Source organism: Odocoileus virginianus, chromosome 19, assembly GCF_023699985.2.
Source record: "Odocoileus virginianus isolate 20LAN1187 ecotype Illinois chromosome 19, Ovbor_1.2, whole genome shotgun sequence".
Classification (NCBI taxonomy): Eukaryota; Metazoa; Chordata; class Mammalia; order Artiodactyla; family Cervidae; genus Odocoileus; species Odocoileus virginianus.
This window is the reverse complement of record NC_069692.1, coordinates 35,835,686-35,979,864: the sequence shown is the minus strand read 5'-3', so window position 1 is coordinate 35,979,864 and position 144,179 is coordinate 35,835,686. Positions and strand designations below refer to the sequence as shown.

Genomic DNA, 144,179 nt, shown 5'->3' with positions numbered 1-144,179 from the left:
ACCAATTAAACAAATAAGCCCTTACTACTAGAGAGCTAAAGATGACTTGGAAATAGTGCCAACTAACTGTGAATTCCATGCAAGCAAGAATATAGTCTTTTTCTCTTTACCACAAATCTAAGTACATGGAGCCAACTACACTTAGTAGATGGTGGACATATTTGTCGATGGGGAACATATCTGCTCTTGTTAATCAAATGTATTGTAGACATTTCTGATTTTAAAAGAGCCTCATTGGGATAAGAATCTAGGTGTAAAGATTTCTCTCCCTTTTAATTGATCTCCTTTCCTCCTCTTTCCAATTTTGCATCTGGATTCTAGAATCCATCTATATCCATGTGGCTTTGACGGGGAAGAATGCCCAGTCCTTATGCCATCTCCTGAGTCTTCATGTGTCCGCTGAACTGCGCCATGGCCCACCAGGTCCCTGGGTGTCTTTAACTGATCTCTGCTGAATTGAGAGCATCCCATGTGGACGTCTGAGCATCACTATGGCATTGTTGCAGGTGCCGTGGCCTCCAGCTGCAGGATGGTGCAACCACTTCATTCTCATTCTAACCACCTCATATCTCAACCTTATGAAAGCTCTCCCGCGTTCCTCCCAGCCCTTCTATGTCCTCTGCCTCTTAGGGACCTTGGGATTCTCAGCTGCTTTCTCTGTATCATTACAATGTGTACTCAATCCAGTGTAGTTTTTATCAGGACCAACTGCCTAGACCACCTGCCTTCGTCTTTGTTACTACTCATTCTAGTATTCAATGCAGACTTTTCTGAGACTCATGCAGGTTCCCTTAGGCTATACGTTTGGAAAACCTGAATTTTCCAGATTTATCTGAGTTTTTAAAAACAATTCCTTGGCTTTTAAACCTCTTGCCTCTCTATGGCTTTTTAAGTGTCAGATTTGAAATTAAAAGATGAACAAAGACGTTTGAGTTGTAGACAGTATCTCTTCCTTCCTTCCTTAGAGCAATAATTATTGGTCTCTGACCTAACAAGACTGGACCACAGGGAATGAAAAATAAGTATTTGAGAAAGGAAAATCCATTGAAAGCCATTCCAAAAGCTTTATATATAGAAGCAGAAGAGAAAGCTGAAGACATGCACATGAATGACAGCTGAAGGAGTGAGAAAAAGAAATAGTAATGGTCTGAGGGCTCAGCTGGGCAGCAGCTACAAAGCAGGACCAGGAGAGAAAGAGGAAAGAAGACAGTGAAAACACAGTGATGGAAACAGGAGAACCAACGTTTCAGAGACCCCAAGTCCAAGAGAGGAAGAACATTTCCCAAGGAGGAGAGGAAGGGAAAAGTAAAACAGTAGAGAGATCAAGGAGAATAGATACCCAAATGGAGCCCCAGGATCTGACATATGCAAGGTAACTAACATTTGACAGGTGTGGGTTAGGGGTAGGATTTGGATTAGACCCCCAGAGATTATCCAGGTAAGGACTTCATAAAAAAAATCATCTTCTTAGTCTACTCCTGAGCCAAAATGTTAATAAACCATAATAGATCTTATATATATAAACAATATATTTATAAGCAGCATATATAAGCTATATATATGTATATATATATATATATATATAAAGCTGGATATTTCTTTTTATTATCCCTATGGAAATATCACTCATTATTCATTTCTTGTGTACCCCTAAACTGGTATATGACCACTCTACTAAAGTGCATCCTTTTCCTATGTGTAAAATTCATTTTTTACACATGCTTTTACATGTTAAACAGAAAAAAACATGTTTTCTGTACATGTTACATAATTCTCCATTTAAAGCACACCAAAGTTATTGTGAGTTCAGAAAATAGTCATTGTCGTTCCTACTATAAAATTCCAAGGCTGGAAAAAATCTTTATTGTTCTGCCGAGCTTACTAAATATAAGAAACACTTTTGCTGTCTCAAGAATTGCTAAGCTTTAAATAAAGGGAAGATGTCCGTTTGCAAGTTCAAATGAGGGCCTATGCTATAAAAACACTGTATCAGTTCCAAAGAGAACTAATGAGAAAGTGGATTGTACACCATGTGTATGTAAAGCTCACTTCAACAGATAGTCAAAGAACTGAAATTTTATACTTAAGTTACTTAATTGGTCACTGAAAAATTCACTATTATATTGTTTCCATTAAGTATTTCATCAACAAAAATGTGCTCAATAAGGCAAGCAGATATACAAAACTATAATCTGCCTGCTTATTGAGCACATTTTTTTTATAGTTTTGTATATCTATCTATAAACAAAACTATAATCTGCCTGCCTTATTGAGCACATTTTTGTTATAGTTTGTATATAGATAGATAGATATCAAAGAGAAAAGGATCTCTCTATGGGACTTTATATATTTTTAATAAATATAAATATATAATTTAAAAGATACATATGAAATAAAACAGCCCAGACTATAAAACTACCCAAAAATCGCAATGATCAACCAAGCAAATACTTAAATAAAAAGACCTGAGCTCTAGATGAAGTGACTACAGGTACAATGTTTAAGCTTTCTGAACCCCAATTTCTCCATCTATTAAATACATATGAATACTATAAATATTTTTAAAATAGTGATAGGCATAACACATATGCTCAAGCAAGATATGGCATATTAATCGGGAATATGCTACTCTTTTACTGTTGGTTTTACAAAACTGTAGAAGTGAAATATAGCTAAGTCATGGAGTGAAGAATCAGCAAAATATTCCTAGATTCCTCCAGAATAATTTTCTCTCCACTTAATGTAATCTCTTCAGCATGTCATTCCACTGACATATTCTCTGAGTATACAGAATATCAATGAAGCCTCTGTGTCAGATTTTACAAAAATAAAAATTGAAGCTGTTTTCTGTTCTCTTTCATTTATTTAATTTCTGAACAAAAGCCCATCCTCCTGATCCACAGGACAGTTAGGACTGTCAATCTCATTTCTTTCCCCACCTGAGTCTTCACAGCAACAAACAAATATTAGGTTTTGAATAGAAAATGTATCTGAGGGTGATGGACTCATCCAAATCTTGACACATTCTCAAGAGGCAGGCAGGAGCACAGAGGAAGACCTTGTTACCAAATCTGGCAGGCAGAAAGGGGACACCAGATTTGCAGCTGATACCATCTAATTCACTGACCTGATTGTGCTTCCAGAGGAAGACTCAGATTTCTGAGGTAAAAAAGACAGAGAAGATAGAATAAACAGCCGGGTAGCCCAGGGCACGCACGGCTCCGCCCAGTAACACGTGCATCCTGCCGCACCGCAGGTAATGCGGAAACCAGCTGGTGAAGGCACAGAGTGTAGTCTTACATAATTATTGTTTAAAAGAAAAGCAAATAGAGATTTATTTTTATGGACCTCTCACTGATGCACTCTGCACTTAAGTAAATAAACTTTCATGGGTGATAATAAATAAAAGTGGTTTTCTTCTCATCAAGTGTCCAGAGGTCCCAGGTGGAAAAAACAGCCAAACACATTGTCAGAAAAACGGCAGACAACTAACTTCCTCCTCCCCAGAAAAATAATTGGTATGTGAGGAAAACACAATGAAACACATCTTAATAATGTAAAAGTTAGATTCTAAAATGACTCCAGGGCTTCCCTGAAAGCTCAGTGGTAAAGAATCCACTTGGCAATGCAGGAGATGCAGGTTCAATTCCTGGGTAGGGAAGATTCCCAGGAGAAGGAAATGGCAACCCACTCCAGTATTCTTGCCAGGATAATCCCATGGAAAGAGGAACCTGCTGGGCTGCAGTCCATGGGGTCGCCAAATTTGGACACGACTTAGCAACTAAACAACAAGAACAACAAAATAACTCCAGCCTTCATCAGACAGCAAATTATTATTATTTGTTAGTTTCCTTCTATATTATCAGAGAACACTCTGGGAAAGAATTCAGATGCATATTTTATATCCATCAAATACTATTCATAAGTCTATTTTGCATATCAATTCAAGTTTTGCCACATTTTAGACAGAGGAAGCAAATTAATTCATTTTTATATGGTTGTTTCCCTCTTCAGTTTTCTCCCTGATTTGGGCTTATTCTCTCCCCAGTTAAGAACATTCTATACCCCCCAAAGTTCTGCAGACCTCAAGATGGTCCCAGGGATGCTTCTGTCTGGAGCTATATTTCTGTCCTTGAAATGAAGAATGATTCAATGATTGGTTTTATTTGCTTGCTTACTTTTGTTTGTTTTCATAACATATTGGAGTAGCTCTTAACAGTAAAGCCATCTGGATTTCCTCTTTCTTCTGAACTTTGCTTCCCTTTCCTTTAACTCTTTTTATTGTGCTTCTGTCTATGCAGCTGAAGTATTACAAATACTATTTATATTAGTTGTAAAAATGGACTATACCCTTCCAAGATACTGTCCAATAATAGGTCCTATGAAAATTTAAGGGCTTCCTCAGTGGCTCAGCAGTAAGGAATCTACCTGCAATGCAAGAGCCAGAGGAAACACGAGTTCAGTCCCTGGGTTGGGAAGATCCTCTGTAGGAGGGCATGGCAACCCACTTCAGAATTCTTGCCTGGAGAATCCCATGGATAGCGGAGCCAGGCGAGCTACAGTCCATAGGGTTGCAAAGAGTTGGACACTACTGAAGCAACTTCGCACACATGCGTGAAAATTTAAACTTTTCTCCCTAAACTCTACTGTACCTCCAACAGCTTTCAATGTTCTCTTGGTAATTTATGCTGTGTTATAAAATGAGAACTGTGGAAGCTTGTGAAGTCTGAGCCTGTATCTAACCTTATACACATATCATCAGAGCTGGGTGGAAGTTCAGGCATCATTTTGTCCTGGGTTCTCAACACTGGCTGAGTATCCCAACCACCAGAGTGAGCTTTCAAATACTGCTGACCCAGTCCCATCCAGACCTGGTATTTCTCAAAGCTCCTCAGATCATTTTAATGTGCAGCCAGAGTTGAGAGCGGCGGGTCTCATCTATCAGACATTACCAAACTGAAGCCCAGGAAGGCCCAATCACTAATCTACCTACATAAAATAAAAAACTGCAAAGAAAAGATTAAAGACCTATGCTTTAGTGCAGGGTTCTTTCAACTTCAAGGACTCCAGGACTGCAAAGGTCTGAATTTCTTTCTAGCTTAGCTCAGGCCAGAACCAGCTATATAATTTGCAAAGCTAGTGCAAAACAAAAAATGTGAAGCCCCTTTTTCATAAATTGCTGAGAACTTCAAAAAGCTGGCAGCAGAGATTTAAACCAGGCTCAGGGCCCTTCTAAGCACAGGGCCTGAAGCTACGGCACAGGCCACACACCCCCATGAAGCCAGCCCTGGTCCAGGTTTTGAAGATCTCCTGTTCAGTAACAAGGTGAGTGAGAAAAAATAAAAAAGTTTTTCTAACTCCACAGCTCCAATACTTTGGCCACCTGATGTGAACAACTGACTCATTGGAGAAGATCCTGATGCTGGGAAAGATTGAGGACAGGAGGAGAAGGGGACGACAGAGGATAAGATGGTTGGATGACATCAATGACTCAATGGACATGAATTTGAGAAAACTCTGGGAGAGAGTGAAGGACAGGGAAGCCTGGCGTGCTGCAGTCCATGGGGTCGCAAAGAGCTGGACATGGCTGAGCAACTGAACAACAGCAGCTATAAGCTGGGAAGCAGTGCTGAACGAGTCTTTAGTTTTGTTTCTTGTTTGTGTGCTTGTTTTGTTTGTTTTTTTTTTAACTGCAGGAGCTCTCAGAAGACTTCAGTAAGCTAACGTACACCATGACTAGCCTGCCCTAGCCTGCTTCTCCCCCTGTCAAAAGCAGAATCTGTGAGACAAGGGCTTTAACTTGGGGGAGTGATCCCAGAGAGCCAGAGGATGGGAATAGTAACACAGTGAAGGGAGAAATCAATACAAGGGTATGTGATGGAGCCAGCCACTGCAGTGGGAAAGTGGGCTCGATCTCCCTGGAAGCCCCTAAAGAGCCACGTAGAATAAGCTTCAGCAGTGCCGAAGGCTGGCGAACAGAGCCCTTATCCTCTGGGTCCTGATGGCTGTTGGCCCTGAGCGTGGCCCTCTAAGGGGTTAGCCCCCTGGCCTTTCCAGACTGCTTGTGTCAGGAGAGACTGGATGGTCTATCAGAGTGAGACCATGTAAAGCTGGCTGCCCCAGCCAGGGCTAGTGGGACAAAGAGGCCCTGAGACCGTGACCCTCCAAGATGGCACTCAGTCAGCAGCAGTCCAAACTGACATTAGCTAACACTCTTTACTTCCCCAGAATACCTATCAGCATCTTTCTGGACACACATGCTATCCATGGAGCATACTTTGGAACAAGCCGAGGAGATATTGTTACAGTTAGATATTCCTTTTCAAAGAAATCACATGCTGGGGAAACCAAGTTAGGTGTTGGAAAGATCAAAGGCCTGATTAGAACAGAGAATCAAAGCCTGCCTCCAGCTGAAGGGCAGTAATTGTTTTGAATGTCCTCCCACAGGTATAAAAGCTCAAGGATTCAGGTCCCCCAACTCAGCTCTGTGCCAGCTCTCCTGAAATTCTTTAATGTATATCCAGAGAGTTTTAATAGGGCTATCATTTGTTACGACATCTAAGTCAGACATTTTTGAAATGAATGCTAGGTGAAACAGAAACCACTTTTGGCCTGCAAACTGGTAACAGTAAAAGGTTTTAAGTGAACTTGGCTACAGCTCACAATTACACAGAGAAATCCTTTCCTTGTTCAAGACAATTCTAAACACATGCACTCTCGGTCACTGAGACCGCTGGCAGTCATTTGCACAGACATATTGTGAATAAATGTCTTCTTACTATATTTATTTAGCTGTTAACAGCAGACTCCATGCAGTCCTAGCCTGAGAGGAAAAACTCCCTAGATATGTTTAGTAGACATGACAAAGTTAACATGCAAAAATAGCACAACAACAACAACGAAAAACTTTACATACCCAAGTCATAATTTCTATTTTTACTTAAGAACTCTATATGTTCATTTTTTACAATAGCTTGTTATTTTTTAAAAAAATCCCTTCAAACATCTCTACATCATGTCTCCTATTTTCTGTCAGTCAGGCAATATTTATTTAGTGTTGATGCTGTCCAGAGCCCTGAATCTGATTGTGTGTATCAGCAGGATGTTTATATAAATTTAGAAAAGCACAAAGAACTCTGTCTCTCAGGGAAGCTAAATTGAAACATCAAATGACAAGATATCCGGTGTGGCAGAACATTTTTATAAGGTTTTCAAAAACAGATTCATCTTAAGAGTGATTCAAATTCTTAGAAAGAATGTTTTTATCATAATTTTCAAAATGTAATTGTCTTACTCTGAAATGTTTGTATGTCATTGGAAAACATGACTTTAAATATTTAGTTTTCCATCTGTTTTAAAATACGACCACCCACAAAGGCTGTATGCTGCCAGTTTTCTCTACATTCCTTTTCATTGCCACACTTATAAACCTGGAAAATTTCACACAAAAACAACTCAATAGCCTGGACGTCCAGAGCAAAATAACTTTAAAATGAGTAATGTAACTTTAAAACGTGTAAATGTATATACATTAAAAAAAAAAAAACTAAGCAAGGTATCTTTCCATTGCTATATTGTATCTAAATTTACTCTTAGATACAGTATTTCAGTACAATTATTTATATCAGTAGCAATATTTCTCTGCTTATTATCACATGAGCAGAAATTTTCCTTAGGATAAAGGTCACAAAAAAACCCTTAAACAGGCATACCTCAAATTTATATCTTTTATACCTCATTTTATTTCTATATCTCATATTTTCTCTTTGCCACATCTCTATTTGTCATTCAATAATATAAAACAAATATGATACAAATTCTGTCTCTGAACCTGGGTTACTCTCAGCCAGCAAATGATAAAAGTTTCTGCACCTTAGTTACCTGATCTGTAAAATTAGGATGTTATACCAAATAACCACTATTCTCTTTAAATCTTAAAATTAAACATAGCTTTAAAATAGGACTTCTTGTGAAAGAGATGGGCTGAAAATCTTCCTGCACATTCCAGATTAGGACAACAGATTGAAAACTTTCATCTTATTTCCGTCCTCCAAACTCTATTAAAATTACAGTAACTAAATGTTTAAATAAAAGGAGGCTAAAACATTCCTCCCAATGAATATTCAGGGTTGATTTCCTTTAGGATGGACTGGTTTGATCTCCTTGCTGTCCAAGGGACTCTCAAGAGTCTTCTCCAGCACCACAGTTTGAAAGTATCAATTCTTTGGTGCACTGCCTTCATATGGTTCAACTCACATTCATAGATGACTCCTGCAAAAACCATACCTTTGACTACACAGACCTTTGTCGGCAAAGTGATGCCTCTGCTTTTTAACACACTGTCTAGGTTTGTCATAGTTTTCCTTCCAAGGAGCAAGCATCTTTTAATTTCATGGCTGTATTTACTGTCCGCAATGATTTTGGAGCCCAAGAAAATAAAATCTGTCACTGCTTCCATTTTTTTCCCTATTATTTGCCATGAGGTGATGGGACTGGATGCTATGATCTTAGTTGTTTGTTTGTTTTTATTTTTTTGTTTGTTTTTCTTTAATATTTACTTTAAAAGAAAAAGGCTGAAGACATGAGAGAATGAAGTGCATAAAGTATAGGCAGATTTAGTAACTTTGAACCCACTAAAATTTGACTGCAGATCCCACTTTCCCCTGATCTCATTCAGCTTTCCAAGACTCCAGCAGCTAGGCATTCACTGTCCAGGCAGAGAAATCGACTTTCTTAAAGGAAATACCTAAGAGAGTTCCCTAACAACAGACTCACTCAGGGTGAAATTTGAGGTTCAAATATGAAAACGGCATTCTTGCATTCAAAATCATGAATCATCTTTTTACTCCTTCATCACAAATCATGACTAGACAATCAAGGACTACTAAATATCTAGGCAAAAGCACAAACAAGGGTGGAAGAGATAAAACAACCTGACATAAACAGCTGGGAGGAAACACAATTTAGGCAACCATCACTGAAAACCTCAGAAATATAAAAGAAGATGCCGCATTCATGAAACAAGAACAGGAGAACATTTTAAAAGTAAAAAAACTTCAAATTCAAAAATATTCTAGCAGAAATTTCTTAACCACTATTTAAAACTTGGAAGATATCTACCCCATAGAGTAGAGCAAAATGACAATAAAAAAATAAGAAAGAAAAAGATAAGAAAATGGAAGCACAGTTCTTGATCAAGTGGACTTGGGATGCAAGAATGGTTCAAAAAGAATGAAATTTTGCCATTTGCAGCAATGTGAATGGGTTAGAGAATATTATGCTTAGTGAAATAAGTCAGAAAAAGACAAATATTGTGTGATAGCATTTTTATGTAGAATCAAAAGAATAAAACAAATGAGTTTATATAGCAAAACAGCAACAGACTCACAGATATAGCCAATGATCTAGTGATTAGAAGTGGGAAGAGGGAAGGTGCAGGGCAAGGTAGGAATATGGAATTAAGGTAAACAAAATACTATGTCTAAAATAGAAAAAAAAATTAGAAATAACAAAATGAAGACAAAGAGAAGATTCTATAACTTTTTGTGAAGACAGGAAAGAAAAAAAGATCAAATTTTTAAAAAATGAGGCATCATACAGTTTTGAAGTTCTAAGCAGCAACACCAGTAGCAATAATATATCGACACCTTCAAAATTTTGAAAGCAAATAACTCACTATCTAGAATGCTATACCAAATCAAAGCCATCAATCAAGCATGAGGGTAGAATAAATATGTTTTTTTTAATTTACTTTTTTATTGAAGGATAATTGCTTTACAGAATTTTGTTTTCTGTGAAACCTCAACATGAAGCAGCCATAGGTATACTTTTATCCCCTCCCTTTTGAACCTCCCTCCCATCTCCCTCACACCCCACCCCTCTAGGTTGATACAGAGCCCCTGTTTGAGTTTCCTGAGCCACACAGCAAATTCCCATGGCTATCTATTTTACACATGGTAATGAAGTTTCCATGTTATTTTTTCCATACATCTCACCCTCCCCTCCCCTCTCCCCACGTCCATAACTCTATTCTCCATGTCTGTTTCTCAACTACTGCCCTGTAAGTAAATTCTTCAGTACCATTTTTCTAGATTCCGTATATGTGCATTAGAATACGATATTTATCTTTCTCTTTCTGACTCACTTCACGCTGTATAATAGGTTCTAGGTTCATCCACCTCATCAGAACTGACTCAGATGCATTCCTTTTCATGACCAAGTAATATTCCATTGTGTATATGTACCACAGCTTCTTTATCCATTCATCTGTTGATGGACATCTAGATTGCGTCCATGTTCTAGCTATTGTAAATAGTGCTGCAATGAACAATGGGATACATGTGTCTTTTTCAATTTTGGTTTCCTCAAGGTATATGCCTAGGAGTGAGATTGCTGGGTCATATGGTGCTTTTATTCCTAGTTTTTTAAGGAGTCTCCATACCATCTTCCATAGTGGCTGTATCAATTTACATTCCCACCAACAGTGCAAGAATGTTCCCTTTTCTCCACACTCTCTCCAGCATTTATTGTTTGTAGACTTTTTGATAATGGCCATTCTGACTGGTGTGAGGTGATATCTCACTGTGGTTTTGATTTGCATTTCTCTAATAATTAGTGATGTTGAGCATCTTTTCATGTGTGTGTTAGCCATCTGTATGTCTTTGGAGAAATGTCTGCTTAGGTCTTTTTCCTGCTTTTGATTGGGTTGTTTGTTTTTCTGGTATTGAATTGTATGAGCTGCCTTTATATTTTGGAAATTAATCCTTTGTCAGTTGTTTCATTTGTTATTGTTTTCCCCCATTCTGAGGGTTGTCTTTTCACCTTGCTTATAGTTTCCTTTGCTGTGAAAAAGCTTTTAAGTTTAATAAGATCCCACTTATTTACTTTTGTTTTTATTTCCATTCCTCTAGGAGGTGGGTCATAGAGGATCTTGCTTTGATTTATGTCAAAGAGTGTTCAGTCTGAGTGTTTTCCTGCTGAGAAGAAAGAAAAGAAAGAATAGCTATGCAAAGTTAAATGGATGTAGATGAAGAAGGTTTATATACATTAAAGACTAACTGTAAGGGCAAAAGAACAGTAGGAAAAGTAAATAAAGCAATAAATGTAGAAAAATATAACGGGTTTAAGAAAATTAAAAATTAATTAAAATTTTAATGTAAATTAAAATTAAATTTAAAAATTAAAATTATAAAAAAGAGAAAAGAAGATAAAATGGAAGAAGAAAGAGAAAAGGGAAAAAAGGAAAACTCCACAGAACTGCAAAGGCCCAATGTAGAGGCAGAGGTTTATAACAACAATAAAAAGTGTGATTGAATATACACATATACATATACACCCATAAGTAAAATTGAAACCATCCAACAAAAATAAAGTACAATAGATTGACCTGGCAAGCAAAGGGAACCAAAACTCATGTCTACCAGAACAACACTAACCAAAGTGCAAACTGGAAAAGAAAACTAAAGCCACGTGGGGAATAAGGCAATGAAAATAAAACTAACAAATATGTTGAGACTAAAGGTGAGAAAACAAAGGCTAGATATGCAAAGTTAAACAGAAGTAGGTAAAGAAGATTTATATATGCTAAAGATTAACTGCAAGGGGAAAAGAACGTAAAGCAAACAAAGGAATAAATGTAGAAAAATAATAATATTAGGTCTAAAAAATTGAAACTAAAAAAAGAGAAAAAACAAACAGACAAAAAAAAAAAAAACTCCCCAGAACTGCAAAAGCCCAACATAGAGACAGAGGTTTATAGCAACAATAAAAATGTGACTTGAGGGGGAAGAAAAAAAGCTCAAAAGCTTAGATTTCATAGTGCCAATAAAATAAAAAACTACAACAGAAAGGGGTGGGAGAGGAAACAAAAAAATCCAAAAGAATCTACAGAGCAAGTCAAAAAATAAGAATTATAAATGTTTTTCTTGAGTCACTGCTGTTAGAGTCCTTTCCCTCGCTGGGAGTCACAGACAACCTCACCACCCTAGGATGCCCTCCAACACTGTGCTGATCTCTGGACCCGCTGTGCGGGCAGCTCAGATTCTGATCTGGTCCTGCTCCTGTTCGTTCTTGCCTCCGACGTCCAGAGCTATCAGAACGAGTGCATTTTCCTTTGTGGGGGCATTCTCAGTGACCTTTTATATCTTCCATAGACACAGAGTCTGCCTAGCTGATTGTGCGGATGTAACCTGCAGCTTGCACAGCTGGTGGGAGGGTTTTGGGTCTTCTTAGCCACACTGCCCCTGAGTTTCACTTGTGATTTTATATCCACTTCTGCATGTGGGTCGTCCACTGAGGTTTGCTCCTGAGGCTGCCCTGGAGGGCTTGGGTTTGCCCCGTGAGGGCCAGGCGTGGAGGTGGGGCAGCTGCTTGGGTCGCTGGGGTTCTGGCAGCTCCAGGTACTCAGGGGGGTTGGCGGCTAGCGCAGCAGGAAATATAGTCTCTAGAAGGGCGTGGCAACCAGTATTGGCCAATACGCTCCAGTGTTCCTGCCTGGAGAACCCCTCTCTGACAGAGAAGCCTGGCAGGCCACAGTCTACAGGGTCGCAAAGAATCGGACACGACCGAAGCGACCCTGCGCGCATGGACGCAAGACTTCTTAGCCTGTGGCAGCTCTGCCCCCGGGAGAGCTGAGCGTGAAGGCGGCGCAGCTGCTTGGCTTGCGGGGACCCTGGCGGCGCCACGTGTGCGGGGACACGGACCGCCTCCGCGGCAGGAGCTGTGGCCCGATCAGAGTCTTTCTTCCAGCCTCTTGTAGCTGGCGATCAGAAGGTGTCTTTGGCCAGTCTTTCTCCGTAGCTCCACCGGTTCAGGCACTTAGAGGGCTCCCTGGCTGGGATCGTTCTCTGTTGTTCAGCGGGTCAGGCACATAGAGGGTCCCTGGCTGGAGTCCTTCTCTGCTGTTGGGCGCATCAGGCACATAGAGGGGCCCTGGCTGGGGTCCTCCTCTGTAGTTAAGTGCCTCAGGTGTTTGATGGGTCAGCCTCTCTATGTTCAGCTGCCAGTGCCCGTGAGTTGGGGGAGAGAGGCTAAGGTGATGGCTCCACCACCTGTGCGTGACTCAGCATATCATCTCGCTTCCACGGCTGCCCGGCTTTCCTCGCCACAATCTCCTCCTTCATATCCCTTTGACCCGTCTCTCCTCCATCAACAGCAACCCTGCCCGGGGATTGCTCCACAATCCCTAAACTCCAGCTCCCAGCCACTGCATTATCCGGGGTATGTACGGCTGCGCCAAGGACTGTCTGATTCTCCTTCCATTTAGGCTGCCCCAGATCAGCTGCTTCACTCTCAGCCTTAGATGTTTCTCCTCTGGCTCAGACAATTGCCCCAATGTGGGGATCAGACCGCTGCTTCAGTTCCGCCACCCACCACGGACAGGTCCAGTCCTACTTACATTCCTGTTTCCCCCCACCCCAGTTCCCTCATCCTACTGAGTTTGCATGCTTCTGTATATTCTTTAAGACTTCCCTGGTGGCTCAGATGGTAAAGCGTCTGCCTCCAATGCGGGAGACCCGGGTTCGATCCCTGGGTGGGGAAGATCTTCTGGAGAAGGAAATGGCAACCCACTCCAGTACTCTTGCCTGGAAAATCCCATGGGAGGAGCCTGGTAGGCTACAGTCCACGGGGTCGCAGAGAGTCGGACACGACTGAGGGACTTGACTTGACTTACTTACTTATATATTCTTTTCCACTGGTCAGGCACTCCTGTTCAATCTCAGCTGGTGTTCTGCATGCATTTCCGTGTCTGAAGGCGTGTTCCTGATGTATTCGTGGAGAGAGATGTACTCCACGTCCACCTACTCCTCCATCATCTTGATCTCCTCAAAATGTTTTTAATATGTGCTTGGTATCAAAGTATTTGTCACCCACGACGCATTCTTAAGAAGTCCTTTAAGGATGTACTTTACCACAATGAGGGGACAAAAAACCAAGAGAGACAAAAAAAGAAATGGGATGCAGGAAAGAGGAGGTATAATACAAGACGGAGAAAGAAAACACAGGAGGATAGAAGAGGAAGACCCAAGGATTTCAGCTGTGACCAGTTGTCAGTGCGACTTAAGAGACAAACTAGAGCGGGAATCACCTAGACACCCACCGCTACATCTTTGTCACCTGAGACAGAATGTATCTATGAGACTGACCCAGATTTTTATCCAGATTTGGATGAGCAGGTACTGATGAAGCTCTTCCACACCACACCAGATCCCGCTGCAGGGATTAGCACAAGTACCTGTTTCCCTGATCAAAGTGCTCTTCTCAAACCTATTCCTGAGAGCGAGAGATAGACCACGGTGAGCACAGAACACCAACAAAGCAGCCCTTTCCTGCTGACTATATTCCTGCTAGACATCAGGTAACTGCCAGCCACTTGCCTCGAGTATATGAGCCAATATACAGGCCATGGAAACAGGAACGTTCTGTGATACGTGGCCCTCGCCATTTATTATACAACTCAATCAATTGGAATTTTTGATTATATATTACTCTTCAGAACTTGGTTACTACACACTCACCCCTGAAAAACTAACCTATTCTAGGGGGTACTGACAAGTCAGGCTTCTAACCCTTTAAGGCTGAAGGCCACTTTCTGATAAGTTCACCAAAGAAATACTCATAAGAGGAGCCCTGTAACAGAGGCCAGACCACTAGTTCCTCTTGATGTCTTCTGAGGGTCTCCTATCTTCTTATTTGAAACCTCATCTCCACCAAAAACAACAAACCAGCCAAGCAAAATCTCCACAGAGACTAGGGAGAGTGGTGTACTTTAAATGAGACTATCATAAGAAATCACTTGATTTATGTTGAGTGAAAAAAATGCATGTTATGTCTATGCAATGCTCTGTGGTGACCTCAATGGGAAGGAAATCCAAAAAAAGAGGGGATATATGCATACATAGAGCTGATTCACTTTGTGTACAGCAGAAACTAACACATTGTCAAGCAACTATACTCCAATAAAAATTAATTTTAAAATGCATATCATGGCCACTAACAGGTAAGAGAAATAAAATACATCTCTGTGAAGATTTCTCAGACCACCGATCCCCCCAAATGACTGAGAATCAAAGTGTTATGAATTCTTCCTTCTCCGTGGCAGACAACCTTTCCTTACAGGAGCTAAACTTAAGAGAACGAGAGACAAAGCAGAAATTGCAGTGAAGTTTTTGTGTGTGTGTTTGGTACATTTATTTTGCATTTTTTGTTTGTTTCATTTTAGTGATGAGAGAAAGGAATTGAATTATCTGGAAGAGGTTATTTACATTTTAAAAAACAAATATCAAAAAAACATGGAGAGATGGGAAGGCAAATAAAGATGAATAATAAAGATGCAACAAAGATACTTTAGGTGAGCAGGATAATCAGCAGGTTCTAAAAACCAAGTTTAACTTAATAAGACAACTTGGTTAAGAAGAAATGCCTAACTCCTCATTGACAGATATAATAGCAAAATTCTTGTGATCTGCACAGAAAAACTCTATTTCCAACAACTATTATTATTATTACTACTTAATCACATTCATCCTTTTATACAAAATGTTTTGCTCATTCAACATTACAGTCCAAGTCACTGATGGAACATTTTGCTTTTATTCAGAAATATAAAATCTAGGTATCTCCAATTTTAAATGATAGTCAAAGGCATTAATCAGTAGATTATGATTTTAAAAAGGCTAGTAGATATTCCAAATTTTCTTTGACTTCTTTCTTCAATGTATAAACAAAGTCATGCTCAGAAACAAAAGCACATGTAAATAAAGAGTGTGAAGAAGGCTAAATAGCTTTCTAAGAACCTTTGTTCTTTGTGACCTGGTTGCTTTTCCTTCTGTCCATTTAGAACTGTGCATGATACATCAAGCCAAGAAATGAGCCCAATGATAGATTCTGAGCCCATCGATAGATTCTGTGAATAAAGTGATAAAGAACTGTTCCTGTAATACTTAGCTGAAGGTGATTACAACATGCTCCTTTTTATACCAAAATCTGTTCCAATACTATGTCGATTCATGTCAGAAGGCCCTGATGAAGTCCACCTTTGATTTCAGTGTTAATGGCAACAATAGGAAGGAACTGTAAATTAGGTTTGCAAAACTATTATCTGCTGCAATCAGAAATAGCTTTAAATGACAGAGACTCTTTGTTATTCTAGCCTCTGTGAGAAAAAGTAGAAGTCACAAATACATTTCTCCTAACAGACTGGACTTTTTCCTTTGTTTTCTATTCCTCCCTAGCCCTTCTCCATTTGTCTAAAAAGTGCACTGATGACTTTCTCTGAGTAAGAAATATGGATGAAATACTCACGGATAATTGGAATTCTGTTGGCCATCACCTTACTACATTCTGAGCTTTATAGCAGGAACTCAGTTCGTTTTAAGATCAGACCCACATTTCCTGAGTGGTTATTTGCTGTTCCAGTCCAGTGACTGCTATTCACTTAGAAGCTTTCAACATTTGGTGACAATAACAACAAAGGTGTCTTAGAGTCCATTTATACATACACTGGCCTAGTTCACACAGATTCTCAAATAAGCACCGTCAGGGCTCTGTGGCAAGAGGGTGGGGTCATCTTTCTGTCATCCGAAAGAGGAGAGTCCAATAATAAGCCAAACATGATTAGGATTCCAGATAACACCTAAAGGTAAAGAGGCTATCAGCCTCTGGCATGCTTTCATTCTGGCCTGTGAGTGAATAAGACAGTGTCTTCTGTTGTTGAAAGCTACCGAGGCCATGTTAAAAACCATTGACTCCCAAACACTAAAGTTGACAGTGGTTCTCTCTATATATATTAAGCTCTGATTTACTCAGGTATTCCACTGCTTTCCTTTGACATTTTGCTAAGTTTCAGCAGTAGAAGCTTTTTTTATACCTCAGAAAACTTAGGAAATGCAAAGAAGACATAGGAACTATGTTTAGTCAAAGTTAACTTTCTAAAAACAAATAGAAGGGCTTCTGGAGAATACTTGTTGTTGCTTCTGACCATGGTAGCTTACTAGGAAAGATTATTCACTATTCATTATTAACCTAGCATCACCACACAACTTCCTCCTCCTGTAAAAAAAAAAACTCAGGTTCTTGACAATTTATCTTAGGTAAAGGGGTGGTGGTGATTTAGTCACTAAGTCGTGTTTGACTCTTTGTAACTCCTTGGACTATAGCCTGCCAGCCTCCTCTGTTCATGGGATTTCCCAGGCAAGAATACTGGAGTGGGTTGCCATTTTCCTCTCCAGGGAATGTTCCTGACCCGGGGATCAAACCCACATCTCCTGCATCTCAAAGGAGGCAGATGCTTTGCCACGGAGCCACCAGGGTAAAGGTGGGAGAGTAAAATGCGATTAATTGTGCAAATTAAATCCATTTTTAATTATCTACCTATAAAGTAATATTTGAGTTGTATTTTCAAAGCAATCGCTGGGCTAGGGTACTATATAAGTCTTTATTGAATGTAAACAAGCCAAAATCCATATCTTACCCTGTAACTGATGTAATTTCTAAGCAGTAAAGAGCCATTTAAATTCTCACTATTGCCACTGTCCTACTTCTCAAAATTCCATTCAGATTCACACATCTACAACATCATTGGGGTAAATAAAACCACTGATTAGAAGAAAAACAGATGGCATCCATAATAAAAGAATTTTCTAAACACCATGTGATCTTGAGTTGATTATTAGCAGTGGCTTCACTACTTTACAGAATAAGACAAATAGTTTATTAGAAAGCAGGCAACCTGGATGTCTAAGAAGTGTGGGAATTACCAGTGAGGATATTTCTAAGGTAGACTGCAGTTGGCAATTACAAAGACAAAATTCAAAATATTTACTCAGGGTCCACCATATGTGGATAACTAGTCCATATTTGATAATGTCAGGGAAATAAAATTAAAAATAAAAAATCATCTTCCACCCTAGAAATCCTCTTCCAGTAGAGAAAGAAAATATTTTATCCAAAGAAGAAACAAATTTCTCATATTTTTATGACAGGAGCAACTTGGAGCAAGGTGCCCACTGCAGTTGGGCTCCTACCCTCCCTCAGAAACTGGGGAGAAGCTATCTGCTTGATGTTTACTTTCAAAGAGATGGCTCCCAAAACCTTGAGAAAGATTCCAGGATCCTAAAGCTGACAAAAAGCCCTACACAGTCTCCAAAAAGATAGACATACTTTTCAAAGAGAGGAGAAAGTACTTAGAATTTTTTTAAAGTGAATGTTCTAAGATAAAGGAGGGAGAAGTTTCTTCAGTTATTTCCAATAAAATTAAGCTTCTTATTTTTAATTTTATTTGTCCCTAAAAGACGAATTCTCAACACAAACTCCAATTTCTTCCAGTATTTCTTACTGTCATATAGATTTCAATTTTGTTCTTCAAGTCACATGTCTTCATCCCTTCCCATTAGTTGCTGGTAAATTTGAGTTTCTTGATGTCTCATCACAGAAATGATTCAGTGAGAGACAAAGTGATAGGTCAGAAGCAGATTTATTTAGACAGAAACAGACCCCACAGGAAGAGTGTGGGCCGTCTCAGAAGGTAAGAGAGAGCTTCGAAATATGGGGTAGTTAGTATTTACGGCCCGGGAGGATTATTCCTATTACTTGGCGGAGGTGGTGGGGATTTCCGGGGATTGGGCCACCACCCACTTTTGGGCCTTTTATGGTCAGACTGAGAACTGTCACGGCACTGGTGGGTGTATCCTTTAGCAGGATGAGGCTCAAGGTCTGCGGGAAGTTGATATTCCATCATCTTGGACCCAGTTGGTTCTATGGCTGCTTTTAAATGTTGTACCCTGCCCCCTTCTCTCCTGTTTCACATTCAAACCTTCACAATGTTCATTTGCCTCGGGGCTTCTATGCAGCAGGGCAAAACTCAGCAGCTGGCCTGTGCCAGTAGGAAGAAGGATAATGTAGTCATTTACTCAGAGACTGGGCAAAGAATTGGTTATTGGATCCAGAGTATGCACAGTGTTCCAAGTATTGGGGAAATATAATTAAAAACAAAATCTCTTCCTAGCTGAGAAAACCTCTCCACAAAGACTGAAGAGAAAGAAAACAACTTTATTATTGAATGCTCATTAGCCAGAATGTAATACTCATTACAGGCAAAAGAGAATCCATAATATCCATATGCTTGTTCTGTATGTCTGTGTCTCTAATTCTTGTTTATAAATGAGATCATCTATACCTGTTTTTTTGGAGAAGGTAATGGCACCCCACTCCAGGACTCTTGCCTGGAAAATCCCATGGACGGAGGAGCCTGGTGGGCTGCAGTCCATGGGGTCGCGAAGAGTCGGACCCGACTGAGCGACTTCACTTTGACTTTTCACTTTCCTGCATTGAAGAAGGAAAAGGCAACCCACTCCAGTGTTCTTGCCTGGAGAATCCCAGGGACGGGGGAGCCTGGTGGGCTGCCGTCTATGGGGTCGCACAGAGTCAGATGCGACTGAAGTGACTTAGCAGCAGCAGCAGCATGACAGTTTTCCAGATTCCACATATTTGTGTTAAAATACACTTGTTTCTCCCTTTCTGACTTTCTTCACTGTGGAAACAACCTATATGTCCATCAACAGGGGCATGAATAAAGAAGGTGTGGTACATACATAAAGTGGAATATTACTCAGTCATAAAAAGGAACCAAATTCAGTCATTTGTACAGATGCGGATGGACCTAGATGCACCACCAGTATTTCTCATCACATCCCTTTAAAGGTAGATAGCTATGTATTCTTACGGGGTATATTTTCAGCTCTCCCCTCACTTGAAGAAAAAATGAATAACCTACTGACGGTCTCAGAAAAAAAATTTTTTCATGTGTGTAGGTTCATTTTCTACTGAAAACTCTTTTTTAAAATTAAGACAATATTTTGCCTCTGTTTTTAATTTAAGGGCTTCCCTCGTGGCTCAGACAGTAAAGAATCTGTCTGCAATGCAGGAGACCCAGGTTTGATCCCTGGGGTGGGAAGATCCCCTGGAGAGAAGGGAATGGCTACCCACTCCAGTATTCTTGCCTGGAGAATTCCATGGACAGAGGAGCCTGGCAGGCTACAGTCCATGGGGTCACAAAGAGTCAGACATGACTAACTCACAACTTTAATTTAAAGATGAGAGGAACTATGGAAAGAATACTGTAATTCAAAATCATACAAATATCTTTAGTAGGTATTTTCCTAATAGCTTAACCTGGAGAAATAAGTGCCTGATTTCAGCTATTCATTCAATTATTTTATTCATCATATCTATAAACATTTTCGGTAGAAGAAATTCTCAGAAAGAGAGTGATGTATTGTTCCATTTGAAAGAATCATAAATTTAACTTAAATGTGCTTAATTCATTGACTGGAAGTTATGTAAAGTATTCTTAGATTCCATAAGAAGTTCTTTAGTTGAGTTTCTTAAAGTTAAATATTAATGTGTACTGATGCTACAAGGAGATCCAACCAGTCCATCCTAAAGGAGATCAGTCCCGGGTGTTCATTGGAAGGACTGATGTTGAAGCTGAAACTCCAACACTTTGGCCACCTGATGCAAAGAGCTGATTCATTTGAAAAGACCCTGATGCTGGGAAAGATTGAGGGCAGGAGAAGGGGATGACAGAGGATGGGATGGCTGGATGGCATCACTGACTCAATGGACATGGGTTTGGGTGGATTCCAGGAGCTGGCGATGGACAGGGAGTCCTAGCGTGCTCTGATTCATGGAGTCGCAAAGAGTCCAACACGACTGAGTGACTGAACTGAACTGAACTGAAGCTACACATCATAGGGAAATTAATCCTTAAATTGGAAATTTAGGCATAATTGCAACTAATCATTTTAATTGTGTAATTGCCTAGCCTAAATAAGCTGCTTGTTATAGCTGTGTTGTCAGTAACTTTGTAATTAGATCTGTGTCTTGAGAAACAAAGTAATTCAACACCATGTTATTCACTAACAGAACTATTATGCAATGAAATCAAAAGGAATAAGTCCATGCAAATATGCTAAAATAACAGTTCATAGATTGCAATGGCTTTCCCAAATCCCTAGGCTGTCTATTAGACTATTACCTCATTCAAAATGAAAATAGTTTTCTCTTTTCAGATTATAAAATACTAAATGTTCAGTTTAAAGAATTTCCATGCAATTCAGAAACTAATTCTAAAGAATAAAAATAAAATCAGCCTTAATGTCTCCATGAAGAAATAACCACTAATATTTTCCTTCATATCTTCCAGATTTTTTACTATACCTATATATAGATATTTTTACAAAACTGTATCATTTTTAAACAATGTACTTCATCTTGTTTCATTTGCTTATTATATTATTAAAATATTTTGCTGTTTATATACATTATATCTTCATTAATGTAAATATTTTTCAAAATATATTTTTCTTATTTAACTAATCCATTTTTAAAATGCACTGTTTTTATGTTTCTTTTTTTATATTAAAAGCAATATTTTAATGAACATTCTTGTTATACTTTTATGCCCTTTATTTCATAAATTTCTATATTGCAATTGCTGGGTCAAAGAGGACATATAATTTTAAAACTTTTAAAAAATATTTCTCCAAAAGTTTATACCAATTTATAGTCTCATTAATAGTGTGCAAAATGACCTTTTCCCTGACACTCTCACCAACACCCATTCTTAACAATATTTTTAATTTTTGGCACACTGGTTTTGCTTTTCAAGTTTAAGGGGGAATTGCAGAGAGGAGACTTTGGGTATGTTCACTGGATATACTCATTTTCTTTATTATTGTAATAATAATATAATTGTTATTATTTCAAAGACATATACATATGTCAAAACTCATCAATTATATACTTCAAATACCGGCATTTATAACCAATCATGTCATTTATAACCAATAAGGCTGAAAAAAAATAAAAGGATTCGACAATATTGTGAAAATGACTATACTACCCAAAGCAATCTATAGATTCAATGCAATCCCTATCAAGCTACCAACAGTATTTTTCACAGAACTAGGACAAATAATTTCACAATTTGTATGGAAATACAAAAAACCTCGAATAGCCAAAGCAATCTTGAGAAAGAAGAATGGAACTGGAGGAATCAACCTGCCTGACTTCAGACTATACTACAAAGCCACAGTCATCAAGACAGTATGGTACTGGCACAAAGACAGAAATATAGATCAATGGAACAGAATAGAAAGCCCAGAGATAAATCCACGAACCTCTGGACACCTTATCTTCGACAAAGGAGGCAAGGATATACAATGGAAAAAAGACAACCTCTTTAACAAGTGGTGCTGGGAAAACCGGTAAAAGAATGAAACTAGAACACTTTCTAACACCATACACAAAAATAAACTCAAAATGGATTAAAGATCTAAATGTAAGACCAGAAACTATAAAACTCCTAGAGGAGAACATAGGCAAAACACTTTCCAACATAAATCACAGCAGGATCCTCTATGACCCACCTCCCAGAATATTGGAAATAAAAGCAAAAATAAACAAATGGGACCTAATGAAACTTAAAAGCTTTTGCACAACAAAGGAAACTATAAGCAAGGGGAAAAGACAGCCCTCAGATTGGGAGAAAATAATAGCAAACGAAGCAACAGACAAGGAATTAATCTCAAAAATATACAAGCAACTCCTGCAGCTCAATTCCAGAAAAATAAATGACCCAATCAAAAAATGGGCCAAAGAACTAAACAGACATCTCTCCAAAGAAGACATACAGATGGCTAACAAACACATGAAAAGATGCTCAACATCACTCATTATCAGAGAAATGCAAATCAAAACTACAGTGAGGTACCATTACACACCAGTTAGGATTGCTGCTATCCAAAAGTCTACAAGCAATAAATGCTGGAGAGGGTGTGGAGAAAAGGGAACCCTCTTACACTGTATGCAAACTAAGGAATGCAAACTAGTACAGCCGCTATGGAGAACAGTGTGGAGATTTCTTAAAAAACTGGAAATAGAACTGCCATATGACCCAGCAATCCCACTTCTGGGCATATACACCAAGGAAACCAGATCTGAAAGAGACACGTGCACCCCAATGTTCATCGCAGCACTGTTTATAATAGCCAGGACATGGAAGCAACCTAGATGCCCATCAGCAGACGAATGGATGAGGAAGCTGTGGTACCTATACACCATGGAATATTACTCAGCCGTTAAAAAGAATTCATTTGAATCAGTTCTAATGAGATGGATGAAACTGGAGCCCATTATACAGAGTGAAGTAAGCCAGAAAGATAAAGACCAATACAGTATAGTAACGCATATATATGGAATTTAGAAAGATGGTAACAATAACCCTATATGCAAAACAGAAAAAGAGACACAGATGTACAGAACAGACTTTTGGACTCTGTGGGAGAAGGCAACAGTGGGATGTTCAGAGAGAACATCATCAAAACATGTATATTATCAAGGGTGAAACAGATCAGCAGCCCAGGTTGGATGCATGAGACAAGTGCTCGGGGCTGGTGCACTGGGAAGACCCAGAGGGATCAGGTGGAGAGGGAGGTGGGAAGGGGCATCAGGATGGGGAATACATGTAACTCCACGGCTGATTCATGTCAATGTATGACAAAACCCACTACAATATTGTAAAGTAATTAGCCTCCAACTAATAAAAATAAATGGGGGAAAAAAGTAAAATAAAATAAAAAATAAATAAAAGGATTCGAAACAAAAACAGGCAAAAAAAGTTTGGTTTTATATTTCTCTGATTAATATTAGCGAAACAAAATATATTTCAAGTGCCTGCTGGCCAGTAGGTAATTGTGTTTTTTATTGCGGACTTGTGTATTCTCTTTAAAGACTAAAATAATAACTCTTTATAAATGTCTTTTCCAAGTTTTCCTGGTTTGATTATGCTGCATTTGGTTACTGTATGTGCGTGCATACTTGCTAAGTCGCTTCAGTCATGTCTGACTCTTTGCAAGCTTATGGACTATAGCCCGCCAGGCTCCTTTGTCCATGAAGTTCTCCAGGCAAGAATACTGAGTGGGTTGCCATGCCCTCCTCCAGGGGATCTTCCCAACTCAGGGATTGAACCAGTGTTTCTTACATCTCCTGCATTGGCATGCAGGTTTTTTATCACTACCACCACCTGGGAAGCCCGCATTTAGTCACTAGAGGTTTCAAATATTTAAGTAGATAAATCTGTATCTTTCTCTTGGTCAGGGCAGAGTCCTGTAGCAATGTTTCTGAAGCCATAACCTGTTCCCATTTTTCATGTCAAATCTGTATTGAAGGCGGTCTACCCTCCGTTTCCTGCCTGTTTTAGAAGCTCAAGTCAGAACCAAGGTGGGTTCTGGTGGTTCAAGGAGCCACTCATCCTTTTTCAAACTTGTTTTTTTCTTAATAGCACAAGTTCTCACGGCTCCCACAGAGACTTGCACACATCATTTTACAAACAGCAGGTATGTTATATTAAATCATAAGATTAAAGTTATTTGACCATTTTTGATCTATGAAAATGACCATTTTGTATGGTTCAGTTTAGCAAGCCGACTCGGGTACATGTACATGTTTGGGCAGCATGGAGCACTCAGTAACATCAACCTGCAAAAAGAGTTGGATTTCTTGAAGGCAAAGTCCCATGTGGAGAGAACAAAGCCCCAACAGCTGAGAAAAGATTTTGATCTGCACAAGTTGCACGGTATTGGCAGGGAGAGCGATTGTAAGAACAGCTGCAGGTCTGATAGATGTGCCGCTTGTGTCTATGGCCAGTGCAAGCCTAACGCAGCCCTGCAGATGTTCGGTGCACCAGCTCTTAGGTCACTGATGACCCAGCACCTGCTTCTTCGTTATCCTGTTCCCCAGCCATACGCCAAAGGAAGGGGATGGCAGGAAGTGGTGTTAGTGCTGCCCTCGAAGCAAGGACACTTTTCCAAAACCAAAGGAATTCAAAACACAAAGAAAGGCCAGGTTCGGGCGAAATGTGGCACATCACAGAGGGCATACTGGTCTTCACTGGGTCCCAAAGGGTGCCAGCTAGGGAGACCGCACCAACTGGAAGCTCCAGTTTAAACACATGTCTAGAAACTGGATACAAACATGGAAACAAGAGGCAAAGCTGTTCGGGAAAGCGAGGGTTATAAACCTAAAGAACTCCACAGCAGAAAGTGAGACAGCACACAATGGTGAGGGTTCTGGGTTTCCCTTGGGCTTTCTGAAATACCACAAAGATCCATGGGGAAGATGAGACCACCAGCTGTGATGGGAGAGTTGCCACTAACATTTCAGGGGGGCAGGGGGAGGTGGAGGGATTACCTTCTCTTTACAAAGTGTAGGAAGTGTATTCCTGAATAGCTGGCACTCAGTTTAGTATTGGCTTCAGAATACAGTCAGGGAGACTAAACATTTTTAAACTTTGACTAAAAGATAGGAGTGTTTTAGGTGATATTCTCTAACAAATGAAGCAGTCGATATGGGTGCTGGATTTTTTTTAAAGGTGAAATGAGATAGTGTTATAGTTAATCTCCTCACAGGTGATTTTCACCAGTTGACTTTGAGAAGAATCACAAGAGGTAAATTTAGATCACTGGAATGGATTTGGGGTCAACCTAGCAAAGCCAGACCTAGGACACTTCCACTTTCTTGTTCTTCTATTTTTTTCTATTAAACCATCATCCCTGTCCCTCCCCAAACTGAACTATAAGTTACTTTTTTCCCCATTTTTAATCAAAGGCATGTTAACTTGCCATCTGATACACACCACATAATCAAGGCAATCGTGCCAACTGCCACACTCAGCCCAAGGCCAAAAACAATGTACTTTTTGACTGGGCATTGCTAAACACTTATTTCTAGAATTCATTATAAGTTCCATATATGAAGTCCTTTAGAAGAAACACTGCATAAAACTTCCCAGAGAAACGAAACCTGCTGTTTTAACAAAGGAGCAAAAGTGCGCACAGTCCTTTTCTTAACAGGAACTTCTGAGGTTTGAGCTGCATGTTTTTCAGCTATCCCTTTCTCTGCAGGTCTCTCTGCCAGTCCAACACCCACTAAATCCCAGGCACTTTATCTCATAGCATTTCATCTTCACCACGACCTCATAAGGTAGGCATGATTATCCTCATTTTAAAAGATAGAGACCGAGCATATATCTGGAGAAAGCCACAACCCAAAAAGACACGCACGCCAGTGTTCACTGCAGCACTATTCCCAGAAGCCAAGACACAGAAGCACACTAAATGTCCATTGACTGATGAATGGATAAAGAAGATGTGGTATGTATATCTACAATGGAATATTACTCAATCATAAAAAATAACAAATAATGAAATTTGTAGCAACAAGGATAGACCTAGAGATTATCCTACTAAGTGAAATAAGTCAGACAGCCAGAGACAAATATCAGATGATATCATTCATATTTGAAATCTTATTTTTTAAAAATGATACAAATGAACTTATTTACAAAACAGAAACAGTCTTACAGATATTGAAAATAAACTTATGGTTACCCTAAGGGGAAACAGCGGAGGGAGGGATAAATCAGGAGCTTGGGATGAACACACACACACTACCATATATAAGAAACCATATGTAACTGGATGCATGAGACAAGTGCTCGGGGCAGGTGCACTGGGAAGACCCAGAGGGATGGGATGGGGAGGGAGGTGGGAGGAGGGATTGGGATGGGGAATACATGTAAACCCATTGCTGATTCATGTCAATGTATGACAAAAACCACTACAATACTGTAAAGTAATTAGCCTCCAACTAAGAAAAATAAATGGAAAAAAAAAAAGATAGATTACCAACAAGGACATACTGTAAACCACTCTACTTAAGAGAACTCTACTTAATATCCTGTCATGACCTATACCAGAAAATAATCTAAAAAAGAGCAGATATATGTAAATGTATAACTGAATTACTTTGCTATACACCTGAAACTAACACAACATTGTAAATCAACAGTTTGCCAATAAAATTAAAATCTAAAAAAATAAATAAAGGACAGGCACATTGAGTTTCATAGAAATCAAAATAGTTTGCCATAACTAATACATGGTCCATCTGAATGCAAATTACATACCTTTAGAGTCATTACATCATTCAATGAATATAATTGAGGGATGGGGCACTGGGAATACAGCAGTAAACAAAATGAAGTCCTTGCCCACGTGGAGAATATTCTGGTGCTGAGCACCATTTGCTTTCTTGAATCCCATTTGCAGTTAATGAGTTTACTTTGAGGCAGTTGTAAATGGAGGTTAGCCATAATATTGTATCATATCCCAGCCACACACTCCTATCCCCACCACCAGGCAATAGCTGCTGCTGAGAATCTTTACCAGGAGGAGGCACCAGGATCTGGATGAGTGAGTGGCATAAGCTGATGAGCCAGTTCATGCTTTGTTTTGATCCTTGATATCTTTCATGTTTTTTAGTATCTTACCTTGCTGTGTGTGCTATGCTCAGTCACTCGGTGGTGTCTGACTCTTTGCGACCCCGTGGAATGTAGATCTCCTCTGTCATGGGATTTTTCCAGGCAAGAATTTTGGACTGGGTTGCCATTTCCTTCTCCAGGGGATCTTCCCGACCCAGTGATGGGACCCGTGTCTCCTGTGTCTCCTGCATTAGCAGGCAGATTCTTTACCACTGTGCTACCTGGGAAGCTGGATCTTATGTTAGTTGGGATCAAGGGTCAAACTGATATTAGCCTGTGTAATAAGGCTTTTCTTTCACAGAAACTTTTAATTTTTCCTTCCCTTTGAAAAAGAAATCCATGCTAGCCTTATAAGATTCAGGATGCAGAATACATTCTGGCTCAAAATTATCATGAATCAGCAATTATTTTTAAACTATTCAAAATGGCCTGCAAATGTTTTGAGTTTTACTATTTCTTGCCTGGAAAATTCCATGGACACAGGAGCCTGGTGGGCTGCAGTCCATGGGGTCACAGAGTCCGACATGACTGAACAACTGGGCATGTATGCACGGCTAAACTTCTAAGTTAGATTGACATAATGGAGCCAAACATCACTGAACCCTCATCCCTCCAGTTGCATGCAGAGGAAGAAGTAAATCAATGAAGAGTCATCACTCACTTGTCAAACATCCTCATATATTGCTCACTTCTTGTACAAATGCTCAGAAGGACAATTGATCAGTGGAGGCCTCTGCAAGAAGGGAAAACTTTGAAACTCACTTTACAATTGTCCCAAAGTAAACTAATTAACTGAAAATAGAGGTCCAAGAAAGCAAGTGGCGCTTTACAGGAGCTATCGATGCCCTGCCCACCTCCATCCAGGAAAAGAAAGTCCAGAGCAGAAAAGTCTCGAACATGAGGAGCTAGCAGATGGGGTCTTTTGTTTTCCTCTTCTGTGGACTAGTGTTCAAAGAACATAATTTTTTGAAAAATACCTGGGTAAATGGAAAAGCTATCTGTAAATTAAACTAGTCCAGAAGTCACTCAGTACTAACTCACAAGTTGGAACACCCCTATTAAGTCACAAATGTAAACATTTGAGGAAATAAATTAGATCGAAATGTCTGACACAAAAATGTTACACAGTATAAATGTTCATTAAATGTTTTAAGAAAACATCAGTTACAGTTATTTAATCTATTAAGTGGGAGTGTTGAGCATAACATAGCATGGCACAGGTTTGATTTCTAGGTTGGCATATGTGGTCAAGCCTGGACCCTCACTATGATGTCACCAGTCAAGGGAGAAAAGGGGACAAGCTATACAAAGATCCTTAATCCACACTCTGAATATTCAACCTCTCAGTTATAAAGATCAGCTAACCTTGGGAAAAACAAGATGATTGAGTGGGAGGAATTGTCTTTTACATAGCAAAAAATTTGATTAAATAACCACCAGCTAATTTCTCATATATTAATATTAACCATCACAATTCTTTAACTCTAGTGCAATTCTTTCTCAAAGAATAAATACATGAATAAGAATAAAATTACAGTGATTATATTTGTAATATAATCACAGTAGTCATTATACTCAATTTATTTGGGAATATGGCAAGCAATTTTGAAAGGAAACATTTTTAAACATCTCATATTCTCTTCTGAAGATGAATCAAATATTTTAGAAGACATTTAATTGAGCAAGAGGGATCAAGAGAGCTTCAACACAATAGTGTTAACAACTATTTTCAACCATCCAAGGATTTTTTTCATGTTGTTTCATTTAATCCTGTCCATGACTTAAACAGCTACTTTTGCTCTTCACCTGGGTTATTGCCAGGTGAATATGATACTGTCATTTTCATATCATACCTTTTTAATTTAACCAAGAAAGTTACTTGTCAATGACTTAAATACAATAAAATCTGCTTTGATTGAGAGCATTTTTAGAGGTCAGTAAAAAAACAAAGACACTTCAAATGATAGCTACCAGTCTGTGAGCTAACAAAATCATTTTTAGATGACATTTTAAAGTGCTACAAAATAGTACAATGTGTTTGGATGTAAGACCATAATTCTTCTCATGAGTCCTAAAAAAAAATCCTTCTTTTCACGTTTAACATGTTGTACGCTTAAGCAGCTGCTCTATAACTGCACAGGAGTACATATTCTTAAGTTAATTCCCAGGTTTCTTGGAAAAGCTTATTCACATAGGACATCGCCCTCCGATTTAGATTAAGTGCTGTTACAGATATTCATTCAATTATTTCAGTGTCAATAGACTACAAAAATTACACCGCTCTATTATAAGCATCCTCACGTGCAATAACTTTTACTTGGAAGTTTTAAACAGATGGATATTCAATATGTTCCAAAGTCATAACTCTTCACTCTTATTCAAATGACTTCAGGGAGATTTTCAGCAGACCCTCATGAGAAGAATTTAAGTTAGGATTTCACACAGTCAGTAGTTTGGGGGGCTATAGGTTTTTCAGCTCTAGCCAAATCCCTAGCCCAGTCTTTTCTGAAAATTCCCCTTGTTTACCCAAGCTTTCCAAAAATTCTGTCCTAAAAAGCCTGGATTTGAGGTATGATCACATAGAGAAGCAGGAGAAAATGTCCATATGAAGCATTTTGAAAAGTTTTAAACTTCAACAGAGCAGAGAGAACGATGCTGTGTGTGTGTTAGTCACTCAGTTGTGTCCGACTTTCTACGAACACACGACTAGCCCACCAGGCTACTCTGTCCATGGAATTCTCTAGGCAAGAATAGTCCAGTGGGTTGCCAGTTCCTTCTCCAAACAGAACAATCCTAGCCACCTACATTTTTACATTTCATCAAATTCCAGACTTCATACCATTTGACAAATTTCCTAGGTTTTTTTCTGTATCTCATTGTTTCCTAAGTTCATGCAATAGAAAAATCACAAGACTTCAATTTCTTTTCAGTTAGGATGCCCAGATCATACTAACCTCAATCTCTTTAACTTGTACCAGAGTTCCCAAAATACAATTATACTTTACTGGGAAAGATGAAAGGCACATTTGGCATTTGCCCTGCAATGATAAATCAGTAGTAGTGAAAAGCTATCAGTTTCTAAGGTTTTTTTCCTTTATTTTATAAGTTATATGCTAATCTTAAAAGGCTTACAAAGTGAGTTTTCTAAACAAGAAAATAGAGGATTAGCAAATTACTAGAAACATCCCAGTGGAAAAGGATATGAGTCCCTGTTTCTTCCAGACCTCACACCTTAATTAACCCACAAATAAACATCTCACAAAATATAGAGAAAGTTCACAGAAGAGAAAAAAAGTAAAACATTGTAAAAGATAAAGCTGAAAGAGATCCAAAGTCTAAGTATTCTCTTGGCTTCTTGCTCTCTCACAAATACTACATCTAAACCATCAAGTCCTGTCAGTTCTTCCACATTCAAAAGATTTCTAGACAGTCCTTTTTCCTGCAGGGCCCTACACACAAATCCTGAGACCAACTCCAAGCCTGAAGGTCATCATCACTTCTCAGTAATGGGACTGAGCACAACCACATCTCATTTTGGCAAAACCTACTTCCCCCTGAATTTCTCTGCAAATTTCCACCTGGGATATTACAGTACCTGTTAGTGACAGATTTTGAGTGCTTGAGAGCAAAGACAGTGAGCAATGAGAAGCTGTGTTTTGTTGGCAGCAATACTGTGTTTCCACTGTAACCAGCTCCCAGGCCCTTTGAACCTCGGTAAGGAGGGTATCAAGTAAACCCTGGAGCCCTGGGGGGCTCACGAGAGGACTACGATGCTCCTGGTGGGTGAAAAGGACTCATCAGCTGCTGTCATCATTGGCTGCATCCCACTGTGCCTTAACAAGTAGTTCCAGGAGCCTTCCTCCCACCAGGGTTTCCATACCAACCACTGGTTCCCTCCCTGAACCTACCAACTCCAATTCTTTACTGTCTTGGGACAGCTATAACTACCTCATATTAGATTTTATTTGGGGTGGGGGGGACAAATCGCATATGAGAAAATGGCCCAACCTTATGTTAAAACGCTTGCAGAGAGCTAGCCTAAGATGAAGAATACTCTTCAGTTGTTGCTGAGTTTAGTCACTAAGTCGTGTCCAACTTCTTCGCAAGCCAGTGGACCGTAGCCCACCAGGCACCTCTGTGCTCGGGATTCTCCAGGCAAGAATACTGGAGTGGGTAGCCATTCCCTTCTCCAGGGGATCTTTCAGACCCAGGGATCGAACCCACATCTCCTGCATCTCCTATATTGACAGGCGGCTTCTTCACTGCTGAGCCACCAGGGAAGCCTCGCCCAAGGCGATCCAGCAAAAGGAGAAAGGTCAGCAGAGGGAAAGCAGAACGCTCTAGCTGAGAGGAGGGAGGACAAGGCGACTTCAGCAGACTCCGTCCTGAGAAGCTGCCCGGGAGTGAATAGGAGGTGACTGCTGAGCCCAAGGCCAAGGGCCGCCTTGTTCACCTGCCCAGGGGCACCTTTGGGTTGGATGAGTTTAAATGAAAATTTTCCGCGAGAACACAGTATTCTCACATTCGGCAGTGCTACATATTTCTCAGACCATGTTAGGTGGGATGACTGACCCTTGTTGTGTGCTGATTATACACACTCGGCACTTACCCACAGCTTCACGAGTTGCAACCTAAGCACTGGGATGCTGGACAGAAGTTGGACAAACAGAAGGAGGCCTTGCCAGTGTCTACCTCTTTGGAGTCAACTTTTATATTTGGACTCTAGGCTAGAAGCTTGCCCTCCCACTGAGTCCATATTGGTACGTGTCCTGTGAGTAATTGATATGGTCACTAAAGAAAACAAAACGATGAAATTTTCCAGAATTTGACTTCTTCCCACCTGGCCACAGCTGCCACCCAAATACAACCCACCCTCTTGTCCACCTCCACTAATAGAGCATCCTCCTACTTCCACATTCAACCACTGTAATTGATACTTCACAAGGAAGCCAAGTCATTCTTTTAAAATATGAAATGGATCATGTCATTCTTCTGCTGAAGACATTCCAAAGGCATTCCATCACAACCAAGTATAATCCCAACTTTCAAAATAATCAGATTTTATGTCTAAGCAAAACCCTGACTGAATGGATTGAGGCCCTTCTTGTTCTTTATTGTCTTCCAGGAGATAAATCCTCCACTTTTTAAGAAATGAAACTAAACAAACACTGCCGGCCAGGTGAGGGTCATTTCTTCTCCTCACTTCTCTGTCACTGTCCCCTACAGACCTCCTCATTATGCCCCTTCCAAGGACAGTGGCACTTGGCCTATAGCCCTCCTCTCTGCCCTGAGCTTTCGCATCATTCTGAAAGACTTCAGGGTCCATTTTAAACCCTCGTCTCTGTGGTTTCAGTCCAGCTATCTTCTAGAAACTTTCTAACTCTCTAATTTCAATACATCTAAAATCAATTATTCAAATATCCCACCAACTTCTCTCCTTCCAGCTGGCTGACTAAGATATTCCTCCCTCAGCCTCACTGAGATCTCTGCTTCATGAACCAATCTTCTTGCTTTCAGTCTATGCTTCCTTTCCTTTCTTATTTATATTCGTTAAATGGTCCATAACTTCACCTTGAGTCTTAAAATACTCAAATTTTTTTATCCTTTTATACTATTGTTGCTGCTGTTAGGAAAATATCTCAAACCTATTTGACTGTAACTATTACATTCTTTATATTGACTGATGAAAATCATAAAATAAGGTAGAATGATTTCACTTTAAACTCACACCCAGGGCTTCCTTAGTGGCTCAGTGGTAAAGAATCTGCCTGCCGATGCAGGAGATGCAGGTTCAAGCCCGGATCCAGGAAGATCCACAGGTTATTCAGCCTGTGCTCTCAAAATGAGAAGCCCACACGCTGCAACTAGTGAGTAGCCCCCACTCACCACAACTAGAGAAAAGCCCAAGCACCAAAAAGACCCAACACAGCCAAAAATAAATAAGTAAAATTTTAAATAAAATTTTAAAATAATAAACTCACATCCATCAACCCAGACAGGCTCCTAACACTACCTGCCGTTCCAACTATGATGCACTATTTAACTCCCTCTCTCCACACTGGCTTCAATTTTACTCTATTCTACTTGCAACTCCAATGCTCTTCTCCCTACCTCAGTATCAGCAGATGATTCCTACTTACTGAGAAAATTAGACACTATTCTTGTTAAATGTTAAAATTTAAATGTTCATGAACTGTGTAAAATGTGAAGTTTCCAATTAAAAAATAGAAATTAAATGTATTAGCCACAAACCAGTAGAGAGAAAATAAATAGTAAGGAACTTAATTCAATTTTGCAAAAGGAAAAATGCAAAAAAATGCATACTAAATAGAAAGTACTATTTGGTATTGAATAAATTTAAAAAGTGACAAAAACAAAACTAAATATATTAGTAACTTTATAAATAAAAATGGAATAAAACTCTATTTAAATGGCAGATTCTTCAAATTGGATTTTGAAACTTTAAAATCTGGCTGTGTGCAGTTTATAAGGAATATACCTAAACTATAATAATAAAGATTGAAATTAAAGTAGTAAAAAACATATACCAGATAAATAACCAAAAAAGGTGGTAGATTTATTTCACAATAATTTGAAACTGAGTTTAAAGAGAAAATCATCCCTAAGAGTGAAGCATCAGTACATGATAAAAGATAAATTCACCAGGATGACATATCAGTTCTAAACTTTTATAAACCTAACTTACTTCAAGTAAAACAGTAAAAATGGACAGAACTATAAGGATGTACTTGAAAATCTGCAATTATAGTGGGGAAATGTCTGTTAAAAATAATAGTTTTTACTTATATAATATTCTTTAGCTTTAATATTTTGGACGCTAATCTGATAGACTCTCATTCTTAACACACCCCAAATCAAAGTCCTGATTTCCATCCCCAAATTTGCCCACACACGTTCTTCCCCATCTTAATACTGATGCTCTATTTTTCCAATCACCTGGCCCAAAACCTTGGAGTGATTTTTATTCCTCACATACTTTTATATCCCATATTCAACAGATCAGGAAGTCCTGTCGAGCCCGTCTTCAAAGTATATGTTAATTCAATCATCTCTCACCCCCTCCTCTGATACTCTCTAATCCAAGCCACAACCATCATCTACCTACATTTTGTCAATAGCCTTGTAACTAGCCTCCCTGATTCCATATTTCTCCCCATACCATTCAGTTATGGGGAGCAGCTACAGTGATTCTTTTATTTTTTTTTTTCATTTATTTTTATTAGTTGGAGGCTAATTACTTACAACATTGCAGTGGCTTTTGTCATACACTGACATGACTTAGCCATGGATTACATGTATTCCCCATCCCGATCCCCCCTCCCACCTCCCTCTCCACCCCATCCCTCTGGGTCTTCCCAGTGCACCAGGCCGGAGGTGATTGGTAGGGTGATTCTTTTAAAATGTATGTCAGATCACATGACCTCTCTGCTCAATATCCTCTAACTTCTCAACTTACGTACAGTGAATATCAAAGCTCCTCACAGGGCTTGCGAGGCTCTACAGATGTGAACTTTTACCCCCCAGACCACTTACTCTCCCATGCTCTTCTCTGCTCTCATGAAACCATGGAATCTCATGCCATGCCAAGCATATTCTAGTCCTGGGGCTTTTGTATTTTCTTCTGCCTGGAACACTCTTGCCCAGATATCAGCATGCCAAGTTTCATCTCTTCTTCTAGATCACTATTCAGATATCATCACCATGATAAGGCCTGTTAGGCCTTATCTATTAAAAATAGGAACTTAACTCTCACCTCACTCTCCTCTGCTCTATTATTTGCATGGACTTATTGTCTAGGATACTATATAATTTGCTTATTTATCTTCTGTTTCTCCCTCAAGAGAATACAAGCTGTAATGGGGGAAGGGAATATTTGTATATTTTATTCACTGGTGGGTTACATACGGCAAGAACATAACTGGCACACAATGGGCTCTCAAAAAACATTTGTTGAGGGACTCCTGGTGGTCAAGTGGCTAAGACTCCACACTCCTAACACATGGGGCCTGGGTTCCATCCCTGGTCAGGGCTATCAGGCCATGAAAACAACATGGAGATGCCTTAAACACAGATTCCTAAGTGGAAGAAGTCAATCTGAAGGGGCTGCTTACTGTATGATTTCAACCACAAGACATTTTTGGAAAAGAAGTTATGGAGATAGTTAAAAATATCAGTGCTTGCTGGGAGTTAGACAGAATAAAGGAATGAATAAATAGAGCAGAGGGGATTTTTCGGGCAGTAAAACTACTCGGCCCTAAAACGGTAAAGGTAAGTCATCAGAAACTTGTCCAAACCCACAGAATGCACAATATAAAGAGAAAAGCATAATGTAAGCTATGGACTATCAGTGATAATAATGTGTCAGTGTAGATTTACCAATTATACCATTCTGTGGGTGAATGTTGAAAATGAGTGAGACTATGTGTGTGTGTGGGGACAGTTGGTATATGGGAAACCACTGTATTTTCCACTCCATTTTGCTGTGAATCTGAAACTTCACTAAAAAATAAAGTATTAAAATGTTTCTGATGTATCGAGAAATCTTAATTCCATCCCCATTCCTGCTCACCTTGTCCACTCATCCATTACAAGTAGTATAATTAAAGTTAATTTAATTAAATCTAATAAAAACTAATTAGTTTCTTAATCATTCTAAAACATCTTCGTTCAAATATAAATAAACACAAACATACATTCCTCTTTTCTCATCTTTGTTAGATAAAAGGTAGCTTGGATTGTACACAACACTGTTCCTGGCTTTTTCAGTTAACAGTAATGTATTCTGGAGATTTCACATCAGCACAATATGGATGCCATAGCCTCAGTTGGTAAAGAATCTGCCTGCAATGCAGGAGATCCAGGTTCAATTCCTGGGTCAGGAAGATCCTCTGGAGAAGGAAATGGCAACCCACTCCAGTATTTTTGCCTGGAGAATCTCATGGACAGAGGAGCCTGGCAGACTACAGTCCATGGGGTCGCAAGAATCAGACACAACAACTAAAGAGAGAGAGAAGAGAGATTCTTTTTTTAAATTAATTATTTTTATAATCCTTGTAAAATCTTTATTGTTTTTTTAATTTTATTTTTAATTAGAGGATAATTGCCTTACAATGTGCTGGCTTCTGCCATACATCAGCATGAATCAGCCAGAGGTATACATATGCCCCCTCCCTCTTTAACTTCCCTCCCATCTCCCGCCCCATCCTACACCTCTAGGTTGTCACAGAGCCCTGGGTTTGAGCTTGCTGCTTCATACAGCAAATTCCCACTGGCTATCCATTTTATATACGGTAATGTACGTGTTCCAATGCTACTCTCCCCATACACCCCACCCCTTCCTTCCCACACTGTGTTCACAGTCTGGAGGCCTCATTCTTTATGCAACTGCACAGAACACCATTGTGTGGCGAACCAGGTCCCCATCACTGGGCACTCATGATGTTTCCCCTCTTTTGCTCTTGGAAAACCAAGATATTGGAAGCTAAGCCACAATGACTAGGTTTATACATGTGCCAGTTTGTATTTGTGTACATAGAACTATATATACTGTGTACATATAATGTGTAACTCCTGAGAGTCCCTTGGACAACAAGGAGATCAAACCAGTCAATCTTGAGGGAAATCAACCCTGAATATTCATTGGAAGGACTGATGCTGAAGCTGAAACTCCAGTATTTTGGTCACTTGATGCAAACAGCTGACTCATTGGATAAGAGCCTGTTGCTGGGAAAGATTGAAGGCAGGAGGAGAAGGGGATGACAGAGGATGAGATAACTGGATGGCATCACCAGTGCAAAAGGCATGAGCTTGAGTAAGCTTCAGGAGTTGGTGAGGGATAGGGAGGCCTGGCGTGCTACAGTCCATGGGGTTGCAAAGAGTTGGACATGACTGGGTGGCTGAACAAAAACAGCATATAACTATGGGCTTCCCTGGTGGCTTAGTCAGTTAAGAACCCACCTGCAATGCAGGAGACTCGGGTTCAGTCCCTTCGTTGGGAAGATTCCCTAGAGAAGGGCATGGCAACCCACTCCAGTATTCTTGCCTAAAGAATCCCATGGACAGAGGAGCCTGGCAGGCTACAGGTCATAAAGAGTCAGACACAACTGAAGCAACTGAGTGCGCACATATATATAACTATAGAAGAGATACCCAGAAGTGAGATTTCTGGGACCAAGAGTAAAATGCATCTATAATTTTGGTCACTATTGCTAGATATTCTTCCACAGTTGTAGCATTTTGCTACATCTGCAGCCAGCAAATGACAGTGTGTTCTCAAGCTTTTATATTTCAACCAACCTCATATGTGAGAAATGATATCTCATGTATTTCATTTTTATTTCTCATATTATGAGCGGGGTTGAACATTTTTTCATATGCTTAGGGACATTCCTATTCTTTTTCTATAACTGTTCCTGCCTTTTAATGATCTTTTAGGGGGTTGCTGGTATTTACAGTTTTAGGAATTCTTTACACATTAGGAAAGTTACACCTATGTATAACATGTGATCACATTGTCTTTTTCAAACTCCATACAACTCTAGATGGTAGCACAATTACTCCCACTTTAGAGACGGGGACACTGGAGTAATAGGAATATTAAATAAATTGTTCAAGAACACACAAACCCCAAAAAAAAAAAAAGAACACACAAACCCAACCATAGACTTGACTTTGAAGATGGTATAACACCCATTATACCACACTGCTCTCATACCACAAAGATAAAAACTAAGGAAAGCAATAATATCTAACACTACACATTAACTACATTTGTATCTTCACAACAACTCTATGAAGTTGACATTATTATCATCATCTTACTGATGAGAATGTGAGATTTCAAAAAGATAAATAAATCTTCCCAGGAAACACTAACTCACTCAGCAGGGATCAAGTCCCCGCAGTCCGCTCAGAACTGGAGAGCTTTATCTGCAAAGTCTTCAGTTCTTGTCCTCAAGGAACTCACACAATCCAGAGGCGGAGACAGAAACACAACGAGCCTCACAAATAAAATAGAACTACTTTATTATAACTATTGTAACTATTTTATTATAACTATTGTAACTTTTATTATAACTGTTTTTTATAACTAAAAAATAAAATAGAACTGCAAGCAGGTACCGTTATCACTCCATTTACTGGGAATCTTAAGCTGAGTCTCATTTGTTTTAGAGATAATGATAAACTGAGGCTAGGATCCAAGAGATTGGGCTGTTTCACCTGATGCTGTCACTGCACCCAGCCAAGGCTCCTAGCAATGCATTTAATGAAACACAAATTGCCGTGGTTCAGCTGAGGGAACATTACTTCAAATTCACAGTGTTCAGTTCTTTGGAAAGGAGCGCTCTTTATGGAAGACTTCCTAAAGGGTTAGTACACTATCAGTTCCCCTCAGTAAGCACTAGCTCCAGTATACCCAGATTAAAAAAGGAAGGCACATGTCCAGCTTTATGGTTCTCCCTCCTGAACAATTGTTGTGACAGAAATTTTATCTTAAATGATGCTTTCAACCAATAGTGAGAACGTTTTAGAAATTTCTAGGAAACTATGCTTTCTGTTAAGGTGATATTACGGATACTATTCAAAATGACCTCCAATGTCTTCTCTTTGAAAGAAAACTGGAAGTGATTTCTGATCTCAATGTCAGGAATAGTTTTATTCCTACTGAGACTGAGTTTTGCTTATCTTGTGGACTCTGAGATTCTCCTAGATGATCACATTTCCCTCTTTGAATTGGCTGTAAGAAAGCTCAGATTAGAGTTTGTGCCACACACAGGCACTTTGTATACTCACTTTACTCGCAATTCTGTCTTACATCCTCAGCCTTCTTGTCCTTATACTCCCTTAAATTATTTTATCTTATTGAATTGTGTGGATCAGATTGTCACCTAAGTGAATTTTAAAGGAGAACAGGCATAAATATATTCAAGGTATAAAAATATTCAAGCTATATATTTTAATCTCAATTTCCATTCTTTTAAGCCTTGCCAAAACATCATGATTGGAACTCTATTGAATCTAAATTGTGATGCAAATTTAATAAGCAAGTAAAGAAAGACTACTCCAGGGACTTCCCTGGTGGTCCAGTGGTTGAAACTCCATGCTTCCACCATAGAGGGCATGGGTTCAATTACTGGTCAGGGAACTAAGGTCCTACATGACTCACAGTAAAGCCAAAAAAAAAATTACTCCATCTGCACCAAAATTTCACTAAATTCCTCTCACCTTGTGCTGACCTATAAAACTTAACCAGAAACTTGTGGTAATTTGTATCTCTGGTAAGAGTAAGAGAAGGGTCAGAGCATGCCGGAATTCTCTAATTGCAGATTATGCAGTCTGGCATGCTAATTGCTACCTGATTAAAGCAAGTTTAAGCTATTAAAGATAAATTTTCTGCTGTTAACTGCTTTGAAGCCAGTAAACATGGAGCCTTTAAATTAAAGTAGAAATTGGTGCTCAAAATGCAATCTTCCTAGAAATAGGCCCCTATATGCTATAATAAAATCATGCAAAGAGCAAACTAAAATTACCCGGAACATCATTTTAAAATACTACTGGCTACAGAATAGAAAATTCTGATTATGTCCAAAAAAGGATCCAAATGAACTCCAGAGTATTTACTTAGTAACTCGTTTTTATTAACCTTCAGTGGATTACAGATTCTAGGCTATTAGTACAATTAAGAGAGAATTTCCCTCTGTTCTCAAGCGTCTCTCTTTATCACTCCACCTACAGAAGACTATCAGCATATTCCATCCAAGAAAAAGGGTATTTCATAAAATAAAAACTCATCTCATTGTGATAAAAAAAATCAAAACTAAGAAACTCCAAATATGTTGACATTTCTATCCTAAGAATAAAAGTAAAAGGATTTTTGGCCTTGCTTTGTTCATCTATTGGCTCATTTTTTTCTGTTTTCGGTGACTTGATGAATAGATCAGGATTGATTCCCCCTAAGCCTTGGCTCATTTAATACTTAGACAGGCTGAGTCCGGTTATCTCAGGAAAAATCATTCTTTTGACTTTTGCAATATTTCTAACATAAGAAAATTACCCATGTTCCTGGAGTCTAAATGACTATACCCAGAGGAACTAATTTTCATCTGTGCTTTGAACTTACACGGAAACCACAGCTGCCTTTATCTCTTTGGCTTATAGGTTAATTTACCACAGGGTGTTCACTTTGGCTCTCTTTGGTGTTAAGCTGATAAAAACTGCTTGGAAATATTTTGACTCCCTGTATCTTGCCCTTATTATATTGTCCAATTTAGTTCATATCATCCTTCTCCTCTCTCTCGACTCTTTTTTTTCCCTCTCTGAAATTAGGTTTAGCTGTTGCCAAGAATGAACTGTTCCTTGGGGAAACCAGGGAAAATCCTGATTGCATGTCACCTTGAGCAGAACCGTGTCAGGTCATTTTAGTATCCCCTCCATTTAAAACCACCATTTCCTCTTCTTCCCTATCTTTTTCCACCTTCCAAGGGAGGTGGAGAGAAGTGCCATATAACGACATCATAAACTCATTTACTAGAGCATATCTACAAACAAGGATTTAAACTATTCCTAATCGGCAAGAATTAATATTAAAAAATAAAATGTGTGTCCCCCAGTGATGATAAATAAAGTAATATACCTAAGAGTTAAATATTCAACTCAAAAGAACACAGTCTTTATTTGCTGGGTCAGGCTTAAAATATTGGATCTTTCTGCCTTTTATCTAATTTCTAGATCCCTTATGAAACCATTACTTCATAGTGGTAGCTGAAGTCTCCCTGGGGCTGTTTCTCAGGTGTAGTTTCTCACAAAAGGCACAGAGAAAAGCAATTTTCCAAATATAAGCAGAAGAAAGGACAGCCTGTCTTTTAATAAATAAATAGACAAAATTCCAAATGGTAAATTAATTGTCTTAATGCTGTGAAGTTTACTTACCTGTCCCTAAGGGACCCCTACTGTTTTCTTCTAATGCTCCAAATTCAGAGGCAAAATTAAAGCAGAACAATAAAAGAGGAAACAGTTAAAGGCCCAGACTTAAAGAAAATAATTTGAATAAAACTCCATGAGAAACATTTGAGCAAAGATGCAAAGAGATAGAGCTGTGGTATACAATTATTAAGAAGAATGAGTTATATCTATATAGACAGACCTGTAAAAACAGCCATGATCTATTAATTAAAAAAGATATTCTACAATAATGTATATAGTATGACCCCATATTTTATAAAATGAATAAATAAGCAAACAAAACTAAACATAGTAGACATTTATAAGTTTCTATAATCATAGAAGAAAATACATAAGTACATATAACTAATGGTCAACATTGGTTACCACAGAAAGGTGTAATTAGAAAAAAGAAAGTAAAGGTTTTTTTCTATATGTCTACATTGCTTTGGCTATTAAAAATGAATACTTATTATCTTATAATTAAACAAAACAAAAATGTAAGGAAATAAAAAACTATATACCAAGGCAAACACATGTATCATATATGGGTGAGAATTTTGTGTTTGATCCAGTAAGTCTTTGTTGAGTATTAAGAATGGTCATATAGCTTAGGTGTAGTGCATTTGGCTACAAGCAGTAGAAAACCCATGACTTAACTAAAGACATGTACTGGCACGCATAACCAGAAGCCCAGCAGTCATGTGAGTTTCAGGAGTGACATAATCTAGGAACACCAGCTCCATTTCACTGAGATTCTCTTGGCTTTCCCTTCCTCACGCACTGACTTCATCCTCAGCCTTACAGAAGAATCAGATTTCCACATATCACATGTCCAGAAGAAGACAAGATTGTGTTCTGGAAGTTTCCCAGAAGACAAAATAAATACTGCCATCAAATCTCTCCTGGTGCCTCACTGGTTCAAAAGCAACACATTCGCAGTCTTGAAAAATTGATTGGCAAAGGAGATAGACACTAGGTCAATCAGGGCTCCTGTTGGGGTGGGGTGTGCACATGCATAGTCCACCGAGGAGCCTGGGCTGAGTTGGGCAGGGGACAGGGTAGACACCAGGATAGGGTTCCATTAGCAGAGAGAGCAGAGAAGGGGTGACTTTGGCCACACAAAAGTAAACAACAGTTACACAGTCCTCACCCTAATCAAGTTTACACTGTTGCAGAAGGCAAACAATAAACAAGGAATTGTGAAGTAAACAGCATTAGGAAAAGTAAGTATAGAGAGTTACACTTTGGGAACAGACTGCAAAGGATTTACCATTGACAAACAGGGCTGGAGAAGTCTACAGAAGACCACACTAAGAAACGCTCATGACCTGAGAAAAGGGGAGAAGACGGAACACAGGAAGACAGGAATGTCAGCAAGTGGTTTAAATAACCAAAAGCAAATAGCCAGAGCCACGATAAACTGATGCAAAGGCTACATCTTCTGTACATTAGAAAAACCCTTACAAATTGCAAGGCAAAGGCAAATGCCAAGTGGGAAAAATGGGCAACGTAGAGCACAATAAATAGAAAAGGCAAATTACATATGATTCGGTTCACTAAAAAAGTGGGAGCTTTCCAAGTGGCTCAGTGGTGTAGAATCCACTGGCAATGTCGGAGTACAGGAGACACAGGTGCGATCTCTGGGTCAGGAAGATCCCCTGGAAGAGGAAATGGCAACTCACTCCAGTATTCTTGCCTGGGAAATCCCATCAACAGAGGAACCTAGTGGGCTACAGACCACAGGGCTGCAGAGAGTCCAACACAGCTTAGTGACTGAGCACGTAGATGTAGCAATGATTAGAGTAATGCATTTTGAAATAAATATTCCACTTTTCACCTAACAAAATAAAATAAAATGAGAGGGGTCCCAAATTGAATTGGGGATATACATTTCAAATGGATAGCAAGAGGATGATTCAATCATTCTGAGGTCATTGCTCAAATTTTATTTTTTAATATTAATGTTTGGTATGTATAAAACATGAGATTTCAACACAGACACTTGGCATTTGTAATACTGCTAAAGGTTTCTGCTTTGCAAACAGGAATTCTGATAAATTCTCCTTCACATTATTCCCATCCCCAAAGAAACTTACATGTGAGCTGAATTTTCAATTGTATTATTTAATATGTTCCCAACAGAAAACCTCTTTTTGCTAGGTTTCAGTGAGAGCTGAATTCTCTACTTGTAATTTTACATTTGTGAAGATTGGAAGAACTTTCTACAGATTAGCTCCTGGCTCCAAATACCGCAAATATTGTTTCTCCCCCACCATCTTCGTAATGCCTGTGTTAGGCACCAAAACAAGCATTTTCACAGCACTTTCACGTCACAGTCGAGTGTGAGTCAGCACAGTGAGGAGTGGGAGTATTCCTGGAAGCCACCCCTACCCTAGGCTTGCTAGCAGTAACTTAATTGTATAGCCTTAACTTAGCTTAACTTAACTGTATATCTCACTAAATCTAAATTAAACTGTGTCCCCAATTCAATTTGGATCCCAAAATGCCTACTTCTTCCAAAATACAAAGCAATGTGATAGAGGTAAGTCAAAGTGGAGTCAGGAGTCCTAGAGTGAAAGAGAAAGAATACAGAAACATTACCATTAAAATATCTTACTTTTGCACATTGTACAAATACATGTGATCATGTGAATACACCCCTAAGGTCTCACCAAGAACCTTGAAAAGGACTCAGGCAAATGAGAAGCCCTGAAGATTATTTAAGCTTCACTGGCTTTGTGAAGAGTTAGCTGAGTAGGACTGAAGTCCAAATAAAATTGAAGAACATGAACTTGAAATGTCACCAGTCTTCAGGGTTGTGTGATAATCTCTAGCAGCATTCAGCAGCTCAGCTGAGAAACCAAATGTAATGGAAATGTGTTGATTTTTAATCACTCAGTATTCATAGACTATCATTTTAATCACTGTACCCCAATTTCTCTCTTGGGGAACCACCCACTTCTCCCCCTACTTTTAGCCCAGGCACTTCTAGGCTCCAAAGTACAGCATATTCCCTAGACCCAAACCAGACGATGTGGTATTCAGTCACTTAAAATGGAAAGAGTCCTCACACAATTTTTTAAAAATTAAAAAAGAAAGAAACTGGAAGCATAAGAAATGAGGAAAACAAGGATAGAATAGGGGCTTCCTTGGTGGTCTAGTGGTTAAGAATCTGCCTGCCAATGCAAGGGGCACTGGTTCGATCCCTAGTCTGGGAGAATCCCACATGCCTCGGCGCAACTGAGCCCTCAACCACAACGACTGAACCCACACATCCTAGCTGCGCTCTGCAGCAAGAGGCTGCCAAAATGAGAAGCCGGTCAACACAATGAAGAGTAGCCCCTGCTCACCACCACTATAGAAAGCCCGTGTGCGGCAACAAGACCCAGTGCAGCCAAAAAGAAATAAATCAATCTGAAAAAAACACCAAGATGGAATAGGCAAATGTAGGATAGAAAACAGACTTTCCGTCTTGGGCAAGAAAGCTAATAATCCTTGGTAAGGAGTAGAGTAAAATATTTAATCTTATTTCTTGGAATCGAGACCATGTGCCTCTTGAAGTTTTCCAATAAAAAAAAAAAACTTGATAAGGAAAGAGTTAAGAGTGCCGCTTATTGTGGCCTCCTGTAAGGTCCTGCAGTGAAAAACCTCACTTAGGCTCAGCTGAAATTGGCCCATTTCAAAGCACAAAGGAATGAAAATTAGGAATATGTTGATGGAAACAATTTGTGCCTGTGGCCTGTGATCTGAGTTGGCTAAAATCCAACAAAGTGAAACCAAGGTCTGGGAAAGATGGAATGTTCTGCTGTCAGTTCTTGCCAGAAAAGGCAGGGAGGAGCCATCCCAGAGACAAACTTGGGATGTGTTCTCACTCAACTGTCCGCTGTCATGCACTCCAGGAGTGACTGACTGACAGAGGGAACAACTAACTTAAACGGAAAGCAGCAGCTGGGATGGGGCCTAGGATCAAGAGGCAAATTACTGGTGGTTCAAAGCACAGTTGTTGTTTAATGTTATTCCTAGGTAGAGACCAAAAGCCAGTAATCTGAGGCTCAAGTGCATAAACTAAAATCTGAGACTAAGGCAATGCCAGCTACTGAGATGTCTTGATAGGATGTCTGACTTTGGGTGTCAGTCCATGGACTCCAGAGAATAAATGGGAGGCAGTGGGTGGGAAGCCTTGTAAGTTGTTAAGGTAGTTGCTTTGCTTAACTCTCAATCAATTCCTAGGCCCCTGCTACTTAACTAGTTCAAAGTAGAATGCTCCATGATGATATTAATATATAACTCATTCTGTCCAATATCTAAGATATCTTAGGATATGCCCGATATATAAGATATAGCCATGGAAAACAATGAACAAGAGAATATATCCTATAAAGACAAAATATGGACCAAACTGTCCCAGTAGGTCTTGGTTGGGGTTCTGTACTTTTAATCAATTAAGTGGGCTTATCCCACATACACTTAAATATTTGGAGTATAGCAATTTAGGGGAAAATAATCTGAGATACAGGCAACATAAGGCACTGACTTTCATTGAGGATTTGTCCTATCTGTTCAAATGGTCACTTCTGCCTATCTTCAGCTCCTGAGGCCCAGGAAGTCCCAGCAAGAGAGCTGCAGGTTAAGGCTTAGATGGTTGACAGGAATCTTGGGGAAATCTTGGGCCAGGTAAAATATTTTTCCAAGGAAACTAGCAACCTTGATTCCAGGGGTAGAATATGAATCATAGTCAAGAAGTTACAGTAAGAATTTATGACCAAGCAGCAGATCTTAAAATTACAGTGAATTCGTAAATAGAAAAATTAAGAACTATGGGTGGAAGGTAGGAGAATCTCATTCATGAGTTTTCACAAATCCTAAGGTCATAGACACATGAAGATGTTAATGACCCACTTTTACATGTTGCACCTGTAGGTCACATGGCTGACCTCCAGCACCATGGGTTCTATGTGATCTTCTACCCAGATGTTCATGGGTCAGGAGCCCTTCCCCAGTGTCCATCCCTCACTGGGGGTCAGGTGTATTTACTTAGACTTGCACAAAATTGGGGCAGTTTAGCGGCAAAGCCTATGCACCCAGGATCGAGAAAACAGGATTTTCTGTAACTACCACTCTATGGGTTTGTGCCCAGTCCATTGCATTCCTATGAGCATCCGGAGTCCAATACGGAACACAGATTATTAAAATAAATATAGAAAATGGAAGAGGAGAGAAGAGCACAAGTTAGAGGAAGAGGGAAGAGAAAAACCAGCAGTTGCACTTACTAGGGCAGAATGTACATTTCCCGTCATTGAGTAAAGGGCCCTTTGAACAGAAGGAGGGGAATGTCCACAGAATTAGCTGGTTTCTCTAGGATGCAACTGTAAACATCCGCGCTGATTGCACCTTCACACAGCAACGACTCGCTTCCTTCACTCACACAGTCTATCTCCAGTCTTCAGCCAACGAGAATGTATGGTTGGCTTGCCAACTTTCCATGCATAGACAACTGATTTTGTAGCCTACACCAATCAATCATGCCTTTACACACTGTTCATGCTTTCAAACTGCGGTGCTGGAGAAGACTTCTGAGAGTCCCTTGGATAGCAAGGAGATCAAACCAGTCAATCCTAAAGAAAATCAACTCTGAATATTCATTGGAGGGACTGATGCTGAAGTTGAAGTTCCAATACTTTGGCCACCTGATGCGAAGAGTTGACTCTTTGGAAAAGACTCTGATGCTGGGAAATATTGAGAGCAGGAGGAGAAGGGAGACAATAGAGGATGAGATGGTTGGATGGCATCACTGACGCAATGGACATGAGTTTGAGCAAACTCCAGGTGAAGTACACAGAAGCCTGGCGTACTGCAGTCCATGGGGTTGCAAAGAGTTGGACATCCCTTAGCAACTAAACAACAACAATAAATCATGAAAATATTGTGTAAGTTTCCAGAAAGCCTTCCTGAAACACTCAGGTCCCCCCTGCTCTTAAATAAAACATGTACCAGGAACCAGAACCCCTTCCTATTTTCAGCAACACATTGTCTGATGCCCTCATAGAAGTGAGAGGTGATGGAGACACTTGCTGCCAGGTAGGATAATCTGACATGGCCCAAAACTCTTCCAGAAATCCTGCATGCTGCTTCAGGAAGAGTCTAGTTGGTCATGAGTATGGGTCTGTTCATCCATTTTTCTCTCTTCTCAGCCAGGATATCAAGATAGTCACTCATTCTGGCTCACCCATAAATTTCACAGCCTTACATACAGAGTTCATCAATAGCATAAGGAAATCAAGGGGCCGGACTATGTCAGGGGAAATCTTAAGGAAGCTGGACCTGCATGTGGGGCAACTATCCAGGGCCACTACCAAACCGGGAGGGAAGTCCAGTGTTCTTCAGTGGGCTCTTCTTTTTAGGATACTCTGGTCAGAAATGAAGAGGTCATTGTTCACTGTACTGAGACAGAAAACACTGTGTTTTCACCAAAACTTATATCTTCTTCATCAGGAGTACACGACTAGACCACATTTCTCAGTCTCCATTGCAAGAAGGAATATCCAATGTGGACAAAATTTTATCCAATGGAATATGGGGGAGAAGCAATGAATGCCACCTCCAAGCTTGGCCCTTAAACATCTCCCAGGTGTCCAGGCATGGTAGCTTTATCCAGTCTACTGATATTGGCACATTAGAATTCATCAGGCTGAAGATAGTAGAGTTCCTATCATCTTGGCTTCCTAAATGATTACTTGGAGCCAAACCAGGGATTTGTAAATTGAATCATTATATGAAAAAGAAATAAACTATTGTTGTGTTAAACTACTGCTCTGAGGACTTTGTTGTCAAAAAACCTAGCACTACTTTAATGAATCCATGTACTGATGTTCATGTCACATTTGTGGTGCTGGGATATTAACACTCAGAGTCATGGTTGAATCAGAGAGACAATGGCCCAGGGTAGCCTGAGGAATCTTAGATAAAGAATTTCAATTGCAGCATAAGAATGAAACAAACCTAACTGCTAGGAAAGCATTCCCAAAAGTCAGCATCAAGGAAGGAAGCCATTCACAACAAAGTAAGTAATGGGGATTGAGCCAGGAGGCCTGTGGGTGAGTTGGATTCTGGGGATGAAGACAAACAGAGCCCATTGTGTAGGATTTGGGCAGAGATATGAGAGCAGCAAAGGTCCATTTTCCATGCAAATTCAGACAACGTCTGTCACTATCTTTAATAGCCAGCTCTTTATCCATTAGCTTCCTGAAGACTCTACTCACTGGTCTCACTTCTGCAAACCCCATTTCTCAAGGGCCAGTCATTTCCCAAATTCTTGTATTTAACTTTGTCCTGTACCTGTCACACCCCGATGGTATTTTCATATTCTACTTCCTCGCCGTATCTGTGCCTTAGATTTCCACTTTCTTCATAATCTGGTAATTGATTGCTGAGTATGTTACTGGGGGTAGAGAAAGACTGCTGTTTCCACTCTCGTGTTAAAGTCTTACTGGCATAAATACGAGTGTGTGTCAGCCCCCAATCTGGGATTAAGCCGAAAGTAACCAGATGATGCCCCACGCTGCAGAAGAGGGCAAACGCTCAGGAAACCCTGCTTCGGAGACACCAGGACCTCATGACAAAAGCCACACACCTCTAGGCATTCCAGGATCTCGGCCAACCTAACATTCCTGAGGGAGGAGGCGGCAGGTGTGGGTTGAAGGTCTGAATAGGAGCTTCACCAGCCTGAGTCCCTCTCCACTATCCAAATCTCACCTGCCTCTCTAGTGATTACCGTGTCTGAACCTCTTCCCAGGAAGAACCCCAATGCAAAGAATCATTCTTTGTTTATTGTTTGGACTATTTAGATCTCAAAAGACTTCTGCTGGCCCCAGCCTCTAAGAGCTGTGTGCCTGCTTGGCCTGTCTGGATTTCTGCCCCATGTGAGGAAGTGCTCTGAGGACATACAGGCCAATAAAGCTTCATAAGGATCTAGGGCTTTTTGTGCTTGTCTGCAAGAAATACACAACTTCGGGCCATAATAAGGATATGCATCTTGTGGGGTGGCACCTATGCAAATTATCAGCACAGAGCAGCTCTCAGCCTTAGTAATGCTGAACCGAGTATCTACCAAAATGAAGCTGTGATGAATGTAGGCAGACCACCAAAGCCAGGAAATCACAGAAGAGTTGAGAAAAAGCTGAGGGCAGGACCAGAGGCAACAGGAGGAATCATGAAGTCCAAATTAGGTTGACTGGGACAATCAGGTTCTAAAGGAAAATCCTTCATAAGTGAAGGAGAAATAAGGTAAAGGAAATAAGAATGCATAGGTAAGAAGTTGGATAGAGAGCACCACAATGTGAAAAAAAAAAAAAAAAAGCCTGGTGCTGACAGAGTTAATTCCTGTACCTCCACTTTATATATCCTATGGCCTCTTAAATTCATTTAACTATTAACTTAAAACCTTGAATGATTTGTAAAACAGATTGATAATGTCTACTTCCTAGAATTATTATAAGAATTAGAGGCTTCCTTAGTGTTTGAATGGCTAAGACACCACACTCTCAATGCAGGGAGCCCAGATTTGACTCCTGGTCAGGGAACTAGATTCCACATGTTGCCACTAAGACCTGGGGCAGCTAGTTGCTAGTTCACTAAGCAAGTAAATACTTTTTAAAAAGAATTAGACATTATATATTAATATAGTACTTGCACCATTTAACAGGCATCAAATAAATGATGGATGTCATTAATATGATTACTTGGTTGTGAACTTTCTATAGGCTTTAAAAAGCAATCATAGTCTTACCCAGGAGCCAGTGACTGAAATCATTCTTTATAATGCCTATCCTGCTCCAATCAAAAATGAATCTTTATTTTGTACTTAGACCTTTTAGTATTTATTCATTGAACATAGTAAGTAAACTCTTTTTATACATAAAAGGCTGAGCTAGCTGCCAAAAACACAGCACAACCCATGCATATACTATATTGTTACCTGTTTCTATGTGGCTATACATCTTGTTTTAAACTGTCAGTATTTTAAAGCTATGTTACTAAATATAAGTTTTCTGCATTTCCACACAACACTGTACTGATCTGGCTGCCTTTTTTGTTCACCTAACATTTCTTTTTTATTGAATCAACCCTTTGTTCTGGCACATGTTAATGTACCTTTTGGTCTATTTATACATGTCATGTCTTGGATTGACTTTTTATTCCAAGTTTCTTCCTGGCAAAGATAATGAGCACAGTGAGCTTGCTTAATAAATGTTACATAATAATAACTATTAAGTGTTCCTTTAAAATCTCAAGCCGCTTTTTATCTTTCGCTTCTACTTTGAGATAATTATATACTTCTCCAAAGCTATTTATAGCCCCCATCAGGAAGAACAGCTGAAAAAAAAAAAAATGTGTTTCCAGTCCTGCCAAAACTATGGTGAAAGTGATTTAAACTCTGAATTTCTTTTGCAAATGTTCCAACGCAATTTGACATATGGATGTCTAATTCTAGAAAGAGGAAACTTCTTCCAACCAAAGTCTCCCCAATGGAGGTGGTTATTAAATACATATTGTCCATATCACCATCATCATTCATTTACCAACAAACTGAGATCACACAAAAACAGTTATGAAAGAGACCTTGTACTTGTTACCAGTCCATCTGCATCTGCTTCTCAGCTGCTCAGTGAGTTACGCCCTCCTCTCGCCTTTGAAGTCTGAACCCCAGCATATTTAGTCGAGAGCGCAAGATGTAGCTGCAGACCAGCCTCCCAAGCGGAGCAGAGGACCTCCTCCGCGCCATGACTTGCACATTACAGGGTCAAAAAAACTATATACACGCGCGCACTGCTCTGAGGGTTGCCAGGTTTAGCAAATAAAAATTTAGCAGCCCTAGCCATTCCACACAATTGTCTCTCAAACTAGCCTTTAAACTCTCTAATTCCTTTCTCCCCTAAGTCAAGGCAGCAGGTTTATAGTGGGCAGCTCACTGGACTTGGAGACTGAGGCTCTGTGTGCCGACCTTAGCACTTGCTACTTGGTTTGGCTGAGTCCACTCTGATTTTAACCATCAAGATTCTTTTACCAAAGGTCCATTTCCCGACTTCTAGGAACCACCCCTCTCTGGCAGCCAGGGCGCTAGGTGCCGGGGACACAACGAACAAGCCCAGTGGCCTGCCCTCCGGGGAGCGTAGGGCCTAGTAGGAAAGACAGGGGAGACTCCGGGGAGGAAGGGAGGGCTAGAAATCAAGACCAAGCTGATTTTTTTTCTTTCTGGTCGTCAGCACAACTCTGTCAGATTGCATTCCTCTATTTCTCCATTTCCCTTCAGTGTGCAGCTTGCTTTACTGTAAATGTTTTCCTGAGAAGCCTTTTGCCCTGGAGAGAGATCTAACAGAACCTGTTGCCTGGCAATTGCCGCCTTCACAAAGGCGAACATAAAATATCGTGATGTCTTGCAATCCAAGTTCATCACAGTATTTGTATAGCTTTGGGGAAGCTGTACAAGAAAATTCCATCTTTCTTCCTGTCAGAGGCAAGTGTCTTCTGAGCCATTTGCAGTTGCTTTCTCTGCTCATTAGATGAATCCTGGAAGGTGGGGTGAGAGCACAGTGAAATTCCCTGGGGACTAACAGTTTCCCAAGGAGTCCTCGGCACCCATGAAGAAAAAGCCCTGCCAGCCTAGGTCCAGAAAAGCAAAAGCAATAGCGATACTTACCAGCAAGTTTGGGGTATGTACATCCAGGGCAGGTTCGAGGTTTGTGTCCAAACTGAGGACAACATGCTCGACCCAGGCTGGGAACCAGCCGCTCCTGGCCTGCGTGCCTTTTTAGCAGTAAATCTTGGATGTTGAACTAAAACAACTTGCTTCCTTACAAATACAAACAGTCTATTATTCTTTTCACTGCTGAAAATGCACATATTCAATTAAGAGACATTCCAAGATTATTTATTTGACCTCTGTTTACTTGGTTACTGTCTTTTTTCCAAATCTCACAAACTCATTTTCCGGCCCTTCCCTCTCTGATGCTAAAATCCCACTAACTGCTTTTGAGCGCTCAAGTTGGGAGCTGATGAGCTGGGCTTGAATTCCCGTTCTACCTCCTAACTGCTGTGAGACGTTGGGAAAGTCATTTAATCATTTAAACCTGTTTCTTCATCTGCTTATTAGTGGATACAGCTGATCCCCAAGCAACAGGTTAGGTATCTTCACCCTTCGAAAGGTGGGAAATTTGGGTAGAACTCAACGGTCGGCGCTCCAGCGCCACGGCTCTTGTAACCAAGATTTGACCAACCACGGATCTTGTAGTCTAGTGTATTTACTATTAAAAAATTTCAATGTGAGCATACCTGAACAGATGGTCAATAAGATAAATTACACAATTAAATCTTTTTCATCGTTTGCAAAACTATATAAAAAGAGGGCTTTTTTTTTTTTTTAATACAAATGCTGCTGTCAACTAATGAATTCTATTTACTATACCAATCATAAGTTAAGAGGATGTTAAAACACAGCCATTTTATGTCAGGCTGAAGGAGTCCTGGTTGCCAATCTAACAGGAGTGTCAAAGCTGGCAGCAGGATCCCAGGGTTCTTGACTTTGTCACCTCTACCTTCTCTTCCAAAGTCCAGGCTACTATAAACCCAGTGGAACTTCAGACAAACCAATACATTCTTGAACCCCAAATGTGCACCAGCGTGAAACTCTTTCCAAAAGGGGTTGTGACATCTGTGCAGCCTAGGAAACTGTCTGGGTAGCTAAGTGTTCCCAAAACTTCTGCCACAGTCAGCAAGTTCATGAAGGTCCTATGATTTTAGAGATGGTGTACCCAGGGCTCCAGGGGCCCAGATAGCTTGCCAGCTTGATCTTGATTTACCCAAATTTACTTAATGACTTAAAGAATAAACCAATCTAGGTTTTGTGCTAATACCTACAACTTTGTGTATAGGTTTTTCTGCCATGATTATTTTATCTAATGCATGGAGAGGAATAATCACCTAGAATGATGCTTCGTAAGTATACGAGTCTCACTAGAAACTCAGTTCTATTGTTGGGGAATAATAGGAGCAAGGTATTCTAAAAAACTGTGAACTTTGGCATTAGGCCTAGATTTGAATCCACCTGAAGAAATTACTTAATCTCTTGGGAACATAATTGGAAAAAGGAGAAAATACTATGGATTGAAATAAAGTGTATTTTGACTATGTTAAGTGGCCAAAACACGGCATGCATGCTTAGTCACGTCCAACTCTTTGTGACCCCTTGGACTGAAGCCCGTCAGGCTCCTCTGTGCATTGGATTCTCCAGGCAAGAATACTGGAGTAGGTTGCCATTTCCTACTCCAGGGGATCTTCCCAACCCAGGGATCAAACTCGTGTCTCTTGCATTTCCTGTATTGGCAGGTGGATTCTTTTATCACTGAGCCACCAGGGAAACCCATTTAAAACATGGCACTCATCATCATTATTATTGTTAGCATGTTTTTATGTTGTGAGTTATATCAACTATTTATACTTTCAAATTTCTTAGAAGAAAGGCATCATCCATGCCAAGTATCACAAATAATTAAAGTTTATATAAGAAGAAAGTTAATTTATGAAATCATCTGGTCAATTATTATTACTCCCTTTTGAGAAGTTTCATGGTGCTGTGAAATTCACAAATACTATGTCCTGTGATAATGTGAATTTGAATATAATGCAGTCAGAATGTTTCCCATCCTCTTCAACATACTTATCTTGGTCATGATATTAATCTCAACACTAAGATTTATGTGACAGATTTATGTTTTTATACTAACACTATAGCATTATTTGTTGTTGTTGTCCAGTCACTAAGACTGACTCCTTGCAACCCCACGGACTGTGGTCCACATGCCAGGCTCCCCTGTCCTTCACTACCTCCCAGAATTTGCCCAAACTGATGTCCATTGAGTCAGTGATGCCATCTAGTCATCTCATGTCTGCTGCCCCCTTCTCCTCTTGCCTTCAATCTTGCCCAGCATCAGGGTCTTTTCCAAAGAGTTGGTTCTTTGCATCAGGTGACTAAAGTATTGGAGCTTCAGCTTCAGCATCAGTCCTTCCAATGAATATTCAGGGTTGATTTCCTTTAGGATTGACTGGTTTGATCTCCTTGCACTCCAAGGGACTCTCAAGTCTTCTCCAGCACCACAATTAAAAAGCATCAATTCCTCAGTGCTCAGCTTTCTTTCTGATCCAACTCTTACATCCATACATGACTACTGGAAAAACCATACCTTTGACATTTTAAATTTGGATGTCATCACTGCAATGGTCTTTTGATGTTTTGGAGGTCCATGACATTGTACAGGAAGCAGAGATCAAGATTATCACCAAGAAAAAGAAATGCAAAAAGGCAAAATGGTTGAGGAGGCCTTACAAATAGCTGTGAAAAAAAAGAGAAGCAACAAACAAAGGAGAAAAGGAAAGATATACTCATTTGTATACAGAGTTCCAAAGAACAGCAAGGAGAGATAAGAAAGCCTTCCTCAGTGATCAATGCAAAGAAATAGGGGAAAACAATAGAATGGGAAAGACTAGAGATTTTTTTCAAGAAAATTAGAGATACCAAGGGAACTTTTTCATGCAAAGATGGGAAGAATAAAGGACAGAAATGGTATGGACCTAACAGAAGCAGAAGATATTAAGAAGAGGAAGCAACAATGCACAGAAGAACTATACAAAAAAAGATCTTCACGACCCAGATAATCACGATGGTGTGATCACTCACCTCGAGCCAGACATCCTAGAATGCGAAATCAAGTGGGCCTTAGGAAGCATCACTATGAACAAAGCTAGTGGAGGTGATGGAATTCCAGTTGAGCTATTTCAAATCCTAAAAGATGATGCTGTGAAAGTGCTCCACTCAGTATGGGAGCAAATTTGGAAAACTCAGCAGTGACCACAGAACTGGAAAAGGTCAGTTTCCATTCCAATCCCAAAGAAAGGCAATGCCAAAGAATGCTCAAACTACCACACAATTGCACTCATCTCACATGCTAGCATATTAATGCTCAAAATTCTCCAAGCCAGGCTTCAACAGTATGTGAACCATAAACTTCCAGATGTTCAAGCTGGATTTAGAAAAGGTAGAGGAACCAGAGATCAAATTGCCAACATCTGCTGATCATTGAAAAAGCAAGAGAGTTCCAGAAAAACATCTGTTTCTGCTTTATTGACTGTGCCAAAGCCTTTGACTGTGTGGATCACAACAAATTGTGGAAAATTCTGAAAGAGATGGGAATACCAGACCACCTGAGAAATCTGTATGCAGGTCAGGAAGCAGCAGTTAGAACTGGACATGGAACAACAGACTGGTTCCAAATTGGGAAAGGAGTAGGTCAAGGCTATATATTGTCACCCTGCTTATTTAACTCATATGCAGAGTACATCATGAGAAACACCGGGCTGGAGGAAGCACAAGCTGGAATCAAGATTGCCAGGAGAAATATCAATAACCTCAGATATGCAGATGGCACCACCCTTACAGCAGAAAGTGAAGAACTAAAGAGCCTCTTGATGAAAGTGAAAGAGGAGAGTGAAAAAGATGGCTTAAAACTCAACATTCAGAAAACTAAGATCATGGCATCCGGTCCCATCACTTCATGGCAAATAGATGGGGAAACAGTGGAAACAGTGACTGACTTTAATTTTTTGGGCTCCAAAGTCACTGAAGATAGTGACTGAAGCCATGAAATTAAAAGACGCTTACTCCTTGGAAGGAAAGTTATGACCAACCTAGATAGCATTAAAAAGCAGAGACATTACTTTGCCAACAAAGGTCCGTCTAGTCAAAGCTATGGTTTTTCCAGTAGTCATATATGGATGTGAGAGTTGGGACTATAAAGAAAGCTGAGCACGGAAGAATTGATACTTTTGAAATGTGGTGTTGGAAAAGACTCTTGAGAGTCCCTTGGACAGCAAGGAGATCCAACCAGTCCATCCTAAAGGAAATCAGTCCTGAATATTCATTGGAAGGACTAACACTGAAGCTCCAATACTTTGGCCACCTGATGTGAAGAACTGACTCATCTGAAAAGACCCTGATGCTGGAAAGATTGAAGGTGGGAGGAGAAGGGGACGACAGAGGATGAGATGATTGGATGGCATCACTGACTCAACGGACATGAGTTTGAGTAATCTCTGGGAGTTGGTGATGGACAGGGACACCTGGAGTGCTGCAGTCCATGGGGTCATAAACAGTCAGACATGCCTGAATGACTGAACTGAACTCTGGCCAGGCTACAGTCCCTAGTTTTTCCATCAAACACTACTCTAAGTGGTGCTGTGTTTTGTAGATGTGGTTAAAATCTACAACCAGTCCACATTAACTGAGATTTTCATAGACAATCTGGATAGGTCTGACTGAAGCGGTTGAAAGGCTGAAAGCAGAAGGGAGGCTTTTCTGAGAAGGAAGAAATTCTGCCTCAGCAGAAACTAACAGCAACTTCAGTTTGTGCCTGTGATTTCCAGCCTGTCCTACAGGACAGCCCGCCCTCTGGCCTTCAAATTTGTGCAGCCAGCCCCACAACCATGTAAGCCAACTCTTGCAATAGATCTCATAATAAATATATTTTACTAGTTCTGCTTCCCTGGGTTAAATCCTGACTGATACACCCGTGAAATATTTATTTTTTTTCTTTTTGCATTAAATCTAACTGACTGCACCTTGACATAGAAGGTAGACACTTCTCCTAACGGTTCTCTGTATTATGAGTTGAGTGGAGCTAATTATTTTCACAGTAGATGTGAACATACTTTTAATTCAACATTTTCCTCCATTTTACTATATCTTACCTTTCCATTTCAAAAGGAACTATTAGATGTAGATTCAATGACAACCTTCCTTTGTAAATCAAACTTCTATTGTAACTTAAAAATAAATATATTTAGCTTTTGCATATAAGTGAAAAGGAAAATAAAACCCTTGTGTCTAGTTGGCAAGAACTGAAACTTATATAAAAATGAATGATATTTTCTAAAGATTTAAAAGTAGGTTTTAGAAAGGTTTTAGATTTTAGAGATGTACACTATGAAATCATTCCATCAAAACAGAAGCAAACATTGTCACTGATTTGCCAGTGACAATACAATTTCAAATGACTTAGCAGGAAAATTTTTATAACTCTCCTAGACAGAATGTCTTAAAACTGTCTCTTAATACTAATGGTCTTTTGCCAAGTTCCATTTCATCCTTAATTGCTCTGAGAACTCCAAAAACCAGAATACAGTTATACACATACACGCTTTGAGAGCTAATTTGAAAATAAAAACCCAAAGGAAGTAGGATTGAAACTAAAGTCAGATTTTAATTGAACAGAAAGTATTATTCATGACAATATTTTTCCTAAGATAAATGAAGTAGTCCTTTAAAAAAACTCCACTTTTAGAAATGTTAAACATTTATTCATTTTCTTATTGGTAGCTTTTCTCCTGGCTGTAATAAGAATATGCACAAATAATTGTACATTTTGAATATTACAACCCAAAATTCAGAGTGATTTTTCCATATAGGTTAGGTACCATTGTAAAATAAATTAATTTTAATTACAAAGGACTAGTACCAATTAATATCTAAGAACTGTATTACCATTTACTTGTAATAACAAACATGTGCTTTGACATTTTCATTTATTATTATAAAAACTGAGTTTTCAATGAAGACTATGGTTATGAAAATCTGAATTAAACAGTCCTTTAAACATTAAAAATCATGGAAGAATAAAATGTCAAGCAAGTGGACATTTTTCCTGTGATATATACATAAATATTTTCATGTAAACAAAAGCAAATATTAAGTATCCTTGTCAGCAACTGAAATACATAGATTTAAATGGTTGTTTTATTTTTTCATGCTTCCATTGAACACAACTGGTGTAAGCAGAGCAATAGGAATTGGATGAATCTTTGCATTCCCCTTACTCTTCAGGAGGTTACATATAATAAAGATACCTCTCAACTAGAAAAGAAAATATGACAGGAATCAGACTCCTTAAAAGGCATCACTTTCAATTGTGAAGTCACCTTTTCACTCTACTTTGAAACTATATGTTTTATCAGAACTGTGCCAGTTGAAAGATGATAAAGCTGACTCTGGAGTGATCCAGCACTCACACAGGTGGCCGCAAATTAGGCACAATGATACACAGACTTTCTTCTCAGTGTGGATTACCCATACACTGGGAGATAACGGCTTCCAACACAAATCATTTTTTGGAAAAAACAGACAATTTTTAAGTGGATATATTTCCCACAGGTGTGTTTCTTGAAGTATGCCCCAAAGACCATCTAAACCAGAATCAGACCAAATTCTCAACAAGACAGAAGTGGGCCTTGGTGGGCCCAATACCCCTCTGGGGGCCCTGGTGACCTGTATTTATTGTTAACAAGCTCCCCTGGGAAGACTTAAATGCAAATGAATATTTGAAAGTTTGAATATCACTATTTCAGATTATTAAGGATTTCTTTTGACTCTTTGTTTTGACCACAAACACTTCATTATCTCTTTTCTGCTTCTTATTAGCCTGAAGGAAAAAGAAAAACATTTCTGATGATGTCAGCCAGTGATGATAACTCATAGTGGCATTTTTTTCCATCAAGAAAATATAGAATAGGCAATAGATGATACTACACCTAAATTGTTCAAAGGTACACTATAGTACTTTTTTTTTAAGCTTTCAAAATGTATATGTGATAAAAATGTTCAAAATGGTTTGTAAACTGTCATCTGACTGATCAAGACAATCCAGTGTAAAGAGATCTGCTGTTCGATGTGGGTGCTGAACTCACAAAGTCCCCTCTTGGTCATCTTTCACAAACAGTGAGCCTCTTAGAAGGCACTCCAGAGCTCCTCCCAACGCTGCACTACCTACCAGCAGCCCTGAATTTACCGAAGGATTGCTCATAAAAGCAGGACCACGGAAACAAAGCTGGCTCAACTCCAGCCATGAATGGTGTCTCAAGATCTGCTGCCGACAGGTAAGATGAGTACAGATCATGCTGACTTTCCTCAGATAAAGTCTAATTTCAGACAGACGACTTAATATCTGCCTGAAATCTAGCTTATATTGAAAATGGAAAGCATGATACACTTAAATGTGCTACTAATATCTACTACAGTGTTTATGCTCTGTAAGATCCCCAATGGATAAAAGCAATTTTACCTGTGAATAATATAAATAAGGAACCAAAGAGGTAGGTGAGCCTCATCAGAAGATGATCTCAAACCGTGTTGAATAACATGCTTGAGTCCCCGAGGAGAAGTTAAGTGGAAAACGAGTCCCAATAACAAGGCCACTGCCTCAAGAACAGCGTTTCTCAAGTCTTTCATGATGACATCCACCTCCCAAACTCCTAACCCCTGCCATGGTGCCACGTGCTCTTCAGACATCCAATTTTAAGAGACATCTAAAGAAGTAAAATGTAAAAAAAAAAATAATACTAGAGACCAAAGAGTGATGCTGATGTCAGCTGGGCTTTTCAAAAAATCTCTCCTGTCGCATTATAGTTGGAAAAGATCTTGAAGATTCATCTAGTCCAACTCTCTGGCTGTACAGCTAAAGAAACAGAGGCTGGCTTCCCACTGGTGACAAGGCACGACAATTGTAAAAGCGTGCTGTAGACCCAAAGGGGGGTTCGTGGTTAACTCAACTATTTATAAAGTCCATGGTGTAGCCAGCAGGCTACACTCTCAGCACTGACGGCCTTAGTCTGAAGCCCCATCTCGGGGGCCGTCCAGTTCCTGGAACTGGAGAGAGAAGGGCACCGAAGGCCCCAGATACACGTGGGGCAGTGGAAAGAGGCAGATTATCAGCAAGAGAAGAAGAATTTGAAACCCTAGACCTGCCCCAGTGAAAACTTGCTCAAGGCTCAGACCAGGGTTTCTGTTCACCTCTAAGCATTCACATTCTTCAACAGCCAGCTCTGCTCTGGGCAAGCACCGGGGCAACCACACGGCATTCTGTCCAGAACACTGAGAAATACAGCTGGACAACTGGAAACATCTAAACCTACAGGGCAAAGACCTAAAGACAGCTGTATTTAACTTCTTGATAACTGTCACTTGTTTTGCAAATCAAAAATTTGCCTTATTTCCTTATACCCTTATCTAAGATTTTTAAGTTCCACTTTATAAAGGAGGTTATGAATGATTTTATTTTTTTCCTTTCTATTTTTCAGACTTTCTGTCATGTAATTCCTTTTGGTAATTTTAAAAAAAAAAGCTATTTTTTTTAAAAAGAAGGTTTCAGTCTAAAAAAAAACAAATGGAAGAATACACATAGGTCCCTCTTGGTCATGGAACTTGCAAATCTGAAGGCCGTGTCTGTGCGGTACGGCAGAATAGCAGTCTCAGGACGCAGATGGATTTTCTGACCTCTCTACCACTAACCCTGGGCAGGGTTTAAGTCTCTTTGAGACTTGCCTTCTTCATCTGCAAAAGGAAGAAATAATAGCCTCCCTCACGGCACACTGTGAGGATAAAATGTTGCACGGTGCCTGACACCCGGTAGATGCCTAACAAATGGAGACCCTTCTCCCACTGAACTCGGAGAATCTGTGAGTAAAAGAGACCGCCACAGCCCCCAGCAGCCGCAGCCTCTCTGCATTTCATTTACATTTTCGAGGGTGCTCCATCTTCTCAACTCTGCCCTATTTCTCTAAAGATTCACTATTGTGCTTAGCAAAAGTTCTACATTTTTATGTTCTCTCCTTTAAAACTGTACATGCAGATAAAACATTTTTTTTAAAAAAAACTATCTTCCTAGAAATAATGTAACATTTCCTAAAGCACAACATGTCATGTATAAAAGCAATTCTGAAAAACATGACTGAATTAGTCTGTACATTGTTTCTTAAAGTGCACCAAAGTAAATATTAATGACCTTTAAAATGTCACTCACCCCCTTGGGTTATTTTTCTTAAATAAAACTATCTACTGAGATGTATGTGGTTTTTGGCTCCAACGTGATGGCAAAAAGCAGCAGTGTCTTCCAGAAAAAAAAAAAAAAATTTGATAAATGCAACTAAGCATATCTTAGCAGCATACAATATACCTAAAATTCAATGTAACTTCAGGCTCAATAAAGCACAATCCTGATTCCTACTACAAATCAACATCAACTGAAGTTATAGAAAACCATCTCCCCACCCTAAATCAAAGATTTCTCTTGAACCCTGGAGGTAACACTTGGGATCACTTCCCTATTGTGTATCCCTGGTAACAGGCTTATAACTAATCACCATTCTTTCTTCACATTGCACACATACACATATATACATACCCTATGAATAAAACAACAAAGTTTAAGTGGAGAAGCCAAGAGAAAGAAAATTCAAAGTCAGATAAAGAACAGCCATCACCCAAAATGTCAGGCAGTTCCAATATTCACACCACCGTCCGATGTTCCCCACACACATAGACAGCACTGGGGCGTATCCGTCGCCGTGTGTGACCAGGGAGCCGCGGCAAAAACTTGAAGGACTTAGGCATCATGTCCAAGCAGGCATCGTGGAATTTCTTAATCCTCCAGTAGTAAATCAGTGGGTTCAACGCAGACTTGAGGTAGCAGAGCCAGAGTAGCCAGGTGCTGATCTCAAAAAAGTTGTGCTGATAGTAAAAGCGCTTGCTGAACGTTGCCACAAGGCTGTAAGTGGTGAACGGGGCCCAGCAGACGATGAAGACAGCGAAGAGAATCAAGATGGTTGTGAAGGCACGCGTTTTAAAGCCCATGTCAATGCTCATCTGGAAGGGTCTCTGCAGACTCATGAGACCCAGTTTGCTGGCCTGGCTGAGGCATATACCTTCAGGGTAGCTGTGGATCCTCAAGGCATTATGCCGAAGAGTATTGAGGATGCCCATAAATGAATACAGGATCACCAGGAAGGGCAGGAAGAAAGAAATGAGAGAAATCAAAATCACATAAGCCTGGTAACCCGGATCGGTTGTGTACCCGAACACGCACTGGGGGGCTCGGGAAGGTATCTGCAGGTCAGGGTTCCCTACTGCCAAAGGAAAAGCTACACAAAAAGAAGCTGCCCAAGAAACTGCAATAAGAACCTTAGCCCTGTATGGATTTAGCTTATCCTGCCTCTGGACTATAATAAGAAACCTATCAATGCTAATGATGAGCAGGATGGCTACTCCCTCTATCACAAACAACCAGAAAAACATAGCAGATACCCTACAGAAGAATTTCCCGAAAATCCATCTGGTGGTAAGGATAGTGACCAAGGCAAAAGGCATGTTCAGCACTGCAAGCAACATGTCTGCAAAGGCCAGGCTGGCCAGGAGGATGTTAATGGCAGAGCGCATGGCGGCTTTTTGGTAAACCATGAGGCAAACAACCAAGTTACCAAGAAAAGACACACACAGAATAAATATCATCAGAGCAGAAAGGATGATCTGGAGAGGCAAGTTGAGGCTCTTGGAAGCTGCTGGTGTTGGGGACACAGCTGTACTATTCATTGTTAGGGAACTCATCCCAGTGGGAGCCAGGGTTTCAACACTGTATCTCAGCAGCGGAGCATCGCCAGGGAGCTGGAATGGTGGAGGGACCGTAATATTCACGTAGGTGTTTTCATAGACTACGAATGTTGTGTTGGATGCCCCAGTATGGGACGCCGTCAACACTGCAGAGACGACCATGGTTTCAACAGGATGGAAGCTGGCGTTGTCAGAGATGGGAGTGTTCTTCAAGCATTTTAACACAGAGCAGCAGGATCAGGTTTCACTGATGAGCCTGGAAACATATTCTGGAAACGGGAGAAAGATGTCCATCTTCCATAGGAGTCCTTTTGCCTGAAAACAAGTCCAAAACACAAAAAAATAAATGGGAGTGAGTTTTGTACATATCATTTGACTCCTTACTCTTCATCCTGAAGGACCCGTTTTACTTTTTTTAACTCTTTAAAAATATTTAAGTTTCCAGACTAGTCATCACTAAAATATTGTTCTGTTTTTAGTCAACTATAATGGAAACTTTGTGACTTCCATATATAATAAATATAATATTTTATATTTATTAATATTATATCTATTTTATTATATATTTTTATAATATATAAATATATAATTAAAATAAATATATATGTTTATATTTATTATATACATAATAAATATAATAAATAAAAAGAATAAAAATGTATTACTGCCTCAAAGGCCAAAAGTATCACCTTACAGTTAATTTTTCTTTCAAATTTCCAGGAGCAGCATAGCCTTTTCACAGTTACTATTAATACAGATTTTATTACCTGTTTGTCCTGAGAGTATTAATACTTTTCTTGATAGCTCTTTGGTACAGAGCTATCATATTCCATTCTTCATATTTCATCATTCCATATTTCATATTCCATTCTTACACTAGCCCAAAGTTAGTTGGCAAAGAACCCTGAAATCAGTTTCCTATTTAATACCTGATAATCAAACACTTTTGCTTTCACAGCTTCACAAGTAGACACGACCCTTATTTTCATTGAGGGTCTGAAGCAGTTTTCTGGCTCCCTATTTCATTTGTGTTTTTCCCCAGAATCCTACCACTCTACTGAAGAAGTTACTCAAGAAAAGAAGAAAAATTATCTGTAAAACATCTTGGTCATATTTTGAAGACTTCCTTTCTTTTTCCAAAGCTCTCTTTGATCCTCATATTGTCTCTTCCTTCCCATGCCCACCCATTTCCATCCTTTATTTTCTGATACAAATACTTCTATCTTCTCAATTTCTTCTTCCTAAGATCGACCTTACTGTAATGCCAGGAACTTGACAAACATGTCAACCAAGAAACAAAGGATTCTAAAGAAGATGACTGGGAAAATATTCAGGTGTGAAGAATGCACTCTAGAAAACTTACAAAGACATTTCACTTTCTTGCTCCAAAAAGCTTCTTATCACCTTTCTCTTCTCCTTACCCCCTACTTCTTAACAATTCCTGTAACACTTGAGTTTTCTATAAACAACTTTCTTAATCCATTAACTTCCTAACCTACTTTTGTGATGTAGGTTTTTCCTTCCTTACTGGAGAGGTAACTTTAACCTCTCTAATTAGAAAGAAACTCTCACTGGATGTCTGTGTAGACTCCTTTAATAAATCCAAAGATTGAGGATGGGGGAATTACACAGTAGTTTGCATGCATGTGTGTGTGCTAAGTCACTTTAGCCATATCTGACTCTTTGCAATTCAATGGACTGTGGCCTCACAGGCTTCTCCAGGCAAGAATACTGGAGTGGGTTGCCATGCCCTTCCCCAGAGGATCTTCCCAACCCAGGGTCAGACCTGTGTCTCTTGTGTCTCCTGAATTGGCAGGCAGGTTCTTTTCCACTAAAACCACCTGGGAAGTACCACATTAATTGTTTAAGATGATGCCATAATTTTCTCATTATTTGAACTTACAATTACTGAATGATTTTAGGAGTAAGTGCCAGAAGTCCATTTATTCATTTCTTATAGTATAGAGGGTAGAAGCATGTCATTTGTGAGACCCAAGATCCAGCACTTTAACCAAATCATGGGCTCTCTAACATATTCCTATCTCTCCATAATCCCCAATTTGCTGTCCAGGATTAACCATATGAATAAGGAGAATACTCACCTATTTGTTCAAAATATTAACTTTGTTATATACTTTCAATGTTATGGGCTTCACTGGTAGCTCAGATGGTAAAGAACCTGCCTACAATGCAGGAGACCTGGTTCAATTCCTGGGTTGGGAAGACCCTCCAGACAAGGGGATGGCAACCCACTCCAATATTCTTGCTTGGAGAATCCCAGAGACAGAGGAGCCTGGCAGGGCTCAGCCCACAGAGTCGCAGAGAGTCCAACACAACTAAGTGACTAGCACTTCACTTCACTGTTATAATTTCTTTGTCTCTACAAAAAAGGGTATATTTTCTAAGGAAAACATACCTGGATAAGATGTCCCACTAAGCCGGTGACTCTCAAACATTATTAACCACAGAGGACTGTGGGAAAAATCTCTTCATAACTATATAATCAGCACAAGTCTCTTTATAATTTCACAAATATACATACAAATAAGCATAAAGACTGTGCTTACTGCATACATCAGTCTCAATATGATTCTATCTCTAGAGAAACAGCATAAATGTGTATCTTAGGCAAATGTGTATCTTTAAGCCTAAAGTAACAGCTGTAACTGCTTGACTAAGAAAGCAAACATATCCATCCTGAAGGAGCACACACCTAGCTTTCTAAAACTCTTATTTTCTTGACCATGCTGAGAACAAAACCAAAATGGAACAGAGCCAAAATAAAAACATATTGTAAAAGATGCCTTTTAGGTTGTTCTATGTGCATATACAGTCACAATATTTTACTGCTGTTGTAAAAACTTCTAACTCAATTCCCTCAATTATTCATCCATCAAATATTTATTTCAGAGCCTACTATGAGCCTGCCTGCCTCCTGAGACACCTGTAAGCAGGTCAAGAAGCAACAGTTATAACTGGACTGGGAACAATGTACTGGTTCCAAATTGGGAAACGAGTACATCAAGGCTCTATGTTGTCACCCTAGCTTATTTAACTTCCATGCAGAGTACATCATGCAAAATGCTGGTCTGGATGAAGCACAAACTGGAATCAAGACTGCCAGGAGAAATATCAATAACCTCAGATATGCAGATAACACCACCCTTATGGCAGAAAGCGAAGAGGAACTAAAGAGCCTCTTTACAAAGGTAAAATAGAGTGAAAAATCTGGCTTAAAACTCAGCATTCAAAAAACAAAGATCAAGGCATCCGGTCCCATCACTTCATGGGAAATAGAAGGGGAAACAATGGAAACAGTGACAGACTTTATTTTCTTGGGCTCCAAAATCACTGCAAACAGTGACTGCAGCCACAAAATTAAAAGACGCTTGCTCCTTGGAAGAAAAGCTATGACAAACCTAGACAGTGTATTAAAAAGCAGAGACATTACTTTGCCAACCAAGGTCCGTCTAGTCAAAGCTGTGATTTTTCCAGTAGTCATGTATGGATGTGACAGCTGGATCAAAAAGGAGGCTGAACACTGAAGAATTGATGCTTTGGAATTGTGGTGTTGGAGAAGACTCTTGAGTGTCCCTTGGACAGCAAGGAGATCAAACCAGTCAAGCCTAAAGGAATAAATGCAGATGTCCTGATCAGAAAAGACCCTGATGTTGGGAAAGAATGAAGGCAGGAGGAGAAGGGGACAAGAGTGGAAGAGATGGTTGGATGGCCTCACTGACTCAACGGACATGACTTTGAGCAACCTCCGGGAGATGGTGAAAAGACAGGGAAGCCTGGCATGCTGCAGTCCGTGGCATCACAAAGAGGAGGACACAACTGAGTGACTGAACAATACAAATGAGTGAAGCACTGGAGAAACACTGATGAACAAATGATTCCTGAATTTCTGCTTAAACCAGACAAATGAACCATAGACCCTGCTTCTCAAAATTACACTGAAATGACAATATGGGGATATTTTTTAAACAAAATTTACAACCCAAAAGGACAAGTATGAATGAAAGAAGCATCAATCGATAAGAGTTTTTGTCAATGTTTTAAAGCAAAGGCAGATGGTGGTGTGTTAACTGAACAGAGCAGAACAAAGAACTTTTTATCCTTAATACTTCCTGAGAAATACACTTAGAAGAAGCTGAAAAATCCTGTAGATCCTCAGAGAAGCTGTAGATTAGGAGATACCAGGAAGTACTTTAAGTTTGGTTGGGCAGAAAACGAGGAAATTGATTGAAAAGTCTATATACAGAGCTGTTGGAACCCGACTCTAGGTTTGGGGCTCATCTTCTCCAGCAACCAAATGAAAGAACATATCCCCATGGCAGCAGCCCAAGTCGCTGGCACGACGGAACCCGATAAGCACAAAACTTCAGCGTCTCAGTGCACGGCTGAACATAGCAGGACTGGGTGGGTGTCTGCACATTCAGCATAAGAACCTAGCCCCCTTCTCCACCCTGTTCCCAGACGGCCCGAAGCCAGGCACATACTACCATGCAGGACTGAAGCACTCATCTTTGCCAGTAATTAAAAAGCCCCAGAGGAAAAAATACCTCTAGATGCTAACCTTTCACTGTGCCCCAAGAAAAATGCCAGCTTGGTGCCCAGTTACCTTGTATACTAAAGCCCACCTACTACCAAGCCCAACCCATGCACACAGAGCTTCCAATCAGCTTTTCAGTGCCCATTAAATATAAAAGTTGAATTTCCCAAATATATAAAGAGTCTATGAAAGGCTTACATAAAAGCAATGTTATAGGTAAACACTGAGGAAGACCTGAAATTTCTAATATCAGAGAACATAACATACATGAACTGAATAATTCTTTTGCCCTTTATGCTCTTCCTTCATTGTACTCCTGGCTGAAAAAGTAGGACTTCTGAATACTCATTTTAACTATGTCAAAAGATTCTTTCCTCTTAGAAATTCTTACCAAGTACATTGTGACCTGTAGTTTCTTTGTATTTCACAGAAGACTAAATTGAAGTTTTAAACATAAAATTTGCATTTCCAGAGGAAATGGAACAGTAGCAACATAAGAACAGTAGAAAATTAGCTTAGGTTGGTAATACTTGCTTAGCAGTCCTAATGTTTCATCTAAACTAGTCTTTATTTGCCTTTTGTTGGGTACTCTTATTAGATATTCCAAGAAAAAATTAAAATTATATGTGAAGGTGTATGTTTAAGTATATATACACACATACATATATACACACTCCCCACATGTAAACCTCAGATATGGCAGAAATTGTTGAATTTATGATTCTTTCTCTTGTCTCAAGTATCTACAGAAACAACACAGAGGCAATCGGGTTAGTGATACAGTAAGTGTTTCATGTTTGGGGAATGCCAAGATGCCACAGTTAATAGGGCTTCAGGGGCTAGAATGGGGAGTGGAGGCCATAGAATTCGCAGTCTTCATCCTTTAGTCTTAAACTGCTATTTCAGTGCTTTAGATATTTGTTTCATTGAAAAGAGTATATTCTCCTAGAAGGCAGATTGATTTTATAAATCTCATTGCCTCCTATGACTGCTATGCTTTGCACACAGCTCAATATATACATGGTAAATTAATTTGCACTGCATGCATGCATGCTCAGCTGCCTCAGTCGTGTCCAGCTCTTTGTAACCCTAAGGACTATAGCACGACAGGCTCCTCTGTCCATGGGATTCTCCAGGCAAGAATACTGGAGTGGGTTGCCATGCCTTCCTCTAGGGAATCTTCCCAACCCAGGGATGGAACCCATGTCTCCTGCACTTCAGGAGGATTTGTTACTGCGGAGCCACCAGGGAAGCCCTTATTTGCATTATGCTTTATCAAATTAGAGAATTTCTTCTTTTCTCTTTTTATTATTTATATGTTATATGCACATAATTTCATTTAAAAAATCATCAAATGAGTTTTAAAATGACAGTCAAATCCTATACTACCTTTCACATTCCATGTCTGGTTTTAGAGGTAGCCATTTTTATTTTAAAGGTTTTTTTTTCAAAAGTACTTATGTATCTAAATAACATGAAGAAATTGATACTTTTATCAATATTATATATGAACTCCTAATTTCCTATTTGGATAGTAAGGGTTTAGCTGCCATAGCACCTCCCAACTTACTTCTTATCTCTTTGTACTACCAAAATATTTACTTGAAAATTCTGAAGAACAACAGAAGTTAGTGCATCTATTAATATATTTGCACAAATAGTATATTTACTGATAAGCCAAAAAATATTTTTCTTTCCTGTATAAATTTTGCATTTTCTAGAATTAATAATTTATATATTTCTAGTTTTTTTTTTTTTTAAGTACCTATTTTTTTTTTACCTGCTCTGGAAGACAGATTTTACATCTAAAAGTATCATATTTCGGAAGGTCAGATATATCAGCTACATATTTTATCTTCAAGTCATTCATTCAGCTTCATGTGCCTCCCTGGAGTGACACTGGGTCTGTTACACAGAAGCCAGCAGGAAACATCTCTTTACTACCATCTTGGAATCCTCCTTTTTGCCCTGGGCTCTTGGCTTCCATATTTCTTAGGTCCTTTCTCTTCCACATCATTGCTTCCTTTGTTGACTTCCTTGTCTTCCATGAACCAATTGCTTTTGAATAAAGAACACAAGGGACATAAATTTTGAGTCCTTGTATGTGTAAGTCTTTATTTTTATCCACATTAACTGTCTTGGTTTAGAATTCTCAGTTGAAAATAATTTTCTCTGAGAATTTTGAAGGTGTTGTTCCACATTAGCGGTTCTCAAAGTTGAGCATGCATAAGAATCACCTGAAGAGCCTATTAAAATGGGGCCCCCAACCCCCAAGTTTCTAAGTCTGTAGTTCAGGGTGGGGCCTGAATTTGAATTTCCAGAGGAAAGAAAAAATTCAGTTGAGAACGTTAAATTCCAATCTCAAGGATTAGAGGAAGAGCCAGAAAGCCTCTTTAACCACAGTGAAGAACACTTATCTCCTACTACCCTGGAGATGGAATTTCTAAAACTAAAAGTCTAATCCTATGGGTGGCAATATTGCAATGCAAATTGAATTCCCAAACTTATACAGTCTCTTCAGTTAAAGTTAGGATTATGGCTGGGAAGAAGCGGAGCCTGAATGCTGGGATGAGAATCAGTTCAGTTCAGTCGCTCAGTCATGTCCAACTCTTTGCGATCCCATTGACTGCAGCATGCCAGACTTCCCGGTCCATCACCCAACTCCCAAAGCTTGCTCACTCATGCCCATCAAGTCAGTGATGCCATCCATCTCATCTCAACCTCTGTCATCCCGTTCTGCCCCTGCCTTCAATCTTTCCCAGCATCAGGGTCTTTTCCAGTGAGTAGTTCTTCACATCAGGTGGCAAAAGTATTGGAGCTTCAGTTTCAGCATCAGTCCTTTCAATGAATATTCAGGACTGATTCCCTTTAGGACTGACTGGTTTGATCTCCTTGCTGTCCAAGGGGATTTTTATGAGGCTGGGGACCATGTGCTGCAGTTTTATCTGCCAATAGTAACAGCTTTTCCTCCTTGCTTAATGAGGTTGGTCTCTCCTTGCCTGAAGAATCAGTAAGAGCCTTACCTACAATGGCATCTTGTCAGGGACTTTGGCCTTCCTTAGGACCCTGCCCCAACTATCTCTCTTGCGTCTAGACCTACGACCAGAATCAAGTCCCAGCAGAATCCAGTGTGTAGTGTGAACTGTGAATGAGAAAGAAATAGAATTTATATCAAAAGATATGCAAGATAATTCCAATCTGTATAGACAGAAACCAGAGAATATGTATGGAAATAGATGCTGAGGGTATTAAATCAGGTTGGAAGGAATATAATGTTAGAACAGATCAAAAATTTTAATATGGGCACACTACACTGGGAGTCTGGATTTTCTGTGCTACCTCAAATGGCTGAAAATGGCTCTAACAGTTTGTTCACTTGGCTGTTGGATGCCTGGTTCTGCAGGTAACCTACACTAAATGAAAACGAGATGACAATAGCTCCTTGGTAAACAGGGAACTATGCAAAGCCTTCAGCAGATAGGAATGCTGGCATGGATTTATCATGTAAGACCTGTTCAGTTCAGTTCAGTTCAGTCACTCAGGCATGTCTGACTCTTTGCGGCCCCATGAGCTGTGGGATGCCAGGCCTCCCTGTCCATCACCAACTCCCAGAGTCCAACCAAACCCATGTCCATTGAGTCAGTGATGCCATCTAACCATCTCATCCTCTGTCGTCCCCTTCTCCTCCTGCACTCAATCTTTCCCAGCATCAGGGTCTTTTCAAATGAGTCAGCTCTTCACATCAGGTGGCCAAAGTATTTGAGCTTCAGTCTCAACATCAATCCTACCAATGAACATCCAGGACCAATCTCCTTTAGGATGGACTGGTTGGATCTCCTTGCAGTCCAAGGGACTCCCAAGAGTCTTCTCCAACACCACAGTTCAAAAGCATCAGTTCTTAAGTGCTCAGCTTTCTTTATAGTCCAACTCTCACATCCATACACGACCACTGGAAAAACCATAGCTTTGACTAGACAGACCTTTGTTGACAAAGTAATGTCTCTGCTCACCTGCCTATAACTGTATCACCTGGTAGGATCCAGAGGGCACTGCCTTCACCGAAGCTGAGATACACTGTTTGAAAGGATCACCAGCATACTTGAAGATCTCTATAGCAGCTAATTCTCTGCAGACCAGGAATGACAGCAGGCAATGGTGCCACCCAAGAAATGGGTTCCTAAACTGAATGGGGATCATAGTATCCCAGAGTGGCAAGGGCTCAGTGACAGTACTCAACAAAAGATGAGGTAGCATGCTTACCAAAATGGGCAGCAAGCAAAAGCTGAAATCGGAAGAGTCTAACTTGCAGAGACCATTGGTGCTTGATCATGGTATTTCTAAGAGAGAAATAGTTACAAACCTACCAAGTCCTACTTTTTCTGTATAAGGAGCAAAACTATAAAATAGAAAAATGCCACCCGTCAATCAATTCCCAAACTTGAACTAATACACAGATCTAGAACCTCTTGAATAAGAGGAAACCAGGGGACTTCCTGGTGGTCCAGTGGCTGAGACTCCCCCCCCCTCCCCCCGCCAGTGCTGAGGGGCTGGGTTCAATCCCTGCTCAGAGAACTAGATCCCACATGCTGCAACCAAGAGCCTGCAGAAATGAGGGTCACTATCAAGGACTGAAAGGGTGAAGGTCGTCACCTTCATTCCTAACACATTCACATTCAGCTTGCCTATTTGGCCTTTAAGAAAAGCAGACGGATCCTGGAGAGTGCAGATACTGTACCAAATGTGACTTCTCTGCTGGAGTAAATCAGCGCATTCACTGGCATCTGGTACATCGCTGTTGATGGGCAACAATGTATTCGTTGGTTTCTTTATATGTGCTAGCAAAGAATGCCTGAGCGGTGTGGCTCCAGCTGGCACCCTACTACCCTACCTCAGGGCTCTATCGGCTCCCAGCACACACTCATAATCTAGTCCACTGGGACCTTGACCGCCTCTCCATCCCATAGAACGCCACGCTTCCCATCACATGCTGACGGAGCAGTAAGCAGTAACTACTCTATACCTGGTCAAACACAGAAGTGCCAAGGTGAGGAAATGGCCTTAAGGACTGAAAGGATGAAGGTGATGCTTCCTAACACATTCATACTCAGCTTGCCTACTCGGCCTTTAAGAGAAGCAGACGGATCTTGGAGAGTGCAGATACTGCACCAGATGTGACTTCTTTGCTGGAGTAAATCAGCACATTCACTGGCATCTAGTACACAGCTATTGTACCCACAGAGGGCCATTTCGTTCTGTACCAGGCTGTTCATCTTGAAGGAGACATGCCAGAGGGACTGATTTGCACTCATTTATGGACTGTAGCTAATGGTTTGGTTGGCCGTATAAATGCTCACCAAATAGCAGCTTTACATATAAGGAGCTAAATAATCAGGTAGACAAGATGCTGCATTCTTCAGAGGTCAACCAACGTTTTTCTCCACTGTTGTTCTTCTCAAAAGGGACTAAGAACAAAGTAGCCGTGGAGTGCAGTTGGAAGTTGTACGTGGGCTCCACAACATGGATTTCTGCTCACCAAAATGAATCTGGCTATATCCACTTAGTACTCAATGTGACAACATTAAGGCCAAAACTTGACTTGGTAAATATGGCATCATTCTCTGGGGTACCCACAAGCCATCTGGTGGCAAGCTGATTACATGGACTACTTCCATCATGGAACACTTGGTTCTCATTGGAATACACTCATATCCTGGATAATTTTTATCAAATTAAACTGTCGATCATAAGATAGTATGTTTAACATCTATACGTCCTTTCTTTCACAGAATATTCCACATGTAAACAGAAAAATAATCATAAAGTTAAAAATCTCTACCTTTTTAGTTACACATTTGGAATAAAACAGTGGAAATTCAAAAATACAACATTTATATTTTGTTTGACTTTCTTTTTTAATTGAAGGATAATGATAATTGTTTTACAGAATTTTGCTGTTTTCTGTCAAACATCAACAAGAATCAGCCATAGGTACACCCATGTCCCCTCCCTCCTAGATTATGTTTTTAAGTAGTTAGAAGCATATCAAGATATTTAAACAGTATTCAAAGTAGGAATGTGTATTCTTAAAGAGAATAACTTCTTTTCTCCTGAGTTGTTCTCAAAGTAGAGTGTCAAAGAATGTCTGAAGCAGTTTTAGTATAAATCAGCTTTTAAAAAATTTCACAGCAACTCTGAGATTATTACTAGTAAAATCCTCATTTTAAGTATGAGGAATTAAATGCCAAAAAACTAAATAATTCCGAAGAAATGGACAAATCCTTAGAAATACACAACTTACCAAGATTAAATCACAAAGTAATAGAAAATCTGAACAGACCAACAATGAGCAGGGAGATTGAATCAGTAATTTTAAATCTCCCAACAAATAAAAGCCCAGGACCAGAGAACTTCACTGGTGAATTCTATTAAACATTTAAAGAATTAGTATCAGTTCCTCTCAAACTCTTCCAAAATACTGAAGAGGAAAGGATACTTTCAAACTCATTTTATAAGGTTGGCATTACCCTGATACCAAAACCAGACACAGATACTACAAGAAAATAAAATTTATAAACCAATATCCCTGATAAGAGACTTCCCTGGTTGTTCAAATGGTAAAGAATCTACCTGCCAACGCAGGAGAAGCAGGTTCAATCCCTGGCTCGGGAAGATCCCTGTAGAAGGGAATGGCCACCCATTCGAGTATTCTTGAATGGAGAATTCCATGGGCAGAGAGGCCTAGTCCACTGTGGGGTGGTAAAGAGTCAAGACACGACTGAGTGACTAACACACATCCCTGATAAACACAGATGCAAAAATCCTCAACAAAATACTAGCAAACAATTCAAGACCGCATTAAAAGGATCATATACTATGATCAAGTGAAATTGATTCCTGGGATGCAAGGATGATTCAACATACGCAAACATTAAAAGAATGAAGGATAAAACTCATATGACCATTTCAATAGGTACAGAAAATGCATTTGACAAAATTCAAGGTATTTTTCAAGATAAAAACTCACAATAAATTAGGTATATAAGCAATGTACCTCAATTTAATAAAGGGTATATATGAGAAACCCATAGCTAATATCAAACTCAGAAGTGAAAAGCCTTCCTTCTAAGATCAAGAACAAGACAAGGATGCCCACTCTTACCCATTCAACATAGTCCAAGCCACAGCAAACAGGCAAGAAAAAAAATAAAAGGTATCCAAACGGGAAAGAAAGAAGTAAAATCACTGCTGTTTGCAGATGACATGATCTTAGACAAAATTCTAAAGACTTAGTTTATTAGAACTAACAAACTCAGGCAAGTTTCAGGATACAAAATCAATATACAACATCAGTCATGTATCGATACACTAAAAACAAACTACCTGCAAGAGAAATTAGGAAAGCAATCTCATTTACAATAGCATCAAGTATATTGATGCATTTATAAAAGCACCAAGGAAGTGAAAGATTTGAACAAGATTTCTTTGATAAAGAAACTGAAGAAGACACAGAGAAATGGAGTTGATGGAAGAATAGATGGAAGAGTTCTATTAAAACACCCACACATGAGCCAAAGCTATCTACAGAGTCAACGCGATCCATATAAATGCAGATACAAAACCATACCACATGGTGGTTGTGAGAAATCAGATCGGAAGAGGATAATAAAATATAAAATGCCATCAAAATATAGCATATAACCATGATCTTTCTACAGCACTTCAACTATTTTATACAATTCATATCTTTACTGTACACCTTTGTGGGAGTATAAACTGGTTCAACTTTTTGGAGGGTAAACAGGAAGTATTTTTCAATATCAAAAACAAACCATTTAGAACCTCCCTGAGGGTTCAGGGGCGAAGAACCCATCTGCCAATGCAAGGGACATGGGTTCAACATGGGTTCTTCCTGGTCTGGGAAGTGTCCACATGCCACAGGGCGACTAAGCCCATGGGCCATGACTACTGAAGCCCAGGGCCTAGAGCCCGTGCTCCGCAATAAGGGAAGCTGCCGCAATGAGAAGCCAACGCACCTCAACTAGAGCGTCATCCCTGCTCGGCACAACTAGAGAAAGCCCACACGCAGCAACAAAGACCCAACACAGCCATAAATAAATAAATCATTTTTTAAAGGTTAAAAATAATAAACTATTTAAACACCATTTGGAATTCTACATTACAGAAATAAGGGCAGAAACATGCAGATAAGAATATTTATTACAGCATTAAGAGTTGAAAAACTAGACCCCTTCTAAATGATCATCAGTAAAAATAATAGCTAAATGAATTAGAGTATACATATGCTAGAGAAAGAATACCATTCAACTACCACAAACAATAGCTAATCCTTAATAGTGACACTAGAGAATATTCATCATACACTGAGTAAAAAAAAATCAGCTTGCAGAATGACACACAGTCCTATTGTTGTGTATGTATGCAAATACATGTATGTATGTGACACACATCTATATATTTATACAAATAGAAGAATTCACACAAACTGACAGAAAGGATTTTCTCTCTGGTGTGAAAATAAAGGTGCAAAATATATTTTCCTTCCTTCCTTCTGGCTTTTTAAAAGTTTTTTTCACGTTAAATCAATACTGATGTTTATTATTCAGTGGAACTTTCCCTCAGTGTTCCCTACATAAAACAAGAAGCAAGTTGCAGCCTATCTTTTTTATAACCTATCAGCCCGAACACAAAGCTGTGTACTCTAGTGATACTAACAATGCAATAACCATTTAGAGTACCCTTTCACCATGGAGAAGAGAAGCAAGCCTTCTAGTTTCTGGATCTTTTTGACAAACTGGGCCCAGTGAGGTCCTGGGTTCAGGCTTCCCGGGGCTCCCAAGAGACACCTCCCACCTCCCCAGATCCTAGCTAACTGCATACACTCTAAAGGGTGACCTTGAGTGTCCTGAGCCCAGGCTGCAGGGAAAGGCTAAGCAAACAAAACAACTCCTGCTGCTCTAGAATTCTTCTGTCCCTTAAGGAGTGAAGTGAATACATATTTGGCCCGAGTAAAGATCAGCATAAGACGAATAGGATAATCAGTGTCCTACCAAATTCATAACTTACACAGCAGAATAAAAACAGGTAAGAATTTGAATACTGGCCTCACTCAGACTTTAACCTGCTTTTGTTTTGAGCAAAGTGAAAATCTAAAAGAAAGGAAAATGTCTAGGAGAAAGAAGCGCTTGTGTCCTGGGTTACTGCGCATCTCTTTCCCACTCTGGGCCACAGGCCATGCTGGAGGAAAGGGCTCCGCACGGTCCTACTGATACTCACTGCACTCAGCTATGAAGGGATGAAGGGAACTTCTTTCAAGTGAACTTCTTCCTTCAACTCAGTGATGAAGGAACAAAGGCTTCCTCCTTCCACCCTATCTTTCCTCTCATCCAGGAAAGAAAAATAAATTAAAACAGAGAGGAAAGAGACCATGCATCACACATAAATCCATCTCCTTCGCATGTAGTAGGCCCTTTGCACTTTTCTACAGATTCCAGTTAGAAAAGGGTACCAGTAGAAAAAGAATACACTGGAATGGATGCAAATGTACTACTTTTGAATTCTCTAAAAGGGTAGGTGGAGACAGGAACAAAGAACCAGTCATTTCACCTCAGAAGCAGCCCAAATTTCAACTTCATTTCATTTTTACATAAGCAATCATCTTCATCAAGCATCCTATTTGAAAATTTTAAAAAATAGTCTGCAAAAAAATTTATATCACTATAGCAATGTCTACTTTTTGGGGCTGAATTGCTATTTTTGTTGCTGTTGTTGTTTTATCTGTAGATAGAGTAAAAGGAAGCTTTGAACCAACTGATCCGAAGAAAATAAGATATTTTTTAATTTATTAATTTTTTGGCTGCACTGGGTCTTCGCTGCGGTACGCGGGCGTTCTCTAGTCGCAGCAAGCGGCTACCCCGCGCTGCAGTGTGCGGGCCTCACGCGTCACGCAGCACAGGTTCCAGGTGCTGCAGGATGTAGGCTCGGTAGATGCGGGCTGCTGGCTCATTTTGCCCTGTGGTACGTGTGATCCTCCCAAACCAGGGATCAAACCCTTGGCCCCTGCAGTGGAAGGCAAATTCCTATCCGCTGTGCCACCAGGAAAGTCCCAGGAGGAAATATTAACAATCACGTAGAGTGGATGGGGCAGGGGAAGGCTTATTTGAAGTCATCTTTATACAGAGGCAATCACCACTGCATCAAAATGTCACTTGTTATCAAGGTATCTCTAACTTAAAACCTATATGCAATAAAGCTAAAGGGGAAAAATGCTGTGTGCACATTTTAAGTATGAACCATAGCAATGTTCTATTTATAACACTGTTCCATTCCTAATATATTTCTAATTCCAACCAGAATACCCACCACAAAAAAAAGAATTTTTCTCATGAATGTTTAAAGGAACATTTAGTTCTTCCATGGACATTTTTAAAATTAGATTATTAAGCATGAGGATTTATTTGCATTCGTGTTACTTTTTCCCACAATCGCCAAGGAGAAATTAACCTAAATGTCAGCAAGGGCTTTATTTCAGAGGAAAATATTCTAAGTGACTACTGATGACAAAACTGAAACTCAAGTGGCTAGAAAGGTCAACATTTAATAGAAAAGTAAATTAATTATAATTAAAAACTAGGAAAATGTATTTTTAAGTGGCTAATAGAAGATTAACCTTCTAGAACTTTTCCAGGAATACAAAAAGCAACAGAAATGATGAGCTCCGTGTGTGATGGGTTTATTCATCTCCTTTTTGTCTCCTATTTCTAATTCTCCTTCTTTGGCTCACATTCATTAGGTCATTGTTCTGCTGAGAAATCTTTACCTGCCTTGAATATTATTGGGGAAAATGTCAGCCAATTTAATTTTGTGAGCCTCGTTGAATAATTCTGACACATTATTTACCTACCATTGATGTTTCTCACAGAGGTGTTAGATTATAAATTCAAGGAAATAGCAAATCTTATTAGGTAATGAACCTGGAATCTTATTCTCATAGCTCTGCCTAGAATTATTACTGCTGTGTTAAAATTTGAGTATATCCTTTTTTCACCTATAAACTACTTGCATACAGCAAAAGGTGAAACCAAGTTTTATTTTGTTTTTTATACCTAAGGAAATATATGGGCATTCACATTAAAATCCACATGCTAATAAAAAGCAGTATAATACAGTCTGATTTTAAGAAACACATTAAAAAAAAAAAAGATTTAAGTTTGGTTCTTTTCTTCTCCTACCATGCGCAATCTCTCCCCTACCCACCTCTTCAATTACTGCCTGAATGCAGATACCTGACAAATATATTTCAATGGCCTAAACCTTACTTCTGAGTTCCAGACTCAGGTACACAACTGCTCATTTAACATGTGCACTTGGATATCTCAAAGGCACCTCAAACCTTGAATGTTCAAATTAATGTTGATGTTAATTAACGGTAACTAGGGGGATGGTCTCTCCCACTCCAAGTGACCCCACACCAGATCCCCATGTTCAGTGACTGGACTGCCACCCATCTGCTTATACAAGCCAGAAGCCTAAGAATCACCTTGACAGCTTCCTCCCTCAGCTACAGTTCATTCCTTCCCCCAAGAGCTATTGATTTTAACTTCTAAATGTTGTTCCTATCAGGCCACTTCTCTCTAATCCCTCTGCCAGCATCCTAGTCCAAACTGCCAGTAAGTCTCATGGGCAGGAATTTTTGCCTGGGTTATTCACAAATGATTCCCAACACCTAAGGCTGTGCCTGCCACATGGTCCAAGTTCAGTAAACAATTGGCTAAACGACTAACAGCCTCCTGCTATCTATTCACCCATCCTCACAGCCCATTTGCTTTCTGAACTCTTTCTCTGCCATTACTATGGGGATCTTCTCTGGCCAAGACATGGCCAGCCAACACTCCTGCTGTCTCATCCCAACATGTATTGCTTTGTGATTTCATCGGCAGTCACTTTACAGTCATCCATCACACCTCTGGATACATATCTCTGATGAGGTCTGCCCTGTCCTTGCCCCAGCTGGAGAGCAAACTCTAAGAAGGCAGAGATGCAACATATTTTTCACTCAGGATTGTATCCTGAAACCCAGTTAAGAGCCTAGCATATGATAGTATACACTCAATAAAAAGCTTGCTGTTGTTGTTCAGACACTGTCATGTCTGACTCTTTGTGATTCCATGGACTACAGCATGCCAGGCTTTCTTGTCATTCACTATCTCCTGGAGTTTGCTCAAATGTATGTCCATTCAGTCAGTAATGCCATCCAACCATCTCACCCTCTGTCACCCCCTTCTCTTCCTGCCCTCCATCTTTTCCAATAAAAAGCTACTGAGTCATTAACTTTTAAAAATCTGTCATCACATTCATAACCCAATGTCTCCTTGTTTTATTCCCTTTGTGAAACCCTTTCCTAAAGTTTATTCTAAAGTATAGCCTTTATGTTTCTTCATTAAAATATTTGGTGAATCTTGTCAACTTGGGAAGCAAACTACAGAGATTAGCATGGTAATACACAGTGACTAGTTGAAATCAGGTATTTAGAAGCATTTGACCCTCATCTGTTCTCTAAGTAAAGAGCCAGAGACTTGCTACAGTCTGAACATTTGTGTTCGCCAAAAACTCGTATGCTGACAATGTAATGGATCAATGCTTTCGAACTGTGGTGCTGGAGAAGACTTGGACTCTTGAGAGTCCCATGAACTGCAAGGAGATCAAACCAGTCAATCCTAAAGGAAATCAACCTTGAACATTCATTGGAAGGACTGATGCTGAAGCTGAAGCTCCAATACTTTGGCCATCTGATGCAAAGAGCCGACTCACTGGAAAAGATCTTGATGCTGGAAAAGACTGAGGGCAGGAGGAGAAGTAGGCAATAGAGGTTGGACGGCAGCATCATCGATTCAATGGACAAGAGTTTGAGCAGGCTCCAGGAGTTGGTGATGGACAGGGAGGCCTGGCATGCTGCCGTCCATGGGGTCACAAGGAGTTGGATACGACTGAGTGACTGAAGAACAACAAAAAACCTGGGAGTCAAACAATTCCTTCTCACGCCTCTAACAGCACACCAAGCCAGCCACTCCAGCTTTCTCATTTTACCTCCTAAGTAGTTAACTTTCCCCTTCTCCGCACCCCTATGACCACATCCAGGTATGAGAAGCCTCCAAAATGAGGTCTTCTCAGTCTTGCCCTTTCCTTTTAAATCCGCCCACCAAACTGTAGCCAAGTGAACTTACTTTTAAATCACAATCCCAATCATTTAAACACTTAGTGGATCACCATCAACTATATAGCAAGGATGATCCATCTTTTCCTTCTGCTCAACAACCTGAGGGATCCAACAAACTCATAACAATTCAGGGGCTGAGGGTGATATGATCACCTCCAAAACATGGATCAAAATTTCTGAAGGACGCATGTGTAGTTGGGAAAAGTTTCTCTCCTCTGGGCTCTTCTAGATTATAATGTATCTACATGTGTTGTTGTTGTTTTTCTGACTTCTCCTATCATCTGGTAGGGACAGGGTCCCTGGGCCCTGGAGGCAGCCATGTGACTGTCAAGCACGTCATCTCCTGCAGTGACAGGTCTGGGGATGGACAGGCCCATGACACCTGCTGGTCCCTCTATCCAGAGGGCCTTCAACATTGCTAGGTCAGGTCACTCTTACACACACATACACTTATTCTAAGATCTCATTCTTTCCAGGAACCCTTTAAAAGGCTGCAAATTGGACTAAGCACCTCATCTCTGGGCCCAACTGCACTCTCTGCACACCCCAAGGCAGCACTCTAGACAGTCATGCAGTGACAGTCTGCCCCCAGGAGCAAGGCATCTGCTGGCAACTTTCTACTAGTCTTTCACTAAGGCCAGATAGTGAAGGAAGGCTGATTTTTAGAAGATATCTGGGATTCCCTTGGGTTAAATACATTATGTTAAGTATAACTTCGCACAAACTCAAATAACCTATCTCTTGAGAATCCTTGTAATAAAGTAACAGAACTATCTCATGCTTAGGATTTAGAGATATTTTTTAAACCTAGAGGGGAAAAAAAGCTACTAAAAAGAAATGGTGATTTTTCCTACTCATCTGCTTCCAGTTCCCATTCCCCCACATACATCCAAATGCTGACAGCTCTTTAAGACTCTTTCAACCCAAATGACCAACATTTAGAGGTCTAGTAAACTCAATAAGACATGATTCAGACATTTTAAGTATTAATTAAGACTGTAAAAACATTCAGAAATGCTTACAATGTAAAGTCATAAAGCACAGGGTGGAATATTGCATTTTATTTACTTAAAACTATTTTGCACACACACACACAGACTCAAAGGAAATAATCATCCAAATGCTGAAATTAATATGTTAATGGTGGTAGACAGCGGGCTTTTCCTTTTCTACTTTTTAATGTGCTCTTATTATTTTTATGAGAAAGTAAAATTAACTTGAATCCTAAAGAATATTTTCAGTGTATTTGAAAAAGCAGCATAAAGCCATGCCTCATTGAAATTCTAATACAGTAAACCCTCAGTCTATAAGAATTATTCATTATAGCTCAGCAGCCCAAGTACCTCTGAGGTGAGTGGAGGAGATTTGCCCTCCTGATGACAGACGCATTTTGACAAGTACTACTAAGTACTTCTCCAGCCTCTCCACTTATGCTGGGGATGTCATTAAAAAATACAGATGTGCAGAACCCAGGGCTCGGCTTCATGGCTGGTCTGATACTGTACATCTTGAGAGTTCCCAAGACTGCCGAAGGACAGGTTCTGAGTGGTGGCTTTCCATGGTAGGGCACGTGGTTGTCTCTGGGGTGACCGAGCCAACTGTCTGTGACACCCACACAGGGATGCACCTTTCAGAGGTTCCCAACTCCTGTGTGTTCAGCCAAAGCAGAGAACAGCAGTTCTTCCCTACTCTCCACCACCATCCCAGCAGAGTTATTCCCACATCTGCTTTTTTAAAAAATAGAAGTATAGTTGATCTGTGGGCTTCCCGGGTAGCTCAGGTGGTAAAGAATCTGCCTGCAGTGTAGGAGACCCTGGTTCGATTCCTGGATCAGGAAGTTCCCCTGGAGAAGCAGTAGGCTAAGCACCCTAGTATTCTTAGACCCTCGTAGCTCAGATGGTAAAGAATCCGCCTGCAATGCAGGAGACCTGGCTTCAATCCCCAGGTTGGGAAGATCCCCTGGAGGAGGGCATGGCAAACCATTCCAGTGTTCTGGACTGGAGAATCCCCATGGACAGAGGAGCCTGGCGGCTACAGTCCATGAGATCATGAAGAGTTGGACACAACTGAGTGACTAAGCATATACACATAGTTGATTTATAGTGTTGGGTAGTTTCAGGTGTACAACAGGGATCTGGTGATTCAGTTAGATATATACATATAGACACAGATGTATTTCTTATCCATTATAGGTTACTACCTATAATGGAAAAAACCTATAATGGAAAAGAAATACAAAGTAATGCTCAAAATTCTCCAAGCCAGGCTTCAGCAATACATGAACTGTGAACTTCCAGATGTTCAAGCTGGTTTTAGAAAAGGCAGAGGAACCAGTGATCAAATTGTCAACATCCACTGGATCATCAAAAAAGCAAGAGAGTTCCAGAAAAACATCTATTTCTGCTTTATTGACTATGCCAAAGCCTCTGACTGTGTGGATCACAATAAACTGTGGAAAATTCTGAAAGAGATGGGAATACCAGACCACCTGACCTGCCTCTTAAGAAACCTATATGCAGGTCAGGAAGCAACAGTTAGAACTGGATATGGAACAACAGACTGGTTCCAAATAGGACAAGGAGTACATCAAGGCTGTATATTGTCACCCTGCTTATTTAACTTCTATGCAGAGTACATCATGAGAAATGCTGGGCTGGAGGAAGCACAAGCTGGAATCAAGATTGCCAGGAGAAATATCAATAACCTCAGATATGCAGATGACACCACCCTTATGGTAGAAAGTGAAGAGGAGCTAAAAAGCCTCTTGATGAAAGTGAAAGAGGAGAGTGAAAAAGTTGGCTTAAAGCTCAACATTCAGAAAACAAAGATCATGGCATCTGGTCCCATGACTTCATGGAAAATAGATGGGGAGACAGTGGAAACAGTGTCAGACTATTTTTCACTGCAGAGAGACGCTTACTCCTTGGAAGGAAAGTTATGACCAACCTAGAAAGCATATTAAAAAGCAGAGACATTACTTTGCCAACAAAGGTCCGTCTGGTCAAGGCTATGGTTTTTGCAACAGTCATGTATGGATGTGAGAGTTGGACTGTGAAGAAAGCTGAGCACTGAAGAATTGATGCTTTTGAACTGTGGTGTTGAAGAAGACTCTTGAGAGTCCCTTGGACTGAAAAGAGATCTAACCAGTCCATCCTAAAGGAGATCAGTCCTGGATGTTCATTGGAAGGACTGATGTTGAAGCTTAAACTCCAACATTTTGGCCACTTCATGCAAAGAGTTGACTCACCGGAAAAGACCCTGATGCTGGGAGGGACTGGGGGCAGGAGGAGAAGGGGACGACAGAGGATGAGATAGCTGGACAGCATCACCGACTTGATGGACATGAGTTTGGGTAAACTCCGGGAGTTGGTGATGGACAGGGAGGCCTGGCGTGCTGTGATTCATGGGGTCGCAAAGAGTTGGATACAACTGAGCGACTGAACTGACTGATAGGTTATTACAAGACAATGAATACAGTTCCCCATGCTATACAGTAGGTCCTGGCTGTTTACTTTACATATAGTATCATGTATCTGTTAATCTCAAACTCCTCATTTATCCCTTCCTCCCATCCCCTTTCCCCTTTGATAACCATATGTTTGTCTTCCATACCTGTGAGTCTGTTTCTGTTCTGGAGATAAGTTCATTTGTGTTAGATTTTAGATTTCACATACAAGTGATATATGGTATTTCTCTTCCTCTGACTTCACTTACTATGATAATCTCTAGGTCCTTCCATGTTGCTATAAATGGCATTATTTCCTTCTTTGCATGGCTGGCTGAGTAACATTCCATTGTGTATATATATACACCACATCTTCTTTATCCATTCCTTTGTTGCCCACATCCAATTTGACAGCTCCTCTAGCTGACTGAACTGAATTAGCTCTAAGGGGCTTGTCATCTGGTGCTAGTGGTAAGGAATCTGCCTGCCAATGCAGGAGACATAAGAGATGTGGGCACGTTCAGTCCATGGGTCGGGAAGATCCCCTGGAGGAGGGCATGGCAGCTCACTTCAGTATTCTTGCCTGGAGAATCCCGCGGACAGAGGAGCCTGGCGGGCTATGGTCCACAGGGTCGCAAAGAGTCAGACACGACTGAAGTGACTTAGCACCCATGCACGCTTGCTTTAAGGGGCTTCAGGCTCCACTCTCACCAAAGCTTCTACTTCCTGCAGTGCAGGCTGCTCCTGATGCTCCCAGAAGGACTTCTCCATAGCCCTGGCTATACACTCCTCTTTTCTCCTTCTGTGTCTTTTATCTCCCATCATTTCACGAATACTCTTTGATATAATTAACATATAAGCCTTTACTACAAACCATTTTGACACTGCCTTTGGAATGCCAAAATGCTAGCTGCTTTGACATGTTTTTCGTGTCAAATGAAATAGTAGCAAATCTGCAATATCATCAAGGAATCTTCTGTTCAAAGGGGGGCTGACCTGTGGGCCAGCAGCATCTACATCCTCTGGGAGCGTGTTAGAAATGCAGGGTATTTCCAGAGCCACTGAATCAGAATGGGCATTTTAAAAAGATCCTGAAGGTGATTCCTAGGTGCATTAAACAGAGTACTGGTATAGGGGGTCACTGGCCAGGTTTTTTTTTAGTTGCCAAACCTTTGTAGCTTTACCTACACATTTAATGCTGTTCTAACCTAAGGAAAAGTGCAGCGATTGTGCCTGGCCTTCACCTTACCAGCGAATCAGGAAGCACACCCATTACTCATAGTGTCGGAGTAGGGATGGAGCCATGAAGATGTGAAACTGTCCCTGTCTGTGCTCCGGGAACAGGGCTTTCTCCAGGGGCTGCTGAGGTTTCAAGCGAGTTTGGTGCTAGTGCTAAATCACTTCAGTCATGTCCAACTGCTTGCAAACTTATGGACTGTAGCTTGCCAGGCTCCTCTGTCCATGGGGTTCTCCAGGTAAGAACACTGAAGTGAGTGCCATGCCCTCCTCCAGAGGATCTTCCTGACCCAGGGATCAAATCCACATATCTTATGTCTTCCGCGTCAGCAGGCAAGTTATTTACCACTAACACCACCTGGGAAGTCCTTTCCAATGAGGTTAAATCAGCTCAACTTGGCACTAGCCAGGACTTGTGGAAACATATAACAATAGTTACCAGTTCCTAGGAATTCTCAGGTGGCACTAGTTGCAAAGAACACACACACCTGCCAATAGAGGAGATGTAAGAGATGTGGGTTCAGTCTTTGGGTCAGGAAGATCCCCTGCAGGAGGGCATGGCAACCCACTTCGGTGTTCTTGCCTGGAGAACCCCATGGACAGACGAGCCTGGTAGGCTATGGGCCAGGCTAGAGTTGGACACAACTGCAGCGCCTCGGCACACTCACATGTGCCAATTACTAAAACGCTAGCTGCTTTGACATGTTTTCCAAACTCCAGAAAAGTTAAATTCTGTACTATGGTCCACCCTATATTTCTAAAGCACTTGAGTATATATATCAAATATTCAGAAACTGGAGAAAAGTAAAGGAAAGAATGAGAGGAAAGAATACTTTCTCATTGATTTGGTCACGGCTTCACTAGTTTCTAGGTGAGGTAAATACTGAGCAAATATGCGAACAACCTCTAGTTCATGTTTTTGTACAAACTGATCATTTCCAATCAGTCAAAAATTTACAGTGAACATATTAATCTTTAAATCAATTATGGAATATTTGCTCCAATTAAAAAAAAATGCTCTCCACCATTTGGAATCACATCAATTACACCAATGTGATTAGAATGTATTAGAATCCTGAGAAACAAGATGGCAGAGGGGTAGGTGGACGTGGAGTCCATCTCTCTCCACAGATACATCAGGAACACAGCTTCAGACACAGCAGTGCATGCAGAACCGCAGCTGAGAGCGGACAGGAGGACCTGACCATGGAAAAGAATATATAGAACCACGCAAACTCCGTAGGACAAAGGAACTAGAGGGAAAAACAGGAGTGTTAGTAGGACTGGACCTGTGCTCAGCAGGTTGAAGAACTGAAGCATGGGGTCCGATCCCCACATCAGAGCAACTGAGTCAGAGGAGAAACATTTAAGGCTGAGGGCTGAGAGTGAAACAGCTTATCTGGGGCAGCCTAAATGGGATGAGAATCAGACAGTCCTTGCCGCAGCCGTACATACCCTGGACAGGAACGCTGGTCTCCTGGAAGGCGCAGCAGCTGGGAGCTAGAGTTTAGGGATTGTGGAGCAACCCCAGGGCGAGGGCTGCTGTTGACTGTGGATAGACGGGTGGTGGGGATGGGAGGAGGAGACTGTGGTGGGAAATACCTGTGGAGGAAAGCCGGGAAGCCATGGAAGCAAGGTGATACTGCTGAGTAACGCTTGGGGGATGGAGCCATCACCATAGCCTCTCTCTCCCCACAGGCCAGCACTGGCAGCTGAACAATAGAGAGGCTGGCCCATCAAACCCCTGATGCACAGAACTACAGAGCAGGACCCCAGCCAGGGGGCCCCTTTAAGTGCCTGACGTGCTGATCTACGGAGCAGGACCCCAGCCGGGGGGCCCCTCTATGTGCCTGACCCACTGATCTACGGAGCAGGACCCCAGCCGGGGGGCCCCTCTCTGTGCCTGACCCACTGATCTACGGAGCAGGACCCCAGCCCGGGGGCCCCTCTATGTGCCTGATGTGTGCAGCAGAGAAGGACCCCAGGAAAGGGAGCCCTCTAAGTGGCTCAACGGGCGGAGCAACAGAGAAAGACTGTCCAAAGAGGCCTCTGATCGCCAGCTACAAGAGGCTGGAAGAAAGACTCTGATCGGGCCACAGCTCCTGCTGCGGAGGCGGTCCGTGTCCCTGCACACGTGGCGCCGCCAGGGTCCCCGCAAGCCAAGCAGCTGCGCCGCCTTCACGCTCAGCTCTCCCGGGGGCAGAGCTGCCACAGGCTAAGAAGTCTTGCGTCGATGCGCGCAGGGTCACTTTGGTCGTGTCCGACTCTTTGCGACCCTGTAGACTGTGGCCTGCCAGGCTTCTCTGTCAGAGAGGGGTTCTCCAGGCAGGAACACTGGAGCGTATTGGCCAATACTGGTTGCCATACCCTTCTAGAGACTATACTTCCTGCTGCGCTAGCCGCCAACCCCCCTGAGCACCTGGAGCTGCCAGAACCCCAGCGACCCAAGCAGCTGCCCCACCTCCACACCTGGCCCTCACGGGGCAAACCCAAGCCCTCCAGGGCAGCCTCAGGAGCAAACCCCAGTGATCAGCCCATATGCAGAGGTGGAAACAAAACCACAAGTGAAACCCAGGGGCAGTGTGGCTAAGAAGACCCAAAACCTTCCCACCAGCTGTACAAGCTGCAGATTAAATCCGCACAATCAACTAGGCAGACTCTGTGTCTATGGGAGATATAAAAGAGAGAATGCACTGAGAATGCCCCCACAAAGGAAGATGCACTCGTTCTGATAGCTGTGGACGTCGGAGGCAAGAACGAACAGGAGCAGGACCAGATCAGAATCTGAGCTGCCCCCACAGCAGGTCCAGAGATCAGCGCAGTGTTGGAGGGCAGCCTAGGGTGGTGAGGTTGTCTGTGACTCCCAGCGAGGGAAAGGACTCTGACAGCAGTGACTCAAGAAAAGCATTTATTATTCTTATGTTTTGACTTGCTCTGTAGATTCTCTTGGATTTTTTGTTTCCTTTTTTTCTCCCTCTGTTGTAGTTGTCAATTGTATCGGCACTAAGAAATCCAATTAAGCTTTTGAGCTTTTTCTCAGTCACATTTTTTATTGTCATCATAAACCTCTGTCTCTACGTTGGACTTTTGCAGTTCTGTGGAGTTTTCCTCTTTTTCTTTCCTCTTTCCTTAATTTTCATTTTTTAAACCCATTATTGCTTTTCTACATTTATTCCTTTGTTTGCTTTTCCTACTGTTCTTTTCCCCTTGTAGTTAATCTTTAGCATTTATAAGTCTTCACCTACCTCTATGTAACTTTGCATACCTACTCTTTCTGTCTTTTCTTTCTCTCCTTTCAACATATTTATTGGTTTTCTTTTCATCGCTTTATTCCCCACTTGGCACCTTGCCTTAGCTTTCTTTTCCAGATTGTGCTTTAATTAGTTTTGCTCTGGTAGATATAATTTTTGGTTTCCTTTCTTCACCGGGGTCAACTACTATACTTTATTTTTGTTGGGCTGTTTTGATTTTGATTATGGGTATAAATGTATATGTGTATGTTCAGTCACAAGTTCTATCTCTGCCTTTACATTGGGCTTTTGCAGTTCTGTAGAGTTTTCCTTTTTTTTTTTTCCTTTTTTCTCCTTCAGTTTTTTTCTTCTCTCTTTTTTATAATTTTAATTTTTTTTAAACCTATTATACTTTTTCTACATTTATTCCTTTGTTTGCCTTTCCTACTGTTCTTTGCCTCTTACAGTTAATCTTTAATTTTTATAAATCTTCTTCATCTTCCTCTATTCAACTTTGCGTATCTACTCTTTCTTTCTTTCCTTTTCTCTCAATAGATTTGTTAGTTTTGTTTTCATCGCTTTATTCCCCACTCGGCACCTTGCTTTAGTTTTGTTTTCCAGTTATTGCTCTAGTTAGTTTTGCTCTTAGATGGTAAATATAATTTTTTATTTCCTTTGTTCACCAGATCAATCTACTGTACTGTATTTTTGTTGGACTGCTTTCACTTTGTTCATGGGTGTATATGTATATGTGTATATTCCACTATTTTAATTATTATTTGCCTGATTTTGTAACTGTGATTTGTTTTTGGTTTCTTGGTTTTGGATATTTATTTTAATTTCACTTAATGCCATAACATCCACTTGTGGAATCTTTGTTCCTAGCCAGAGATCAAGACCTGAGAGTTTGGAGTAGGAGCACTAGACTACCTAGACTACCAACTAACCCTAGGGAGTGTCAAGTAGTGAGAACTCACACAAAGGAAACCACTTGAATACAAGGCCCTGCACCACCCAACAACCAGTAACACCATGTGCAGGATGCCTCATCTAAACAACAAACAAAAATACAGACCCAGTTATCAGCAGACAGGATTACCACCCCACTCAGCCTTGCCCATCAGAGGAAAAACAAACAGACAAAAACTCAGCAGAAATCTCACCCTATACAAAACTCACACAAACCACTGGACCAACCTTAGGAGGGCAGAAACCAAAAGGAAGAAAGAACTCAACCTTCTTCAAGGAAAGAATTCAACTTTCCTTGAAGCCTGGGAAAGGAGGCCTCAACACAATAACTTAAAAAATAATAATAATAATGAAAAGGCAGAGAAATACTACACAAATGAAGGACCAAACTAGAAACACAGAAATCCAAATAAATGAAGAGGAAATAGGCAAACTACCTGAAAAAGAATTCAGAATAATGATAGTAAAGATGATCAAAAACCTTGAAAACAAAACAAAGAAAATGCAAGAATCAATTAACAAAGACCGAAAAGAATTAAAGAATAAACGTACAGAGACAAACAACACAATTACTGAAATTAAAAATACTCTAGAAAGAATCAGTAGCAGAATATCTGAAGAAGAAGAACGCATCAGTAAGCTGGAAGATAAAATGGTGGAAATAACATCTAAGAGCAGAATAAAGCAAAAAGAATGAAAACAGCTGAGGACAGTCTAAGAGACTTCTGGGGCCATGTCAAACGCACCAACATTCGAATTATAGGGGTCACGGAAAAAGAAAGGGTATGAGAAAATGTTTGAAGAGATTATAGGTGAAAATTTCCCCAACATGGCAAAGGAAATAATCAAGTCCAACAGGCACGAAGAGTCCCGTACAGGATAAACCCAAGGAGAAACACGCCAAGACACATACTACTCAAACTAACAAAGACTAAACACAAAGAAAGACTATTAAAAGCAGCAAGAGAGAAGCAACACGTAACATACAAGGGAAACCCTGTATGCCTAACAGCTGATCTTTCAGCAGAAACTCTGCAGGCCAGAAGGGAATGGCGGGATACATTGAAAGTACTGAAAGGGAAAAATCTACAAGCAAGATTACTGCACCCGGCAAGGATCTCATTCAAAACTGATGAAGAAATACAAATAACTTTTGCTTGCCTGAAATACAAAGTTTTTCCGGCAAGCAAAAGTTAAGAGAATTCAGTACCACCAAACCAGCTTTACAACAAAAGTCAAAGGGACTTAAATAGTCAAGAAATACAACAGAAGGAAAAATATCTACAAAATCAACCCCAAACCCCAAAGAAAATGGCAATAGGAACATATATATCAATTACTTTAAATGTAAATGGACTAAATGCGCCAACCGAAAGACACAGACTGGCTGAATGAATACAAAAACAAGACCCATATATATGCTGTCTACAAGAAACCCACTTCAGACCTCAAGACACATGTAGACTGAAAGTGAGAGGAAGGAAAAGTATATTCCATGCAAATGGGAAGCAAAAGAGAGCTGGAGCAGCAATCCTCATATCAGACAAAATAGACATTAAAATAAAGATTACAAGAGATAAAGAAGGACACTACATAATGATCAAGGGATCAACCCAAGAGGAAGACATAACAATCATAAATATCTATGTGCCCAACATAGAAGCACCTCAATACATAAAACAGACTAACAACATAAAAGGAGATAATGACAGTAACACAATTAATAGTAGGAGACTTTAACACCCCACTCACATCAATGGACAAATCATCAAAACTGAAAATTAATAGAGAAACACAAGTCTTAAATGATACATTAGATGAGATGGGTATCACTGATATCTTCAGGACATTCCATCCAAATGCAGAAGAATACATCTTCTCAAGTGCACATGTAACATTCTCCAAGATAGACCACATCTTGGGTCACAAATCAAACCTCAGTAAATTTAAGGAAACTGAAATTGTATCTTCAAGCATCTTCTCCAACCACCATGCTATGAGACTAGATATCAATTATAAGAAAAAAAAAATGTAAGAAACACAAACACATGGAGATTAAACAACATGTTTCTAAATAACCAACAGGTTATTGAAGAAATCAAAAAGGATCAAAAAATTTCTAGAAACAAATGACAATGAAAACATGACAAATCAAAACCTATGGGATGCAGCAAAAGCAGTCCTAAGAGGGAAGTGTATAGCAGCTGAATCCTACCTCAAGAAACAAGAAAAACATTGAATAGACAAACTTTATACCTAAAACAACTGGAAAAAGAAGAACCAAAAAACCACCAAATTTAGTAGAAGGAAAGAAAGCACAAAGATCCAAGCAGAAATAAGTGAAAAAGAAATGAAAGAAACAGTAGTAAAGATTAATAAAACTAAAAGCTGGTTCTTTGAGAAGATAAACACAATTGACAAACCTTTAGCCAGACTCATCAAGAAAAAAAGAGAGAAGAATCAAATCAACAAAATTAGAAATGAAAAAGGAGAGGTTACAACAAACAATGCAGAAATACAAAGACCTTATAAGAGACCATTATGAGCAACTATATGGCAATAAAACGGATAACCTGGAGGAAACAGACACATTCTTAGAAAAGTTCAATCTTCCAAGACTGAACCAGGAATAGAAATTATGAACAACCCAATTTACAAGCACTGAAATTGAAGCTGTGATCAAAAATCGCCCAAAAACAAAAGCCCAGGACCAGATGGCTTCACAGGAGAATTCTATCAAACATTTAGACAAGAGCTAATGCCTATCCTTCTAAAACTCTTTCAAAAAATTGCAGAGGAAGCAACACCTCCAAACTCATTAGGCCACCATCACCCTGATACCAAAACTAGACAAAGACAACACACAAAAAAGAAAACTACAGGCCAATATCACTGATGAACATAGATGCAAAAAGCCTCAACAAAAATTCAGCAAACAGAATTCAGCAACACATCAAAAAGCTCATACCCCATGATCAAGTTGGGTTTATTCCAGGAATGCAAGGATTCTTCAATATATGCAAATCAATCAATGTGATACACCATATTAACAAATTGAAAGATAAAAGCCATGATAATCTCAATAGATGCAGAGAAAGGCTTTGACAAAATTCAGCACCCATTTATGATTAAAACTCTTCAAAAAATGGGCACAGAAGGAACCTACCTCAACACAGTAAAGGCCACATATGATAAGCCTACAGCAAACATTATTCTCAACGGTGAAAAACTGAAAAACATTCCCCCTACAATCAGGAACAAGACAAGGGTGTCCACTTTAACCACTATTGTTCAACATAGTTCTGAAGTCCTAGCTGCAGCAATCAGAGAAGAAAAAGAAATAAAAGGAATCCAGCCATAAAAAGGAACACATTCAGTCAGTTCTGATGAGGAGGATGAACCTAAAACCTATTATACAGAGTGAAGTGAGTCAGAAAGAGAAAGATAAATACCGTATTCTAATGCATATATACGGAATCTAGAAAAATGGTACTGAAGAATTTATTTACAGGGCAACAGTGGAGAAACAGACATAGAGAATAGACATATGGACATGCGGAGAGGGGAGCAGAGGGTGAGATGTATGGGAAGAGTAACATGGAAACTTGCATTACCATGTGTAAAACAGACAGCCAATGGGAATTTCCTGTATGGCTCAGGAAACTCAAACAGAGGTTCTGTACCAACCTAGAGGAGTGGGATGGGGAGGGAGATGGGAGGGAGGTTCAAAAGGGAGGGGATATATTTATAAATATGGCTGATTCATGTTGAGAATTAACAGAAAACAAAATTCTGTAACACAGTAATCCTTCAATAAAAAAATAAAATTTTTTAAAAAGAATGCATTAGAATTTAAGTCTGACACTAAACCAAGCAACATTTATCTCTTTTTTAATTTTTATAGCCACACAGAATGTGGAGTTTTCCTGACCAGGGAGCAAACCCATGCCCCCTGAATTGGAAGCATGGAGTCTTAGCTACTGGACCACCAAGGAAGTCTCATACTTATCTCTTTAATTCAACTTTATTTTGAGATTACTGGAGATTCATATGCAGTTTTAAGAAAGAACACAGCAATCCCATTTACCCAGTTGCCCTGAGTTTCTTACAATATCATAAATAAGATATTGAAAATGACACAGTCAAGACACAGCACAGTTCCATCGCAGGGATCCCTCCTGTTGCATTATTATGGTCATACCCCCTCCTTCCCACTCTCCCACTGCTGTCCCTGCCCCTGGCAACCACTAATCTGTTCTGTCTCTATAATGACACAACTTCAAGGATGTTACATGAATAGGATCATACAGTTATGTCATCTTTGGGGACTAGCCTATTTTACTCAGCATAATTCTCTGGAGACTCATCCAACTCAGTTCATACATCAATAGTTTGCTTCTCTTTTTGGCTAAGTGGTATCCCACCAATCTCCAAGTCTGCTTAACCACTCAGCTGCTAAAGGATAGGTAGGTTGTTTTCAGATTTTGTACACAAAATAAAAACTTCTATGAATATCTGTAATACAAGTTTTGTGTGAATACAAGTTTTCATTTCTCTAGCATCAATGCCTAAGAGTACAATTACCAAGTCATATGGTAGTTGCAGGGATTCTCAGGTGGTGATAGTAGTAAGGAACCTGCCTGCCAGTGCTAGAGAGACATAAGAAGACACATGTTCAACCCCTGGGTTGGGAAGATTCCCTGAAGGAGAGCATGGCAATTCACTCCATGATTCTTGCATGGAGAATCCCATGGACAGAGGAGCCTGGTAGGTTGCATAGAGTTGCAAAGAGTTGAACACAACTGAAGCGACTTAGCACGAATGCACGCACATGTGGTAGTTGCATGTTTAATTTTATAAGAAGCTGCCACACAGTTGTCCAAAGTGGCTGACCCTTTTTATATTCCCACCAGAAATGTATATGTGATCCAGTTTCTCAGCATTCTCATTAGTATTTTAGTGTTGTCACTGTTTTTCACTTTAGCCGTTCTAGTAGATATGTAGTAATATCTCACTGTAGTTTCAGTTTGCATTTCCCTAATTATTAATAATGCTGACATCTTGTCATGGCCTTATTTACCATCTGTATATCATCTTCAGTGAAATGTCTCTTTAAATCTTTTGCCCATTTTCTAATTGAATTGCTTTATTACAGTTTTGAGAGTTCTTTATGTCCCTACATACTGTCTTGTGGGATATTTAGTTTGAAACTAGTTTCTTCTGGTTTGTCTTGTCATCCTCTTAACAGTCTTGTGCAAAGCAGAAATTTCTAATTTTGATGTGGTCCAATTTATCAGTTTTCCTTTTTATGCATGGTGCTTTTGGTGTCAAGTTTAAGAAATGTTCCCCTAACCCTAGACATGAAAAATTTCCTGTTTTCCCTAAAAGGTTTATAGTTTTATACTTTGGATCCAAGTCCAGGGCCCACTTTAGTTCATTTTTATATAAGGTATGAGGTTTATGGTGAGGTTCATTTTTTTACCTAAATGTCCAATGGATCCAACACTATCTGTTGAAAAACCTATCTTTCTTCCACTGAATTGCTTTTGCTCCTTTGTCAAAAATCAACTGAGCACATTTGTGGATATTTCAAACTGTGGTGCTGGAGAAGACTCTTGAGAGTCCCTTGGACAGCAAGGAGATCAAACCAGTCAATCCTTAAGAAAATCAATCCTGAATTCACTGGAAGGACAGATGCTAAAGCTTAAGCTCCAATAACTTTGACCACCTGATGCAAAGAACTGACTCACTGGAAAAGACCCCAATGCTGGGAAAGATTGAGGGCAGGAGGGTGGGTGGGGGGCAGAGGATGAGATGATTGGATGGCATCATCAACTTAACAGACATGAGTTTGAGCAAACTCAGGGAGGTAACGAAGGACAGGAAAGCCTGGAATGCTGCAGACCATGGCGTCACAAAGAGTCAGACACAACTTAAGCGACTGAACAACTTTTGTAGGTATATTTTTGGGTTCTATTCTGTTCCATTATTCTATGTTTATTCTTCCATAACTATCACACTGTCTTGATAATGTAGCTGTAAAGTATTAGGTAGAGTGATTCCTCACCACTTTTTTTTTCAAGATTGCTTTAACTATTTCTGGGCATTTCCATACAGATTTCAGAATAAACTTGGCTAGGTCTACAAAAATAGAAGCAAGAAGGTTTTTGACTGAAAGGGTTCCTGCTGTATAACCATTCTTTTCCTCATCCTTTGGCTAAGGGAAGCAGGTTGTTTTTTTTTTCCTGTCTGTTCCCAGGTTGCAGCACCCTGTTCTATCAGAGACAATAAGGACATCCAAGGAATTTCAGTACTTTATTGTTCCTCAAGTCCCAAGGGCCCCAGGCAGCCTGCCTTCTTCCCACTCTTCCAAGAACTCCTTTATCTGCTTATTTGTTGTACTACATCCAGGAGGACTCAGAAAGAATGAGGCTATTGATTATTGATGGAAGCAGAAATTCCAATCTGTATTTCTAATGTTACTTCTGGTGCAAAGAGAAGACAGAAGGAAAACAATCATGAGCATACGCAGAAATGAACATGTCCATTATTTATAAAATACAACCTTTCGGTCATGTTTTTACCACAGAGGAAGAGTTAGAAGCAAAGTAAAACAAAACAAAACCAAAAAAAAAAAAAAAAAAACAAAAACGGGCACTGTATCATTCAACCCTGTTTCCCCAGGCCCCAGCAAAGCGACAGGCACACAGCAGAGCCAATGCTCAATGCATATCTGTTCATTTATTTACTGATTCTCCTCATATAAGAAATTTTAGAAATGTCCCAGGCTCTCTTTGGAAATGAGCTCTATATTCCTAAAACACATGGGAGAACCAGTATAATGACACAAGGGTTTGGCTCAAAGATGAATGTGGCTTTGATTCAATTATTTACTATTGGTCAACATCACTTTTATTGCAAAAGTGTAACCGCCCCTGAAGCTTTCCACTGTGTCCGCCACTAAAAAGAGTAACTGAAGAGACTACAGTCCAGAAACAGACCCATACATACACTGTCCCCTGATTTACAACAAACATGTCACTGCAATTCAGTGGGGGAAGGAAGAGTGCTTCAATAAATGGTGCTGAATCAATCACATATCCATAAGGAAGAAATAAGCCTTGACCCCTAACTCACAGCACATGCACAAATCAACTTCAGATGCAATCTTAGCCCTAAATATGGAAGGTCTAGAAGACAATGTTGGAGAATAACATCAGGACTTTAGGTAAGCAAAAATGTATTAGACCAAAAGATATTACCCTCAGGGAAAATATGGTTAAATAATATTTCATTAAAAATTAACAACCTCTGGTCATCAAAAATCATCACTGAGAGTGAAAACCCAAGCTATAAACAGAGAGAAGATAATTACATCATTCAAATACAGAACCAGAGTTCAAATTGCCAACATCCACTGGATCATCGAAAAAGCAAGAGAATTCCAGGAAAACATCTACTTTTGCTTCACTGACTATGCTAAAGCCTTTGACTGTGTGGATTACAACAAACTGTGGAGAACTCTTAAAGAGATGGGAACACCAGACCACCTGACCTGCCTCTTGAGAAATCTGTATGCAGGTCAAGAAGCAACAGTTAGAACTGGACATGAAACAATGGACTGGTTCAAAATTGGGAAAGGAGTACCTCGAGGCTGTACATTGTGACCCTGCTTATTTAACTTCTATGCAGAGTACATCATGAGAGATGCTGGGCTGGAGGAAGCACAAGCTGGAATCAAGACTGCTGGGAGAAATATCAACAACCTCATATATTCAGATGATACCACTCCATTGGCAGAAAGTGAAGAGGGGCTAAAGAGGCTTTTGATGAAGATGAAAGAGAGTGTAAAAAACTGGCTTAAAACTCAACATTCAAAAAATGATGATCATGGCATCAGGTTCCATCACTTCATGACAATTAGATGGGAAACATGGAAATAGTAACAGACTTCATTTTCTTGGGCTCCAAAACCACTGCAGATGGTGATTTCAGCCATGAAATTAAAAGATGCTTGCTCCTTGGAAGATAAGCTATGACCAACCTAGACAGCATATTAAAAAGCAGAGACATTACTATGCCAACAAAGGGCCATGTAGTCAAAGCTATGGTTTTTCCAAAAGTCATGTATGGATATGAGAGCTGGACAATAAAAAAGCCTGAGTGCCAAATAACTGATGCCTTCGAACTGTGGTGCTGGAGAAGACTTTTGAAAGTCCCTTGGATAGTAAGGAGATCAAACCAGTCAATCCTAAAGGAAATCAACCCTGAACATTCACTGGAAGGACTGATGCTGAAGCCGACGTTCCAGTAGTTTGGCCACCTGATGTGAAGAACAGACTCATTGTAAAAGACCCTGATGCTGGGAAAGATCAGGGGACAAGAGAGGACGAGATGGTTGGATGGCATCACCGACTCAGTGGAGATGAGTTTGAGCAAACTCCAGGAAATGGTGAAGGACAGGGACGCCTGATGTGCTGCAGTCCATGGGGTTGCAAAGAGTCAGACACAGCTGAGTGACTAAACTACAACAAAACACTTAATATTTGGGTATGTTGTTCTATAAATACGTTACACATTAATAAGTTTATAAAAGGAGTACCTACATTAAGTCAAAAAAAAAAGGAAAAGGCACTGGCAGTTGACAAGAAAGGACACAAACAGCCCTCAAACATCTAAGAGGCTCACCTTCACTCTCACTAAAGGAAAAGGCATAGCAAGCCCTCAGAGATACTACTACATATGAGACTGGCAAAAAATTTTAAATATCCAACATTGGTAAATCTGCTAGTCAATTCCACATATGACTGATGGGAGTGCAAAATGATACAACCTATCTGAACGGGAAATTAGCAAACAAAACTATATATACATTTACCTTGTGCCCTAGCAAGCTCAAATCCAAGAATTTACCCTGAAGAAATACAAAGCAATATATGCAAAAATTACTCACTGCAGTAGTGATTATAAGAGCAAAATACTGCAAACAACCTAACTGCTCACCTAGGAGACAGTAAATAAATTTACTCATCCACAGAATGGAATACTATGAACTTGTTTAGACTGAAGATTTCAAACAACTAACAGTGATTTCCAAATACATTATAAACTGAATAAAGCAAAATATAAGAGTACATATAATGTGTTGCTCTGTGAAATAAAGAAGGACAAACATAAATATATGCATTTATTCATTTATTTTTGAAAATAATATAGACCAAAAACAGGGAGTTGGGGAGTATTCAGATGGAAAAGACAGAGATAGTGACGCTTCTCTGAGTATATTTTTTAATATAGTTTGGGCATCTGAACCACTTAAATATTTTACATATTCAAAAAGTAATATTAACTGGACAAAAATGTAAGCCCTCAAGAGTTAATCAATAAAAAATAAATGAACTTAAACCTATTATCAAATTGATAGTTGCAGTGAAGGAAGATTTATCTCTGAACACAGCACTTGATTGTAAGCCCTTAGAACACCTTATATCCTAAGGACAAAGAAAATTTGCAAAAATAACTCTGAACTTTACTTAGCTTATTTACTATTAGTAGTGATACTGGTATTTGGTAAAATTGTTTTGTTTGTATCATGGGATAAAGCATGTATACATTTATCACCTCCCCACCCAGCTCTATCTACTGAAAAACTCTAGAGGCCACAACACTACAGATACAATGAATGCCCAGAGTATCTTGGTTTCTAAACACATTCACCAGTAAAAGAAACCACAGCTCCTTAGAAAAATGGTTGACTCCAGGTCTAAGGTAGGAACAGTATGGGCGGAGGCTGAAGTACACTACTGGACCAGAAAGCACAGAAGTGTTCAAAGATTAATGGTGACTTGACAATCTCCCTTTTCTCTCTAGATGTCTCTCTAAAAAGATCTCTCTAGGATCTTTTCTTTATACTTAGTGTTCTTAAATTTCACAAGAATATTGCCTTCATCCATTTTGCTGGGTCCTCAGAACTTGTCAGTCCAAAGATTTGGATTATTTCCCAGAGCACAAGAGAGGCTTCTATTATTCATTTGATATTTTCAACTCCTCATTTACTCGGCTGTGTCTTCTGGAATTCCAAGTATTCAGGTATTAGACCAACTTGACTGAGCCTGTCTCTTTGCCTTTAAGTTTTGTGCCTCTCTTTTCGCACTGTTATAGGAAATTTCTCATATTCACTTTCAAGATTTCCATTTAATTATTTTAATTTCAGCAAACAACGCCTAGTTTTCAAGAGTTCTTCCTTACTCTTTGATGTTGCTATTTTAATGCATCCTGTTATTTTCCAGATGTCATTTTCTTGAAACTTCCCTAAAGTTTTCATATATTCACTTCTGTTCCTTAATTAGTCTGTCTCTTCCAAGGACAACTATTCTGTTAGTTTTATCACTCTTTTGTTTCTTGTCATATATCTGGTAGATATTTTTGAATAAAAGAGAGAGTAGCTTTTTCCTCTAGAGCTGGTGTGGGTTGCCTCTGCTTTTTTGAGAGTCTCTTCTATGTATAAGGCAGCAGGCAGGGAAGTCTGTGTAGGGAAATTAGGGAAAGGTTAGACTTAACAAAAGACAGGTTTTATTTCAGGGTGAGCAGGGATGAAGAAAGAAGATAAGGGCTAAACTGGGGCATATGCACTCCCTTAATCAAGTCCATTCTCTCCCAGGCAGGCACTTTGATTTCTTTTTTTTTTTTTTTCCAAGATTTTTTTTTTCCATTTATTTTTATTAGTTGGAGGCTAATTACTTTACATCATTACAGTAGTTTTTGTTATACATTGAAATGAATTAGCCATGGATTTACATGTATTCCCCATCCCAGTCCCCCCTCCTACCTCCCTCTCCACCCGATCTCTCTGGGTCTTCCCAGTGCACCAGGCCCGAGCACTTGTCTCATGTACCCAACATGGGCTGGTTATCTGTTTCACCCTAGATAATATACATGTTTCAATGCTGTTCTCTTGAAACATCCCACCCTCGCCTTCTCCCAGAGTCCACAAGTCTGTTCTATACATCTGAGTCTCTTTTTCTGTTTTGCATATAGGGTTATCATTACCATCTTTCTAAAGTCAGGATGGCTGCTATCCAAAAGTCTACAAGCAATAAATGCTGGAGAGGGTGTGGAGAAAAGGGAACCCTCTTACACTGTTGGTGGGAATGCAAATTAGTACAGCCACTATGGGAAACAGTGTGGAGATTTCTTAAAAAGCTGGAAATAGAACTGCCATATGACCCAGCAATCCCACTTCTGGGCATACACACCAAGGAAACCAGATCTGAAAGAGACACGTGCACCCCAATGTTCATCGCAGCACTGTTTATAATAGCCAGGACATGGAAGCAACCCAGATGCCCATCAGCAGACGAATGGATGAGGAAGCTGTGGTACATATACACCATGGAATATTACTCAGCCATTAAAAAGAATTCATTTGAATCAGTTCTAATGAGACGGATGAAACTGGAGCCCATTATACAGAGCAAAGTAAGCCAGAAAGATAAAGACCATTACAGGCACTTTGATTTCTTAAAAAAAGAAGTCTCTGGTTTTCGACTGGGGGTAGATCGCTAAGCTGTTCTATCCTACAGGGTGGGTGTGCATGTAGAAGAAAAACAGTGCACATGTGGGTTACAGCTTAGCTTTTCATTTTTCCTCTTCCATTTACTGCAAATAGGCAATTCTGTGAATCTTAACTCTTAACTTAAAATATGTATTAAGGGCAATGGAAATCTGCAGAAAACAAGACGTGGTGAACTTTCCAAAAATTCCCAGTCATAAAAATAGCCCCAGTGTTGATGCTAAGAAATTTACTGAACCCATCTGCTTTTATTCTTTGTCTTTAAACAAACAACAAACACTCTGTAATGTTTGAGGTGGAGAGAAAGATCACTCTGCCATAAAAAGCATTCCATATCTTATTTTAGAGACACGGACACATTCTTGGGTCTCCCCTACAAGTTTGTTTCACCTTTAAAATGTCTTTTAAATTCTTTGATGTCTCTTTGAGCAGTACCTACAGGTTTTGTTGTTTTCTTTTTTTAACGTAAGGGTGAACGGTGAAGGATGGCGACATAGAAACTTCTATATGAGTCCACCAGATAACTCAACTTGCATTAAGACAAAGCCTTAGGTGATGACTCACACTACCTGAAATGTAGGATATAAAGGAAAATTATTACAAAAATCCAACAAAAAAGACAATGCTGGTATTATTTATGTTAATTCAAAGCAAATGAAAAAAAATATTTTATGAGTATGACATTCAATGGGACTCAGAAAATAATCCTGAGATTTGTTCAACCACCAACTTTATACATGAAACGTGCTATTTATATACATATAAATATACATGTATTTACCAACAAAAGGAGATGCTATCTGGCATTGTGGAGTACCAATGTCAGCTGAGTGCTGCATGGAAGTATTTTCTGCCTGAGTCATGTTCCCATTCCTTTAGGTCTCTTTCCTAACAGTGGAGAACACAGCAGAAACCATTCTTGTGACATTTCCCTGCAGATTTTCATTAGAATGAGCTAAAAGCAAACATCTCCACCATTCTGAAGTTCCTACTGATGAAGAGCAGCCATCTGAACTTGGGACAGCTTCAGTATTGCCAACTTTTAACTCACCAAACTCCTGTTGAGTCTCCTTCTCCTACCTGCGGGCGATCACTTATCACACAACAACGGTGCCCCAGACCTAACCCTATCCTATTGCTTCTGTTAATACTAATAACCAATTCATGTCAGTTTTGAGTGTTTACTTTTATATACCTAGTATTTAAAATTCTTACCTAGTACTTACATATTAGCCAGACACTATTCTGGTACCTTACAAATATTAGTATCTGTAACAAATTTAGGAGGTGGGCATCAAAACCATCCTTGTGTATAGACGAGGAGGCTGAGCTACAAAGTAGGTCGCTTTCCCAAGGTCACACGGTGAAAAGACTGCAGAGCTGGATCAGCACCCCGGTAACCTGGCTCTAGGCCATGAATCATTATCATGAAGGGAGGGGAAAAAGTCTTATATCAGAATAAGAGAGAAAATTTAAAAATGCAACCATATCCCCCATTTCTTAAACACCCACCATGTACCAGACTTTCACATACATTGTTACTGTTCCTGACAAATGAAGACAAGAAAACCGAGGCTCAGAGTGTGACTTATCTCTAATCGCAAAGATGGTGGGACAGCTAGAATCGGAACCCAGGGCAGCCTGGATCCAAAGTCCCTACTCTTTTCAAAATGCTTCGCTGCCCCCCTCATCACCTGGAGAAGAGAGAGGTTCGTTTGTTCTCTTTAATACAGCAATCTGCAATGTTAAAAATGCTGTCTCTAGATCTGGCCCACATCCTAGGTCTGATACCTTGAGGATTTTATTTTTACACCAGTCTTCCCCACAGACTCCAATTTTTCTTCAGAATACCATTCCCCAAGGGCCAGAGGCAGCAGCATGAGAGCAAACATTATAGTTTGCGCAGACTTGATGAAATGACCAAAAAAAGAAGGTAGGGCAATGACTAAAACAAGAACATTTCTGGGAGTCAAATTATATTTCACCATAAGAGAGACAAAGTATGCCTAATATGATAAGGAAAATTCCACTATCCCTCATCCTCAGACACTATTCTCATAATGTGAGTAAAAATTAAACTGTCTGGATGATTTCTTAAAATCCAAACACTGGGTTACAGTGTGAATGAAAAACGCTTTAGATTTAAAACTTTTATATGCACGCTTTAGAACTCTGAAGTCAGTCTAAAACTGTCTTATGCTTAAACCCCTTTAAAATGCAACTGGCAAGGTTGCCATTTAGCCTTTATATGCTACTTCTAGGAATGACATTAATTCAGTTTCGTGTGAGGAAGGTGAGACGAGACGTAACTCCTCGTTTACATTTATGGAGATTTACGAAGCAGATATTTGTCCCTAATAAATGTGGGATGTAGAGCACAAAGGAGAGTTTGATCCTACATTAGTGATGTGAAGCAATACGAGAGAGAAGATAACGACTCAAAAATGGAATAAGACTTGAGGCCATGCTCCTAAATGAAATAACATAAGTCAATAACCGAAGAAAATTTTCACAGTGAACATAGGCAACAATCTTCAAGAGCTTCTTAATCCTACCTCTGCATTACTTTTTAATGCAATCTGCTTCATGCTAACCTGGACTATTCCACTTACCAGATACCAGGAAAGAACACAGAAGAGGAGACACAACCCCTGCCTTCAGAAGTCTGGGAACATTATAAAGACCAAGGGAAATGCCAATTATTTTTAAATTCACTAAGGTAACAATTCTTTATCTTCAAATTCACAAATTCTTATTTATTAATATAAGCATCATTACATAGTTCTTAAAAATCAATGAAAAACCATGGTGATTAATAGGTAAATCATAAATGGAAGATGCAAAAGACCAATCATTTTTTTGAAACAATGTTCAGTCTCATTAGAATAAAAATAAAAATAAAAATTTAAATAAAAATTACAAGTTTTTTTGCTTAGCAAATTTTCAGAGGTTTAAAAAAAATGAAAATAATTCTGACAAAGTAATACTCCATCAATGGAAATGTAGCCTTACCATAATTCAACAAGCTTATCAACAGCCTTAAAAAAAACATTTCTAGGTTGGCACAACATTGTAAATCAACTATACTTCAATTAAAAAAAAAAAAAACTCCTAGAGACTTCCTGTCCTGGCAAAGAAAAACAAGCTGTGGCACACCAATGTACCAATCAAAAACAACCAAAAGAGACTGAATAATTTTTTTTAAATCTCTTTGAAGTCATCTAAGAGCTACCAAAGGAGGGATAACTTGAGAGGCCTAGATCTTATAGAGAAGCAAGTATGGAAAAGTGAGATATCTCAGCACTCAAAGATCCTTTTTCCCTGGAGGCATGGGCCAATTCTAAAATGCCAGCTCAGAGGTTTTCTCAAGGCAGCAAGAAGCTGAGAGCCTGAAAACTGGCAGCTGAAAAGCTTAAAAAGAGTTGAGAAGCTTAAAGTTGAGCAAGAGAACCAGCTGGGAGGCTGAGAAACTTGGTAGAACAGAAGCTGAATCAGTCTCAAGGGGCTGGAAGTTGTGCTCAGGGACAGGGAGGGCGGGAGAAAAGACTTCTGAAGCACTTCACCCCTGGAAGAGGCATGGACAGGAAACTGGAGAGTGAACATAACACCAAACACCAGCTTCCAATCAGCTCAAGTGTGAGTTTCTTAATCTTAAGGAAGTCTCCATATCAAGTTTATTTTTAAAACACAAACAAGACCCCAAAAGCACTAGCTATAAGGGAAAGACTGAAAAGCTGACCAAAGGAAAATAAAGTTAAGCCAAAAAACAGAAAACACTTGCAATCATATAACTGACAAAGGACTCATATGGACAAATATATCAAAAAAATAAATAAACCCAGTTGAAAGATGAGCAAAATAATTGGAACAGAAACTTCACAAAGGAAGATATCCAAATAGCCACACACTCACACACACTCACACACTCACACACACACACACACACACACACACAAAGCAACTGTGCTCTTCCTCATTACTCATCAGAAAAATGCAAATGAAAACCACAGCATGACACAAACCTAACAGAATGGCTAAAATTAAAAAGACAGAAAATCAGCAAGTTTTGGTCAGGATGTGGTACAAACAAAACTTTCACACACTGATGCTGGGATAGAATGTTAACTGCCTATAGAAAACAGCTTGCCATTTATGGTAAGTTTGTAGTTAGGCCTGCTCCATAACCTAGCAATCCCACCCTTGAGTATACACTAAACAGAAAAGCTCACATTTGTGCACCAAAAATCAAGTACAAGTACTTTGCTAGCAGCACTATTAAAAATATCCAAAAACAGAACATTAATAGTAGAACTGATAAATAAATGTGATGGATTCATAAATGAAATACTATACAGCCATGAAAATGAGCAGACTACTGCAACAAACCACATCAATGAATCACATCAATAAAATATTAAGCAAAAGACACAAAAATGTATACACAATATTATTCCATTTAAATAAAATTCAAAACAGGCAAAATTAATTTATGGTGTTACTAACCATCGAAGAAGAACTAAAGAGCCTCTTGATCATGACTGCAGCCATGAAATTAAAAGACGCTTACTCCTTGGAAGGAAAGTTATGACCAACCTAGACAGCATATTAAAAAGCAGAGACATTACTTTGTCAACAAAGGTCCATCTAGTCAAGGCTATGGTTTTTCCGGTGGTCATGTAGGGATGTGAGAGTTAGACTATAAAGAAAGCTGAGCACTGAAGAATTGATGTTTTTGAACTGTGGTGTTGGAAAAGACTCTTGAGAGTCCCTTGGACTGCAAGGAGATCCAACCAGTCCATCCTCAAGGAGATCAGTCCTGGGTGTTCACTGGAAGGACTGATGCTGAAGCTGAAGCTCCAATACTATGGTCACCTGATGCGAACAGCTGACTCATTTGAAAAGACCCTGATGCTGGGAAAGATTGAGGGCAAAGAGTCGGACATGACTGCGCGACTGAACTGAACTGAACCGTTGATTAACTTTGGGGAAGAGTACAAGCAATAACTGGGAAGCGGTTTATAGGAAGTTCTGAGAGGTTCCTGAGAAGCCAGCAACATTTTCCCTTGATTCCTGTGGGAGTTACATACATGGATTTATTTTTTCAAATTTCACTGAGCTTTGCCCTTATGACTTGTCTATCTTCCTGTTGTATGTAATACTTCAAAAAAATTTTATTAAAAATGTACAGTCATCCACACGGCAATGCGAAGCCCCCGCACCACAACTAGAGAGTAGCCCCCACTCACAACTAGAGAAAGCCCACATGTTGCAATGAAGACCCAGCACAGCCAAAAATAAATAAATAAATAAATAAACAAAAATTGTAAAAATGCATATAGTCATCTCTCAGGATCTGTGTGGAATTGGCTCCAGGACCCCCCATGGATACCAAAATCTGCAAATGCTCAACTCTTCTATATAAAATGGCACAGTATTTGCAATTAGGATATGCACATCCCCCCATATATTTTAAATCACCTCTCAATTACTTATATCTTATTATACTTATAATGACACCTAACACAATATAAATTGCTTTATAAGTAGTTGCAAGTGCATACAAATTCAAGTTTTGCTCTTTGGAACTTTCTGAAATTTTTTTTAGTTCTTTTCAATCCACAGAGCATTGAATCTATAGATGCAGAAACTGCAAATACAAAAGGCTGACTGCTAAAAGTTTCTAAAACTTGTACTTCTCAGGATCCATTCTTTAGAAGTATTTTTAAATGCCCTTTAAAAGTTTAAGTAATGAAATATATATAAAATCTTCCAGACCTTGGGTTAGGCAAAGAATTCATACATGTGACACCAAAAGAATAAATTAACAATGTGGACTTCATAAAAATTCAATTTTTTGCATTTCAGATGACATAATTAAGGATTTTAAAAACCAAGCAACACATTCAAAGTATTTGCAAAACACATATCAAATAAAAGACCTGTACCTAGAATTTGCAAAGAACACTTACAACTTAATAGCATTTAAACTAAATTGATAATTGGACAAAAATATGAATAGAATATTACAACAAAGAAGATATACAAATACCTAATAAGCACATGAAAAAATGTTCAACACCACTGCCCATTAGGGAAATACATATTAAAAACCACAATAAGATATTTCACACCCACTAGAATAGCTGTAATAAATAAGACAGACAACAACAAATGTTAGTGAGGATTTGGATAAATAAGAACCCTTATATATTTCTAGTAGGAATGTAAAACTATGGAACCACTTTGGAAAATAGCTTGGCAATTTCTCAAATAGTTAAAAAAAATAACACTCCTACAGAACTCAACAATTCCACTTTTAAATATTAACCCAAGAGAAACAAAAATGTGTGTCTACACAAAGATCTGCACATTGATGGTCACAGCATTATTATTCTTTATAGCACAAAGCTAGGAACAACTAGATGTCTATCAACTGGTGAATGGATACACAGAATGCATTAGAGGCATACCCCAGAGATACTGTGGGTTTGGTTCCAGACTACAAAAATAAATTTTAGCAAGTATCACAGGAAAGAGAGTCACACAAATTTTCTGGTTTCCTAGTGCATATAAAAGTTACGTTTACACTATAGGGTAGTCTATTAACTGTGCAAGAGCATTATGCCTAAAACACAATGTATATATATTAACTAAAAGATACTTTATGGCCAAAAAGTGCTAACCATCATCTGATAACACAGCATTGCCACACACCTTCAATTTATTAAAAAAAAAAAAACAGTAAAAAACACAATGTGTGAACTTAATAGAGTGAAATACAATAAAACAAGGTGTGCCCGTATATCCCTACAATGAAATACGTCCAGCTATAAGAAGTAATAATGTATTTATACATGCTATGTCATGGATGAACCTTAAAAATTTGGTAAGCAAAAGAAATCAGTCACAAGAAACCACATATTGCATAATTCCACTTAGATGAAATGCTTAGAAAAGACAATCAGAGAGACAGAAAGTAGATCAGTGGTCACCTCGAACTAGGGATAGGATGAAGAATTAACTATAAATGGACATGAGGAATCTCACTGGGTGGGGGAGAAAATGTTCTAAAGCTGATTAATTAAGATAACAGTTGCACCACTTGGTAAAATTATCAAACACCAGTAAACAACTATATACTTGAAATGGCTGTATTTTATGATATGTTAAATATATATATATAATAAGGCTGTTAAAAATTCATGTACAGAGTAAAATGAAACTAATCTAAAGGTTCATATTAAGGAAACAGATTGAGTTAATTATGCGATTTATATAACAAAATGCTATGTAACCATTAAAACTGTATTTGAACAGTGTTTAATAAAGATACAAGAAAATATTATGTGAGCAGACTGAGTAAAGAAAACAGACTATGAAACCATATACACTGCATGCTCTTGATATATTTTTTAAGTTCTTAAAAGGAATTAGAAGGAAATATCAAAATATGAACAGCTGTTTCTGACCAACAAGAGCATCGGTGATATCAGTGATTTACACTTTTTCTTACTCTTCTTTATTTTCTAAATCTCATAAAATGAGTAGTTTTCTTATATTCAAGATTTTTCCTTGAAGAATATTTTCATGTATTATAAATACATGAAATACAAACATTATCATTTCTGTTTAATGGTGAGACATTCCTTTAAAAAAAACTCTACTCTTATGTGTTGACAGTAAGGAAGCAAAATAAGCATTCACCTGCCTGTCTCAGCACGCCTACTGTTCATGGGTAGAACAGAAGACAGTGTTTAAAAATTTGGAAAATGGTGACAAGAAGAGTTATTCAAATGTTCCTTATCCTTCATGAATGTTCCTACATTGTTGGTGGGAATGTAAGTTGGTGCAGCCACTAAAGAAAACAGTACAGAGGCTCCTCAAAAAGCTCAAAACAGAATTACCATATGATCCAGCAACCCCACTGCTGGGCAAATATCTAGACAAAAGTCTAATTCAAAAACATACATGCACCCATATGTTCATAATAGTACTATTCAAAGTAGTCAAGGCATGAAAACAATCTAAATGTCCATCAACAGAGGAATGGATATAGAAGACGTGATATATATATACAATGGAATACTACTGGGCCACAAAAAAGAATGAAATAATGCAATTTGCAGCAACATGAAAGGACCTAGAGATGATCATCTAAGTGAAGCAAATCGGAAAAAGACAAATACCATAGGATATCACTATATGTAGAATCTAAAATATTATTCAAATGAACTTATTTATGAAATAGAAACAGACACACACAGAGAGAACATACTTGTGGTTGCGAAGGAGGAGGGGGGTGGCAGCGTAGGGGTGGATGGAGAGTTTGAGGTTAGCAGATGCAAACTATTACACATAGGATGGATAAACAACAAGGTTCTACTGTACAGCACAAGGAACTATAGTCAGTACCCCGGGATAAACTCTAATGGAAAACACATGAAAAAGAATGTGTGTATATGTACAACTGGACCACTCTCTCTACAGCATAAATTACCACAACATTGTAAATCAATACACCAACACTGTAAATCTATACACCAATAAAAAGTAAAAGTTCTTAGAATGTCCCTCATCCTTTGGTCAAGTGTGCTGTTATTATGCAAGAAATGTACTCTGATCAGGAAAGGGCATAAGAAACATGAGAAGAACAGAATTTTGTTATCCTTCAATGTGCAAAATTTAAATATGGTAATCTATCATCACTACTTTTAAAAGCACCCCATATTTCTTCCAATATTACCTACTAATTTAAAAAAAACAGTGCCTATCTTCTCACATTACTCTCTAGATCACTTTTCTGGTTCCCACAAACATCTCTTGGGAATCAATGAAATTTTAAAAAGCTGCTAATTATTGTTTGCTTTCATGCTGTTCCACAAAAGCTTTATTTTTTTCATCCAGCTTCACAGTCACCTGAATTTCTGGGTACAGCTCAGCTTGCCACTCCACTTTTGAAAACTGTTTCCTTAAGCAACTCTATAACCCAACTGACCCTACACAACTATCTGTTATGAGGATTAGACATTTAATTTTTCTTTAATAGTCACATGGCACAACAAAAGTTTCCAAGGCCTTACGTTATTTAATTAAAACTAAATGCTTCCACCATCATCAATATTTCTTCTAAAAATGCTGCTACTCTCTTCTCCACTTCTCTGAACAACATGTGATTCTGGCATGTCCTTTGGAGGGAACCAAAACTCGAGGTAAAAATAAGTTTTTATTGAGTACTTTCAAGTCCTTCCAGATGCCCAGTGCCCAGCTCAGCAGGGCTCACAGTGCCTGGTTACTGTTCGCTCACCATGTGTCACTGGGCAGGTTACTTACTCTCTCCTTTTCTCAGGTCCTCCTCAGAAAGATGACCGAGGGGTACCTCAGTTGCTGAAGCTGCCCTGGGGCCTTGTTAAATGAAACAGCACATGTGAAGTGGCAGCACCGAGTCGGCTCCCAGTACTTACAAGCTAGGAGTCCTACTCGGAAAGGAAAACCACGTTCTCCCCAACACCAGCACTTCGGTTGACACGGAGCATTCTCTCCCTCGCCCTCGGAAATGACCGTTTTCCATATGTTAAAGTGTTAGTCGCTCAGTCGAGTCTGACTCTGACCCCACTGGACTGTAGCCCACCAAGCTCCTCTGTCCATGGAATTTCCCAGGAAAGAATACTGGAGTGGGATGCCACTCCCTTCTCCAGGGGATCTTCCCTACCCAGTGATCGAACCCAGGTCTCCTGTCAGGCAGATTTCTTACCACCTGAGCCAGCAGGAAAGTCAACCATATGTCACGCAAACTGAACTTAAACTTGCTTTTCACTTCAAGATTCTACAGTGATTTTGACACAATACCTTTGGTTCTCTTCCTCTGACCTTCACTCCAGCTTCTGCCTCATTTATTTCAGAGGAGTGACCTCAAAGTCTCTTTTCAGAACAAAAGAGATACAGTTTCCCTGTCATTGCTTCAAATCGCGTGGGTCTGAAACAGTCCACTACCACCATGCCCAGTTTATTCCTCCAGCTCCACATGCAACTGCAGTCCGGCTTCCTTGTTTTTCAGAACACCACTTTTTGTTGCTGACTGTGACTACCCCTGAGAGAGGCAGCCAAGACAATTCAACAAAAATGTTTGGGGCATCGACCATGTGCCAGGCAGTGTGCTCCTTGTTGGAGACTCATGGACATGCTATCAAAAACAAACAGGGGACATATACACTTACACTATGGTCTCCTCTTTACACTTAACGCTACGGTCTCCTCCAAGCATCATCTCTTGGTATAAGACAAGAGTTTTAAGATTCCCTATCCCTACCACCTTAGTATCCCACCCACTTTGGCATCAATTAGACCAATTTCTCTGATGGTATAATAGAAATGTCACAGAATGTGGACCTGGAACACCTTAATATCACCAGATACTTCAAATAACCTCTTGAGTATATAGTTGTATATCTAATAATCAAACATTAATCTATATCTTACTTGTATCAGTTCAGTTCAGTTCAGTCACCCAGTCATGTGCGACTCTTTGCAACTCCATGGACTACAGCACTCCAGGCTACCCTGTCCATCACCAACTCCCAGAGCTTGCTCAAACTCATGTCCATCGAGTTGGTGATGCCATCCAGCCATCTCATCCTCTGTTGTCCCCTTCTCCTCCTGTCTTCAATCTTTCCCAGCATCAGGGTCTTTTCCAATGAGTCAGTTCTTTGCATCAGGTGGCCCAAGTACTGGGGCTTCAGCTTTAGCATCAGTCCTTCCAATAAATAGTCAGGACTGATTTCCTTTAGGATGGGTTGGTTTGATCTCCTTGCAGTCCAAGGGACTCTCAACAGCCTTCTCCAACACCACAGTTCAAAAGTCTCAATCTTACTTTTATGTATAACTTTAAAAAGATGCTAAAATCCTTGGTCCCTTGGCCCTATAAACATAGTTATTACCTAGCAAATTCCAATAATCAATGTGAGGGAAAATATGGAATTACTAAACATTTTCCTAAGTGGGAAGCTAGAAAACAGTGCAAGAGAAACAACACAGAGCAAAAGATCATTCTGCTCTTGGCATGCCATTTCAAAACAGGATCGCTGAAGAGCAAAGCTGACTCATCCTCAGAGATAATGGCAATTCTCTTTTGAACTTGATCCACTGACTTGATCAAAGTAATTTGTTTAACTTGGGAAGATTCTGAAAAATCTAAAGGTTATACTTCAAATTCTTGGAGCTCAAAAATCTATGAAGACTTTAGTTTTAATATTTGAAGTGGCCACCAAATAAAGACAAAGGAAAAGTCAACAGAATCATCATATGCCAACTAAAATTATCTCACTTGCACATCTTAACATCCACCTGATACTTAGCCTTTCAGCATGCTATTCATGTTATAAAATCTTTGACATATACTTTTCAACTTAACATATACTCTTTACATTCATTCCCTTCCTTTAACAAATCATTATTAAGCATCTGCTGTCCACCAGTTTCTGATGAAGCACAGCACACAATGAAAAACAACAGGTATATCTCATCTCACGTGACTCCCAAGTCTAGTGGGAAGACTCAGCGTGATGGTTAGCTTTATATGTTAACCTCACTAGGACACAGGGTGCCTGGATTAAACATTATTTCTGGGTGCGTCTGTGGTGCTGCTCCAGATTAAACTGGAATTTGGATTATTAGATTGAGGAAAGCACAGTGCCCTCCCCACAGTGAGTAGATATCACTCAATCCATTGAAGGCCTGAATAAATCAAAAAGGTCGAGAAGCAGGGATTCGAACTCTGCTTGTTTGAGCTGCGACTTCAAGCATCTCCCTTCAACTGGTACTTACACCGGCATCCCTCAGGCGCTCAGAACTGCACCATCAGCTTTCCTGTGTCCCCAGCTTGTAGGTGGCCAACCATGGGACTTCTCAGTCTCCATAATCACGTGAACCAATTCCTTGTAATAAATTAAATATACCTCATATCGGTTCTATTTCTCTGGAGAACACTGACTCATACTAAACGGACAAAAACAAACAAACAAAACAAAGTAACCACAGGATTATACCTTGTTGCCTGTGCTGTAAGATGAGGGTGCCCCAAGAGTAGAAAACAGAGAAATAAAACTTCTCATTTGTTTGTCCATATTTTCTTCCAACATTCTCTAATGTTATGTCCCATGATAGCATGATATTACATACTAGCACAAATGCAAAAGCACTTGGCTGAAGACGAGTATAGGCCTGTGTGTGTGTGCTAAGTCGATTCAGGCCTTTCTGACTCTTTGAGACCCCTGGACTGTAGCCCGCCAGGCTCCTCTGTCCATGGGATTCTCCAGGCAAGAATACTGGAGTGGGTTGCCATGGCCTCCTCCAGGGGATCTTTCCAACCCAGGGATCGAACCCGGGTCTCCTATGCCTACCTTGCTTACTTTATTGTGCTTTGCAGATATTGCATCTTTTACAAATTGAAGGAAGTCTATCTACTGCTGCCATTTTTCCAACAGTATTTGCTCACTTCATGTCTGCCACATTTTGGTAATTTTTGCAATATTTCCATTCCTTTGCTTATATAATTATATGTATTATTATGTATATTTGTTATGGTGATCTGTGATCAGTGACCTTTGGTGCTACTACTACGACTCACTGAAGGCTCAGATGATGGTTAACACTGTTTAGCAATAAAGTATTTTTTAATTAAGTTAAGCACATTGCTTTTTAGACATCATGCTATTGTACACTTAACAGATGACAGTATAGCCTAAACATAACTTTTATATGCATTGGCTAACCAAAAATTCCATGACTTGATTTACTATATTAATATTCACTTAATTGCAGAGGTCTAGAACCAAGTCTGCAATATTTCTGAGATATACCTATATATTTTAATTTTGAAGTTATAGTTTATTTTTTATTCTGCTTTATTTTTTGATGTAAGGGTGGGAGAAAGTAGGTCACGGGGTAAGAAGTAAAAGAAAATAAATGAAGACTAAAAGCAGGAAGCTTTCACTACAAGAATAAAATTTTACTAAATGCATGTGGTCCTAAAAAAGTCTTCTAAAACCAAATTGTTCACAAATAATTTTAAATTCAAGAAAATATTTCTTGAAAACTCGATAGCTGAAGGGTTTTCCACTAAATCCTTTCATGAATAAAGGAAGGACTTTATGAATAAAATAATTATCTCCTTTAATACAACCTTATTTCTATTTCTATTATTTCTAAATTTTAATTTTCAATCAAGTTTGCTGTGTGTCCAACAATAGGGAAGCATTGATCTAAGTAAAAATGGTTACATAACTGTCATTCTAAATTCAAAGTACTGCAAATCCCCTCCCAACACCTACTATGCTCCCTCCCTATCAAAAAAATCATGCCTTAGCAAGAACATTTTTAAAGAAAATCTGGAATGCTCATTTTGAACCTTTAGAAATAAAATAATAAAGTTGATAAAATAGCTGTATTCTAAACATGAAAGAACAATTCCTCATCGTGCATCACAAAATCACAAGGGAGAATGAATTTGGGGTTCAGTGGTGATGCTATCTGTTGCTGGGTTCCCCACTGGTAGCACCCCAATGATGGTGCCAGTCAGTAAGCAACTGATTCTAAGTCCTCTGGCCCGCCACTCGAAAACCAAAGCATCAGTAAAGCTTTGCAAGTTCACAAAGTGTTGATTCAACTGACACATGGGAGTTAAGACCAAGGAACCAAAGGGAATTCACTTACCCAAAGTCAACTGTACACGTAATCATGAGAATTACAATTCCTAGATTTCCTCTTAAACAAAAAAGTGAGAAAAAAAAAACCACTACTGCTGTGAAAGCATCACTGTCTATGCTTATGTGGAGTTCTTCTGGTTTTATTATACTTCATTCACGCCTGGTTCTCATTGGATTTCTTCTACCAGATGTGGCCTAGGACAGTGATATTTGAAAGTGGTGTATGAGTGTGCATATGTGTACATGAGCATGCACACGCACACGTGTGCTCAGTTATGTTTGACTCTGCAACCCCATGGACTGTAGCCCACCAGGCTCCTCCGTCCATGGAGTTTTTCAGGCAAGAATACTGGAGTGGGTTGCCATTTCCTACTCCAGGGGATCTTCCCGACCCAGGGATCGAACCCATGTCTCTTACCTCTCCTATATTGGCAGGTGGATTCTTTACAGCTGCGCCATGCGGGTAAACTCAATACAGATTTCGTAATGGCAAGAACCATTGCCCTAGAATGGTGCAAATATAGAGTTTATCTGATGGCTAATGAAACAAATGTGAAAGTTCCTCTTATATGCAGAATACTGATTATGTTGGAACTGAACAGAATAAGAATTTAACATAGATACTGGGAAGGGCAGCATTCAATGCAGTGATCACTACAAGTCTCAAGTTTGTATTAGACAAACAGAAAATTTCCTTTCTACAAGGGCCACAAAGCAAATGGATGCTTTATGTTATGCAATGAGGCTTTTCATGTGAGTCTTCCCTGTCTACCCACTTAAAAAAAAAATTACCTGAAGGATCTTTTCCTAAAATTGTATTCCAACCTAGAATCCAGATAAGAGCAAAGACCTTACTAGAATGAGATTTTGTTATATGAGCCTCAAAGATCATTTCTATTCTGTTGAGTCCTTATGCAAGACAAGAGAAATTAGTAGGATGAAAAGATTTTAAAACTTGGAATGCAAAAGAAAAGTTATATCATAAAAGGAACACAGAAAATATTAAAAGCTTAGTTTTATGATCTGATGAATGAAATAATTACCCAAGGGCAATCAAGTTTATTACTTCAGTCGTTTTTGTATTTGACTTCACTTTGCCACAGTATCTAAGTTTTTATAGCTAACCCATAGCAACTGAGTACTAAGAAATATAAATGCTGAGGTTCTCAAACTCTTTTATTTTTTATTAATAACTGTTCATTACAACCAAAGATGCACCCACATATCTATACCATGGAGAGTTAAAGGGAAAAGTTGAGTATAATAACAATATATAACAATAACTCATCTAAACAAAAAATTTATTCTGAAATGCTAAAACAGGTAAGCACCCAGGAGGTAAAGAATCTGCCTGCAATGCCAGAGACCTGGGTTCAATTCCTGGGTCAGGAAGATCCCCTGGAGAAGGAAATGGCAACCCACTCGAGTATTCTTGCCTGGAGAATCCCATGGACAGAGGAGCCTGGCAGGCTACAGTCCATGGGGTCACAGAGGCTGGCGGGCTACAGTCCATGCAGCCGCAAAAAGCTGGACACAACCAAGCAACTAGCAGTAAAAAGGGAACAGAGATGCTCGGTGGGACTTAGAAAAAGGAGGGAAGGACATGGTCTCCACACAGGGGAGGAGACACTGTCTGAAAAAAGAACAACTGACCCAGAAAACATGTTTGGGAGTGCGTGTGTGTGTGTATTTTCTGTTTCCTTTTTACAGCCAGAACTAAATTCTAAAAATGAAAAATGAACACGAAAATACAAATGCCATTCTGCCATCATTAGGGTCATGTCTGACAGCTAAAGATAACTTCAGTCATAAAAATGAAGAAGAGAATTTCTCTCACACTAAACTATTAATCCGTGAGTTCTTCACACAAGTCCTTTTCTTAGCTTTTGCCCATTTTATATCCTTTAAATTGTTCCCAGGAGTGGCTGTTTCTGTGGTAGTCAGAGGGACACTTATCTGATTTCAAAAGGTAATTTCTGGCTATGATGAAGTTCTGTATTACTGACAGGGAGCGAAAAAGAGATAAATAAATAAAATACAGATATAGAGCTATAAACACACAGAGGACATTAAGAGTCTAGCTGTTGGCAGCAAAGGGCAGAAAATAGAATCATTAAATCTTAGAGATGGCTATATAGGAAACAATATTTAATTATTCCACCATACAGCAACTATGGATATATCAGTGTACATGGCCAGGAGTTCAGATGGTAACATAGTAAGGAGACTGAAAGTGAAGAGAGGGACGTCTTTGGTTGTGCAGTGGCTAAAAATCTGTGCCCCCAACATAGGGGACCTGAGTTCAATCCCTGGTCAGAGAACTAAACCCCACGTGGTACAATGAAGAGTAAAGATCCTGCATGCCACAGCTAAGACCTAGCATGGTCAAACAAATAGGTTTTTAAAACTTTTTTTTAAGAATAAGAGAGAACTCTCAGGGCACGCTATCAACTGCTATTCCTGTTTAGGTGGAAATAGCATTTATAGCTATAACTGGGCACTATTGGATGGTTTGGTGTTGAGGCTGTACCTTATAGCTGAGTTTTTGTAAATATTATACCTAGCATTATTTACTTTGGATAAAGCCCTAGTCAGTCAGGTCTGAGTTCAAATGCAATCTGACTTGAGTCTTTCATATTATACTAAACAAAAAGACCATAGAAGGTAATCAAGGAAAGTTATGATGAACTCTACAGATTTTATATTGGGACTAATAAAATGCCTTGACGTCAATGAAAAACATCAGTGCCCTTTATCCCTATCCCAAAATTCTACTTCTAGGGTTTTACTCAAAAGGAATAACCATAAATATATACAAAAACTAAGCTTTAAGATATTTACTGCTATATATCAGCAATTTTAAAAAGGGAAAAACTGCCTGATATTATAGCATATCTCCAATGAAATATGATACAGCCACAGAACAAAATACTATTTAGTATTCAAAAAACATGTTACAGAAGATGATTCTATGATATGGGACGTGATTCATCTTTGTATGAAAGTTTAAAAGAAACAAAATAGTCAGTAAAGTATCATTTTAAGAAAATGAAAGTTTTTTCTTTATGCACATAAAATATATATATAATGTTAATAGGTGTAATGCTTCTTTTCCTTTTTTGGCCTGTCTGGATTTCTAAATTTTTCATGCATATGAATAAAGAATAAAGTTTTGAAACCTTACAAGAGCAACTATACATGAAATACAGACACAAAAAATGAGAAGTGACTAACATCACTGCACTTTTAAGTAGAAGTAAATTCAACCAAGGCCTATTAAGGAACATGGAGGATCCTTCAATTCAAAACTCATAATGTATCATTAAAGAGCTCAATAAAAAAGAAGGGAAAACATTTGGAAAGTGCTGGGAACAAGCTCAGAGTCTTAAAAGCTAGTGCTGAACAGGGTGAAACTTTAGAAGTGGAAGGTTAATCAAAAATGAAGACACCATATTTCATTTATAGCCTGGAGGAAATGGAAAAAATAAGCTAAAATGATGAAAAGTTGATTTTATTAGAAGTACACACTCAGGCAAATATTTTTTGCTCTGGAAGGCAATAGATGCTATGCCTGGAATTAGCCCCTTTTCATTTCAACTCTCTTTGAATCTATAGCTTCCCAGGATCCCAACTTAGATCAGCAGCAGACACTCTCAGCCAGAAACTGTAATGAACACCTGATACAGACATTAACTTATTCTTAGGTAACTCTGAGCTGAAACCCTTATTTTGATTGAAACTTCAAGCATCTTTAAATGCCTGCAAATGTTCTTTCTCTAAAATTACCTATGCATTTGTTTTTGCTTAAAAAAAAAAAGGAAGAGGTGAAAACGCCTTCCTTTGTAAGGTAAGAGCTACAATACAGAATTGAATCATGTCACTTCTGCACTCCCTCCCCAAAGCAAATCCTTAGACATTTTCATGTTAAAAAAAAAAAATTGTGTAACGTATTTTAAAATGCTTTAATGAAGGGGCTTCCCTGGTGGTCCAGTGATTACGAGTCCCTCTTCCAATAAAGGGGACGCAGATTCAATCCCTGGTCTGGGAATTAAGATCCCACTTGCCCCAAGGCAACGAAACCTACCTACTGCAACTACTAATAGAAGATCCAGCACAGCCCAAAAGAAAAAAAAAAAGCAGCTTTAATGATGTAGACTGAGCTCCATCAATTGATAGGAAAGAACTTAATCAAGAGGCTTCAGTCAAAAACCAAAGGTACCTAAAGCTTATGACTACAATGACATATGAGGGTTTCAAGTGATTAAGAATCAATTAATATATATGCTAGATGACTGGCACAGTGGGGATGTTTTTAAGCAAAGTTGGGCCTGGGAGGTTTATCACTCAAAGGAAATACTGTTAATAACAGTGTCATTATTAATTTCAATAGAGTGACCACTAGATGATCCTCCTAACTGCAAATATACACTCTTTTGCCCAGGACTTGAAAGCTCTGTTAAAATCCAACCTTCTCAAACCTTCATTACATTTTGAATGAACATGAATGAGCTTTCCAGTATATTAAGCTATTTCATGCCTGAGTTTTCTGAATCTACTATACAGAAATGGGGACAAAAGTACTTTTGTTAATAATACCAATCCTGTCCATATTTACTGGCACGGAGGCTAAAAGGCACTTTATCCTAAGTGTCAAACTCAAAGAGTGAAACAGCTTGCTATCAGCTTCAAAAACCATTTTTTACAAGCATGGCACACTGCCTCAAGCCAACTAAATACTAAAGCATGTCGGGCTACCCACACTGCAAATTATTTGGAATGTTCTCCACATTTTGTGGTTGCAAAAGTACCTATTCTGTGGATCATCCAGTTCAAATCAGGGCCGCGCCTGACCTTAAACAGAAAATTCCCAGGAAACTGAAACTGTAATGGAACAAGATCCCATCATTCTGAAAGTCTGTGATCTCACACATGTAGTCAAACATTTCAAATGTTATTTTTTAAGCTGAAAAGACACAAAATAAACTCTGTGAAACACAGCACTGTCCATTTCAAGTAAACACTAAGAGCTCATTCTAAATATACACATCGCTGCTGCTGAGTCATGTCGGTCGTGTCCGACTCTGTGAGACCCCATAGACGGCAGCCCACCAGGCTCCTGTCCCTGGGATTCTCCAGGCTAGAACACTGGAGTGGGTTGCCATTTCCTTCTCCAGTGCATGAAAGTGAAAAGTGAAAGGGAAGTCACTCAGTCGTGTCTAACTCTTCACAACTCCATGGACTGCAGCCCACCAGGCTCCTCCGTCCATGGGATTTCCCAGGCAAGAGTACTGGAGTGCGATGCCACTGCCTTCTCTGATACACATCACAGTAGCAAAAAAAAAAAAGGAAAAAGAAAAAAATTGCCACAAGCAACAAAGCAAAGGACATTTGCAGCAAACATAAACTCATTCCTGGTAAATGCCCAGCAAATGAAAAAAATGTCTAAAAAATAATTTCATTTCTAATTTTCATACATATGCTGAGATGCAGCAGCTTCAACTGTGGAACATGATAAGAAATATTCCAAGGTTTTGCTTACTGAGATTGGAGCACTGTGTCAAATGTATTATTTTCCCAGGTAAAAATGGGTATCTCTCTCATATCAAATACTCAAGATATCATTTCACAAATGAGAGCACCAAAACTGACCCAAGGTTTATCTCCCATGCCACTGAGGTCTACTCTCCAAGTCCCAGACCAACAGGGAATGCTTGAAAGTAATCAGAAGAAGAAAACGCTATATTGACAAGCTAAATTTTGCCAGGATTCCTCTACTGAAGATAAATTACTGCAGCTTAAGAAAAGCCTGATTCAATCAACCAACTGTATGATAACTCAGTCCATTTTAAAAATATGGAGTTAGGACCACTGGAATATGGCTCCTTGGCTCAAGCCTGGTGTGAGAACAAGAACGTGCTGGAAAACACAGTATCTTTTAACTTACGTGATACTGATGAAATTGCTAAAGTCAGTGACAAGCCCTAGCAAGAAACATGTTCAGTTTCTGATCTTTTAGATCTGCTATTCTTAATGCAGGAGTATTACTGAGTCCCTGAACAGTTTACCCTCTTATAGATACACAGAGATACAGAAATATATGAATACTCACATCTACAGAAAAATATGAATTTTGTGATATGTATATGTGATACATATGTGAATATATGTTTAGTTTCAAAAAGGATTATTCACAAAACCATCATCTCAATCAAATAAATCGTATACCAAATCTCAAGGTACTAATATTAATTCACACAGTTCTAGGAAATAAGTCACATCCACCTTAGAATCCCCAATTCTTTCTGAATGCAGTATTTTCTTGCCTGGAGTCCAGAAAACTTAAGGCAAAATAGTAACTGCAGTGTGGGTTTTAAGTATGTGACTTTTTCTAAGCAAAATTTTTCCAAGAATGCTCAGTTTGCTACAAATTTTCAGAAAATGCTTGAGAAGAAGAGGGTTTTTTTAAGTTTTTAACATATTTGACAGCAGAGTAACAAAACTGTGCTCAGAAATGAAAATCTATATCCCAAACAAAAAACTATCATATTAAAGTTTATTCTAGAATGATTTTCCTTCAAAACTTCCCCACTATAAGTAAGTTGTCTCCTACCATACCCCCTGTCTATTTCCATAGCACATTTTTCCACACACAAGTTACATGTAAAGCATATACCTGAAAATTTAAAATACTTCATGACACTTTTCTTTAAAGCTTCCACATCCTATTATTTTTAAAAATAATCTGGATATAATCAATTACATCACTAAAATCTGGCTATTCGACACTTCACAAAGCATAGAGACTTGCCATCAGCACCTGTGATCTGCATGTGACATCGGATTTACAGAACGTGAGTGAAGACAGAAACAGGGATAGACAGGTGTGGAAGAGAACCAGCAATGTGAGAAAATGGGCTTCCTTTATCCACAGGATACATGAAAAAAGAAAACTTAGCCATTTGGGCAGTAAATGAACTTACATATTAGGTTTCATCAAATAATTACTTCTATTACATACCTTACCGAAGAGTAAAATTGCCTGAAGCAAGAAGGATTATGCAAGAAATATGAGGTTTTACTTAAGATTCTTAGAAATACTACTCCTAAAATTAGTTGGGAGTCTTCTTAATTATATTTAATTATAATATATAATTATATTAATATATAATTTATCTTAAAAAGATATAATGAAAACCAAATTCACCAATAAACAGAAAATCCTTCTTTAACAAAACATGCTTAAAACCTCATCTCACCACCAAAAAAAAAAAAAAAGAAAAAATACTGCATCCTACTAAAGGGATACCTGCCTTTCCTAAGTGTTAAGATCAAGACTAAATATTTCATGAGGACTAAAAAGATCACTTGGAACATTTCAGTCAGCCTTGGGGGTAAATTTCATAAAAATACACTGTTGGGTTTTGTCGTTTAGTTTGCTTGTTTATTTCAGCACCCTAATCCTCCAGGATTTAAAAAAAAAAAAAAAAAAATTCCCAAAAGGGGCGGAGAAATGAGGACTAAAATCTGTGCAATGCTGAAGCCCGATCAAGGCTGAGAGACGGACCACAGCGCCGAGAGCTCACCCACATGTAAAAGGCGATCTCTCCGAACTGCTGGAGCTGGAAGGAGTCCTCCGACTTGGGCAAACCAGGTGGACTGCATGCCTAAGGAGTGAGGAGCCCGCAGTGTAAAAGTTCAGGAGGATTCCATCCCCTTCCTCTCACTCCCAGCACTTCGCAGCATCTCGAGGGGAGAGCCGGGCAGAGACAAACCCGGCACCGGGTGCCGACCTGCAGCCGAGCGCTTTCCTCGAAGGCCTCACGGCTCGGGCGGGCAGGGGCCGGGGCAGGGGGCGTTGGGAGGGGAGGCGAGGCGGGGCCCGGGGCCACCGAGTCCCGGCCGGGCCCCACCGAGTGGCGCCGGCTGCCGAAACCCCTCGAGTCCAGCTGTAAAAACCTTCCCGAAAACCCAAGCTTCTCCGGCACAACTTCGGTCTCACCGGCCTCGTCCCCCGCCTCACACTCCGCCCAACCCCACAGCCCTTCCCACCGCGGCGAATCGAAGCGCTCCCCGCGGACGGCTACCTGCCCCCGGGGGGCCGGGGACCCCACGCCTCACCTCGTACGAAGGGCTGCGCGCGGGCGCCTGCAGGAGAGCCCGGGGAGCATGGCCCCAGCCAGTCCCTCCCGGAACTTTCCTGACATAGCACTTCTGTCCCCGGCTGCAGAAAACGACGCTTCGAGGCGGAGGAGGAGGCGGCGAGGGTGGCGGCAGCCGCGGCGGGAGCAGAAAGTGAGGAGCATCGCGGAGAGCGCCGCCGCCTAGCTCTCCGCCGAGGGGCTCCCGCCCCCGGGGTAACCGAGCTCCCTCTTAAAGGCGCCCGCCGCGTTTTAGGCCGGCGGCCGGGGGAGGGGGCAGGGGAAGGCGGGAGGACCCGCCGAGGCGCCGAGGGCCGCCCCCGCTCTCCGCCGGGTCCGGTCGCCGCTCCGCCTAGGCAGAAATAGGGCAGGTGCTGGGACCCGGCACCGGCCGGCTGCCCTCGCCGTTGGCTGGCGCCCCACGACTGTGTTGGAACTTCACCCCTTCTCCGAACCGCTCCCATCCTTTTTGGGGGTCTTGTCTTCCCGCCCCCTCCGCGGCGCCGCGCACACCTACGCCCCCAAAGCCCATGCGCGCCGCTGGCGACTGCCCATTGGAATTGCGTTTCATCCTGTGTTTCCTGCTTTTTCTTCCTCTGTCTCCAACAGAGCGATGAGAGTCTAAGCCCAGCCCTGGGAGCGCAGGAGGCTGAAATTACTAGACTTCAGGGGCCCCTAGACTGACCCCCGAAGGTGCCACTACTGTGTGGCATGGGAGACTTGCTAAATGCCCTGCTTTCCTATGAGCGCTGTTTCGTCCAATAGTCAGTGGCCAGGTGGCCACTGGACTTCTTGAACCATTGGCTTTTTCGCTTTACGGCAAAGACTGGTTGTAAAGATCACCCAACTGAATTCTTGGCAGGCCCTTCAGAAAAGACATCACCTTAAGATGGAAATTATTCTGGCGATGCTGCTTTCAAGTGACAAGTGATACTGTTTTCCCAGTTCTCACCCACATTTGTGATCACTGCTAAGAGCAAAATGGAACGTGCCCAGCGTGGAGATGCCCAGAGCCACAGCATCAGCAGCTATCAATGCCCCAGGCAGTGACCCCAGAAACAGTGTGTGTGGGCAGCAGAGAGCTTGTTTTCCACCTCTTGGCTCCAACTCTTGCTTCTTCATACTGAGGCCTGAGCCCGGTGTTTGTCTTATTTGTACCCTGCAGTGTCCTCTGGCTGAGGTGACTGCGGGCAGGCAATTCAAGATTAAGATCCAGCCTTGTCTGCAAAGAATAGGGGCCAAAGGGAGACTCTGGGGGAGAGGTATTTTCTAATTCACACCAAGGCACTGGAATCAGTTGCCTGAGACTGGACCTCATTTCTTCCGCTTCTGCCACCAGCAGTTGTGAAACAAGCACATGTGAACTTGTAATATACAAAAGTTTGGAGGAAACTTTCTTGCCAGATGGAGAGGAAAGGAGTTTTGGGCTTCATAAAAGCAGGAGACACGGTGCTGTCAGACCAAAGGATAAGATGAGAGAGGTTAGTAGTGAGCAAAAGTGAAGCTATACTGGTTTCATGATCAAATCTTGTTTTGTCAGGATAGTTAGATGTAATAGGTACCCGAATCAAACTGATTTTTGAAAGCCTACATTGAAGGAGGTTGAAATCCCAAGAGTAGAACTGGCAAAAGAAAAAAAAAAAATGCGTTTTAGAATCCCTTTTCTTTTTTCTCCAGGAGTTCAAAGAGTGTTGGGACTTCATTTCTCTTCATATCGTGGTTGCGCTTTCATTGCACTGGTTTTATCTTCTCTAATCAGGGCCTAAACCTACAGCCCCAGGCTTTTTTCCTCCTCCCACCTCCTTAGCAATTGGTCTCATTAACAGGGAAGCGAGCCAAGGAATGAGTCTCCCTGGGCTCGCTTAGATCCTCTGCCCATCTCTGAACTAACCATTAAAACCATGGACTGGAATATGCATTTGCCAGGTTTCGTCATCTGCCTAGGTCTGAGAAAGGTCAAGAGAGAGAGATTTGGTGCCTTCCCTCTAATACATATCCAAACCACATGGGCTGAGCAGGAAAGAGGAGGTTTCCCAAAGGACACTTACTGTTGTTAACAAAGATGAAAATTAAAGCGGTAGAGTCTATAGACAACCTATTCCCCACCTGTCCCATTCCCCAATGCACACACACATACATAGCACCTACCTCTCTGCCCCTCTCCCTACAGCCTCTGGTTCAGAAGAATACAAGTCATTGACCCAACCAGTCACATCCTTTGGCCTCAGAAGCCACTTGGAAGGGCCTCAGTAATGTTAACAAACAACTTGCAAAAAAAAAAACAATATTTAAACTGTAATTGTATTCAATAATTTTTTTCCCTAAATCATGCTACTTCTGTCTCCACACGCCCTCAACCCCACATTCATTGCTAAGCCTTGTTATTATATAATCAATTATAATAAGATAAGAGTCCATGAATATACATTCAACTTGAAAAAGAAATGAATCCTATGAATAATCACATTTCAGTATCCAAGTGACACAGGGCCCAGCTCCATTTCCAAACTCCAATAAGTTCTTCATTATCTTTTCAGAGATAGCACGGAGGAGTTTATATTTTGCCTATCAAAAATGCCAAATAATTTCAGCCTTCTTCCCACACAAGAACTTCTCTTTGGTTGCTGATAAAAATGTTTAATGTATTCTTCCTTCATTTCTGTATTTATAGAATTAGTTCATAGATATTCCAGACAAATAAATTTACAAACCTGGAGGAACCTTCAGGATTAACCTAAAACATCCCCCTTTATTTTAAAGAGGAAGATTTAAAAGCAGAGATTGAGTTGTCAAGGGTCATAGGGCTGTTTTTAGAGTTTGTGATCTGCCCTGCTCTGTGCTAGACATTTCACAAAGTAAAGAAGTAAAAGCATATAACATGATCACTGCCCTCAAGAGGTTAGATTTAATCAAGGAGACATGACCATCCATGATATAGGACAAATTTTCAGAGCATCACAGTATATCACAGTAGTGTACAGAAAGGCATGGTGAGTCTATGTTAACTATAGGCATTGAAACAAGAGACACAATGAGCTGAAGTAGTCTCGGAAATGCTTTCCAGCCAGGAACCAACTTGACGGTCTTTAAAAAATGCAGAAATGGACTTCCCTCGTGGTCCAGTGGCTAAGACTCTGCACTCCTAAGGCAAGGGGTCTGGCTTTGACCCCTGCTTAGGGAACTGGAGACGGCATGTCTAAATTAAGACCCCGCACAGCCAGAAAAGAAAAAACTGAAGGCCCGGACGGGTGAAAGGTCTTGCCAGGTGTTTGGACTGGAAGGACATTTGGACGGTGAGGAAATCTGCACTGTCATGGTTTAGCAGAGTATTTCAAACTGCAGGTCATGAAATTACTTTAACCAGGATTTTTTTTTTTTTTAATTTTTATTAGTTGGAGGCTAATTACTTTACATCATTACAGTAGTTTTTGTTATACATTGATATGAATTAGCCATGGATTTACATGTACTCCCCATCCCAGTCCCCCCTCCCACCTCCCTCTCCACCCGATCCCTCTGGGTCTTCCCAGTGCACCAGGCCCGAGCACTTGTCTCATGCACCCAACCTGAGCTGGTTATCCGTTTCACCCTAGATAATATACATGTTTCAATGCTGTTCTCCTGAAACATCCCACCCTCGCCTTCTCCCAGAGTCCACAAGTCTGTTCCATACATCTGAGTCTCTTTTTCTGTTTTGCATATAGGGTTATCATTACCATCTTTCTAAAGTCCATATATATGTGTTAGTATACTGTAATGGTCTTTATCTTTCTGGCTTACTTTGCTCTGTATAATGGGCTCCAGTTTCATCCATCTCATTAGAACTGATTCAAATGAATTCTTTTTAATGGCTGAGTAATATTCCATGGTGTATAGGTACCACAGCTTCCTCATCCATTCGTCTGCTGATGGGCATCTGGGTTGCTTCCATGTCCTGGCTATTATAAACAGTGCTGCGATGAACATTGGGGTGCATGTGTCTCTTTCAGATCTTAACCAGGATTTTTTTTAAAGAATTATTTATTTATTTGGCTGTGCTGGGTCTTCCTTCCTGCATGTGGGCTTTCTCGAGCTGCAGTGAGCAGGGATCTACTCTCTAGTCGGGATGTCCGGGCTTCTTATTGCGGTGGCTTCTCTTGTTATGGAGCACAGTCTCTAGGTACATGGGCTTCAGTAGTTGCTTGACCAGTACTTTTTAAATTAAAATGAAAAATATCAGAGTGCATCATACTGAATAAGATTATTTGATAAACTAGTTTCATTATCTTCCGTGTTCTAAGTTATGATGTAAATTTCATGTCTTACTTGGGGTCACTTTCAAAAAGGTTTCAAAAGCCATAATTCTGAATCCAGACAGAATGGTGTGAAACACTTCAGAGCAAAAGAATGAATGAAGAACATCTCTCCAAGCGTCGTTTTCCTTAAGTGCAAGAGATTTCCAGCACAACTTTTTTTTTTTTTTTTTGGCTGTGCCAGGCCTTAGTTGCAGCACTCCAGATATTTGTTGCGGCATGCAGGATTTTTTTAGGTGCGGCATGCAGGCTCTCAGTTGTGGCATGTGGGATCTAGTTCCCAAATCAGGGATCAGACCCAGGCCCCCTGCAGTGGGAGCACAGAGTCTTAACCACTGGGCCCCCAGGGAAGTCCCTCCATCGCAGTCTTTTTACAGAGTAAGACCTACACACAGTACCTCTTATTTGCTGGCTAGACTGAGGCTTTTCAGCCCTGGCTGCATATTAGAATCACTTGAAGAGTTTCTACACAATACCAACACCTGAAAACCACCCTCAGAGACCCAGACTCAGTTCTGGGGTAGAGTCCAAACATCAGTGAGTTTAAAAGCTGCCCAGGTACAGTCGTGGCTGCAAACCCACGGGCTAGACCCATAGTTGTACACATCTACTACCTGAGCAGCATGGTGGTAAACTGCATCTCTTCACTGAGCTCATCGACCTTATGATTTATCTTTCCATTTCTTTACCAAGCAATAGAAAAAATGCTACATAGTCATCAGAATTTGAACTACTTTCTGCTCTGAAAATCAACTTTGGTGCAATCCACTCACTGTTTATCTCAGTCAATGACACAGCACAGATCCTGAGTCATAATCTCTTATGTGTCTCTCCACATGTACAATTTATGGTTAGTTATCAGCATACAGTAGTTTCTGGAGGTGTTAAAAGGCAGTGAAATGCCACCAAAAATTCCCTAAAGAAGAGGAAAAGAGTTGGAAGCAAATGGCATTGGAAATCCATAAGCTAAATAATTAGCAAATGACTCATTACATTTCAGCTATTTTCATCCTGACTTTTAATAATTTAGCTTCTAAATATAGTAATTAGTGATGGGCTTTTTGTAATTTTACATTCAGTAATCCCTAAGTGTTCATATCTTACACATTTTCCCTTGTACAGTCAATCCCTTTGTGTATGAAGCAGGAAAAGCTTGCTTCAAATACAGACTATCCAAGAGACTCAGAACCACTGAATTTCCACCTAGTCATCTTGTCTATGTAAATCTCAACTTTTTTTTGTTGTTGGACAAAGATAATAAATAAAGCATAATTTTGAATTTTGCCAAAGAGAGGAAGCGACTAAGTAAGAAAGAACAAGAAAAAAACAATTAAAACCAAAAATCCAATACCCAGACATGTAATTCATGATAAGACAAAATCAGTACCCAGAACCACTATAAGGTCTTTTTGCCTAACTCTGAATCTAATCAAGCCTCCAGACCTAAAAGGAAATACAACAGAGGATTAAGTTTAAAAACTTCTTCAGGGAAACAATCAGTCAAATCTAGAATGTTGAACAGCCAGTAAGAAAAATGACCTTGCTTCTCTACCAAATCAATGTCATGAAAAAGCAGGGAGCCAATTATAAAAGAATCATCATCAAAATGGGACCTCCCTGGCAATCCAGGGGTTAGTACTCAGTGCTTCCACTGCAGGGGGCAAGGGTTTGATCCCCGGTCAGGGAGCTAAGATCCCACATGTTTCAAGGTATGGACAAAAATAAAAAAGAAAAAGAAAATAGACTTTGCATTCTATTTTGACCAAACCACCTATGAAAAGAACCTTTGAGACAGTCAGGACAAACGGGTTATAAACTAAGTATTAGACACTATAAAAGAATTATTGTTAATTATGTTAGATGTGATGATGACATCACAATTACGTATAAAACAGGAATGTCATCAGAGGTACATACTGAAGAATTCTATAATCTTGTAAAAAATAGAAGGAGGAACAGATGAAAATGATTGTTAAGTTTTGAAGCTGGGGGACCGATACATGGAGTTTTATTGCTTTACTATCCATTATTGTGTATATATATATTTGGAAAGTCCCCTAACAAAGTTATTATTTTTAAAAAAAACTTTGTGTTTTGATGTATTGGATGTTGAGTTGATCTTTTATTAAAATCCTTCTCATGGTTTCGGGCTTCCTTGTGGCTCAGCTGGTATAGAATCTGCCTGCAATGCGGGAGACCTGGGTTCGATCCCTGGGTTGAGAAGATCCCCTGGAGAAAGGAAAGGCTATCCACTCCACAGTTCTGGCCTGGAGAATTCCATGGACTTTATAGTCCACGGGGTTGCAAAGAGTCAGACATGACTGAGCGACTTTCACTTTCACTTTCTCATGGTTTCACCAACAGGGCAGTGATAAATATGTATAAGTTCAGGCCTTGGTACATCTTGAGTATATCTAGAAACAAAGCTTTAGGCTCAGAAGTATTTTATTATCATATTTTTGACCAGTAGTTACTAGTCACATTCAAGACATGGTTTAAGTCAGTGCACAGTGGAGGCAAAGTTCTAAAGCCAATCCTTTTGCTTCAGTGGGGTAGGACTGGACAAAAGGAGGGACTCTGTGGGTTTCCCTGAAAGCTTGGTTGGTAAAGAACCCTCCTGCAATGCAAGAGACTCCGGTTCAATTCCCGGGTCGGGAAGATCCCCTGGAGAAGGGACATGCTACCCACTCCAGTATTCTTGGGCTTCCCTTGTGGCTCAGCTGGTAAAGAATCCACCCGCAATGTGGGAGACCTGGATTCAATGCCTGGGTTGGGAAGACCCCCTGGAGAATGGAAAGGCTACCCACTCCAGTGTTATGGCCTGGAGCATTCCATGGACTGTATAGTCCATGGGGTCGCAAAGAGTCGGCCATGACTGAGTGACTTTCACTCCACCTCACTTCTGCGGGAAGAGCACTCGATCCCCCAACACAGCTTGCTGTCTGTGTTGCAGGTGCCCCCTACAAGTGTCTCTGTGCCCTAATAACCATCCAATGACTAGCTTTGGCTGCCTCCACCTTAGCATGCCCATGGTGAAGTCTACAGGTAAGTCCATAGAGACCAACTCGCTGGATGTTCCTACCTTTTTTGTAAGCTGCAATGAAGACATAATCTCTTGACCTTTTCCCTCCCCATCTTACCCCATCACACTGTTCCCTCCCCCTAGAGAAGGTGGATACTCAAGCATGGACACACAAACACACATATACCCAATAAACATTGCAGTGGTAAGATGCAGCAGGCCAAGACCGGGGAGAGGAGATGGAAAGCAGCCATTCAGCCTGGTTTTGATCTTGGTCTTAGTCCAGTGTTTCTCCAGCACTGGTGTCTGGACTTATATTGACACAAGATTCAATTTTAGGAGAGGGTAACCTCTCCTAAATTTTAGGAGAGGGTATTTAATTTGTTATGAATTAGAAAATGTAACAAGCGCATCAGTCTCCTGGGTATTCTTTAGGTAAAGCTAAGTTTTTAAAACTTGGTCAATTTTTTTTTAAATCCTAAATGAACAAAAAGTACAGCTACTTTGAGGATACGACAAATTCACAAAGGTATTTCATAAGCAACCAAGAGTTTTGAGATTCTACCTTTTATCTGTAGAAGCAGGACGAAGCTTCATAGCTCACACATTGCTAGCCTGACTGTGCAGAGACTTCACTAAAAACGAAAGGTGGTGAAGTGGGTAAGTAAATCCTTTGGAGTTTGATCATCACAAATTCTGCTTCTAGTACCACCGTGATGGAGGGACACAAGGAGTTTAGCCTCTTCAACCCTGACTTTCTCGGTCTGTAAATTGAAAATAAGAGTGAAGTGTTATGAGGATTAAGACATTGATCTAAAACAGTCTCTGATACGAAGTTAACGTCAGTGCGTGTCACACTATTACTAATGACACAGTTTGTATTTTCTAGGTGTTCTTTTATCTCACTCCCTTTTAGAAAATTGTGGCATAATAGGCAGCTAATTTGAAAATTTTCCTCTTAGAAATTAACAATATTCAATATTGGTGTCATTGACAGTCAGGGGTTATTGTTTTCAGAATGAATTTTTTAACAAGTGAAGTGGTTCTTACCCTGGTGATTGTAAGTTTTATCACTTTTTGTGTCTTCTCTCCCTCCGGGACCTCGGCAGTAAAAGCTCAGGAGTCCTAACCACTAGACCACCAGGGAAATCCCATTTTATCTGTTTTGTAATGACTTGTTTTTAATACAATTGATATTTTTAAAAACAATTATAATTGGCTTTACACAGAACTTTTAAAGAATATTTAGAAGTTATAACTATTTAGAAGTTATAAAATCTCAGTATTTTAGCTTTTTAAAAAGATAAACATTTATTTGAGCTAAGAGGAATCTTGAATAGTTTGGTTTTCTTGGAAGTAAGCCAAAAGCCTCCATTTTAGAATAAAAATCACTAATAAAAAACAGTTATCCTCAAAATTACCGTATAAAATCATTTTCATTCCTTATTTTACATAATTATGTATTTTCCCAAAGAAGATATATAGATGACTAACAGGCACATAGTGAATTACTAGAGAAATACAAATCAAAACCAATATGAGATAAAATATGACTTGGGTTGCTTCCAAATCTTGGCTATTGTAAATAGTCCTGCTATGAATATTGGGATGCATGTAAAACCCCAGCGAGCTATCACTTCACATCTGTCAGAATAGCTATCATCAAAAAGTCTACAAATAACAAATGTCGGAGAGGATGAAGAGAAAAAGGAACACTTGTATACTGTCAATGGGGATGTAAATAGGTGCAGCCACTATGGAAAATAGCAGGGAGGTTCCTCAAAAAATTAAAAATAGAGTTACCATATGATCCATCAATTCCACTGCTGGACATATATCTGAAAAAAAGAAAACACTACCTCAGAAGGATATACGAGTTTGGGGGAGAATGGATACATGTATATGTAAGGCCGAATTCCTTCACTCTTCACCGGAAATTATCACAACACTGTTTGTCAGTTGGCTATAAGGCCAAAACCAAATAGGCTTCCCAGGTGACTCATAGGTAAAAAAATTCACCTGCACAATGCAGGAGCTACAGGAGACCTGGGTTCAATACTCGGGTCAGGAAGATACCCTGAAGAAGGGAATGGCAACCCACTCCAGTATTCCTGCCTGGAGAATCCCATGGAGAGAGGAGCCTGGCAGGCTACAGTCCATAGAGTCTCAAACAGTCGGCCAGAACTGAAGCGGCTGAGCACGCATGCTCAAGCAATACAAAATAATTTAAAAAAAAAAAAAAGCAAAACACAAGAAAGTATATGTGCACCCCAATATTCATAGCAGGACTATTTACAATAGCCAAAATTTGGAAGCAACCTAAGTGTCATTCAACAGACAGGAGTGCATAAAGAAGATGTGATATATAGATATACATGAAATATTTCTTAGCCATAAAAAAGAATGAAATTCTGCCTTTTGCAGAGATGTGGATGGACCTAGAAAATATAATTGTTAATGAAATGTCAGACAGAGAAAGACAATTATTGTATGATATCCCTTATAGGTGGAATATAAAATACAAATGAATGTACATGTAAAACAGAAACAGACTCATAGACATAGAAAATAAAATATTGGTTGCAAATGGAGAGAGGGAAGGGGAAGGGACAAATTGGTAACATGGAATTAGCAGCTGTAAACCACTATTCATGAAATAGATAAACAACAGGATATATTCTACAGCACAGGAAATTATAGTTATTATCTCATAATAACTTTTATTTTATTTTTTTATCTCATAATAACTTTTAATGGATCATAATCTGTAAAAGTACTGAATCACTATGCTATACACCTAAAGCTAATATAATTTTATAAATCAACTGTAACTTCAGCTTAGAAATATGAAACAGAGAAAGTGAAAGCTAATGTAAGATTTGTGTTTTGGTAAGTCAAAGCGATAATAGCAGTGCCCATTAGAGGAAGAGAAAGAAAAGAACTATTTCTAACTCCTAGGGGAAGGGGTTGGGGAATGTGAAGGAATGAATCACTGAACCAGAAGCCTCCCTAAGTAGGAACATGTCATCATTTGGGAGACTAAATTGATAAGGCCAGCTGATTTAAGCAAGGCTTTTAAGGCTTAGATGACAAATGTGCCAGAATATTCCAGAAGGGAGATGCTGGATTGCATGGTGGGATGTTCTTGCTCCTGAGAGAAACAGAGAGAGAGAGAAAGAGAGAGAGAGAAGAGCCAAAAAGAGGAGGAAGAAGGAAAGGGAGATGGCCTGAAACTGGAAGGAGTAAGGATCAGTAAAGCTCCCCAGCGGTGGAGTCCTCAGGACCTTGTAAGATCTGTGATAAAGTTGTGCTGCTTGTAGCTATTTGTGTTTCTAGAACACAGATCATTCCTTCATCTCTCCAGAAATTCAGCAAAGCCCAACTAAGTTACAAGCGCTTTTAGAACAATGATTTTTGGCTGTTGTTGGTTTTGTTGTTATTTAGTCGCTAAGTTGTGTCGACTCTGTGACCCCATGGACTGTATGTAGCCCACCAGGCTCCTCTGTGCATGGGATTCCCCAGGTAAAACTACTGGAGTCAGTTGCCATTCTCTTCGCCAAGGAATCTTCCCAATCTAGGAATAGAACCCACATCTTTTATGTCTCCTGCACTGGCAGGCCAATTTTTACCACCAAGCCACGTGAAAGGTTTACTTTAAGAAAATTCAAAGTTGAAATCCCTACCTAGGTTTACATGGTACAGACTAGAATATCTAAAAAGGCAGAAGCCTGGAAAGTAGATGTGAGCATAAAAGCTTAAGTCTTCAGAAATTCTAAGAACTCTTGAGAAGGCTTTGGATTTCCATGGCCATGAATTTGGGGTGGATAGTGTTGAGGTGATTTTATCTGGTTCATAAGAGCCAAGAAGTCGCCATCTGATGTCTGGGTTACATAAAGTAGAATTATAGAATTCTTAAATTCACCTCATACAACACCTTCACTTTTTACAGTTAAGGAGCTTGAGGCATATAAAGAGCCTTACTTAGATCCTTTAAATGCATATCCTGGCAAAAATTTGATTGCAAGAAGTTAAGAGATGGGAAAATGAGACAGAAAGGAAGAAAATCATTAAAGGGTGTGTTTCCACTGTGTACGACTAGAATTTAACACTGCTGAGAATCTCTGGAGCCAGGGCAGAGCTAGCACTTCAGAGTCAGCATTCTCAAGGATGAGGGAGTTGGGATACTTAGCTTCCCTGTTGGCTGGGTGGTAAAGAATCTGCCTGCAGGGCAGGCAGACATGAGTAGATGTGGTTCCATCCCAGGGTCAGGAAGATCCCCTGGAGGAGGAAATGGAAACCCACTCCAGTATTCTTGCCTGGAGAGTCCCATGGACAGAGGAGCCTGGTGGGCTACAGTCCGTGGGGTCGCTAAGAGTCGGACACGACCGAGCACACACGCACAGTCACTAGTGTGTGAATAGGGAGTGGCTATTCTCTGCAGCTTCCAGTCTATCTGTGCTGGGAAAGAACTGACTTCAGAGGTGGGCAAGAGCCCACAGGCGGAGATGCAGGTTCTGACAGTCAGAAGTGTAGCTAGTATTCAGAAGTGCATGCAAGTATTACTTGCCAAGTAGACTGAGCAGGGCTATGACAGCATCTTCTACATGAAGACTTGCACAGGAGTCTCACAGAAGAGTCAGCAAGTCTGGACTAGGGACAGCGTAGCCCCGGGCGGGGGTAGAAACTTGTATGTATCTGGTCAGTTAGGCAGACCTAGGTTTGAATCCCAGCCCCGTTCTCTAGATTCTGTGCAACCACAGAAACTCACGTAGCCATTTTGTTCTTCAGTTGCCTCATTTGTAAAATGCGGATGTGTTAAGAACTAGTTTGTAGAGTTGGTGAAAACTGAATAAATAAATATTTGTAAAGGAAATAAGAAATTGGCTAGGACAGAGAAGACAACACAATAAGTGGTAACTAATATTAAGGATAGTTATTTTATTACGTGAGATAAACCTGAGAAGGGGACAAATAGGAAATAAAAGGGAAAAGTTTTCTTTTTTTCCCTCCCACCACTGTATGCTATAGGGAATCCCCCTCCACCCCCAACCTTACCCCTGGACCATAGGTCAAGCAGAGTTCCTTGCTCTAACCAAGTGCTAATAACCACTCAGTCATGTCTGACTCTTTGCAGCCCCATGGACTGTAGCCCACCAGGCTCCTCTGTTCATGGGATTTTTCAGACCAGAATGCTGGAGTGGGTTTCCATTTCCTCCTCCAGGGGATCTTCCTAGCCCAGAGATGAAACCGCATCTCCTGTGTCTCCTGCATTGCAAGTGGATTCTTTCTGCAGTGAGCCAATTGGTATGAAATCAAGATATGCCTTACAATTTAATGAATCTGATTTGATGTAGTACTTAAAACAGGACTCCTTTTGGGAATGAAGACTCATTTTTCATATTTTTAAAATTCTAGTATGATATAATGCTGATAGATGTTGAAGTTAAAGAAGAGATCTATTGGGTTATTGTATGATTCTATTTCTGTGTCTGTTTGAAAACTTTCATAATACAAAAATAATATTAAACCTTATTTAAGTTTATTCCAGTCCAATTAAAACTTTGAATTAATACCCAACATTTCTTAATAATTACATCAGAAAAGTAGATCAATTTTCCTAAGTTTATTTTTTAAAGAAATATGAAATTAAAATAAGTTGTATTATTTCTTCTTTCTTCTTTGTGTTGGTTTTTGTAACCAGGTAGCCTTGTTGTGACATACAGGGACATAAACATAATTGAAAACAATTTAATCAAGTTACGTTCAATGAAAATTCAGTAAATAGGCATTCAGCATAAGATTGGGGGGCGGGAAGAAGGAAAGGTTACCTTTCTTCAGGTTCATAGGACCCTAGTTAAGGATATGTTTCTGTAATCATTTACTGTTAGGTTGGTGCAAAAGTAATTGTGGCTTTTTCATTGTTGAATTTTGCCATTTAATATTGGAATACATTTTAAATAAATGTGGTTATGCTACACATCATTTTAATGCACATTTCTTGCTTTATGATTTTTTTGCTAATGACTTATTACTTACTGTTTATTTTATATTTATTTTAGACTAGGGAAATGATGTTAGACAAAAAGCAAATTTGAGCAATTTTCTTATTTGAGTTCAAAATGAATCATAAAGCAGCAGAGACAACTTGCAGCATCAACAATGCATTTGGCCCAGGAACTGGTAATGAATGTGCAGCACAGTGGTGGTTCAAGAAACTTTGCAAAGGAGACAAGAGCCTTGAAAATGAGAAGTGGCCGGCCACCGGAAGTTGACAGCGACCAATTGAAAGCCATCCTTGAAGCTGATCCTCTTACAACTACACAAGAAGTTGCCAAAGAACTCAACGTCGACCATTCTATGGTCGTTCAGCATTTGAAGCAAATTGGAAAGGTGAAAAAGCTCAGTATGTGGGAGCCTCATGAGTAGACCAAAAAACAAAAAAAAAATCCTCATTTTGAAGTGTCATCTTCACTTATCCTATGCAACAATGAACCACCTCTTGATCAGAGTGTGACCTGTAACAAAATGTGAATTTTATATGACAACTGGCGATGACCAACTCAGTGGAGAAAAAGAAAGTAGGGAAGAGAAAACAAAGGGGTTGGAAGAACAATTAATAAAATTGCTGCAGAGGTTCAGGACAGTGAGTGTCTGAGGAAAAGTCCCCGGAGCAGGAGGAGCATCAAGGCCACACCTCTTCCTGATCCTGGAAGTAAGAGGCCACGCCTCTTCCTGATCCTGGAAGTAAGAGGCCACGCCTCTTCCTGATCCTGGAAGTAAGAGGCCACGCCTCTTCCTGATCCTGGAATACTCAAAGAACAGAGACCAGTGCACCTGCAGAAGGGGAATGGGAAAGATGGGGGCAGTGTCTCCTGAAATGTGTTCCAAATTAGTTCCTTAGTAAGTTTGGGAACTACTACAGTCTCTGTTCCCTTTGGAGAATCACAGTGTCCTCTGCATATTAAATGCTGTAAGAACTCCTGCCAAAAGCAACCTGTTTAATATTTATAACCCATGCGATGGACAAAATGTTTGTGTCCCCCCCAAATTCACATGTTGAAATCCTTACGCCCAGTGTGATGGTATTAGGAGGTGGAGCCTTTTGGGAGGTCATGAGGGTGATGCCCCCTTCTGAATGGGATAGAGTGCCTTACAGAAGGACCCTGGGGTGTTCGCTCACTCTCTTTTTGCCCTGTGAAGTCACAGCAAGAAGACAGCTGGCTATGAACTAGGAAGCAGGCCCTCGTGTATGCATGCATGCTCAGTCGCTTCAGTCGTGTCCAACTCTTTGTGACCCTATAGACTGTAGACCACCAGGCTCCTCTGTCCATGGGATTCTCCAGGAAAGAATACTGGAATGAGTGGCCACTTCCTCCTCCAGGGTCTCTTCCCAACCCAGGGATTGAACCCATGTCTCCTGCATCTCCTGCATTGCAGGCGGTTCTTTACTGCTGAGCCACCTGGCAAGCCCAAGCGGGCCCTCATCAGATCCAGATCTGCCGGTTCCTTAGTCTTGGATTTCCCAGCTGCCAGAGCTATGAGAAATACATGTTTATTGTTTAAGTCACCTAGTCCCTGGGATTTTTGCTATAGCACTCCAAGCAGGACAAACAATCCTGCATTTCTCAAACCTTCCTGACCACAGATCTCTTCTACATTGAGCATCTATTTTTTTAAATACACATTTTGAAAAAGATTATTCTAGCTTGTGAACTCAGAATAAAGACAAAGTGTGTTCTTCTTTGTATCTGTTTAAATACATTCTCTGTAAATATTTGTTGGGTGGGTCAACCCTCATTATGTCACAGTTATCTACCTACCATGCTATTGTGTCTTAAAGGAAGACTGATTGTGTTAAACCAACCATTTTCTTTAGGTCATGTTCCTGTGTGCAGTGTGCAAGCTTTTGGCCCCCTTTAAACAATCTCCCCATCAGACCTAGACATTCTCCCCTGACCTTTCCTGGGTTAGGAATTAGGTCCAGCAGCCTGGATATGTTCAATTCAAGTGCATAGCAGATACCAGTTTGGCTTAGCCAACTCCACTTTGACTCTAGTCTTGACTGAACTTAGAGTTAACACCCAAAAAAGACGTCCTTTTCAATATAGGGGACTAGAATGAAAAAGTAGGAAGTTAAGAACACCTGGAGTAACAGGCAAATTTGGCCTTGGACTACACAATGAAGGAGGGCAAAGGCTAATAGAGCTTTGCCAAGAGAATGCACTGGTCATAGCAAATACCCTCTTCCAACAACACAAGAGAAGATTCTACATATGGACATCACCAGATGGTCAACACCGAATAAGACTGATTATATTCTTTAAAGCCAAAGATAGAAAAGCTCTACACAGTCAGTAAAAACAAGACTGAGAGCTGACTGTGGCTCAGATCATGAACTCCTTATTGCCAAGTTCAGAATTAAATTGAAGAAAATGGGGAAAACCACTAGACCATTCACGTATGACCTAAATCAAATCCCCTACGATTATACAGTGGAAGTGACAAATAGATTTAGGGGACTAGATCTGATAGACAGAGTGCCTGATGAACTATGGGCAGAGGTTCATGACATTGTACAGGAGACAGAGATCAAGACCATCCCCAAGAAAAAGAAATGCAAAAAAGCAAACTGGCTGTCTGAGGAGTCCTTACAAATAGCTGAGAAAAGAAGAGAAGCCAAAAACAAAGGAGAAAAGGAAAGATATACCCATTTGAATGCAGAGTTCCAAAGAATAGCAAGGAGAGATAAGAAAGCCTTCCTCAGCAATCAATGCAAAGAAATAGAGGGAAACAATAGAATGGGAAAGACTAGAGATCTCTTCAAAAAAGTTAGAGATACCAAGGGAATATTTCATGCAAAGATGGGCTCAATAAAGGACAGAAATGGTATGGACCTCACAGAAGCAAAAGATATTAAGAAGAGGTGGCAACAATACACAGAAGACCTGTACAAAAGAGATCTTCAGGACCCAGATAATCATGATGGTGTGATCACTCACCAAGAGCCAGATATCCTAGAGTGTGAAGTCAAGTGGGCCTTAGGAGGCATCACTACGAACAAAGCTAGTGGAGGTGATGGAATTCCAGTTGAGCTATTTCAAATCCTGAAAGATGATGTTGTGAAAGTGCTCCACTCAATATGGCAGAAAACTTGGAAAACTCAGCAGTGGCCACAAGACTGGAAAATGTCAGTTTTCATTCCAATCCCAAAGAAAGGCAATGCCAAAGAATTCTCAAACTACCGCACAATTGCACTTGTCTCACATGCTAGTAAAGTAATACTCAAAATCCTCCAAACCAGGCTTCAGCAATACGTGAACCATGAACTTCCAGATGTTCAAGCTGGTTTTAGAAAAGGCAGAGGAACCAGTGATCAAATTGCCAACATCTGCTGGATCATCAAAAAAGCAAGAGAGTTCCAGAAAAACATCTATTTCTGCTTTATTGACTATGCCAAAGCCTTTGACTGTGTGGATCACAATAAACTGTGGAAAATTCTGAAAGAGATGGGAATACCAGGCCACCTGATCTGCCTCTTGAGAAACCTGTATGCAGGTCAGAAAGCAACAGTTAGAACTGGACATGGAACAACAGACTGGTTCCAAATAGGACAAGGAGTATGTCAAGGCTGTATATTGTCACCCTGCTTATTTAACTTCTATGCAGAGTACATCATGAGAAACACTGGGCTGGAGGAAGCACAAGCTGAAATCAAGGTTGCCAGGAGAAATATCAATAACCTCAGATATGCAGATGACACCACCCTTATGGCAGAAAGTGAAGAAGAACTAAAGAGCCTCTTGATGAAAGTGAAAGAGGAGAGTTAAAAAGTTGGCTTAAAGCTCAACATTCAGAAAACTAAGATCATGGCATCTGGTGCCATCACTTCATGGCAAATAGATGGGGAAACAGTGGAAACAGTGGCTGACTTTATTTTTTGGGGTTCCAAAATCCCTGCAGATTGTGATTGCAGCGATGAAATTAAAAGATGCTTGCTCCTTGGAAGGAAAGTTATGACCTACCTAGACAGCATATTAAAAAGCAGAGACATTACTTTGCCAACAAAGATTCATCTAGTCAAGGCTATGATTTTTCCAGTAGTCATGTATAGATGTGAGAGTTGGACTATAAAGAAAGCTGAGTGGCGAAAAATTGATGCTTTTGAACTGTGGTGTTGAAGAAGACTCTTGAGAGTCCCTTGGACTGCAAGGAGATCCAACCAGTCCATCCTAAAGGTCAGTCCTGGATGTTCATTGAAAGGACTGATGTTGAAGCTGAAACTCCAATACTTTGGTTACTTCATGCGAAGAGCTGCCTCATTGGAAAAGACCCTGATGCTGAGAAAGATTGAGAGCAGGAGGAGAAGGGGACGACAGAGGATGAGATGGCTGGATGGCATCACCGACTCTATGAACATGGGTTTGGGTGGACTCCAGGAGTTGGTGATGGACAGGGAGGCCTGGCATGCTGTGATTCATGGGGTCTCGAAGAGTGGGACACGACTGAGAGACTGAACTGAACTGACTGAAGTATCAGATATGCTCCTGGTTATTTTTTTCTTTTTTTCTAAGAGTACAGTTTTGTTTGGTTTGTTGTTTAGTTTCGGCTGTGCTGGGTTTTCCTTGCTGTGCAGGCTTTTCTCTAGTTGTGGCAAACGGGCTACTCTTGAGTTGCAGTGCTTGGGCCTCTCATTGCAGTGGCTTCTTTTATTGTGGAGCACGATCTCTTAAGCCCACTAGCTTCAGTAGTTGTGGCTACTGGGCTCTATGCTGCTGCTGCTAAGTCGCTTCAGTCGTGTCCGACTCCTAGCGACCCCATGGACTGCAGCCCACCAGGCTCCTCCATCCATGGGGTTTTCCAGGCAAGAGTACTGGAGTGGAGTGCCATCACCTTCTCTCTACTGGGCTCTATAGCACAGGCTTAATAGTTGTGGCACATGGGCTTAGTTGGTCTTCAGCATGTGGGATCTTTCTCGGCATGTGGAATCCCAGATCAGGAACCAAACCCAAGTCTCCTGCGCTAGCAGGCAGGTTCTTTACCACCGAGCTCCAGGGAAGCCCTAATAAATGAACCTGTTCATTCTTTCCCCAGTTGGCTTAGTCTAAGAATATACCACTCTGTCAGCAAGGGAATCCCAGAGAGGAGGGGCAGTGATGGGATTTGAGGAAACCTCACACTAACAACAGTCACTCCTCATTCTTCTCCTTAAAGCATGGGTAATAGTGTACAAGATATCACAGTTTAAATAATAAGTAATAAACTAGAAGTGCTTTCAAGAGGCCTATAATGTATATATTGTTTTTGTTTCTAAGGACATTACAACAGTTGTTTCTGAATGGTTAAGAAATTTAAAAAATAACAGATACAAATGTCCTAGAGAATGATCTGTTGTTAGGATAGCAATTAACTCCATGAATATTCTTAAAGCACTTAGCGTTAACCACGGCTCCTTTAGTGACAACTGATTATATATTTACTAGACTATGCTATCGCCAGCCATCTAAGGAATTCACATTCCCACAGGAAATGAGCTCTTTAGCTGGTTTCATGTGTACATATTTTATTTTAAAAAGCATCAGTTAGTACAAACTTTGGGAGAAAAGTCCATAGATATTAACAACTTGTGTGACTTTTTTGTTTGTTTCAACATAAAAATCAGGAACATGGAGTTATGTTTGTATGTATGTGATATATACATATATATTTCATACATATATGAAATTATTAAGGTTCTTTGTATTGACTGTCTCCCAACCAGTCTTTTAAATTTTCAGACAGAAAAGATTTATCCTCTAATACAATTATTTCTAATTAAAAATAGGAATGTAAGTTTTTCTCCATCAATATATTCTTTGCAGGGCAGGAAGTGGGGCAGGGCACATATGAGGATGTTGATCATCATTTGTGGTAGTAGATGTTGAAGTAATCTAGATGCCCATCATTTGGATAATGAATGTTAAAGGTAGTAGATACATATGAAGAATTACCATTGTTAGGTAGTTAGAATAGGAAAAAGAAGTCCAAATTAGTGGTGGCTAAAAGACAAAGAAAGGAAAAAGCCTGCAAAAATAGAACAAATGAAGGTCCAAGGACCAGAGTGAGAACCTCACAAACCACCCTTCTGGCTAGCCCATTTTACATAGGGCAGGCTCGGGGGAGGAGGAAAAAACGTTTAAAAAGAGGAGCCAAAATTGAGTCTTTCTCTTTGCGTCTTTTGGTTCGGCCCGCCCTCATGCCTCAAGGATGTATTTTCCTTTGCTTGCCAAATAAAACTAAGCTGTAACACGGAGATGTAACACTGGTCTATCTGTTGCTTCAAATTTTTGCTGCAGCGAGACAGAACCAGGGAAATTACAAACTCCTCTGACACCATGCACTGGTGAGAAATATGTGAAAATATACTTCTAGGTGAAAAAATGTAAGAAACAAGTCAAGACAATACTACTTATATAAACAAAAAACACATATTTCTCAAGTTACATATCTATTCAAAGATGTATTGAAAGACATCAGAAGTGAACGTCAAACAGTGAGGGGCTGGATCAGCTGGGGGTCCTTGGGCATCTTTCTCTGTTCCTATGTAGTCTCTCTGTATAGTCTTTCCAGCCTGGTGACCTCAGGGTGGCTGGACTTCTTAGCCGGTGCGCTTTCAGTGCTTCTTGGCACTGGGTTTCAGACTTTGGCAAGCAACAGAATCTCAGAAAGATTTCTAAAAACATAGATTTGGGGGATTCACCCCAGAGTTTCTGATTCAGTAGGTCAGGCTGATGTTCAGCAAACTGAATTTCTCACAAATGTGCAGGTAGTTGCTGACATTTCTGGTACTAGACCGACACTTTGAAACCCAGAGTTGTAGAAGAAGGCATATGTAAGCACAGGAGATGAAATTATTAGAATGCTTCTAGTGTATGCAGTATTCTCAGCCACCTCCTAAACATACCCCACCAAGTGGCCTTAAGGTCATCTTGTCACCAAGACATTAAGAAATGCATTGAAGAGGGGCCATCATCATTTTTCCCCTTCCTAGCTTTTTGACACTATCAATTAATCTTTGGGTGTTTGGTTACTTGCTATCATAAGAAAAAAATAAAAAGAAAGTACTTCTTTACAGAAGAATGCAGGCTAATAAACGCAAAAAGTTCCATAAAATTGCAATCATCATCACCATTCTGCAATCCCCAAGGTGTTATTTGTGTGCTTAATCAGTCATATCCAGTTCTTTGTGACCCCATGGACTGTAGCCCTCCAAGCTTATCTGTCCATGGGATTCTCCAGGCAAGAATACTGGAGTGGGTAGCCATCTTCCTCCTCCAGGGGAATCTTCCTGACCCAGGGATCAAAGCTACATCTCCTGTGTCTCCTGCATTGTAGGCAGATTCTTACATACTCAGCCATCCAGGAAGGTAAAAAAGAAATTTTTTTAAATTATAAAATTATATGAAAGGTTGTCAAGGAACAATATATTCTCAGAGTGCAACATTGCATTTTATCTCATATGGAAGAGTAACTGTGGGTTTAGCATGAAACTTTCTAAGGCTCAGCAAGAACTAATTATAAGTAGTTGCTTCCTGGTGTGGTCCAATAGCAGAATATAATATTACCTATTAGTATGAAGCAGTCTTGCCAACAATGTTTAATCTGAATCTAATCAAACCTTAAGACATAACCTTGGCCATTCACTAGCCACCACATCATCTGTAATGGTTGACGGCTCCTACAGACCAGCTCTCAGCTACCTATACACCCCAGCAATGGTGAGCCATTTCCAGAGACCACACTCGGCTTGTCCACACCTTTCTGAACTGGTGGGTGTTTCTAACAGACTAGCTCTGGTGGCTCCCTCTCAAAACCCTCTTCACCACTAGCAGGCTTTTGAAGAGGTCTTTCCCTTGGCAGAGAGAGGCTATGAACCTGCTGCTTCTGGACCTGTGAGCTTCATCTTTCACCCCTTTTAGAAGATA

At 40.0% G+C, this 144,179-nt stretch overlaps 1 protein-coding gene and 1 non-coding gene across 2 annotated transcripts; one reads left to right on the top strand and one right to left on the bottom strand.

The window, feature by feature from the left end:
* The first annotated feature begins 13,467 nt into the window (after nt 1-13,467).
* Nucleotides 13,468-13,539, top strand: TRNAW-CCA (transfer RNA tryptophan (anticodon CCA)). Its single transcript has one exon. It is a non-coding gene; the product is annotated as a tRNA-Trp (tRNA).
* Nucleotides 13,540-57,631: 44,092 nt separating this feature from the next.
* On the bottom strand, nt 57,632-122,973 carry GPR63 (G protein-coupled receptor 63). The gene is made up of 2 exons (XM_070450094.1): nt 122,885-122,973; nt 57,632-63,140 (listed from the first exon to the last, which is right to left on the bottom strand). Exon 2 carries the CDS (start codon nt 62,985-62,987, stop codon nt 61,728-61,730), a length of 1,260 nt encoding a protein of 419 aa, XP_070306195.1. The 5' UTR covers nt 62,988-63,140; nt 122,885-122,973; the 3' UTR covers nt 57,632-61,727.
* Nucleotides 122,974-144,179: the final 21,206 nt, after the last annotated feature.

What these genes read in the sequence shown, in the direction of transcription:
- GPR63 (XM_070450094.1), bottom strand. Translation starts at nt 62,987, where the DNA reads ATGGTCGTCTCTGCAGTGTTGACGGCGTCCCATACTGGGGCATCCAAC.